The 114,282-nt window shown below is 44.1% G+C and overlaps 3 protein-coding genes across 4 annotated transcripts; 1 reads left to right on the plus strand and 2 right to left on the minus strand.

The window, feature by feature from the left end:
• Positions 1-13,093: 13,093 nt before the first annotated feature.
• LOC311144758 (protein phosphatase Slingshot homolog 1-like) lies at positions 13,094-72,375 on the minus strand (the record flags this gene model as incomplete). Its single annotated transcript, XM_084180859.1, has 15 exons — positions 13,094-14,316; positions 14,473-15,190; positions 15,450-15,650; positions 16,101-16,247; positions 16,487-16,533; positions 16,921-17,049; positions 17,306-17,399; positions 18,721-18,915; positions 19,291-19,356; positions 19,859-19,927; positions 20,101-20,222; positions 20,717-20,781; positions 22,983-23,083; positions 66,259-66,296; positions 72,295-72,375. 15 exons carry the CDS (start codon positions 72,373-72,375, stop codon positions 13,201-13,203), a joined length of 3,189 nt encoding a protein of 1,062 aa, XP_084036985.1. The 3' UTR covers positions 13,094-13,200.
• A 745-nt stretch (positions 72,376-73,120) lies between these two features.
• On the plus strand, positions 73,121-82,018 carry LOC311144761 (D-amino-acid oxidase-like). Of its 2 annotated transcripts, XM_084180863.1 has the most exons (11): positions 73,134-73,498; positions 74,464-74,659; positions 74,967-75,081; positions 75,559-75,635; positions 75,837-75,902; positions 76,318-76,372; positions 76,842-76,946; positions 77,034-77,116; positions 77,315-77,432; positions 79,252-79,350; positions 81,341-82,018. In XM_084180863.1, the coding sequence occupies exons 2-11, from the start codon at positions 74,466-74,468 to the stop codon at positions 81,464-81,466; spliced, it is 1,038 nt and encodes a 345-aa protein (XP_084036989.1). In that variant the 5' UTR covers positions 73,134-73,498; positions 74,464-74,465; the 3' UTR covers positions 81,467-82,018. The 2 variants fall into 2 exon arrangements, with proteins under 2 accessions (XP_084036988.1, XP_084036989.1); XM_084180862.1 differs by having other exon boundaries at positions 73,121-73,498; positions 76,842-77,116.
• Positions 82,019-83,463: 1,445 nt separating this feature from the next.
• Positions 83,464-109,090, minus strand: LOC311144760 (synaptic vesicle 2-related protein-like; the record flags this gene model as incomplete). Its single annotated transcript, XM_084180861.1, has 16 exons — positions 83,464-83,706; positions 83,869-83,958; positions 84,436-84,517; positions 84,883-84,994; positions 85,159-85,263; positions 86,143-86,219; positions 86,460-86,533; positions 99,832-99,960; positions 100,050-100,175; positions 100,527-100,590; positions 101,003-101,127; positions 101,382-101,453; positions 101,694-101,792; positions 101,980-102,065; positions 102,371-102,531; positions 109,056-109,090. 16 exons carry the CDS (start codon positions 109,088-109,090, stop codon positions 83,491-83,493), a joined length of 1,653 nt encoding a protein of 550 aa, XP_084036987.1. The 3' UTR covers positions 83,464-83,490.
• Positions 109,091-114,282: the final 5,192 nt, after the last annotated feature.

The following is a 114,282-nucleotide window of genomic DNA, read 5'->3' on the forward strand; positions in this document are numbered from 1 at the left end:
GATAGTCAAAGCTTTTCTTTTAGGCTATTCACAGAAAAATAAGTCCTGGATGCTTTGCTAGCAATAGACAACAATAAATCCACAGGAGCTGACCAATTGGATCCCAGTCTGCTTAAGTGTGCAGCGCCCATCATTGTTGGCTCAATAACACACATTTTTTATTTAACATTATCAGGAAATATTCCAAAAGTATGAAAATCAGCTCTTGTGCTGCCACTCCATAAGGGCAGGGATAATAGTGATCTTAATAATTATCGCCCCATTTCAAGGCTTCCTTGTCTAGCTAAGATTCTTGAATCTTTGGTAAATGTACAACTCTTTTTTATCTGAGAAATGTTTTTTGAATGTAAACCAATCTGGGTTTAGGCCTGGGCATAGCACTATTACAGCAACCACTTTAGTTGTTAATGATCATGTCAATGCTTTAGATACTAAAATGAAATGTGCTGCTTTGTTTGTGGACCTGTCAAAAGCTTTTGATACTGTTGATCATGCTATTTTATTGAATAAGTTGTCCTCGATAGGCCTGAGTTCTGACGCCTGTTCATGGTTTCATGATTATCTTAGTGACAGAACTCAGGCCATCGTGATTGATGGAGTTAAGTCCACATTTCTTGAAGCACATTAAGGTATTCCGCAGGGGTCGATACTAGGACCTGTTCTTTTCACTATCTATATAAATGCTATTGGTCAATCTGTTAACATTTTTACATTTAATCTATATACGGATGATACTATTATGTACACAATTGCTCCGACTGCTGACCTGGCTGTGACAAGGCTACAGTCCAATTTTGCAGTTGTGCAGGAAGCCCTTACTGATTTAAAACTTGTACTTAATACGGGCAAAACTAAATACATGTTGTTTTCAAGTTCTCATAAGATTATCTCAAATGGATTACATCATTACTCATCGGATGGCTGTGTAATCGAACGAGTCCCTGCATACAAATACCTTGGTATTTGGATTGACAATGATTTATCGTTTAAAAAACACAACTGAGTTTGTTAAGAAACTAAGATTTAAAATGGGCTTTTTTCACAGAAACAGATCTTGTCTCTCTCTAGTCAGCAGGAAGCAGATTGTGCATTCAACCTTTCTACCTGTTCCTGATTATGGTGATAGTATTTATTAAAGTGCAGCTGCCTCTACTCCTAAACCCTAGGATTCATCACTGTATTATTTTCCAAAAGGTTGGCTGGACCTCTTTGAAGTCACATAGATCACATCATTACGCTCTTTTTTGTTTACAAAGCCCTGTTCTACAAACTTCTGACTTACCTAACATCACAGTTTAGATTTAAAACGACAAGTTATCAAACACGTTCACAGGGTTGGTTAACTCTGGAGACTCCTTTGGAGTTAGGTAAATCAACCTTTAATTTCCTTGCACCTTACTTGTGGAATGATTTACAATACACTTTAAAATTGGAGGAATTGGTGCCTCTAGGGCATTTCAGACGGATGTTAGGGGACCTTTTTAATGAAAAATGTGTCTGTATTTTAATGTGCATATGAACGTATAGTTGAATGTGTGTATTGTATTTTGATGTGTATTGTGGTACTATACAGGGCTCATCTGGAAAAGAGACCTTGGTCTCAGCATTGATTCCCTGTTAAAATAAAAGATTAATAAAAATATTGTGAGAATGAATATTAAAAGATCTCTTAATAACTACATATATTTGATGACTTTTTTCAAATCCAATGTCAAACTTTATTTAATGATGACTTTTAATGTTTTCCCACAAATTACATTGAAACAACTCTGATTCAACCAGTTTGTGCCCAGTGGGGAGGGATGCGGATCCTGACACCATGAGCTCTAGAACTCCTTAACCTCTACCGACTGTTAAGATGAAGACCGTCCTCTTCCTCTTCCCAACTATGTTTACATACTCCTGCCACGGCCTGCCGCATATGAACACATGCCAGAAAACTGTTTCAAAGAAGAGGGAGAGCGTGAAAGAATGTGAGAGTGTGTTTGTGTATGTGAGTGTCAGAGGGTGAGTTCCTCTCCTCTGTGTAGAGTATGGCTGCAGTAATGGCAAACCAAGGCCCCTGACTAACCAGGAGGGAGGAAAGAGAGCTGAACAATAGCTGAGAAAAATGTCTGTTTTTCCCCTGGTCTCCATAGTAACTTCCAAAACAGGATACTTACTCAGATAATAAAACAAAGGGGAGGTATGGCAGCCAAGAATTCACCAGCAACATACGCTGCAGCAAGTAAAGATGGGCCAGCCGACAGCCAGCTAGCATTGAGTCTGAGGGCCGCCACTGTTCAGACAGCCAGCAGTTCCCCAAAACACACCACTGGCAATCGGTGCCTGTTTGTGTTTGAAGAGTGTGATATGACACTCTAGGGAGGTTGCGTCATCCCAATATAACGCCAACGCCTCTGTGAGCATGGCAGTCGGCCCAACTACATCCCTGATTCTATTAAAAGCTTCTTTTTTTTACGTTCAAAAGGGAGACTCCTAACCTGTTTGCTGACCAAGGATGACATTTTAAACCGTCTATCACTTTTTACTTCCTCCCAACAAAATCACTACAGAACAGTGTCATTCAGAGTTTCATACATGGAGTTTCTTGCAGGGTTTTTCTGACAATGTTATAGCCATTACACACTCAAACCACAGTTCAGTCATGGAGCTCAAATGAAATGAAATTGTTACAGTTACCTGAAAATTTGATCTCATTTATGTTTTAAGGCAGTGTTGATTACCAGAGTGATAAAAAAAACATAGCAAAATATAACAGTTGTTTTCAGATAACTATAAAGAACCAAAAAAGCTTTGATCCTCGTTCACCTCACCCTGTTATGACATTGTTAGTCCTACTGCAGTGTTCATTTTGCCACTCTTTTTTAGATTTAGTCTAGTCTTAGTCACATTTTTGTCATTTGAATAAGGATTTAGTCTAGTTATTGTCAAAATGACAAAAACAGTGGACCATTTTAGTAATCTAAATGCCCTGTCATTTTAGTCACATTTTAGTCATCATATGTGTATTACCTCATTAACCTATAGTAAACATAAATCACTGACTTCTACAGTATGTGCAAACATTCATAGCCTTGTCCTACCAACATATTTTTCTGCATAACATCCTATTCTCTTCCCAACAGCAGAAATATAACAAACGTATATAAGAATATAAGAATTATCTATGTAAATTCCTAATTCAGCCTACATAGATATTGCACATTACATACAAAATAACCAGACACACAGAAGTGCAGAGAGAGAGAGTGAGCGACAGTAGCAATCACCAGATGGTGCCGCAAAGTATTGGCAAAGTAATATGTGACTACTTAGCTCGGGGAAGCAAGAGTTGCCTGCACAATGTGTATAATCAAAGCGGAGCCTGTCTGCCCACACACATCGCTTGCTCCCCAGCAGCTCACCAGCTGATGTAGGCTGTGTGTGGGGGGTGTGGCTCTCAATCTCTCCAAAAACTCTTGTCCAGTCCACTTAGTAGTCAGATTTTAGTCACTAGCTAGGTTTCCATCCAATTGGAGCCAGATGTATGTGAATATTCTAAAATCAACATTAAGTCGCTTTGGATAAAAGCGTCTGCTAAATGGCATATTATTATTATTGAGAAAATATGAGCATTTTCCCACCAGTGGTGTTTCCAAACACACTTTAATTTTTTAAAATATATATTTCATTACATTTCAAATTACAATACAATAACAAAAAATCATGGGACATCACTACATATATTTTCTCTAAAGAAACAAAAATAACATAGTAAAAAAATGAATAAACACTACACATGAATTGAGTACCTAAAATTGTGATGAGGTGTGAATGACGGAGTCAGGCGCAGGAGGTAAAACACCGAAATCAAGAGTTTATTCAGTGTACAATAATGTACCAGGTGTGTGTGATTGACAAGACAAGACAAGACAAATGGAGTGATGATAAATGGAGCGGTAGTGGCTAGTAAGCCGTGACCGAAACCTGCCCGAGCAAGGAGGGGCAGCCTCAGCTGAATTCGTGACAGTAACCCCCCCTTGATGCGCAGCTCCAGCAGCGCGCCGACACCGGCCTCGGGGGCGGCCAGGAGGACGCAGAGCAGGGCGAGTCGGATGGTGACGATGGAAGTCCCTCAGCAGAGAGGGATCGAGGATATCCCTCACCGGGACCCAGCACCGTTCCTCCGGACCGTACCCTTCCCACTCCACGAGGTACTGAAGGCCCCCCACCCGGCGCCTCGAATTCAGGATGGACTGGACAGAGTACGCCGGCGCCCCCTCGATGTCCAAAGGAGGTGGAGGGACCTCCAGCACCTCAGACTCCTGGAGCGGACCAGCCACGACCGGCCTGAGGAGAGACACATGAAACGAGGGGTTAATACGGTAATACGGGAGTAATAACCTATATGTGAACTCGTTGATTCCCCTCAGGACATTGAACTGCCCTACAAACCGCGGGCTCAGCTTCCGGCAGGGCAGGCGGAGGGGCAGATTCCGGGTCGAGAGCCAGACCCGATCCCCCGGTACAAAAGACGGGGGCCTCACTGCGGTGATGGTCAGCGTTGGCCTTCTGACGATGCACGGCGCGTTGGAGGTGAACATGGGCAGCGTTCCACGTCTCCTCCGCGCGCCGAAACCAGTCATCCACCGCAGGAGCTTCGGTCTGGCTCTAGTGCCATGGTGCCAGAACCGGTTGATAACCTAAAACACACTGAAATGGCATTAGGTTCGTAGAGGAGTGGCGGAGAGATTTCTGGGCATATTCTGCCCATGGCAGGAACACCGACCACTCCCCCGGCCGGTCCTAGCAATAGGACCTCAGGAACCTACCCACATCCTGATTAACCCGTTCCACCTGCCCATTACTCTCAGGGTGGAACCCAGAGGTTAGGTTGACCGAGACTCCCAGATGTTCCATAAACGCCTTCCAGACTTTCGACGTGAACTGGGGACCTCGGTCAGACACTATATCCTCTGGTACCCCGTAGTGCCGGAAGACATGTGTAAACAGGGCCTCCGCAGTTTGCAGAGCCGTGGGGAGACCGGGCAGAGGAAGGAGGCGGCAGGCCTTCGAAAAGCGGTCCACAACGACCAGGATGGTGGTGTTCCCTGAGAGAGAGGCAGATCAGTTTAAAAAATCAACACTCAAATGACACCATGGTCGTTGTGGAACTGGTAAAGGTTTTAACTTACCCGCTGGGAGGTGCTTAGGTGCCTTACTCTGGGCGCACACTGAGCAGGAGGAAACATACACCCTCACGTCCTTAGCCAAGGTAGGCCACCAGTACTTCTCGGTCAGGCAGCGCACTGTACGACCGATACATGGGTGACCAGAGGAGGGTGAAGTGTGTGCCCAGTAGATCAGACGATCACGGATAAGCGCAGGCACGTACTGCAGCCCAGCTGGACACTGCGGTGGAGATGGATCTGTGCGTAATGCCTGTGCTATATCAGTGTCCATCGCCCATACTACCGGCGCCACAATGCAGGAGTCTGGCAGTATGGGGGTATTGTCTCTGGGCCTCTTCTCTGTATCATACAGCCGGGACAGTGAGTCTGCCTTCACGTTCTTCGTACCCGGAATGAATGACAGTGTAAAATCAAACCGGGTGAAGAATAGGGCCCACCTGGCTTGGCGAGGGTTCAGTCTCCTCGCTGCCCGGATGTACTCCAGGTTACGGTGGTCCGTCCAGACGAGGAATGGGTGTTTTGTCCCCTCGAGCCAATGTCTCCACACTGTCAGAGCTCAGACAACAGCCAACAGCTCCCGATCACCAATGGCGTAGTTCTGCTCGGCCAGGCTGAGCTTCTTTGAGAAGAACGCACAGGGGCGGAGCTTGGGTGGCGTGCCCGAGCGTTGAGACAGGACTGCTCCCATCCCAACCTCGGACGCATCCACCTCCACTACGAACGGTAGTGATGGATCGGGGTGGGCCAGTACCGGGGACGAGGTGAACAGTTCCCTCAGGTTACTGAAGGCCATGTCAGCCTCAGCAGACCAGCGGAGCCGGGACGGCCCACCCTTCAACAGAGATGTAATGGGAGGTTACATCCAGATAAACCTCCGATAATAGATTGCGAAGCCAAGGAAGCGCTGCACCTCCTTTACCGTGGTTGGAGTTGGCCAATTACGCACGGCTGCAATGCGGTCGCCCTCCATCTCCACACCTGTGGTAGAAATGCAGTATCCGAGGAAGGAGATGGACTGCTGGAAAAACCTACACTTTTCTGCCTTAGCATAAAGGTAATTTTCCAACAGTCGGGCCAGTACTTTGCGAACCAGGGACACATGCTCGGCGCGCGTAGCGGAATCCACCAAGATGTCGTTGATGTAGACCACTACACCGCGACCAAGCATGTCCCGAAACACCTAATTCACAAAGAACTGGAAGACTGAGGGAGCATTCATCAAACCATAGGGCATCACCAGGTATTCATAATGCCCCGTGGTTGTGCTGAATGCTGTCTTCCACTCATCTCCCTCTCGGATATGCACCAGGTTGTACGCACTCCTGAGATCTAATTTAGTGAAGAAGCGCGCTCCATGCAATGACTCAGCCACTGACGGAATGAGGGGGAGAGGATAACTAAATCTAATCGTCTCCTTGTTCAGTGGTCGACAGTCAATACACGGGCGCAGACCGCCGTCTTTCTTCTTCACAAAAAATAAACTCGAGGAGGCGGGTAAAGTGGAGGGACGTATGTACCCCTGGCGCAGGGACTAGGTGACGTATGTCTCCATAGCCTCCATCTCCGCCTGCGACAGGGGACACACATGACTCCTGGTAGGTACAGCGTCTACCCGAAGGTTTATTGCGCAATCCCCCGCCCGATGAGGTGGTAATTTAGTCGCTTTATTTTTAGAGAAGACTTGTGCCAGATCATGGTATTCGGGGGGAATGCGCACGGTGGAGGCACCGTCTGGACATTCCACCATCGTTGCACCAACGGAAACACCCATACACCTACCCTGACACTCTCGCGACCACCCCGTGAGAACCCTCTGCGGGCATGAGAAAGTGGGGTTGTGGAGTGCTAGCCATGGAATACCTAACACCACAGGGAAAGCAGGAGATTCAATGATGGAAAAAGTGACCTGCTCACAATGCATCTCCTGTGTGATCATGGTGACTGGTACCGTGACATCATTTATCAACACGGACGCTAATGGTCGACTATCAAGTGCTCTGATGGGGCGTGGACTGGATAGGGGAACTAATGAAATGCCCTGGCGGCGTGCGAAAGTTTTGTCCATAAAGTTCCCAGCTGCGCCTGAATCGACTAGCGCCTTACACTGGGGAACTCTCATCACCCCAGGTATAGTACAGTGCTCAGCAGAGGGCTCTGAACAAGAGTGGGTGCTCAATACCTGGGGTGATGCGAGAGTGCCCTGCCGGCCACCTCCTGACCCAAAAGAGTGCTGACGACAACGTGTGGTGGAATGTCCCTTTGTGCCATCCGAGTGGCACTGGCGCGGTCGTCCTCCACTCTCTCGGTGCACGGTACCACCCAGCTCCATGAGCTCTGGATCCGCGTCGGTCGGGGCAGGAACAGGCACACCTCCTCCAGGACGTCCTCTGGTTGCCAGCAGGTTATCCAGACGAATGGCCACGTCCACCAGTTCGGTAAAAGACAAACTGGTGTCGCGGCAGGCTAGCTTCCGTCGGCCGTCCTCCCGTAGATGGCACCGGAACTGGTTGATCAGGGCCCGCTCGTTCCACCCAGACCCTGCTGCCAGGATCCAGAACTCCAGCGCAAACTCCTGTACTGTCCTCGTCCCCTGCCTCAAGTGGACCAGCTGCTCACCCGCCTCTCGACCCTCGGGCGGGTGATCGAAAACCGCCCAAAATAGGCGGACGAACTCCCTGTAGTCCTCCAACGCGGCTCCTCCTTCTCTCCAAACCGGCGTTGGCCCACTCCAGGGCTTTCCCAGAGAGGCAGGAAATGAGGACGGACACCTGCTCTCGATCTGATGGCGCCGGCCTGACACTGGAGCAGTACAGCTCCAGTTGGAGAAGGAATCCCTGACATAGAGCCGGCGTCCCATCAAACGCCCAAGGTCAGGATATCTGGATCCCTCCGGATGCTGTGATGTAGGTGGCTGGATCCGGTTGGCCAGCTGGTCTCGACAGATCGGTATCTCTTCTCTCCAGGCGTTGGGCGACCTGAAAAACCTGATCCATCGCTTCCCCCAAGCTGGCCAGCATCGTGGAATGCTCCTGGACCCTTGCCATGATTCCAGGTGTGCGCTCTTCTCCCGCTGACTCCATAGCTGGTGAGTGATTCTGTGATGAGGTGTGATTGACGGAGTCAGGCGCAGGAGGTAAAACACAGAAATCAAGAGTTTATTCAGTGTACAATAATGTAGCGCATATAGCGACAGAACGAAACTAGCACAAGGGAAAATCAACCTTGGCTGCATACAAGAAAAGAGTAGCTCAACCGAGCTACCTACTCTCACAACGAACAATCACTCAAAGGACAAGGGGGCAGAGGGAACACTTATACACAGACTAATGAGGGAATGAGTCAATTGCCACTGAAAAATAGGTGTTTGACTAATATTTTAGTCACTATTTTTGTTGACGAAATTAACACTGTCCTACTGACATAGCCTAGGGAGAAGCATGTTTTAACTTAAAGACTTTCACATAACAGTGCAGCAACGCAAGAATGGCTCCACCCCCCTCCTCCTCCACACACATGCCATTTTATGAAGAACAGTCCATCATTATTCACACACACTGCCATAAAGACCAGGAGGAACCAGAGCCGGCACCAGAAAGTGCTTAATTGATGTCATGCAAACTGGGCCGCCAGTCTAACGTTACATAATGTCTGTTATAACGCAACTCTCCTGCCAAGGTATACAGATTGGGGCATTATGATGCAAGTCAATCGTGCAGTCTTGACCCAAGCACTTAGCGATATTTAGCAACGTCAACCCCTCCCTTCTATGAAATATTTCATCACTCACAGTGGGCCTGTAGCAATCAGAGCACCGTCTTGTGTCACTGCGAGGATTTATTACAACATCTCCCTTTGTGACTTCATGTTCAATGTCAGGAGAATTGCAATATATTGTAAGGCAGTGATTGTGAAACCACATGCCTCCGCTCCCTGCTGCGTAACTGTGTGTCTGAATTAGCAGATCAAAGGCTATGGGTGTGGATAATTTTTTTTCAAAAGACCAACAGTAATAGTTTTGAGTTATGACATGGTTTTCAAAAGCCACATGTTTTCAATTTTTGAGAATAAAACAAAACATACTTCTGTGATAGCATGAAAAAAACGTTTATTTTCATAAACACACAGTACATTTTAACAAATGTAAAAAAGTGCAATATGCATTCAAACTACAGCAAATGTACAGTACCAAAAATCACTGCATACTTAAATATAAAAAAAATTATGGTAACAAAAAACAGTGAGAGCAATCTATCGCTGTGATCTTTGTCAAATTGGTTTGACTTTATGCCTATAAGAAGCTTCATAAACCATTAGTGATATGAACACTCATCTATCGGTATGACACTATGTGAGTATGCGGATGATCCTACGGTCTCTCTCTTCTGTTTCTCCAAAAGGTGCAATACATAAGATGTAACAGATCACAGACGCAAATAAAAGATTGACATAATCATGATTCTCATTTTGTATCTTAAACAGCTTCAATGCTGTCTATTTAGTGACAACACCCATAGATATAACTTTGATGTTCTCCCACATTTCAAAGAGCACTAACAAGTTTGGAATCAAAACCCCATCTTGGCAACCCTGATGGACATGTGAATGTGATAAGAAAGATGATTTTATTTTATTTTCCCCCTCCAAATCAAAGAAGGTTAAAAAAGGAACACCAGGCTTCAGATTCCTGTTTCACCCCTTGGTCTATCGCTAGAAAAAACAACAATGAAAAAACTGAATAGAAATGCAGGGCCACTGTTCGACTAACTAAAGAGGAAGGGAAGCCTCGTCAGTGTCCCACTCCCATCATGTATCAACCCTACCATCCAAATCCTCTGCAATACTGGCTGCACCACACACACACACACACAACAGCCACACAGCTCTATGCCTCTGGTCTCACGGCTAAGGCACTACTGTGTGTCCATAAATCAAACCTAAATGGAGGTGGACTAACGGCTCACACACTCATATAGCACTAATAACCTCCAGTCGCACTGTGTGCAGCATCAGACACAAAATGGCAACCTAGATGGGGTTAAGGGGCACCACAGTGAACAACACACCCCACAACACAGATTGCCACACACATTTTAAACGTAGTGCATATTACATGATGCACACACCATAGGACAGCCCTGCTGTCCAGAGATGTTGGCCTTGCACCTGGGAAGCACATCCATCGCTCTGCTCTCTAGATCTAGTGTGCAGCAAGAAAGAACAACAGCAACTAAACCCTTATCCTGTAATGGAAGCAGCAAAGGTGTAAACTGGGGAGAAACATGACAGAGCCATCTCTACAGTACAGCGGTCCTGTATACAGTATGTGCACATCACATCAGTGTTTCTGTGTGCCACACCAAATACATCATTTTATACAGTATCATGGTAGCCATGTCTTTTGACGTACAATGACAGAGGCAGAGGCAATGTGCCAACTCATTTAACACTTTCTTTGAGGTCAAGATTTTTGTGATAAGTGGCTGTTCGGGTTATGCCCAATAGAACCAAAACCTTTTCAAAAATAAAACTAAAAACAGGCAACTGACACGTCATTTCGATAAAATAGCATATGTACATACATACACAAACACACAGCATAAGTGATTAAAACTGGAAGGACACTGCTTGCAGTAAAACAGTGTGTCCGCACAGGAACTGGAGTCATTGGGAAGAACTAAGTCTGTGCTCGCCATATTAACAGACACATACATACAGTACTATACAGCAGTATATTCTATAACGTCATTGACTACTGTAAATACATATTTACATACAGTAAATACGTAATGTGCTCTCATACGTGGGAGAAATGCATGTGCAATATGAACCTATTAAAAATGTATTTTCACTTCTCTCATAAATAGTTCACAGTAACCATGTAATCACTCATGCACAAACATACACAAATACTGAACTTAAAAAATCATTTCAAAAGCAAATATTTGACTGCAACATTTTTGTTGAAAAAAAAAAACAGAATAAAAAAATCTATGGCAAAGTAGCAAGATGTTGCATTATGAATTTGTACTATTTTCAATTCAATTTCAGGGCAGCAGTACTGACACAGGGAGAGAAAGAACAAGGATGGAAGTGGAATGACATCATGGATGTTGAGGGCTCATGCATAAGGAATGGTGTGACCATCCAGAGTCCCACAGAGGAAAGATCAGAGAGAAGCTGTCTCTGGAACCTAAAGAAGACTTTGTACGACTCCCAATGCAACTGCTCACAAATTTGATTCTGCAGCGCAACTCAGTTCAAAGACCAAGTCTCAGATGCAATAAAGGACATGATTACAGACAAGCGTGGATCAAAAAGCAGTTAGAGGGAGAGAATCCTGTGAGTTCTCTGCTCAACTTATAAAACGGACACAGAGCAGTTTGAATAAGATTAGCATTCAGTGTAGCCAGCAGTTATCCAGAAGCAAAGCAAAATCGCAAGAGGGTTCTGATAGGGGACTCCGGTCTCACACTGGTAAACCAGGGCCTAGACTCAGGCTAATGGGAAGGGAGGGCAGTGAGGAGCTGCAAGATGGCTTTCTCAGCCCCATTGGCTATGTCATCATATCTTTCCCACTGTACTGTTGCTGAATCTCAGGTGAGGTTTGGCTGTGTGTCCAGTCATGGGAGGCTCAGCAGACTTAAGATTATAAACTAGACAACTATGGACTACCCTTCATACAACATACAGCCCATACAGATCCGATACAGCATGTGAACTTCTCACCTGACAGGAGCGGGGTCTGTAAAACTACTTAAACAAAATTAAAAGCACCACATCACTGTGGTGTCACAGAGGTAGAATGGTCCCAGAAGACTCTTGGAATGATATCTAGACGTTCTGCCACAGGTAAAGGTTGGAAGCTTGGAGGACATTATAGCATGAAATCGAAGGAGGAATTACTTTTGTTACAGAAGTGGAATCATACTGCAGTACTTGCAGGGAGGGCTAGTGTCTTTTTGTTTTGAATTTGATTATTTTGGGATCTGAATTGTTAGAAAATTATTTGTGACATCTATTTGGCTCATCCCAAAATAATCAGTTTGATTAACTTTTTTATTCAAATCCCAAAATACAAAGCAGGCTCAGAAGCAGAGGTGCTGGATTCTATGCTTGTATAATTTAAAATACATTTCTAATATCACATCGTTAGTAACAACCTACAACTTGTCACATACATTTGATCCATCACATGACAGCAATTGTTCTCCAAATAACATACTGCACGCTGAATGAATGGTGCTTTGTGTTATAACAAGTTTATGGTCTCTGTAAGTCTCCTATTGCTCTATGTAAAAAGGTTTACTGAAGCTAAGATAGATGAGCAGTGATAAATACAGCATGGGCAACTACACCCTCTTCTCCCCTTTGTTTCAGCACATGGTGAAACTTCGGCAGATCTATCCCCAATGACAGAGCAAAATCAATATAATCTGATTATCAACTCTGACTAAGACAGCAACTAAGCCAATGAACACAATTTGTACCATTAACCAACGGTAAAGCAAACAGAAAATTTAATGATAAGTCTATGTGATCTCCACTGCGTGTGGAAGGCAGGGTATACATATGATGGTGATGATGATGAGGAATATGGTGGTATTGATAATAATGATGAATATGGTGGTGGTGATAATGATGAAGCTGTAACTCTGATCTCTGGACAGCTAGAAAAGCAGAGGACCAGGAATGAAAATAGCTTTTTAAAGTCCTGATGGAGACCAGGTATTCTGTACGAGGTTCATCTTTGCACACACATTCATTGAGCTCCATGCAAGAACAGCCTTTAACCAAAATACCATCTGGATTATGGTATAATATTTGGATTCTGTTTATTTTTTCTTAAATATGATATATTAATATAAATTTATATTATTCAAATGTTTATTTATACATGTATAATTCTATATACACACATTTGTTTTTTAAGACTATCCCTCTCCCCTCTCCAAAATCTGTGTTACCCTCTCCAGCTCAGAGTGGGAGATGGAGGGATGGTTGGAGGAATGTCCCTCCATCCTTCCTGTCAGCTCCTGCCCCCCCTGGGCAGTGCTCTCTCTGGGCTGGGCTGGTTCCTGTGTGCTCTGGGCTGGGTGGAGGTAGAGGTAGAGGTGGAGGTGGAGGGGCACTCCCATTCTAGGCCTGGCTCTGGGGAAAGAGAGTGGAGCAGGAGGGTGCCTGCATCCGAGGAGCAGACAGAGCACAGGTCTTCAGAGGAGAAGTTGAGGCTGCCCAGCTTGGCCAGTGAGTTGGAGCGTTTGAGGCTTGAGGGCACGGTGAGGCCGGCCAGCCGCATGCGGGTCTCGATCTCCTGAGCCCTCTGGCGCACCAGGCCGGGTTTGCCCCTCACACTGCGGATGCTGTCACTGCTGGAGCTACGTGTCAGCGTGGAGCTGTGGGAGGAGGAGGTGGGCTTCAGCACCTCAGATCTCACTGCACCCAGATTGGTCTCATTAGGAAGAGGAACCACCAGCAGCTCTAGGCATACTGGGCATGGTGTGGAGGACTTGGGGAAGTCTCCTGGGAAGGCTGAGAACTTCCCCTCCACAGGACGGGGGCCCTCTCTGGCCCCTGGAGACTCCAGGGGATGAAGCCCCTCCAGGGACAGACCTGACAGCCTCTCCAGCCTTTCTGCCCTCCGGCGGACCAGCCCTGACCTTTGTAGATGCACTAGAGTCTCTTGCTGCTGTGCCACACAGCAGGCCACCACCGGCCTCTCCTCCTCCAGACTCAGCCCCAGCAGCTCTGGGACAGGGAGAGGCTCAGAGACCCCTAAAAGCTTCCCTTCCTCACCCTCACCCTCCAGAATATCAGCCCTGTTCTCAGATGTCAGAGAGCAGGGGGAGTCCTGGGCATCAGGTAGAGGTGTAGAGGGCGGGGCAGCACAGTTGGCACAGTCACACAGAGGGCCACAGGGGTTCAGCAGGCTGGGGGAACAGGGTGTGTCGGGGGAGGTGGGTGGGAGAGGGAGCGTGGAACTGGGGACCTCCACAGAGACACTTGGCACACTGGGGAGGGGTGTGGGGTTAAGGCAGAGATCGGCGTCCTGGATCAGTGAATACACTCCATGGCTGGGCTTTTCATCTGATCGAGAGAGGGCTGAAGGCTTGACTGGATGAGCAGGTTTGGAAGGAGCAGTGTCCTAAACAGAGGGGAAACAAAAAGTCAGAAACAAAGAATAACCATTACTCTTTACTAGTTTAGTTATCTATTTACCATGAGCTACTACATATACATATGAATTGGTTGTATATTACATAGACAGAAGACACCATAATGAAAACCGCTCCACACTTACATTGAGTCTGGACAGGGTATTAAAGTGGTTGTTATTGTTGGAGTTCTGGTTCAAGGTTACCAGGTCCAGCCCATTGCCCTCCTTCTCTCTCTCCTCTTCCTGAACCATCTCCACCTCTCCTTCCCCATCCCCTCGTCCTGGACTCCCCCCTCTTCCTCCTGGCTGTGCTAGTGCCTCCATCTCTGCCTCCTCTTTCTGCGCCTCCTCCTCATCCTCCTCCTCCACAGTGCTGAACTCCAGACGCAGGCGCAGCTCCTCCAGGGGCTCTGGTCCTCGGCAGCAAGTCTGGGCCGCTGTCCCCTCCCCAGCCAGACCAAAGTGGGGCAGCGGCAGGCCTTCTCGCCCCCCAAAGGCCTCGTCATCCAGCAGGGCATCCCGCTCCACGTCCTCTATCTCTATGAAGACCCGCTCCATGTCCAGGAGGGGCGGAGCGCGCACCGGCGTGGAGGGGTCACTGTCCAGGGCCGAGTCAGACAGCCTGCGAAAGTAGTAGTTGTTGTAGGCGGGGTCCACTTCCAGACTGATCATCCTGCAAGGGGAGGGGGGACGTGCCGCCCCCTTCTCCCCCAGAGCCTCCTCACAGCAGGGGGACATCCCCGGCTCAGGGGTCCGATTATCTGGGTCCTCCCTCCCACAGCACTGGGCCTGCTGGCCCTCAGGGAGGTCGCATTCTGGGTCGGGACGGTTGGGACGCCACAGCTTGTTGTGACGCTGCTTACTGGAAGTGGACAAAAAGGGGGTAAGGAGGAGCATGGGAGAAGTACTAAGATAATACACATAACATACAGTTATGAAAATGTATCCACTCACTAACTGTAAGTCGCTCTGGATAAGAGCGTCTGCTAAATGACTAAAATGTAAAATGTAATACAGCAAAATCTATAACCTAAGGCAGTATTCCAGTGCTTAGATCCCTTGTTGGGCTTCCCTAGATGATCTGGGCTATGGTAATTACAGAGGGTGTAGTGTGACTGTACCTGGCGTCCAGGATGCCTTCGTACTCAGCCAGCTGTCTCATGAAGCCTGCGTTGGGCCGTGTGATGCTTCTCTTCTGCTTGACAAAGTCGTAGGCCTTCTCCAGCGACCAACCATACTCCTTCATGGCGTAGGCAATAACGGTGGAGGCCGAGCGGCTGACGCCCATCTTACAGTGGACCAGACACTTGGAGTGGTTCTTCCTGGTAGGGTTAACACAACATGAATGCAGAGTAGTTAAGAGAATCAGACTAGAATAATCTGCCAGTTCTGTCACTGAGACAAATATTCTGTCTGAGGCAGAGATAATGACAGCCTTTGGGTTGCTAGTGGTAACCATCTTCAGCTCCCTTCTCTGGGACAACGTGGTCACAGACAGTGCCACACTGCCTCGTGTCACTTTAATTACACCCCAGTCAAATCACTCACAGTTCTCTGGAAGCTACTATTACTGTACCTCAAGTGAAAGCAGCAGGAAGATACATTTCCTACCATCGTGGTTCTGACCAAGAGCCACCTATCTACATGCATGAATAAAAATAGGATTTCACAGGTGTGTGTAATGGTAAAGAATAGCTTGTTTTATCAGCTCTGTTACTCACAATCTCTGTCCTTCCCTCACTCTTACCTGTTTCAAGGCTAACAGGACTTACTTTGCTTTAACGATGAAGTTGTAGGTCTCATTCCAGTGGGCCAGCAGGTCTGTAGTCTCTTCGTCATAGACCCGTATGTTGTGGTAGGAGAATGTTCCTGGGAAGAAGTTATCTATCTCCCTGGTGACGTTGAGGATATAGCCCACCCTGGTGAGGAGATGGTTATTGGATGAAGACAGACAGACACTATCCCATAATATTCTGACTCACACCAATGACGAATCTGTTTTATAGAGTAGGGTTTTATCATGACAACCAATCTTATTCATTCAACCTTTGTGCCTAAAAAAAAAAAATAGTCCATTAAAGCGTTGGAGACATGAGCCAATAAATAATTATTTGTATGGAATTTAAATGTTTGGAAGCTAGCAAAATGATCCATTTACCCAGTGTCCTGAAGCTCCTCCAGATTGGAGGCATTCCATTCAGATCCCTGCAGACAAATGTGGAAAAATGTTAGACAGACTGAACATATTACAGTTATGACATTTACAGTGATGGCTGTCCAAATGTTGCTCTTCCAGAGTACTTCTCTGCTAGCAGTATCAGCCAAATATCATGGCTTCAGTAGGCCAAATCTCACGGAGACAAATAGATCATCCTATCTCAGCCAATGAGAAAAACTCGGAAATGTACTCGATCAATCAGATTAAGCAGAGTTTGAGTAGCCCGATTGCCAGTCTGTTTGTGCTTCTTGTCCCTCGTTGTCATGCCAATGATAACAACAGAGTTTGCAAGAACACAAACAGATCTGGGAACAGGCCAGGGTTTGAGCATTGCCAAGCAGTTCTGGATGGGGAAATGTTGCCAGGTGACTAACCAGGTAGAGGTGGTCAAAGATGAGTGCTGCCTTGTCCATCTGGCCCAGGATCAGCAGCATCTCATTGTCAATGAACTCCTTGTACTGCATCAGGTTACAGCTCATATGCTGCTCCAGCTCCGTTCGGATCTGAGGGGACAGCACAGTCATCAACTTCCAACCATTTTATATTCAACCCTTTCTCCTTGTAATGTTACTGATTACGGTATCAAATAATGTCAGACCGAAATTGACTGAAGACTACACTTTAAGGCTGTAATAAAAATATATTTGTTTTTAATACTGCATCCCAAATGGCACCCTATTCAGTGGGCCCTGGTCAAAAGTAGCGCACTATAAAGGGATGGCACGCAGTTAATGTGTGCATTTAGTTCACTCTGTTCACCTGTTTAGAGGTGACGTTCTCCAGATCCTGGAACATCATGATGCTTCGGAGTTTGGCTTTGATAAGGCACTCGGTCCGCTCCCTCTCTGTGGGCCTGCATCAGCAGAGACAAACACACAGAGGTTTCATCAGCACACTACTCTACTCTCAGTCAAAGGGTCAGTCAGAACCAGCAGCCATCCAACACCATCAAACGTTTCATATACACTATATATACAAAAGTATGTGGACACCCCTTCAAATTAGTGGATTCAGCTATTTCAGCCACACCCGTTACTGACAGGTGTATAAAATCGAGCACACAGCCATGCAATCTCCATAGACAAACATTGGCAGTAGAATGGCCTTACTGAAGAGCTCAGTGACTTTCAATGTGGCACTGTCATAGGATGCCACCTTTCCAACAAGTCAATTTGTCCAATTTCTGCCCTGCTAGAGCTGCCCCGGTCAACTGTAAGTGCTGTTATTGTGAAGTGGAAACGTCTAGGAGCAACAACGGCTCAGCCATGAAGTGGTAGGCCACACACAGAACGGGACCGCCGAGTGCTGAAGCGCGTAAAAATCGTCTGTCCTCGTTTGCAACACTCACTACCGAGTTCCAAACTGCCTCTGGAAGCAACATCAGCACAATAACTTTTCTTTGGGAGCTTCATGAAATGGGTTTCCATGGCCAAGCAGCCGCACACAAGCCTAAGATCACCATTCGCAATACCAAGCGTTGGCTGGAGTGGTGTAAAGCTCGCCGCCATTGGACTCTGGAGCAGTGGAAACGCGTTCTCTCACACTTCACCATCTGGCAGTCCGACGGACTAATCTGGGTTTGGCGGATGCCAGGAGAACGCTACCTGCCTCAATGCATAATGTCAACTGTAAAGTTTGGTGGAGGAATAATGGTCTGGGGCTGTTTTTCATGGTTCGGGCTAGGCCCCTTAGTTCCAGTGAAGGGAAGTCTTAACGCTACAGCATACAATGACATTGTAGTGCTTCTGTGCTTCCAACTTTGTGGCAACAGTTTGGGTAAGGCCCTTTCCTGTTTCAGCATGACAATGCCCCTGTGCACAAAGCGAGGTCCATACAGAAAAGGTTTGTCGAGATCGGTGTGGAAGAACTAGACTGGCCTGCACAGAGCCCTGACCTCAACCCCATCGAACACCTTTGGGATGAATTGGAATGCCGACTGTGAGCCAGGCCTAATCGGCCAACATCAGTGCCCGACCTCAATAATGCTTGTGGCTGAATGGAAGCAAGTCCCCGCAGCAATGTTCCAAGGTCTAGTGGAAAACCTTCCCAGAAGATTGGAGGCTGTTATAGCAGAAAAGGGGGACCAACTCCATATTAATGCCAATAATTTTAGAATGAGATGTTTGACGAGGAGGTAGTTATTTCATATTCATTGGCAATTTCTGTTGACTCACTTGTCGACAAACATGGTGGGGGAGTCAGGCCTCAAGGTCTCCAGGTCTCTCATGGCGTTCCACTCGTTGATGCAGCTCTGCTCCGAGGCGATGCAGCCCTCATAAAAGCCCATCCAGGTAAGGGCCATGCCCCCGGGGAAGTAGTTGTACCTGCGGGACACCTCACACACCTTGTGGAGGATCTGTAGAGCCGACCTGGGACAAGGGTTAGAAAGAGACACTGGTCAGAGTTGGTCAATTTATCTTTAATCAACCATCATTGTTAATCTGGGAGAAATGTGGTGAAGTGTTTTCTACCTATAAGCTTTTAATGTGTATTGAGCTGATTCACATGAATGAATGGCATGCATTTTAAGCTGGGTATCTGTAAAGCACTTTGTGACAACTAAAATACATTTGATTGATTGTTGCATGCACCTGCATCTCTACACCACTAGGTGGCAAAGTGAGTCAGTATGGAAATGCCTCAACAGTGTGTTCTGTTATGAAGTCAGCAGCTAATTCATTGATGTGGGATTGCTTCATTAACAACAATGTATTAAGCAGTCATTCCTAGGGTTGTCTACTCACCACATGGCCTGTACAGACACAGGTTTGAAGACATGATTCCGGCTCACTGTGTTCACACTGAAACCCCTGAAGGAGACAAGACAGGCGATGACTCTCCCCTGATCACACACTGATTAACACCCAGTAACCACTACTACAACATAACTGGTTCTATCAAAACACAAGTGGAGGTCAAAGTCATTTTAGTACATTAGGCTGTGTGAAAGGAGAAGATGATATGTGTGCTGAGCTCAGTATCCTTTTCTGTACCGGTATTCAAGTTATAGTGCCTCCTGTAGCTCAGTTGGTAGAGCATGGCGCTTGCAACGCCAGGGTTGTTGGTAGAGCATGGCGCTTGCAACGCCAGGGTTGTGGGTTCGATTCCCACGGGGGGCCAGTATGAAAAATGTATGCACTCACTAACTGTAAGTCGCTCTGGATAAGAGCGTCTGCTAAATTACTGAAATGTAAATGTATTACAGTTTTAACCAAAGAGCTGTTTCTCCCCTGAATGGCCAGCAGGGGGCTGCTGTCTGACTGATGGGACACAGATATAGAATACTTGTATCTCTATGGGGGACTCACTCACCCATCGCCATCCAGATGGATCTTGGTGTCACTCCACAGAGGTAGCACCATGCCAACGGAGCAGCTTTTGCTGGGAACAACACACAGACACGTTCCCAGCAGATCAACACAACATCTGGTTTTACGTTCCAAAACAACTTCAAATGGAGATACTGCTACATCAAGGGTCTAACATCTGCATCAATGATGACCATAGCAAGTGAGGAGGCCCAAACACGCGAGCTGGCCCAGACCCATACACACCTGTCCTTGTTGCTGAAGTCTATTCCTAGCAGGATGTTCTCCTCTGTGTCCTGTCGTCCGCTGGTGTACACCACCACCATGTAGCGCACTCTGTCTGACCAGGCACTCTCCAACCGCACTGCCTGTTCCAGAGGACATGACAGGTTCATCAATTATTTCACAAACAACTAGGCTGCTACATGTCCATCCACCTCTCCCAACATGTCAATCTGCTAAGGTAATACAAATTGACTCTGAACATTGATGGTACACACAGACTGACCCTGGGCAAATGAGCCTAACACCCATACAGTCCAACCATTACACACACACACGTACATTCCAATCCTCTAAAGCAATTTCTATCATTCAAAAACAGTTTGTAAATACATGGGAGGCATCATTCCAATGGAGTGTGAGAACATAGTGGTAGGTAACATAAACTAACTCTCCATTTCACAGAAACCATGGAAACACTTGGTAATGCTCTCCTGTGCGCGCTCAAACATGTTCTCATGAGCTAATAATTACAGTGAGCAAACATGTCTTAAGTACACAATAAAAAGTATTCAGGCAGGTTGCCTATGTCATGGTGCCAGGTGGTTAGTCACTGCACGTGCGTGCGTGCGTCTCTTACCAGTTTGATTCGGTCCTCCGAGCGAAGAATGTTGATCATCACCTGCAGGTGCTGAGGTAAGTCTCCTGTTGAGAGAGAAGAACATAAAACATAAATACTAAACAACAACCATGACAACACCTGGTCGGTCAGTGTCATTATCAGATAGCATGGTTTTATGTGATTAGTCCTATAAAACAAATCTTGACATTTGAAACTGAACACTCATCATACTACATGACATCTTAAATGTACTCCATTGTTGAGTGATTGAGTAAGTGCAGGCACAATGGGCTAGTGTCATGCAACAAGCCAAAGACGCTTTCCTGCTTGTCATCTACAAATTGATCACCCACAACTCAGCCTCAGCTAACCATAAAACCACACCTAAAAACTGCTTCTGCCTTGTCATATTGGAATGTTTTGAGCCGATCATGCCAGACTAAATGCAAGTTCCCCTGAGGAAGTGGGGTGAGAGAAAGGTTACGTACCAAATAGCACCGCATTCCATATATAGTGCACTACATTTAACCAGAGCCCAATGGGCCCTGGTCAAAAGTAGTGCACTAAATAGGGCTTAGGGAGACATTTGGGACGCAGAGAGCCAAAGAGGGGGCTACTGGATAACAAGGGGTTAAATGACAAGCCTAACCACTGCAGTGATGATGAGTAGAGAGGGGCAGCCAAGTATGTGTCAGTCAAGGTGTTCCGACAACTGGCAAACAAACTATGTCCTCTCCTCCTGGGCAGCTTTAATTACAGCTGTCTGCGCCACGCTGGCTCTGGGCATGTTCCCCTGCTCCTCTGCTTCATGGTACGTTCAAACACATATTAAAGACACGTTCAGACATATATTCATTTACATGTATTAGTAGGTTAGTACTTTACTTTGCAACTGTTCTGGGTCAAAACAGCCAGGGGCTATTGGAGTTCTCCTCAGCTCAGCCAAGTTCAGATGCTCAGTCTTACTGTTAGATCTAGAAACAAATCTACTGAGACAAATGCTAATCTCTGTATTTGGTTTGGTTGAGGCCAAATTCAGTTGACATGCAGGCATCTTTCTTTATGTGCTGGCAGTTCTGCAAGTTTTTCACTAGGCAGTGTTTTCATTAGATATCTCCCGCCACTGTTACAGCTTTGACAAAATATTGTGGCCAGGCAAGATTGTGGCCAACAATGGTTATTTACTCAGACAGAAGGGACTGCACAGTGTGGATCAGAAATCAGTCAGCTCACAACCGGAGGGCACCGCTAAGTATTCTAACTACAATACGGCACAATGTTCACTAGCAGCGGGCTACAGGCCAATACGTTGCCCAAAGGCCAAGCTTTAGAGATTATCCTATTTGAAAACATTCTGTCCCACAGCAAAGACCCTAAATAAAACTGGCCAATGAATTTTCCACAGGCAGTACTTCCTCTATAAGAAACACATGACTGCATCCTCCAGTAACTCCCTACCAACGCAAACACTTCATGTGGGCTAGCAGCCAATCCTGAATGACCTGAAGTTTAGTCAATTCACTTGGTGACGCAAACCATTCCAAATTCCTATTGAATTCACTTAAACATGGGGAATGAGAAATGAATTGGACTCAAATTAGGAAATTAAAGGCTCAGAGTAAAACTTGAACAACAGTTAGTAAAGGGGAGAAAAAAATATCCATGGTTCTCTGTGATATTGAGAGTGCATGCTAAGCTCTCCCTAACAGCTGCAGGATCTTGTTTTTAACCAATTAAAACCTTTGCCTCAGAATCACACCTGAAATATCATCCTTAACATTATGGCTAAACACTAAAACCTCTTATACCCTTTTTATTCTAGGACCTATATATGGTATACCATATGGATTTCATGACGTTGAAGCTTTGAACAGACTCTCGGATACATGACTACAACATTGATGACTGCCAGAAGACAAACGCTCAGTGTCCTGCTTTGATTGATACGGAACACAAGTAGGCCTGCCACTGAACACTACCAGCAGCCACATAGCCTATTGTAGGCCTACTTAACCACTAATCTGCCTAAGCTACACACGTCTGGAACATGCTAATAATCAGCCAGACACCTCAACTCAAGTGCACTTATGTTTTCCAGGAGAACAGGTAGAAAGTAGAGACCCATCAGACTACACAACAAAGTACCAGACAAAACAACCACAACAACACTGTCTGTAAGATGGACAGAGTAATGAAGTCAAAAAGTCTGAGTCTTGGGACCATTTAGCCACTTTGAATGGCAGCTCATGTGGTCCTGTCCTGTGGTTGTGTGGTAGGTACTCACCTGCATGTTTGTGGTGGGGTTGTACTTTATGGCCCTGAGGACTGCTGCCCTGCTGCAGGAAGAGGGCGGCACCCTTCACCATGAAGAAACTCTCACTCAGGCTAGAAAAACAACAGATGGAGAGAGCCGTTAGAAACTGGATCATGCAACAATGTGGGCAGACTGAGCCACATGGTCACTCACAGTTCAGCACTGTGATATGTGAGTCAAACTGTTCTAATTCTATAACAGAATCATTGCACCTTCTACAGCCCTATGTTACAGAGAAAGTGAAGATAGGGAGAGAAGGTAAGTCGTACCTGGGACCAGACAGATAAGAGAAGCGTTTAATATAGGGCTTCAGGTCAGGAGGCCCAGACAAGCACCCAGTATTTCAGCCACTAAACCCAATTGTAAAAGTCCAGGAGTAAGCCAAGTTTAAGAGGGAGCCGGAGCCTCAACCTACAGCAGCTATGAATCAAGCTTATCTGGCCTTTTCCCCTGTCCTGCATAAGCTGCTGCATCCTGATGGGATCCGTCAGGTCTCTGGTGGCCCGGCCAAATGCAAAACAGACTGAATAATTAGCTGCAGTAGTTTGTAATGCATTCCTCTGAGCTACACACGCCATTTAAAAGTCTCACCTGTCTACGCTATTATGTCCAACCTCTCGTTGGGTTCCTGTGCATTCTGCAGGTGACATAACTAATATGGCATGGTGGTGGTGAAAGACAAAGTGAGGGCTGAAGCTGTTTTCTATGCTAGCTCCAATTATTCCCTTTCACTGTGCTTACAGAATGAGTCTCTCTCCAGGCTCGTAAATCCACCTGACAGCAGGGCGGAACACATACCCAATGTACCCTGTATGTGCAGTCTAGCAAACAGGCATGTCATTGGAAAGTACAGGTGTGATGAGAGCGACAGGAACAAAAACAGGAAAACTAGACAACACCAGAGCCGGCGCATGTTAAATTTCAGGTAAGACAATAACGTCATCCGAGCAACCCATGGCAAAAATTCTGGCTTAAAAGGGAGTTAAGCCTAAACATTCAGGGGTCACATATCTCAGCCCAGTAAGGGTCAAGAACCATCCCTGAGTCCTTCCACCACCCCCCTCCCCAATTGTCTGTCCCTGACTGGACTTCCTGTTTCCAGGCTAGAGGAGGAGGAGGCCTGGCCCAAGCATTCGATAACACCGAAACAGGCTCTGCTTTGTGCCCCCCACCCCCACCACAGAGACAGCGTTCCCCAGTGACGGGCCCATAGGAGTGGCCGGCCGCTAATCACAAGAGCTTTTGTTTCACTTTGGCTTGTTGTTTCTCTCCTCCCTGTTGGGTCATTCCACCCTCAAGAAAGAGGGTTTTGACACCCACCATCTCAGATTGTTCTGAAATCGTTTGTGTTGTTAGAAACAGATAGCATTAGCATTCCTGCAACATTATTTTGTTGAAATATAATTTGCTCTCTGAGGAATTCATCTAATTGATTGCACCCATATCGGCCATTTTAATTTATAGGATTCATATAATATTCAATAAATATAGTACCTAACAACCGATTTGGACCAAACTTTTATCAAACAATGAGTTAGACATGACGAACCCAAACAAATGGTCAAAAGCCACCCACGAATCCCCCACACCCCATGCCAATCCCACCCCAACAACGAGTATATAGTATCAGTTCTGACAAGTAGTATGGAGCAGCTGCGGCTCAGAGTATTGTTTCGGAGTATTGTTTCTTCATCCTATGTAATGTATTACCAGTGAATTTGGGGTTGTTTTTTCCCCCTGTTCAGAGAAATTAGTCATTGACATTGATAGGTTTATGTCCCATCCTAACAGGGGAAGAGAAAAAAATTAATCACAAAATTCACTGGGAATACATTACATAGGATGAAGAAACAATACTCCGAGCTGCAGCTCCATACTACTTGTCAGACATGGAAAACTGATACTATATACACTACCGTTCAAAAGTTTGGGGTCACTTAGAAATGTCCTTGTTTTCGAAAGAAAGGCACATTTTTTGTCCATTAAAATATCAAATTGATCAGAAATACAGTGTAGACATTGTTAATGTTGTAAATGGCTATTGTAGTTGGAAACGGCTGATTTTTACATCGGCGTACAAAGGCCCATTATCAGCAACCATTAGTCCTGTGTTCCAATGGCACATTGTGTTTGCTAATCCAAGTTTGTCATTTTAAAAGGCTAATTGATCATTAGAAAACCATTTTGCAATTCTGTTAGCACAGCTGAAAACTGTTGTGCTGATTAAAGAAGCAATAAAACTGGCCTTCTTGAGACTAGTTGAGTATCTGGAACATCAGCAATTGTGGGTTCGATTACAGGCTCAAAATGGTCAGAAACAAATAACTTTCTTCTGAAACTCTTCAGTCTATTCTTGTTCTGAGAAATTAAGGCTATTCCATGCGAGAAAGCCATATCTCAGACTTCCCTTCTTAATCGTTTCTTTTTATTGGCCAGTCTGAGATATATGTATTTTTCTTTGCAACTCTGCCTACAAGCTCAGCATCCCGGAGTCACCTCTTCACTGTTGACGTTGAGACTGGTGTTTTGCGGGTACTATTTAATGAAGCTGCCAGTTTAGGACCTGTGAAGCGCCTGTTTCACAAACTAGACACTAATGTATTTGTCCTCTTGCTCAGTTGTGCACCGGGGCCTCCCATTCCTCTTTCTATTCTGGTTAGAGCCAGTTTGTGCTGTTCCGTGAAGGGAGTAGTTCAAAGCGTTGTACGAGATCTTCAGTTTCTTGGCAATTTCTCGCATGGAATAGCCTTCATTTCTCAGAACAAGAATAGACTGAAGAGTTTCAGAAGAAAGTTATTTGTTTCTGGCCATTTATAGCCTGTAATCAAACCCACAATAGCTGATGCTCCAGATACTCAACTAGTCTCAAGAAGGCCAGTTTTATTGCTTCTTTAATCAGCACAACAGTTTTCAGCTGTGCTAACATAATTGCAAAAGGGTTTTCTAATGATCAATTAGCCTTTTTAAATGATAAACTTGGATTAGCAAACACAACGTGCCATTGGAACACAGGACTGATGGTTGCTGATAATGGGCCTCTGTATGCCTATGTAGATATTCCATTAAAAATCAGCCGTTTCCAGCTACAATAGCCATTTACAACATTAACCATGTCTACACTGTATTTCTGATCAATTTGATGTTATTTTAAGGGACAAAAAAATTGCTTTTCTTTCGAAAACAAGGACATTTCTAAATGACCCCAAACTTTTGAACAGTAGTGTACTTGTTCTTGGGGTGGGATTTGCGTGGGGTACGGGGGGTCCATGTGTGGCTTTTGACCATTTCTTTGGATTCCTCATCCAGAATCAAGAGCCTGTCTTTCCTGTCCTAGAAGAATAGGTACTCCAAGGGATCATTGAGGCTATTTGGCAAGTCTCTGTTCTTGGGGTGGGATTAGCGTGGGGTCCGTGTGTGGCTTTTGGCCATTTATTTGGATTCCTCATGTCTTACTCATTGTTTGAAAAAAGTTAGATCCAAATCGGATGTTAGGAACTATATTTATTGAATATTATATGAATTTTATCAATTAAAATTGACAATTTGGATGTAATAAATTAGCTTAATTTCTATGAGATCAAATTATATTTCAACAAAATGTTGCAGGAATGCTAATCTTATCCGTTTCTAACTATAGAAAATATTTCAGAACAATCTGACTGAAATACCACATTTACATAAGTGTTCAGACCCTTTACTTAGTACTTTGTTCAAGCACCTTTGGCATCGATTACAGCCTCGATTCTTCTTGGGTATGACGCTACAAGCTTGGCACACCTGTATTTTGGGAGTTTCTCGTCTTTAGCTCTATCAGGTTGGATGGGGAGCGTTGCTGCACAGCTATTTTCAGGTCTCTCCAGAGATGTTAGATCGGGTTCAAGTCCAGGCTCTGGCTGGGCAACTCAAGGACATTCAGAAACTTGTCCCGAAGCCAGTCCTGTGTTGTCTTGGCTGTGTGCTTAGGGTCGTTGTCCTGTTGGAAGGTGAACCTTCGCCCCAGTCTGAGGTCCTGAGCACTCTGTAGCAGTTTTTCATTAAGGATCTCTGTACTTTGCTCCGTTCTTCTTTCCCTCGATCCTGACTAGTCTCCCAGTCCCTGCCGCTGAAAAACATCCCCACAGCATGATGCTGCCACCACCATGTTTCACCGTAGGGATGGTGCCAGGTTTCATCCAGACGTGACGCTTGGCATTCAGGCCAAAGAGTTCAATCTTGGTTTCATCAGACCAGAGAATCTTGTTGTTTCCTTTAGGTGCCTTTTGGCATACTCCAAGCGGGCTGTCATGTGCCTTTTACTGAAGAGTCGCTTACGACTGTCCACTCTACCATAAAGGCCTGATTGATGGAGTGCTGTGGAGAAGGTTCTCCCATCTCCACAGAGGAACTCTGGAGCTCTGTCAGAGTGATCATCAGGTTCTTGGTCACCTCCTTGACCAAGGCCTTCTCCCCCGATTGCGCCGTTTGGGCGGGCAGCCAGCTCTATGAAGAGTCTTGGTGGTTCCAAACTTCTTCCATTTAAGAATGATGGAGGCCACTGTGTTCTTGGCGACCTCCAATGCTGCAGAAATGTTTTGGTACACTTCCCCAGATCTGTGCCTCGACACAATCCTGTCTCGGAGCCCTACGGACAATTCCTTCGACCTCATGGCTTGGTTTTTGCTCTGACATGCACTGTCAACTGTGGGCTATAGACAGGTGTGTGCCTTTCCAAATCATGTCCAATCAATTGAATTTACCACAGGTGGACTCCAAATCAAGTTGTAGAAACATCTCAAGGATGATCAATGGAAAGGATGGACCTGAGCACAATTTCGAGTCCCATAGAAAAGGGTCTGAATACTTATGTAAATAAGGTATTTCTGTTTTTTCTTTTTAATACATTTGCCAAAATGTCTAAAAACCTGTTTTCGCTTTGTCATTATGGGGTATTGTGTGTAGATTGATGAGGAAAACATTTAATTTAATCAATTTTAGAATAAGGCTGTAACATAACAAAATATGGAAAAAGTAAACGGTCTGAATACTTTCCGAACGCACTGTACACTGCTGTATGATCAATTGAAATAGGCTGCATGAGTAAAACACAGTGAGAAACCACAGTGAGAAACCACAGTGAGAAACCGGAGGATGTGTTGAACGTGAATCTTTCTCTCCGGTCATGTAAATCACCAGCCCCACGTCCACCACCATGAACCACACTCAGACAGTCTAATTAACTAGCCTCTGCTCTGGTGTCTCCGAGCCTCCAGCACCCTGCTATCAGCCTCTCCACTAACACCAGGGCTAAAATTATATCTGCTATCACAGCTAACAAAGACAGCAACACAGAGACTTGCCAAATAGCCTCAATGATGTCTTGGAGTACCTATTCTTCTAGGACAGGAAATACCGGTTCTTGATTCTGAATGAGCAGAATTCATACAATCACCAATGTATGACTACTATTAGTATCAGGCTTGTAATGTGCATGAACTTGATCGGACCAGTATTAATTTGGGACCCCAATTTTTTTGAGTGTCACATTTAGTCACATTTTTGTCATTTGAATAATGATTTAGTCTAGTTAGTGTCAAAATGACGAAAAGAGTGGGCCATTTTAGTCAACTAAATGCCCTTTCATTTTAGTCATATCACATTTGTATTGGCTTCTTAACTTATAAACGTAAAAGCCTTGGTTTCTTGCACGTTAATATCCGAAGCCTCCTTCCTAAGTTTGAGTTATTCACTGCGCTAGCACACTCCGCCAACCCTGATGTTCTAGCAGTGTCTGAATCCTGGCTTAGGAAGGCCACCAAAAATTCAGAAATGTCCATCCCCAACTACAACATTTTCAGTCTCGATAGAACTGCCAAAGGGGGGGTGGGGTTGCAATCTACTGTAGAGATAGCCTGCAGAGCTCTATCGTACTATCCAAGTCTGTGCCCAAACAGTTTGAGCTTCTACTGCTAAAAATCCACCTTTCCAGAAATAAGTCTTTCACTGTTGCCGCTTGCTACAGACCCCCCTTATCCCCGAGCTGTTCCCTGGACACCATATGTGAACTGATTGCCCCCCATCTATCCTCAGAGTTCGTACTGCTTGGTGACCTAAACTGGGATATGCTTAACACCCCGGCCAACCTACAATCTAAACTAGATGCCCTCAATCTCACACAAATTATCAACGAACCTACCAGGTACAACCCTAAATCTGTAAACATGGGCACCCTCATAGATATCATCCTGACAAATTTACCCTCTAAATACACCTCCGCTGTCTTCAACCAGGATTTCAGCAATCACTGCCTTATTGCCTGCGTCCGTAATGGGTCTGCGATCAAACGACCACCCCTCATCACTGTCAAACGCTCCCTAAAACACTTCAGCGAGCAGGCCTTTCTAATTGACCTGGCCCGGGTATCCTGGATGGATATTGACCTCATTCCGTCAGTAGAGGATGCCTGGTTGTCCTTTAAAAGTGCTTTCCTCTCAATCTTAAATAAGCATGCCCCATTCAAAAAATGTAGAACTAAGAACAGATCTAGCCCCTGGTTCTCCTCAGACTTGACTTCCCTTGACCAGCACAAAATCATCCTGTGGCGTACTGCATTAGCATCGAACAGCCCCCGCGATATGCAACTTTTTAGGGAAGTCAGGAACCAATTTATACAATCAGTTAGGAAAGCAAAGGCTAGCTTTTTCAAACAGAAATTTGCATCCTGTAGCACTAACTCCAAAAAGTTTTGGGACACTGTAAAGTCCATGGAAAATAAGAGCACCTCCTCCCAACTGCCCACTGCACTGAGGCTAGGAAACACTGTCACCACCGATAAATCTACAATAATCGAGAATTTCAACAAGCATTTTGCTACGGCTGGCCATGCTTTCCACCTGGCTACCACTACCCTGGCCACCAGCTCTGCACCCTCCGCTGCAACTTGCCCATGCCCCCCCTGCTTCTCCTTCACACAAATTCAGACAGCTGATGTTCTGAAAGAGCTAAAAAATCTGGACCCCTACAAATCAGCTGGGCTAGACAATCTGGACCCTTTCTTTTTAAAATTAGCCACCGAAATTGTCGCAACCCCTATTACTAGCCTGTTCAACCTCTCTTTCGTAACGTCTGAGATCCCCAGAGATTGGAAAGCTGCCGCGGTCATCCCCCTCTTCAAAGGGGGTGACACTCTAGATCCTAACTGTTATAGACCTATATCCATCCTGCCCTGCCTTTCGAAAGTATTTGAAAGCCAAGTTAACAAACAGATCACCGACCATTTCGAATCCCACCGTACCTTCTCCGCTATGCAATCCGGTTTCCGAGCTGGTCATGGGTGCAATTCAGCCACGCTCAAGGTCCTAAACTATATTATAAACGCGATCGATAAAAGACAGTACTGCGCAGCTGTCTTCATCGACCTGGCCAAGGCTTTCGACTCGGTCAACCACCGCATTCTTATTGGCAGACTAAATAGCCTTGGTTTCTCTAATGACTGCCTCGCCTGGTTCACCAACTACTTCTCAGATAGAGTTCAATGTGTCAAATCGGAGGGCCTGTTGTCTGGACCTCTGGCCGTCTCTATGGGCGTGCCACAGGGTTCAATTCTCGGGCCGACTCTATTCTCTGTGTATATCAATGATGTCGCTCTTGCTGCTGGTGACGCTCGGATCCACCTCTATGCGGACGACACCATTTTGTATACATCTGGCCCTTCATTGGACACTGTGTTAAAAAACCTCCAAACGAGCTTCAATGCCATACAACACTCCTTCCGTAGCCTCCAACTGCTCTTAAACACTAGTAAAACTAAATGCATGCACTTCAACCGAACGCTGCTTGCACCCGCCCACCCGACTAGAATCACTACTCTCGGAGGGTCTGACCTAGAGTATGTGGACAACTACAAATACCTAGGTGTCTGGTTAGACTGTAAACTCTCCTTCCAGACTCACATTAAGCATCTCCAATCAAAAGTTAGATCTAGAATCGGCTTCCTATTTCAAAACAAAGCCTCCTTCACTCATGCTGCCAAACATGCCCTCGTAAATCTGACTATCCTACCGATCCTTGACTTCGTCGATGTCATTTACAAAATAGCCTCCAACACCCTACTCAGCAAATTGGATGTAGTCTATCACAGTGCCATCCGTTTTGTCACCCAAAGCCCCATATACTACCCACCATTGTGACCTGTACGCTCTTGTTGGCTGGCCCTCACTACATATTCGTCGCCAAACACACTGGCTCCAGGTCATCTATAAATCACTGCTAGGCAAATCCCCATCTTATCTTAGCTCACTGGTCACCATAGCAACACCCACCCGTAGTCTGCACTCCAGCAGGTATATCTCACTGGTCATCCCCAAAGCCAACACCTCCTTTGGCCGCCATTCCTTCCAGTTCTCTGCTGCCAATGACTGGAACGAACTGCAAAAATCTCTGAAACTGGAGACTCTTATCTCCCTCACTAACTTTAAGCGTCAGTTGTCAGAGCAGCTTACCGATCACTGCACCTGTACACAACCTTTCTGAAATTAGCCCACCCAACTACCTCATCCCCATATTGTTATTTATTTTGCTAATTTGCACCCCATTATCTCTATTCGCACATAATCTTTTGCACATCTATCATTCCAGTGTTAATACGAAATTGTAACTATTTTGCACTATGGCCTATTTATTGCCTTACCTCCATAACTTACTACATTCACACACACTGTATATATATTTTCTGTTGTATTTTTGACTTTATGTTTTGTTTACCCCATATGTAACACTGTGTTGTTGTTTTTATCGCACTGCTTTGCTTTATCTTGGCCAGGTCGCAGTTGTAAATGAGAACTTGTTCTCAACTGGCCTACCTGGTTAAATAAAGGTGAAATAAAAAATAAAAATAAAATATAGTAAAGCTAAATCTTCCATGTGCACAAACATACATAGCCTTGTCCTACCAACATATTTTTCTGCATAACATCCTATTCTCTTCCCAACAGCGGAAATATGACAAACATAAGAATAATATTACATTATATAAGAATTATCTGGCCATGTAAATTCCTAATTCAGCATACATAGATATTGCACATTACATACAAAACAAACAGACACACACAAGCGCAGAGAGAGCGAGAGAGAGAGAGAGAGTAGCACAATCACAAGATGGTGCCGCAAAGTAGGCTATTGGCAAAGTAGTATGGGTTGCACACCTCCATCACACCGTCAAGTCATTGCCATTGTTATCAACGTTCCACAGACGCCAGAGCCACATTGATGTCCAAAAGTAGAACGGGGGCTAATGACTGTTTCACCCAATGATGTAGTCGAGTCACTAAACCTTGAGTCCGAATCGAGTCCCAAGTCTCCTGTGCTCAAAATAAAGTTATTTACCCAGTCATATATAGCATAGTGGCAAGAGGAATTTTGTCAATAAATGGTCTGCTATCTCTTTCCTTTCTTTCTGTGCCACCAAATGTTTGCATATAGGCTACCAGGGCCACGTTCAGTTGAAAAATTCATTGCAGATAGAAATTCCATGAATAGAGCAGACTTTATTCCTTATTCAACATGTAAGAGGCATGTTCGTTCTACATAGCATATTTCTATCTGAACGTTCCAAAACGTTGCATCCTGTTGTATGCACCCCAAGTTGTTAGCTATAGCTAGCTAATGAGGCAACATGACTGAACAAGGCGTAGCCTAAACAAATGATTAACCGTCCAGTCCGCAAGTAGCCATTATTTTTTGAACAGCCCGCGATATGCTTTATGAATGTAAAATGCAGCCCACCAATGCACAATATAAATAAATAAACGTAGCGGGTCATGGGTCATGTCTTTTTAACGTTAGCTAGAATCAAACTGTTTTTTTCTGAGGAAAAGGTGGAGACTAGGCTACAGAACCTGTATATGAAATGCAGTGGAAAAAGTACGAGGGTTGATCGAGACTACAAATTAAAAGACAGACTACTTTTCTATAGCCTACTCAAGGGAGAGAAAAACTGCTATTTTTACTATTAAACTCAATGCTGTTTTTTATTTCGTAAAGCAGCTTGTGTAGCTACTAGAAGGCTGGTGGTGTCTGGTTAGCTAAAGTGAAGCATGTGCGGTGTGTATAAATCGGAGCCGGAGCGGAGCCCGTCTACCCACACACATTGCTTGCTCCCCACAGCTCACCAGTTGATGTAGGCTGTGTTTGTCGGGTGTGATGCATCCTTCCCACTACTGAACAGAACTGCGCGGCGCATCTGTGCTGCTAATATTAATTGTGGTCATCACTGAAAAGCTCTCACTCTCTCCAAAAACTCTTGTCCAGTCCACTTAGTCAGATTTTAGCCACAGAGATTATTTGGTCTCGTCTTAGTCAACTGAAATGAAAAACCACTTTTGTTTAGTTCGTGTTTTCTGGGTCTATTTAGTCAGTTATAGTCTCGTCAATTGCCACTGAAAAATAGGTGTTTGACGTATATTTTACACACTGTCTTAGAACCACACACTAAGTTAGGCTAAATTAGGAAATCTAACAGCATTTCTATTCTTGTAGATCACACACTCCATCTATCTATCTATGAGGCACTGTTTCAGAACTTCCCACCCACTCCACACAGCAGCACGCTACTAAACTCACATGCGGCATATCTCGGTCTGGGTCAGAACGGCGTTCTCCACAAAATAGGGCAGCATCTTCAGCACAGCCTCCTGAGAGGACTCCACCACCAGATGCATTCTGTTGACCGGACGGAGAGAAATCTAGCCTCTTCCCTGACCCCTGTCTACAGCCCACTTCTTTGGATCCAAGTGTCGGAGTAAAGGAATGTAAAGAGAAATATCTTCAGGTCCTGACCCAATCCCTGGGTGACAGACTGACAGTTACTTAGTCCGGTCTCATCTGTGTGATGTAGGTAGGCAGCTGCCTTCTGCTGCGCTGTAGTGGCACTCCTCCTTCTCTCTTCATTTATCTATAGCCTACTTTTCCCCGTCCCTCTGTGTGTGAGTAAAGCAGTGATGAAAAGCAAAGTCAGAGTGCTCCTGCCTGAGGGGACTTGCTGCAGCGCACAGTCTCCAACCACAGCTTGAGGCAGAGGGCTGTGTCCTACCTCTCCTCCCTCTCTCTTAGGGACTCGCACACAATCCAACCTCCTCCTCCTCTCTCACACACAAACACGCACAAACACTGTATAGCCGGAAGTGATACGACTGGATTTTCTCAACATGAATTCTTCCCCAGCATGAAATACATTTTCCATCCTTATTCAATCAATTCTAAGAAGTCAACCAAACAATGTGTCTGTCCTAGTTCTCAGCTGCAGAGCAACAGGTTTCCACTTCAGCAGGGGAAAATAAGATCCTAATCCAGGATCCTATACTGCTGTCCAACAGAAACCTGCTATCAAAGACCTCAGAGAATGGCTTTCTTTCTTCCCTTCTCTGGGACCAGCAAAGCTACTTGTTCAATTGCAAAAGACAAAAGAAAACAGAGGGACTTTGGGCAACTTTCAGAATGGATGTCTTGATCTCCTTAGCTAGCAGGGGCCAGAGGCTGCATGCCACCCAACAAGTCAACTGACTCCCAGGCAGCGCTGCCATGGAGCTCCTAACATGGGCCAAGCATGGACAAGGAGGGCGGTGAGCCTGGCACACATAGCTCTGCCCAAATCTCATTAACCTCAGGGGAGGGACCAGCCCATCTCCCTCCTTTAAGACTGGCCACTGCTGCCTGTCACTCACTTCCATTCCCATCTGTTACTGTCAGTCACTCCACTCGTGTCACATATGGAGCAGGGTGTGTCTTGGCCGGGTTAGGAAGGAAAAACTTTAGAAAGAGTTGAGGAGTCTGTATTAGGCCTATGTTATGGTTTGAGGTAGACTCCTCTTTTCTCTAACACTTACACACACACACGTCATTCAACTAATCTGAGAGGATTTACTGACATAGACAAAAGGCAAGAGCCCTAGGACACATAACACCATCTACTCGTCAACAGGAAGAGCTCTGTGATACCTAACCAACAGGCTACTTGCTAGTCAACTGATCTCTAGGTGGAAAACTCCTTCAAAACCCCTGGAAAACTATATGTGATCAATATTGCCAGGAACAGTGGATTAGCCGAAGGCGGTGCTGCCACCAGCCCAGTGAGGACAGCTTTAGAAGCAGAGGGAGAACCCAGGCCTAGTCCATGTGACTGGGCATTAACAGAATTACTCTTGCAGCCAGATAGATAACTTGGACCGGTCTAAACCAAGCACAGACTGCCGGTAATCTTCTCCTCTGAATCACCAGGTGTAATGGATTACTCTGAAGAGGACTCTCCACACAGAGACGCTCCAGAAGGGGAGTCGCTAGGCGGGTTACTCATGGACCCAGGGCTTTCTGAACAAACCAGCACAATGGAAGAAAAGCCTCTTCTCAGGGCTGGCTAGCTGTTGCATAATGTTGGCATTTTCCCACTGACACCAATGAAGGGGTGGGAGGTGGGGGGGGGTACGGAGGTGGATGACCTCAACTACTCAGGTGTCAGTTGGAGAAAATGGTTTCCTTGAATCCTTCCAAATCAATGACATCAGCTTCCTCCCTTTGAATAGGCAGCACAGACACACAAATGTACAACATTTTGAGTATCTGTCCAACAACCACAGGGCCCCAGCACAAAATTCTAAAGTACACAAACTAATGCCTTGCTGAACAAATGTACGACTTCTTTGAATTGCATAAACCACTCTAGATAAGGATGTTTTCTAAGTAAGCACACACAGCATGTAGCATCAAGTCAAGACTAAAGTGAAATAACACTTGACAGATGGGAGTTCTCCTGTATGTGAGATAAAACTGTCTCTCCTGTTTGTGCAACTCTTCAGTTTAAAGAGATCCTCCTATACTCTTGTATACTTTTTCGCCAGTAGTTCCAAAAGTAGCACTCATGAGCCAAAATTGCTAATCTCATGTTATTTTACACATTTTGCCATGAGGCTGACAGAATGTAAAGGTACAACCTTTTTTATTATTATTAATAAAATGCAACTAACTGGATTTATGTCCACTCCGTCAGACATCATAAACAACGTTTCATTTTTACAATTATTGGTTCTAGTGTTTAACACCGCCTGGCCTTTCAGCCTATATGTATAACGCTAGAGAAAGTTGCCGGGTGTCACCTTTAGCATATGCATCAGATGCATATCAACCCGCAAGGTACTCAAACATAAGCACCAACGCTTGATAAATAGTACATAAACTTTTGTAAAGGATTAATTGAATGAAGAAATATTTGTGGACATTTTTAAAAAAATAGTTATTTGTTTAGATAGTGAAGGACATGTTTTGTATAATTCTAAAGTTCTAGAAAAAACGTAGGCCTACAGCCTATTTTAATTTCCCTTACAATAAAAACATTACAGTGTAATCCAATTGATCAACTTTATTTGTAGATTCGACTAGTAATAGAGTTACAGTAACTCATGAAGTCCAGTTACAGCTTCTTTTGACAAAGTAGAAAGAAAAAATAAGAAGAATAAATAATATTATAACCAGCCAGGTGCACAGGCAAAATGAAAAGCTCCAGTGCATGAACAATTGTAAAGGATGAATTGCATACAGTACCAGTCAAAAGTTCGGACACACCTACTCATTCAAGGGTTTTTCTTTATTTTTACTATTTTCTACATTGTAGAATAATAGTGAAGACATCAAAACTATGAAATAACACATATGGAATCATGTAGTAACCAAAAAAGTGTTAAACAAAATCAAAATATATTTTATATTTGAGATTCTTCAAATAGCCACCGTTTGCCTTGATTACAGCTTTGCACACTCTTGGCATTCTCTCAACCAGCTTCACCTGGAATGCGTTTCCAACGGTCTTGAAGGATTTCCCACATATGCTGGGCACTTGTTAGCTGCTTTTCCTTCACTCTGCGGTCCAACTCATCCAAAACCATCTCAATTGGGTTGAGGTCAGGGGATTGTGGAGGCCAGATCATCTGATGCAGCACTCCATCACTCTCCTTCTTGGTCAAATATCCCTTACACAGCCTGGAGGTGTGTTGAGTCATTGTCCTGTTGAAAAACAAATGATAGTCCCACTAAGCCCAAACCAGATGGGATGGCATATCGCTGCAGAATGCTGTGGTAGCCATGCTGGTTAAGTGTACCTTGAATTCTAAATAAATCACTGGGTGTCACCAGCAAAGCAACCCCACACCTCCTCCTCCATGCTTCACGGTGGGAACTACACATGCGTAGATCATCAGTTCACCTACTCTGCGTCTCACAAAGACACGGCAGTTGGAACCAAAAATCTAAAATTTGGACTCATCATTTTTTACATTTTAGTCATTTAGCAGACGCTCTTATCCAGAGCGACTTACAGTTAAGTGAGTGCATACATTTTAATACTGGCCCCCCGTGGGAATCGAACCCACAACCCTGGCGTTGCAAGCACCATGCTCTACCAACTGAGCTACACGGGAACCAAGGTCCATTGCTTGTGTTTCTTGGCCCAAGCAAGTCTCTTCTTCTTATTCCTCTTTAGTAGTGGTTTCTTTGCAGCAATTCGACCATGAAGGCCTGATTCACACAGTGTCCTCTGAACAGTTGATGTTGAGATGTGTGTTACTTGAACTCTGTGAAGCATTCATTTGGGCTGCAATTTCTGAGGCTGGTAACTCTAATGAACGTATCCTCTGCAGCAGAGGTAACTCTGGGGTATTCCTTTCCTGTGGCGGTCCTCATGGGAGCCAGTTTCATCATAGCGCTTGATGGTTTTTGCAACTGCACTTGAAGAAACTTTCAAAGTTCTTGACATTTTCCGGATTGACTGACCTTCATGTCTTAAAGTAATGATGGACTGTCTTTTCCCTTTGCTTATTTGAGCTGTTCTTGCCATAATATGGACTTGGTATTTTACCAAATAGGGCTATCTTCTGTATCCCCCCTACCTTGTCACAACACAACTGATTGGCTCAAACGCATTAAGAAGGAAAGTAATTCCACAAATTAACCTCTACGGGATCTGTGTCCCTTATACGAGACAGTTGAGCTAACGTGCGCTAATGTGATTAGCATCACTATTTTAAGTAACAGCAAACTTTCCAGGACATAGACATGTCTTATATGGGCAGAAAGCTTAAATTATTGTTAATCTAACTGCACTGTCCCATTTACAGTAGCTATTACAGTGAAAAAATACCATGCTATTGTTTGAGGAGAGTGCAAAACAACAAATAACGTATATCACGGCAACTGGTTTGATACATTCACCTCTGAAGGTAAATAATGTAGTTACATTCAGTAATCTTGCTCGGACTTGTCATCCTAAGGGTCCCAGAGATAAAATGTAGCATAGTATTGTTTGATAAAATCAATTTGTATATTCAAAATGTAGAAACTGGGTTCTACAGTTTGAACCCCTGCGGTCTCTGGCTCCACACCCACCCCGCCTGGCCATCTAGATGTGTGAAAGTTAGTGTATAAGCTAATGATCCATCATGTATGACATTCCTGGGAGTGTGTAAACTTACATTTTGTATTACCATATCATTTTTGTATGTTCTCTATAGTTATGTACTTGAAAATGTATCAATTGACACAAAATAGTCCAGTATTGCTATGCTTCACTGGATCAATCTGAAACTTTGCACACACACTGCTGCCATCTAGTGGCCAGAATCTAAATTGCGCCTAAACTGCAATATTATACCGTGGCCTTTCTCTTGCATTTCAAAGATGGAATAAAAAATATATAATAAACGCATGTTTTTATTTTGTATTATCTTTTACCAGATCTAATGTGTTATATTCTCCTACATTAATTTCATATTTCCACAAACTTCAAAGTGTTCCCTTTCAAATGGTATTAAGAATATGCATATCCTTGCTTCAGGTCCTGAGCTACATGCAGTTAGATTTGGGTATGTCATTTTAGGCGAAAATTGAAAAAAAGGGTCCGATCCTTAAGAGGTTAACAAGGCACACCTGTTAATTGAAATGCATTCCAGGTGACTACCTCATGAAGCTGGTTGACAGAATGCCAAGAGTGTGCAAAGCTGTCATCAAGACAAAGGGTGGCTATTTGAAGAATCTCAAATATAAAATATACACTGCTCAAAAAAATAAAGGGAACACTTAAACAACACAATGTAACTCCAAGTCAATCACACTTCTGTGAAATCAAACTGTCCACTTAGGAAGCAACACTGATTGACAATACATTTCACATGCTGTTGTGCAAATGGAATAGACAACAGGTGGAAATTATAGGCAATTAGCAAGACACCCCCAATAAAGAAGTGGTTCTGCAGGTGGTGACCACAGACCACTTCTCAGTTCCTATGCTTCCTGGCTGATGTTTTGGTCACTTTTGAATGCTGGCGGTGCTTTCACTCTAGTGGTAGCATGAGACGGAGTCTACAACCCACACAAGTGGCTCAGGTAGTGCAGCTCATCCAGGATGGCACATCAATGCGAGCTGTGGCAAGAAGGTTTGCTGTGTCTGTCAGCGTAGTGTCCAGAGCATGGAGGCGCTACCAGGAGACAGGCCAGTACATCAGGAGACGTGGAGGAGGCCGTAGGAGGGCAACAACCCAGCAGCAGGACCGCTACCTCTGCCTTTGTGCAAGGAGGAGCACTGCCAGAGCCCTGCAAAATGACCTCCAGCAGGCCACAAATGTGCATGTGTCTGCTCAAACGGTCAGAAACAGACTCCATGAGGGTGGTATGAGGGCCCGACGTCCACAGGTGGGGGTTGTGCTTACAGCCCAACACCGTGCAGGACTTTTGGCATTTGCCAGAGAACACCAAGATTGGCAAATTCGCCACTGGCGCCCTGTGCTCTTCACAGATGAAAGCAGGTTCACACTGAGCACATGTGACAGACGTGACAGTCTGGAGACGCCGTGGAGAACGTTCTGCTGCCTGCAACATCCTCCAGCATGACCGGTTTGGCGGTGGGTCAGTCATGGTGTGGGGTGGCATTTCTTTGGGGGGGCCGCACAGCCCTCCATGTGCTCGCCAGAGGTAGCCTGACTGCCATTAGGTACCGAGATGAGATCCTCAGACCCCTTGTGAGACCATATGCTGGTGCGGTTGGCCCTGGGTTCCTCCTAATGCAAGACAATGCTAGACCTAATGCAAGACAATGGTGTGTCAGCAGTTCCTGCAAGAGGAAGGCATTGATGCTATGGACTGGCCCGCCCGTTCCCCAGACCTGAATCCAATTGAGCACATCTGGGACATTTACATTTACATTTACGTCATTTAGCAGACGCTCTTATCCAGAGCGACTTACAAATTGGTGCATTCACCTTATAGCCAGTGGGACAACCACTTTACAATGTGTTTATTTATTTATTTATTTTTTTGGGGGGGGGTTGGGGTAAGGGAGGGGTAGAAGGATTACTTTATCCTATCCCAGGTATTCCTTAAAGAGGTGGGGTTTCAAATGTCTCTGGAAGGTGGTGAGTGACTCCGCTGTCCTGGCGTCGTGAGGGAGCTTGTTCCACCATTGGGGTGCCAGAGCAGCGAACCGTTTTGACTGGGCTGAGCATCTTGTCTCGCTCCATCCAACAACGCCACGTTGCACCACAGACTGTCCAGGAGTTGGCGGATGCTTTAGTCCAGGTCTGGGAGGGGATCCCTCAGGAGACCATCCGCCACCTCATCAGGAGCATGCCTAGGCGTTGTAGGGAGGTCATACAGGCACATGGAGGCCACACACACTACTGAGCCTCATTTTGACTTGTTTTAAGGATATTACATCAAAGTTGGATCAGCCTGTAGTGTGGTTTTCCACTTTAATTTTGAGGGTGACTCCAAATCCAGACCTCCATGGATTGATAAATTTGATTTCCATTGATCATTTTTGTGTGATTTTGTTGTCAGCACATTCAACTATGTAAAGAAAAAAGTATTTAATAAGATTATTTCATTCATTCAGATCTAGGATGTGTTGTTTAAGTGTTCCCTTTATTTTTTTGAGCAGTGTATTTTGATTTGTTGAACACTTTTGGTTACTACATGATTCCATATGTGTTATTTCATAGTTTTGATGTCTTCACTGTTATTCTATAATGTAGAAAATAGTAAAAATAAAGAAAAACCCTTGAATGAGTATGTGTCCAAACTTTTGACTGGTACTGTAAATAAATATTAGTGGAAATATATTAATGACAAGATACAGTGAGGGAAAAAAGTATTTGATCCCCTTCTGATTTTGTACGTTTGCCCAATAACAAAGATATCATCAGTCTATAATTTTAATGGTAGGTTTATTTGAACAGTGAGAGACAGAATAACAACAACAAAATCCAGAAAAACGCATGTCAAAAATGTTATAAATTGATTTGCATTTTAATGAGGGAAATAAGTATTTGACCCCTCTGCAAAACATGACTTAGTACTTGGTGGCAAAACCCTTGTTGGCAATCACAGAGGTCAGACGTTCCTTGTAGTTGGCCACCAGGTTTGCACACATCTCAGGACGGATTTTGTCCCACTCCTCTTTGCAGATCTTCTTTAAGTCATTAAGGTTTCGAGGCTGACGTTTGGCAACTCAAACCTTCAGCTCCCTCCACAGATTTTCTATGGGATTAAGGTCTGGAGACTGGCTAGGCCACTCCAGGACCTTAATGTGCTTCTTCTTGAGCCACTCCTTTGTTGCCTTGGCCGTGTGTTTTGGGTCATTGTCATGCTGGAATACCCATCCAAGACCCATTTTCAATGCCCTGGCTGAGGGAAAGAGGTTCTCACCCAAGATTTGACGGTACATGGCCCCGTCCATCGTCCCTTTTGATGCAGTGAAGTTGTCCTGTCCCCTTAGCAGAAAAACACCCCCAAAGCATAATGTAATGTTTCCACCTCCATGTTTGACAGTGAGGATGGTGTTCTTGGGGTCATAGGCAGCGTTCCTCCTCTTCCAAACACGGCGAGTTGAGTTGATGCCAAAGAGCTCCATTTTGGTCTCATCTGACCACAACACTTTCACCCAGTTCTCCTCTGAATCATTCAGATGTTCATTGGTAAACTTCAGACGGGCCTGTATATGTGCTTCTTGAGCAGGGGGACCTTGCGAGCGCTGCAGGATTTCAGTCCTTCACGGCGTAGAGTGTTACCAATTGTTTTCTTGGTGACTATGGTCCCAGCTGCCTTGAGATCATTGACAAGATCCTCCCGTGTAGTTCTGGGCTGATTCCTCACCATTCTCATGATCATTGCAACTCCACGAGGTGGGATCTTGCATGGAGCCCCAGGCCGAGGGAGATTGACAGTTATTTTGTGTTTCTTCCATTTGCGAATAATCGCACCAACTGTTGTCACCTTCTCACCAAGCTGCTTGGCGATGATCTTGTAGCCCATTCCAGCCTTGTGTAGGTCTACAATCTTGTCCCTGACATCCTTGGAGAGCTCTTTGGTCTTGGCCATGGTGGAGAGTTTGGAATCTGATTGATTGATTGCTTCTGTGGACAGGTGTCTTTTATACAGGTAACAAACAGATTTGGAGCACTCCCTTTAAGAGTGTGCGCCTAATCTCAGCTCGTTACCTGTATAAAAAGACACCTGGGAGACAGAAATCTTTCTGATTGAGAGGGGGTCAAATACTGATTTCCCTCATTAAAATGCAAATCAACTTAACATTTTTGACATGCGTTTTTCTGGATTTTTTTTGTCGTTATTCTGTCTCTCACTGTTCAAATAAACCTACCATTAAAAATATAGACTGATCATTTCTTTGTCAGTGGGCAAACTTACAAAATCATCAGGGGATCAAATACCTTTTACCCCTCACTGTATAAACAGTCATTTGTTGATTGTATCGGACACTGTACTGTGCCCTTATACCCGTTCCTTTACACATTAATCAATCTTCTCTTCATGCTTCTAGTCCACAGTCAGCACACAGTTTCGGGGCTTTGTGTGAGCAAGCCCCACAAACAAATCAGTTGCACTGAACACAGGTTTTCATTGGCCTTGTTTCGTTTGCACCAGCCGCAGGTGTAGCATAATTTCTCTGAAGCGGTTGTATGTCATGGTCTCTCGGAAAAAGTCCATCCCATACCAACCAGACCAAAATGACTCCACATCCATGCTCTTTCAGCCATATGCCCCGCGGACATACAAGAGTGCAGTAAATGCTATTAGTTCATCCATTGACATGTCCCACATATTGTTTCCTTTTCTGTGTGCATGAGCAACAGTACAATCTCTGATGCGCTGTAACATCTGCATGTCACAAACTCGTCACTCTTTTCTACCAAACCGTGCCATCTCTCCCAGACTGCTGTCTCACCGTGGCAGTTGGGATCATCATCTCAGTTGGCACTGTTCTGGTTTTTCTGCGGCGAGGCTCAGCTATTGGAGGCGGAGGCTCGAAGTCAACATCAGAATCAGATGAAGACTCTTCATCAGCAACATCGATTTCAAGCTCAATATCCGATCCTCCATCCGACTCCAACTCATTGAAATTCTGCAGCATTTGCAATGCTGTCAGTGTCCATTCATTTGGTTCGGCTTGCCATTGTGAACTACACACATTGTAGGTTGTACTCCGTGTCGGATTTGACTCTCCGAGGGGAAATTATATACAATTTCCAGTGTTTCATAATAAAATAATTAGACCGCCCACAATTCTTCATCATCATTACACTATTGTTCTAAATTCAATCATCCTCTTCACCCTCATCATTCAGATCAATAAAATTCAAATCACTCTTCACCCTCCTCAATATCATTCAGTTCATTGAAGTCATATGACCCATTATCAGTTTCTATCTGGTTTCTATCGCCAACTCATCCATTGACAACAGAAAAGCATATTTTAATGTTATTATGTTAGTAGTTTTTGCTTAGTAGCCAGAGCAATGCTGCCGCGCGAGTGGTCATGTGCTGAATGTATGGACAGCAGGGATATTCTTGGAAAAAGTGAAATTTGGAAATAGAGCTGCACCTCTTGAATTATGAAAGTTGACAAAGTGTCATAGAAACTGCAGAATATTATATTTCTGATACTATATAGAAAACAAAATGTTTTACCTGCATGTTACTCTGTAAGAGGATTTGAAAAAGCGATGCTCCTTTCCCTGCATCTGTCAATTACAAGACGTGCCCATCTCTTCATGTACAATTAGAAAACTGATAGGTCTAATATTGTCACTCATCAGATTGTCAATTTAATCTTGTCTATAGGTTAACTCTTATTACAGTGCATTTGGAAAGTATTCAGACCCGACTTTTTCCACTTTGTTATGTTACAGCCTTACTCTAAAATGGATTCAATCGTTTTTTTCCCCTCAATCTACACACAATAACCCATAATGACAAAGCAAAAACTGGTTATCATAAAAATAAATAACTAATCAAATTTACATAATTATTCAGACCCTTTAACTCAGTACTTTGTTGAAGCACCTTTGGCAGCAATTACAGCCTCGAGTCTTCTTGGGTATGACGCTACAAGCTTGGCAGACCTGTATTTGGGGAGTTTCTCACATTCTTCTCTGCAGATCCTCTCAAGCGCTGTCAGATTGGATGGGAAGCGTCGCTGCACAGCTATTTTCAGGTCTCTCCAGAGATGTTTGATCAGGTTCAAGTCCGGGCTCTGGCTGGGCAACTCAAGGACATTCAGAGACTTGTCCCGAAGCCACTCCTACGTTGTCTTGGCTGTGTGCTTAGGGTCATTGTCCTGTTGGAAGGTGAACCTTCACCCCAGACTGAGGTCCTGAGCACTCTGGAGCAGGTTTTCATCAAGGATCTCTCTGTACTGTGCCCTGTTCATCTTTTCCTGGATCCGGACTAGTCTCCCAGTCCCTGCCGCTGAAAAACATCCCCACAGCATGATGCTGCCACCACCACCATGCTTCACCGTAGAGATGGTGCCAGGTGTCCTCCAGACGTGACGCTTGGCATTCAGGCCAAAGAGTTCAATATTGGTTTCATTAGACCAGAGAATCTTGTTTCTCAAATCAAATTTGCCACATTCGCCGAATACAACAGGTGTAGACATTACAGTGAAATGCTTACTTACGAGCCCTTAACCAACAATGCAAAGTAAAACAAATAAAAAAAGAGCAGCAGTAAAATAAAATAACAGTAGGGGGGTACCGGTGCAGAGTCAATGTGCGTGGGCACCAGATAGTCGAGGTAATTGAGGTAATATGTACATGTGGGTAGAGTTAAAGTGACTATGCATAAATAATAAAACAGTAGCAGCAGAGTAAAAAAGGGGGACGGTTTGGGGGTGGGGGGGTAGTGCAAATTGTCCGGGTACCCATGATTAGCTGTTCAGGAGTCTTATGGCTTGGGGGTAGAAGCTGTTGAGAAGTCTTTTGGACCTAGACTTGGCACCGCTTGCCGTGCGGTAGCAGAGAGAACAGTCTATGACTAGGGTGGCTGGAGTCTTTGACAATTTTGAGGGCCTTCCTCTGACACCGCCTGGTATAGAGGTCCTGGATGGCAGGAAGCTTGGCCCCAGTGATGTACTGGGCCATACGCACTACCCTCTGCAGTGCCTTGCGGTCGGAGGTAGAGCAGTTGCAAGACCAGGCGGTGATGCAACCAGTCAGGATGCTCTCGATGGTGCAGCTGTATAACTTTTTGAGGATCTGAGGACCCATGCCAAATGTTTTCAGTCTCCTGAGGGGGAATAGGCATTGTCGTGCCCTCTTCACGACTGTCTTGGTGTGTTTGGACCATGATAGTTCGTTGGTGATGTGGACACCAAGGAACTTGAAGCTCTCAACCTGTTCCACTACAGCCCCGTCGATGAGAATGGGGGCGTACTCAGTCCTCTTTTTTTTCCTGCAGTCCACAATCATCTCCTTTGTCTTGATCACGTTGAGGGAGAGGTTGTTATCCTGGCACCACACGGCCAGGTCTCTGACCTCCTCCCTATAGGCTGTCTCATCGTTGCCAGTGATCAGGCCTACAACTGTTGTGTCGTCGGCAAACTTAATGATGGTGTTGGAGTCGTGCCTGGCCATGCAGTCATGGGTGAACAGGGAGTACAGGAGGGGACTGAGCACGCACCCCTGAGGGGCCCCCGTGTTGAGGATCAGCGTGGCAGATGTGTTGTTACCTACCCTTACCACCTGGGGGCGGCCCGTCAGGAAGTCCAGGATCCAGTTGCAGAGGGAGGTGTTTAGTCCCAGGATCCTTAGCTTAGTGATGAGCTTTGAGGGCACTATGGTGTTGAACGCTAAGCTGTTGTCAATTAAAAGCATTCTCACGTAGGTGTTCCTCTTGTCCAGGTGGGAAAGGGCAGTGTGGAGTGCAATAGAGATTGCATCATCTGTGGATCTGTTGGGGCGGTATGCAAATTGGAGTGGGTCTAGGGTTTCTGGGATAATGGTGTTGATGTGAGCCATGACCAGCCTTTCAAAGCACTTCATGGCTACAGACTTGAGTGCTACGGGTTGGTAGTCATTTAGGCAGGTTATCTTAGTGTCCTTGGGCACAGGGACTATGGTGGTCTGCTTGAAACATGTTGGTATTACAGACTCAGTCAGGGACATGTTGAAAATGTCAGTGAAGACACTTGCCAGTTGGTCAGCACATGCTCGGAGTACACGTCCTGGTAATCCGTCTGGCCCTGTGGCCCTGCTTAAAAAAGTCTTACTCACATCGGCTACGGAGAGCGTGATCACATAGTCATCCGAAACAGCTGGTGCTCCCATGCATGCTTCAGTGTTGCTTGCCTCGAAGCGAGCATAGAAGTGATTTAGCTCGTCTGGTAGGCTTGTGTCACTGGGCAGCTCGCGGCTGTGCTTCCCTTTGTAGTCTGTAATAGTTTTCAAGCCCTGCCACATCCGACGAGCGTCAGAGCCGGTGTAGTAAAGGACTCTCATGGTCTGAGAGTCCTTTAGGTGCCTTTTGGAAAACTCCAAGTGGGCTGTCATGTGCCTTTTGCTGAGGAGTAGCTTCAGTCTGGCCACTCTACCATAAAGGCTTGATTGGTGGAGTGCTGCAGAGATGGTTGTCCTTCTGGAAGGTTCTCCCATCTCCACAGAGGAACTCTGGAGCTCTGTCAGAGTGACCATCGGGTTCTTGGTCACCTCCTTGACCAAGGCCCCCACCTCCCTGACCATTGCTCATTTTGGCCGGGCAGCCAGCTCTAGAAGAGTCTTGGTGGTTCCAGACTTCTTCCATTTAAGAATGATGGAGGCCACCGTGTTCTTGGGGACCTTCAATGCTGCAGACATTTTTTGGTATCCTTCCCCAGATCTGTGCCTCGACACAATCCTGTCTCGAAGCTCTACAGACAATTCTTTCGACCACATGGCTTGGTTTTTGCTCTTACAGTAAGGGAAAAAAGTATTTGATCCCCTGCTGATTTTGTACATTTGCCCACTGACAAAGAAATGATCAGTCTATCATTTTAATGGTAGGTTTATTTGAACAGTGAGAGACAGAATAACAACAACAATAAAACAGAAAAACGCATGTCAAAAATGTTATAAATTGATTTGCATTTTAATGAGGGAAATAAGTATTTGACCCCCTCTCAATCAGAAAGATTTCTGGCTCCCAGGTGTCTTTTATACAGGTAACGAGCTGAGATTAGGCGCACACTCTTAAAGGGAGTGCTCCTAATCTCAGTTTGTTACCTGTATAAAAGACACCTGTCCACAGAAGCAATCAATCAATCAGATTCCAAACTCTCCACCATGGCCAAGACCAAAGAGCTCTCCAAGGATGTCAGGGACAAGATTGTAGACCTACACAAGGCTGGAATGGGCTACAAGATCATCGCCAAGCAGCTTGGTGAGAAGGTGACAACAGTTGGTGCGATTATTCGCAAATGGAAGAAACACAAAAGAACTGTCAATCTCCCTCGGCCTGGGGCTCCATGCAAGATCTCACCTCGTGGAGTTGCAATGATCATGAGAATGGTGATGAATCAGCCCAGAACTACACTGGAGGATCTTGTCAATGATCTCAAGGCAGCTGGGACCATAGTCACCAAGAAAACAATTGGTAACACACTACGCCATGAAGGACTGAAATCCTGCAGCGCCCGCAAGGTCCCCCTGCTCAAGAAAGCATATATACAGGCCCATCTGAAGTTTGCCAATGAACATCTGAATGATTCAGAGGAGAACTGGGTGAAAGTGTTGTGGTCAGATGAGACCAAAATCGAGCTTTGGCATCAACTCAACTCGCCGTGTTTGGAGGAGGAGGAATGCTGCCTATGACCCCAAGAACACCATCCTCACCGTCAAACATGGAGGTGGAAACATTATGCTTTGGGGGGTGTTTTTCTGCTAAGGGGACAGGACAACTCACCGCATCAAAGGGATGATGGACGGGGCCATGTACCGTCAAATCTTGGGTGAGAACCTCCTTCCCTCAGCCAGGGCATTGAAAATGGGTAGTGGATGGGTATTCCAGCATGACAATGATCCAAAACACACGGCCAAGGCAACAAAGGAGTGGCTCAAGAAGAAGCACATTAAGGTCCTGGAGTGGCCTAGCCAGTCTCCAGACCTTAATCCCATAGAAAATCTGTGGAGGGAGCTGAAGGTTCGAGTTGCCAAACGTCAGCCTCGAAACCTTAATGACTTGGAGAAGATCTGCAAAGAGGAGTGGGACAAAATCCGTCCTGAGATGTGTGCAAACCTGGTGGCCAACTACAAGGAACGTCTGACCTCTGTGATTGCCAACAAGGGTTTTGCCACCAAGTACTAAGTCATGTTTTGCAGAGGGGTCAAATAATGATTTCCCTCATTAAAATGCATATCAATTTATAACATTTTTGACATGCGTTTTTCTGGATTTTGTTCTTGTTATTCTGTCTCACTGTTCAAATAAACCTACCAGTAAAATTATAGACTGCTCATGTCTTTGTCAGTGGGCAAACGTACAAAATCAGCAGGGGATCAAATACTTTTTTTCCCCTCACTGTAGACTGGTGTGTGCCGTTCTATATCATGTCCAATCAATTGAATTTACCACAGGTGGACTCCAATCAAGTTGTAGAAACATCAAGGATCAAGGATGATCAATGGAAACAGGATGGACCTGAGCTCCATTTCGAGTCTCATAGCAAAGGGTCTGAATACTTAAGTAAATAAGGTATCTTTATGTAACAATGTCTAAAAACCTGTTTTCGCTTTGTCATTATGGGGTATTATTCGTAGATTGATGAGGGGGAAAAAATAATGTAATCAACTTTAGAATATAGGCTGTAACGTAACAAAATGTGGAAAAATTCAAGCGGTCTGATAACTTTCCGAATGCACTGTATGTGTGACATTAGTTCCGGTGTAGTTTAGGTGTTGTTTCGATGGGCCAGCTGTGAAGGCTGACTGGCATCATTTGTTTCCTGCTCATCAACGTGGATATAGTCAAGCATATGTTTTTGCATTATTTGCATGTTTTCGTTTCCCTTACAATAAATTCAATTAGTAATAGAGTTACAGTAAATAAAACAGTCCTGTAACAGCTTCTTTTTACAAAGTAAAACGTAAAAGAGAATGGTATCAACCAGCACAGTCAAATTATTAACATGAGCGCCAACACTGATAAATAGGCATAAAAAACTCATCATTACACTATTGTTGTTACACTATTGTTGCTCTACAACATTCGGAGAGTACGTCCCTGCACAGGGGGCGGCACAGGTCCTACACAGGAAGCGGCACAGGTCCTAATCCAGGCACTTGTCATCTCCCGTCTGGATTACTGCAACTCGCTGTTGGCTGGGCTCCCTGCCTGTGCCATTAAACCCCTACAACTCATCCAGAATGCCGCAGCCCGTCTGGTGTTCAACCTTCCCAAGTTCTCTCACGTCACCCCGCTCCTCCGCACACTCCACTGGCTTCCAGTTGAAGCTCGCATCTGTTACAAGACCATGGTGCTTGCCTATGGAGCTGTGAGGGGAACGGCACCTCTGTACCTTCAGGCTCTGATCAGTCCCTACACCCAAACGAGGGCATTGCGTTCATCCACCTCTGGCCTGCTGGCTCCCCTTCCTCTGCGGAAGCATAGTTCCCGCTCAGCCCAGTCAAAACTGTTCGCTGCTCTGGCACCCCAATGGTGGAACAAGCTCCCTCACGACGCCAGGACAGCGGAGTCACTCACCACCTTCCGGAGACATTTGAAACCCCACCTCTTTAAGGAATACCTGGGATAGGATAAAGTAATCCTTCTACCCCCCCCGCCTCCCCCCAAAAAAAAAAAAACATTTGTAAAGTGGTTATCCCACTGGCTATAGGGTGAATGCACCAACTTGTAAGTCGCTCTGGATAAGAGCGTCTGCTAAATGACGTAAATGTAAATGTAAAATGTAAATGTTGTTCTAAATTATACTGAACAAAAATATAAACCCAACATGTAAAGTGTTGATCCCATATTTCATGAGCTAAAATAAAAGATCCAAAAATGTTCCATATGCAGAAAAAGCTTATTTCTCTCCAATTTTGTGCACAAATTTGTTTATATCCCTGTTAGTGAGCATTTCTCCTTTGCCAAGATAATCCATCCACCTGACAGGTGTGGCATATCAAGAAGCTGATTAAACAGCATGATCATTACACAGGTGCACCTTGGGCTGGGGACAATAAAATACTAAAATGTGCAGTTTTGTCACACAACACAATACCACAGATGTCTTAAGTTTTGAGGGAGCATGCAATTGGCATGCTGACTGCAGGAATGTCTACCAGAGCTATTGCCAGAGAATTGAACCTTCATTTCTCTACCATAATTCGCCTCTGTCGTGAAACTGAGGAGTATTTCTGTCTGTAATAAAGCCCTTTTGTGGGGAGAAACTAATTCTGATTGGCTGGGCCTGGCTCCCCAGTGGCTGGGCCTGGCTCCCCAGTGGGTGGGCCTATGCCCTCCCAGGCCCACCCATAGCAGCACTCCTGCCTATTCATGTGTAATCCATAGACCAAATAAAAGCGTTGAAATTGTTGCATGTGGCGTTTATATTTTTGTTCAGTATAAATCAACCTTATCATTCACTTAGGCCTTATTTAAATTCAATTGTGAAATAAAGTGCACAATTATCGCCCATGCATCCATTTGTCATTCATTTAGTGAGGAGAGAGAGAGCGAGAGACTCATTAGCACCTGGCTGAGTACCAATGTCCTACAGCACATTGTCTTGATGGATTAAGTTGGGAATAGGTGTCAGAAGAAGAAAACAAACTGGTAAAAGGCTCTAAATGCTTTTCTGTTTGTGATTTCAAAATTCGGACAAATGAGCAGTGTAAAATACAAACATTTAGGAAACGTCAGGAAATAGCTTTATTTGGGGCAGATTTTCTTTTATTTACGAAATCAAACATCAATGGCCGTTGGCCTATGGCGGTTCTAGCATTTAAGGCCTTGATTGTTTAATTAGAACATTCGATTATTCAAATATATACAAATCTCCAAACTTATTTTTGTTTGTTTTCTAGCACTATTAAATGCTCCAGTGCTAATTTAGTTAGTATTTTGGCATGTTCGTCTGGACTTAGAACATTAAAAACATGTATAAAGCAAACATTATCCCTCAGGTCTAGCAAGGCAAATACTTCAATTGTTTAAGCATATGTTGCAAAACAGTGATTCAAATATTTATTCTGAATATTGACAAAAACATATTGACTCCATCAGTGACGGAATTGACAGATACGAGTTGACAGATACCGAAAACAGACATTTTTGCATCTAAAACTAATAGTTCAATACAAACATTTGTAAAATATGGAAAATTATTCATTTGAAAATCTCCAATAAAAACAACCATGCCATCACATCTTTCAGCACTCTGACGGAGTTGACGATAGACAAAAATCTGATGGAGTTGATGTTTAAATCTATCAAAAGTATTTATCTTTACTGACCATGAGTGGTCTTGTTGCACTACATGTAATGAGGACATGAAGAAGGGGTCCTTATGGTATAGCTGACCCTGCTTAAAATAAATGGTCTACTTTTGAAACGACTGTATGGCTGGTTTTAGTGAGACACAGAACTTCTCTTTGATCCATTTTATTTTGGCAGAGGTCAATCATCAGAGGACATTTAAGTAATAGTATGTAAATAATAAAAATATAGGTTATGATCAGAGTATTTTTTGTTATTATCCGCGATCGGGAAAAAATAATTTTCGGGTGCCAGCGCTCATCTTTCAGTCAAATGCAAGGTGCTAGGTGATCTAAATAACTAAACTAGCTAGCTTTCCTGTCTGTAAAGAGAAGGGCGTTGATCCTGCTTCTCTGATAGAAATACAGCTTCACTTTAATCAAAGTCCACTCGCTTTGCTTCATAATTTCACCTGACCACTTCTCCTTGTGTGGCGGGTGATTTCGGACGGAGTCAGGCGCAGGAGGGTAAATCACACTGGAGTAAAACAAGGCACACGGGTGAATATCCCGGCGATACAAATACAAAGTAGCTCCACTGAGCTATAATACCTCCACAATAAACAATCACACACAAAGACAAGGGGGCAGAGGGAACCAGGTGTGTGTAATAAACAAGACAAAACAAATGGAATGATGCGATGAGGAGCGGCAGTGGCTAGAAGGCCGGTGACGACAAACGCCGAAGCCTGCCCGAACAAGGAGGGGAGGCAACATCGGAGGAAGTAGTGACAGTACCCGTGTGCCTTGACGCGCAGCTCCAGCAGCGCGCCGACACCGTCCTCGGGGACAGCCAGGAGGACGCGGAGCAGGGCAAGCCAGATGGCGACGGTGGAAGTCCCTCAACAGGGAGGGATCAAGGATATCCCTCACCAGGACCCAGCACCGCTCCTCTGGACCGTACCCCTCCATGGGCCGAATATGCCTAGAACTCTCTCCGCCACTCCTCCACTAATCTATCGCCATTTCAATGTGGAGCTTCGGTCTGGCTCTGATGCCACAGTGCCAGAACCGGCTGATAACCTAAAACACATTGAAATGGCGTTAGGTTAGTGGAGGAGTGGCGGAGAGAGTTCTGGGCATATTCGGCCCATGGTAAGAACACTGACCACTCCCCCAGCCGGTCCTGGCAGTAGGACAGCAGGAACCTACCCACATCCTGATTCACCCGTTCCACCTGCCCATTAGACTCGGGATGAAACCCAGAGGTCAGGCTGACCGAGACCCCCAGATTTTCCATGAACGCCTTCCAGACCCTGGATGTAAACTGGGGACCCCGGTCAGACACTACGTCCTCTGGCACCCCGTAGTGCCGGAAGACGTGAGTAAACAGGCCCTCCGCAGTCTGCATGGCCGTGGGGAGACCGGGCAGATGAAGTAGGCGCAAGCTTTAGAAAAGCGGTCCACAACGACCAGGATGGTGGTGTTACCCTGAGTGAGAAAGTCAATACACAAGTGGGACCATGGCCGTTGTGGAACTGGTAAGGGATGTAACTTACCCGCTGGGAGGTGCCTAGGTGCCTTACTCTGGGCGCACACCGAGCAGGAGGAGACGTACACCCTCACGTCCTTAGCTAAGGTAGGCCACCAGTACTTTCCAGTCAGGCAGCGCACTGTACGGCCGATACCTGGGTGACGTGTGTGCCCAATAGATCAGACGGTCACGGACAAGAGACGGCACGTACCGCAGCCAAGCTGGGCACTGAAGTGGAGATGGCTCTATGCATAACGCCCGCCATACGTGCGCGTCCACCGCCACAATGCAGGAGGCCAGGAGTGTGGCGGTGTTGTCTATGGGCCTCTCCTCTATGTCGCACCTCCTTAACCGTGGTTGGAGTCAGACAATTACGCACGGCTGAAATGCGGTCTCCCTCCATCTCCACACCTGCGGTGGTGATGCGGTATCTGAGGAAGGAGACGGACTGTTGGAAAAACAGACATTTTTCTGCCTTGGCATAAAGGTCATGTTCCAACAGTCGGCCCAGCACTTTGCGAACCAGGGACACATGCTTGGCGCGCGTAGCAGAATACACCAGAATGTCATCGATGTAAACCACCACACCGCGACCAAGCATGTCCCGAAACACCTCGTTCAAAAAAAGGACTGGAAGACTGATGGAGCATTCATCAACCCGTACGGCATCACCGGGTATTCGTAATGCCCCGTGGTTGTGCTGAATGCCGTCTTCCACTCGTCCCCTTCTCGGACACACACCAGGTTGTACGCACTCCGGAGATCTAATTTTTGTGAAGAAGCACACCCCATGCATTGACTCGATGGAATGAGGGGTAGAGGATATCTATAACGAATTGCCCCTTGTTAAGTGCTCGGTAATCAATGCAAGGGCGCAGAACTCGAGGAGGCGGGCGAAGTGAAGGGACGTATGAACCCCTGGCGCAGGGACTCGGAGACGTATGTCTCCATCGCCTCCGTTTCAGCCTGCGACAGGGGATATACATCCATCTACCCGGAGGTTTATCGCGCAATCCCCCGCCCGATTAGGTGGTAATTTGGTCGCCTGCGTTTTGGAAAACGTGTGCGCCAATTCGAGGTATTCGGGGGGAATGCGCACGGTGGAGGTAATGTCTGGACTTTCCACCGTGGTTGCACCAATGGAAACAGCTAGACACCTACCCTGACACTCTCGCGACCACCGTGTGAGAACCCTCTGCAGCCATGAAAAGGTGGGGTTGTGTAGGGCTAACCAGGGAAGACCCAACACAACAGGGAATTTGGGAGACTCAATAATAAAAAAGGTGACTTGCGTAACCATCGTGACTGGTGCTGTAACTTCCCTAACAAAATCTGACCCTAATGGTCGACTGTCAAGTGCTTTGATGGGCAATGGAATGGGTAGGGGAACCAATGTAATACAGAGACTATTAGCTAAAGCTCGGTCCATAAAGTTCCCAGCTGCGCCTGAATCAACCAGGGCCTTACACTGGGGAACTACCCGGTAATCAGGGAAGTTGACGTGTATGGTGCAGTGCGCAGCAGAGGGCTCTGAACAAGTGTGGGTTTGCGCTACCTGGGGTGACGCGAGAGTGGGTTGAAGGGGGGTGAAACGGGCAGGCCCCTTCCAGGACGTCCTCTTGAAGCCAGCAGGTTGTCCAACCTGATGACCATGTCCACCAGCTGGTTGAAAGTCAACATGGTATTGTGGCAGGCTAGCTCCCGCCGGATGTCCTCTCGCAGGCTGCACTGGAAGCTGTCCATGAGGGCTCGCTCGTTCCACCCGGACCCAGCCGCTAGAGTACGAAACTCCAGGGCAAAGTCCTGCACGGTCCTCGTCCCCTGCCTCAGTTGGACCAGCCGCACGCCCGCCTCTCTACCTTCGGGCGGGTGATCGAAGACTGCCCGAAAGAGGCGAGCGAACTCCCCGTAGTTGTCCAACGCGGCTCCTCCTTCACTCCAGACCGCGTTGGCCCACTCCGGGGCTTTCCCCGAGAGGCAGGAGACGAGGGCAGACGCCTTCTCCCGCTCCGATGGAGCCGGGCTGATGGTTGAGAGGTAGAGTTCCAGCTGCAGGAGGAATCCCTGGCAGCGGGAAGCTGTCCCGTCATACTCCCTCGGTCGGGATAGGTGAATCCCTCTGGGTGATGGGGTGTGGGTGGCTGGATCCGGTCGCTCAGCTGGTCCCGAAGGGTCGGGTCCTCTCCTCTCCAGGCGTTGGACGACCTGGAGAACCCGATCCATCGCTTCTCTCAAACTGGGTAGCATAGTAGAATGCTCCGGGACACGCGCCACGACTACAGGCATATTCTCTTCTCCTGCTGACTCCATGTTCAGGTGTGTGATTCTGTGGCAGGTGATTTCGGACGGAGTCAGGCGCAGGAGGGTAAATCACAGAATATTTAGTTTAATCAGGAACACAGCAGTACACATCAATGCGTAATACACTCCAGTGCGGTAAATACGGTGCACTGGAGAAAAACAAGTCACACGGGTGAATATCCCGGCGATACAAATACAAAGTAGCACCACCGAGCTATAATACCTCCACAATAAACAATCACACACAAAGACAAGGGGGCAGAGGGAACACTTATAGGGGATATGAACCAGGTGTGCGTAATAAACAAGACAAAACTAATGGAATGATGAGATGAGGAGCGGCAGTGGTTAGAAGGCAGGTGACGACGAACCACGAAGCATGCCCGAACAAGGAGAGGAGGCAGCTTCGGAGGAAGTCGTGACACCTTGCATGTTTTGGTCTGATCATTTCTTGATGCTGCCTTCTGTTAGCCTGCTACTATGATAAATTAAAATGGGTAGGACGTTTTCTCAAGCTATCAATGTGCATAGTATCTAACAAGCAGGGCCAGGGTAGGGAGAAAATATTAAACGTTGATGCGCATTCTGACTGAGTGACAGCAAACTGCCCGCTGCAAGTTGAGGACACACAGACACACAGTATCGTAATCTGCAGTTTATTTGGTCTATAGACCTGCAGGGAGATTGGTATTTTGCCAACATCTATTTAGGCATATTAAAACACTTTTTATCATCCAATCCGACTATCCAACTGTCATTTACGGATACGATTACGAGTATGGTCAGGTCAGCACACCCCTAGTAGGTAGAATGCTTTTTTTGGTCAATGACACATACTGTTGGTCCTCAGATGATAGCTGCCAGACAATGGAATGTTTAGTGTGATGTGTGCCGGTCATCCTAATATGGTCACCTGATGTCCACCTGACCTGTCAGTTGAGCTGTCAGGTGACTTGGAGACAATTTTGGAGAGGCACTTTGCCACTGTGATAGTGAGTTTGATAGTGAACTACGCACTAACCGCTCTCCAGGCATCCTTCTTTGGGATGGCTAGCAAAGGCATGAGGCGGGCCACTGGTCTTGTGGAGAGACTGTTCGCTACAGAGATCTCCACAGCTCTCCGGACTACCGAGGCCGCGGTAGTTTTTTCCCCCACTTTTGTCGGGATTGCGGTGTGGGTTGGTACTGACGGATGAATAAAGTGCAACATTTATCTGCCAGTACTTGACTGTGGCGCCATCTCCGCCACCCCATTGAGCCAGGGGCATAGGTAACTTGAGGCAGCGATGCATCCCGCCGCCCCATCAAGAGCAGATTAGGAGTTACTGGGGTTGGCAATGTCAGAGGTTGTGTGGTCCAGCTCAGGAGTAAGGCTTCTGAGCTGTCTGCTCTGAAGGCCTGGTTTTTGTGCTTTTAGAGCAGCAATATCTTCTGAGAAGCCAGTAGCCTGGAAGTGTCTGAGGAAGGTAATTTCAGCATCTCTGTGGGAAGAGTGGTATTGAGAAGGAACTGGGAACTTGGCTTTTCCGGGGAAGTCAGAAGGCACTGTTGCACTGGAGTGTGACGGCACCATGGATCACATACTTCTTCTTAGGTTTAGATAGAGGGATTATATCAAAGCTGACTGTTGTCCCCTTGAGATGGGTGATGTCAGTGCTGACAGTACGGAGGATGAGGGTCTCCTGCTCTCCTGACAGTTGCCGGACAGCTTCAGGCAGTAACACTGTTCTCTCTGCTCCATTGTTCAGAATGGCATAAGTCTTGAGTGTATTGGATCCATTTCTCAAGAGCGCTGGAACAACCTTCAGGAGAACCCAACCAACCTGGATGGAATGGGCGAGGTACACTCTGCCGTTGGAGACTTTGATTGGGAAAGCAGAGGGTTCTTGCTGGGCCACCTGATGAAGCACCTGTAAATGTATCCCACCACAATCATAACATGGCTTCTTCAGAGTATACTTTACGCAAGTGGGCACGGCCACACATTGAGTGGGCTGTGCACTTAAGGGTCTGAACCGTGGTAGATGTTGGTGGTCTGACCCTTGGAACTGGGGTTCTGCCTCTCTCTGCTATTGCTCTGCACCGGTTCTTGATGATAGCGCTGGACTAGTCTGGTTGAGATTCGCTGCTGCTGGGCCTTGGATTGAAGCCACCTTGACAGGTCTTGCAGGTTGTAGGGATTAAGGCTTGAGTTTAGTTTACCCTTAAGCTGTAGGAACTCTATGAAGCCATCTCTGAGATACTTTGCTGAGAAGTCTGTCGACATGGGAACAGCAGTTAAACTCAACCAGAATAACCTTCCAATGATAGCAGCATGCTAACCAGCAGATGGACTTGAAGAGCAAAGCTCTGGAACCCCTGAGAGTCACCAACCTTCACACCTTGGGCAGTGAAGATGGCGGCAATCTCATTTTGAGCGAGCTGAAGTGGCCATAATTCATCTGAAGTGCCTGAATGCTAGCTGTGTAGGGTGATGACGGCAGGCCTGGCCAATCATCTGTGCTTCAGGGAGCTTGAGATGTTCCAATAGAACATGGTACTTGTATTTCTCAGTCAGCGGTGAATGCGAGTCAAGGAGTTTGTCCAGTGCCAGTTTTAGATTCTCAAAGTCCTTTTCACTGTCAGTGGTGAAATCTGGTAAGGTGGGTTTAGGAGCCCTATACAGTGACTGAGGGTGATTTGCATTGAAAGCTGGACCCATCTGGTGAGCTGGACCCCAGGAGGAGGGTGGACTGCAGATAACCTGTTGGAGCTGGATGTGGAACTTGTTGCGGGTAAGCTCGGTACTCTGGCTCTGCAGCAGACGGGTACTGGGACCCGATTGAAGTACACTGGCTGACCTTGAGCAGGGACCGGATGAGAGAGCACTGGCTGACCTTGAGCAGGGACCGGATGAGAGAGCACTGGCTGACCTTGAGCAGGGGACAGGCTGTGCGTGGACCAGTTGGCCTCAAGCTTTGACTCTCTAGCTGCAGAGGTAGGGCCTGAGGGAGAGTACAGTCTGGTGGCTTAGCTGGAATTCGAGGGCAGGTAAGCGGTCTTAGGTTGAGGCGCTTTGTCCACTGCACCACTGTGGGCCGGAGGTTTTAGTTTTTTCCTTTCAATTAAGACCTAGACAACCAGGTGAGGGGAGTTCCTTACTAATTAGTGACCTTAATTCATCAATCAAGGTTAAGAATGGAGCGAAAACCCGCAGACAGACACTAGTCCCTCTGTGGAAAGAGTTTGACCCGTGGTGTAGGTAGATGGAACAACTTTGAATGTGGTGAAGGTGCCCTCTGAGGATAACAGGTTAGGACTGCTAGAAACGTGTGGTTGGGGTTTACCCAGTTGTAGGTCCAAGTGGGACGCCCCTAGCGTCGGCGGACCACTCTCTGAGGGGGATCGTCTTTGGGACCTGGAGTAGAGGTACCTACTAGGTGAGGAAGAGGAACATCTCTTGGAGTTTGGGGCCTATCTTGAAGTCCAAGCTCTGGTTCCTCTTGCTCTGGTTGCAGACCTTTAAAATGAGACATATGACATCGGAGTCAGAAGTGTTGCTTTGGTCACTAAGGGGAGAAAGTGCTTTGTCTTGTCCAGCCTCTGAACCAGGCTCACTGTTTGACTGGACTGGCTCTGATCCACCCCATGCTCCTTGGGTGACATCTCAAGTACAGGTACTGTTGCTGGTTGTGGAGCAGTTGTGCTTGGACCAGCCCACTCTCCTGACTGTGGCCAGGCACTATGGGCTGTGCTAGCATGTTGATGGCTGATGGTTGAGTTGGCTGTATTGGTGTGGAAATGCTGGCTTTGGCATGACTGTGACCAGGGATTTAGTGACTGTGATTCTCCTTACTCTCCTCCAAGACGAATGAAGAAATGTGGTCAAGCATCTGACACCTTCTGTGGTGCCTTTCGCACTGGAGCAGTGGTCTCCGAATCTCCTCAGCCTCTGCCATCTCTTCCATTTCAACTTTAGACACCGACTCCACTAGCTCTCTTAATGACTCCATGTTCAGAGTTGCCTGTTGCACAGGGGTTCGCCAGTCAGCTCGTTGCTGGTTCTGCTGGCCCTACTGTGCTGTGGGGGTAGTGCACTGGTTGTACCGGTGGTAAATTGGTAAGTTTATCGGCTCTGTGGAGGTTGTTTGGAGTGATGTGGTGTGTGTGTGTGTGTGCCGGCCACTTGGCGCCATTTTGGAGAGGCATTTTGCCACTGTGATAGTGAGTTTGATAGTAAACTGGGCATTTACTTCAAAATATCCGCAACACTGCTTGCTCATTCCTTATTAATTTAGGATTTTAGACAAATTGACCAAATCTCCGGACACATCTTTTAGGAATCACAGTTTTGAGATAAATATTATTTGAAGTCACTGAGGGCTATTGCAAGAAACTACATAAGGTAATTTTTCAGTTAATATTCATTCTAATCCCAACCCAAGAGGGAATGGCCACAACCCACTTTTTGGTAAACACTGCCCAACATGGACACTTCACCAATATTCTGTGGGGTCCATATAAAAGTTAGTTCATATAAGGAAATACATGTATTAGGCAATAATCTATGGATTTCACGACTGGGAATACAGATATGCATCTGTTGGGCACAGATACCTTTAAAAAAAAGGTAGGGGCGTGGATCAGAAAACCAGTCAGTCCCTGATGTGACCACCATTTGCCTCATGCAGGGCAACACATCTTTATCAGGCTGTTGATTGTGGGCCTGTGGAATGTTGTCCCACTCCTCTTCAATGGCTGTGCGAAGTTGCTGGATATTGGCGGGAACTGAAACGCTGTCGTACACGTCGATCCAGAGCATCCCAAACACGCTCAATGGATGACATGTCTGGTGAGTATGCAGGCCATGGAAGAACTGGGACATTTTCAGCTTCCAGGAATTGTGTACAGATCCTTGCGACATGGGGCTGTGTATTATAATGCTGAAACATGAGGTGATGGCGGCTGATGAATGACACGACAATGGGCCTCAGGATTTTGTTTACACGGTATCTCTGTGCATTCAAATTGCCATCGATAAAATGAAATTGTGTTTGTTGTCCGTAGTTTATGCCTGCCCCGTTGTCCGTAGTTTATGCCTGCCCATACCATAATCTCACCGCCACCATGGGGCACTATGTTCACGACGCCATACACGTGGTCTGCGGTTCTGAGGCCGGTTGGATGTACAGCCAAATTCTCTTAAACAACATTGTAGCTTATGGTAGAGAAATAAACATTAAATTATCTGGCAACAGCTCTGGTGGACATTCCTGCAGTCAGCATGCCAATTGCACGCTGCCTCAAAACTTGAGACATCTGTGGCATTGTTGTGTGACAAAACTGCAGATTTTAGAGTGTCCTTTTATTGTCCCCAGCACAAGGTGCACCTGTGTAATGATCATGTTGTTTAATTAGCTTCTTAATATGCCACACCTGTCAGGTGGATGGATTATCTTGGCAAATGAGAAATGCTCACTAAAAGGGATGTAAACAAATTTGTGCACATAATTGGAGAGAAATACGTTTTCTGTGAATATGGGAAATTTCAGGGAAAAAAATTTTTTCAACACTTTACATGTTGCGTTTATATTTTTTGTTCAGTGTACAATATGTTCATGGTTCAAGTGGTGGAATGAGTCTTAAAGAAAATATGTAATGTGTCCACCTGTCTAATAAAACTCAATATATTGCATTACATAAGTGGAGGGGTTTCTGGCAGTTAAATTGCAGAATGTTGTAGTGTAGAATGTCCCATACTGAACCGCTGAGACCTGGAAGCAAGACAGGCCTTAACTCGTATCTCACGGATATCATTCCTGAATACGTGCATCACTTTGAGTGCCAAAGTCCAAAATTGCATAACCAGAAGAAAGTTTGTTCTCAGAAGAAATTCCTTGAGTAGTTAACACACTGTACACAATCTAGTTAAGGTCACAACCAGGGGTTGCAACCGGTTCAGGGAACAGAACCGTATTTATTAATTTTTTTTAGGAACAGAAGCTAAAGCGATAAGGTTTCGGAACAGAACAATTATTTTAAAAGCATGGGAACCGGTTAATAAAGTTATTTGACGTTCCGGGCATTTTTTTAAAAAGTCCAACAAAAAATCCTCACTCTTAACTCAGAAACGTATTCCAGTGTCTGCCTGCCAGCTGGAAATCATTGCCAGTATGTGTAGGCAACCTGCCCCTCCCCCTCCGAAGCTTAGGCTACTGTAGCCTACTGACGTTACAAGCGTGATTTAGGAATTAGGGAGAGGCATATCAAGAAGCTGATTAAACAGCATGATCATTACACAGGTACACCTTCTGCTGGGGACAATAAAAGGCCACTCAAATGTGCAGTTTTGTCACAACACAATGCCACAAGTTTTGAGAGAATGTGCAATTGGCATGCTGACTGCAGGGATGTCCAACAAAGCTGTTGCCAGAGAATTTAATGTTAATTTCTCTACCATAAGCCGCTTACGTCGTTTTAGAGAATTTGGCAGTACATCCAACCGGCCTTAACCACAGCCAGCCCAGGACCTCCACATCCGGCTTCTTCTCCTGCAGGATCATCTGAGGAGGGAGAGGGGGCTGAGAAGTATTTATATCTTTAATAAAGCCCTTTTGTGGGGAAAAACTCATTCTGATTGGCTGGGCCTGTCTCCCCAGTGGGTGGACCTGGCTCCCAAGTGGGTGGGCCTATGCCCTCCCAGGCCCACTCATGGCTGCGCCCCTGCCCAGTCATGTGAAATCCATAGATTAGGGCCTAATTACTATTTCAATTGACCGATTTCCTTCTATGAACTGTAACTCAGTAAAATCTTTAAAATTGTTGCATGTTGCGTTTATAGTTTTGTTCAGTATAATATCAACACTTATATTTAGTTTGAGATATTGTTTACCTTCTGTAAGTTTAAGAAATATTGTCTTGTACCTTTTAACACCGGATGTTGATAAGTAGTTGAAATTTGGTCAGTCCCCCCTGGCCTTGATGTTAACATCCACAGACGGATCAGATTTCAGATTCGGTCCAATCAGACGTACGTATGTTTCCCAAGTTTGGATAGTACAGTACAGTGAGTACCGTACAGTACAGTACTGAGTACCGTACAGTACAGCACAGTACTGAGTACCGTACAGTACAGCACAGTTCTGTACAGCACAGAAGAGTACAATTCAGTAAAGACAAGTAGAGTATAGTTCATTGTACTATACTCTACTGAACTCTACTCTGCTGTGCTCTACTCTATTCTGCGCTGTCCAACTTTGTGAAACATGAGGAGAATTACATTCATATCCATAATTATGCATTTCTGTGAAGTACAGATCAGCGACCCATGATGTAATTTTGTTAACAGGGGTAAATCCGCACAGGTCTTCCACTAAATTCATTTTTGTAAATTTTTCTGTGGAAATTGTTAAAAGTAGTCCTTGTGCATAGAGTTGTATTGTTTGTTAAACTTTGAAAATCAATGTTTTTTGTTTGGCATACATTTTAAAAAGTGAAAAAACTGAGTCAAATCATAATTCAGTTTCCGTGGAATTGCCCAAAACCTTCACAGTAGTATCATATTGTTCTGCCTCCATGTCCTCATGCAGTGAACAGTAAATCTCTCTGTGATTAATTACCAAGACTATTGACCCCATGGAGCCAGAGAGCCACATCCCTCACTATGTAGGAAGGGTGACCTGCCGACCTCTTCCACCTTTGTCCTGGGCACAGTAGAGCAGGAAGCTATGGCCTGCTTTCAGGCATCCTGTTTTCAGCGAGAACAAAAATAAAACTGTAGTATCTGACCCACACGCACATGAATGGAGGACAAATAAAAAGACTAAGGAGTGGGAAGATCCGCTTGAAAACAATCGTGTGTCTGATTGTGAACACCTTTGTTCGTGACAAAGCTGTCAAATGAAGCAATACAGGTTAGTGGTGCACATGCCCCTCCCTCTATACCCAATCTGAACTAAAAACACTGATTGCTTCACAAGGGGAAAGTACTTTGATTTAGCGGCACACGTTTGTTGGCTCTCACTAAATCCTTTCAGTGAGTTGGTTAAGACTAAGGGAAACAACTCAAAATCAATCAATCAACGTTTTAACATCCACAGTTCCTTACTGTAGAGAAATGGTCACCAACCTGTTGATCACCAACTGGTTAATCTCCAAGGCATTCCTAGTCGATCACCAAACATTTCTGTAAAAAACCGAACAATAAAGCCTTGCGTTCCTATTTTTTTTATTCATTTCACATTGTTGGCGGTAGGTGCACTTGATTCAGCAGCCCTAGCGAAACGCAAAGTGTTCCCATTTTGGACCATTTCATGTGTCTGAAGGTAGAACTCCGCCTACCCGGCAGGCCCAGAGAGCAAATCAAGTGCACCTACAGGCCTACTGCTGGCCAATCAGATAGCTCAGATCACCGTGTCTGCACAGTTTCCTCGTACCATAGACTGTAAAAGCAAGCCTCTAACACACAGGAAAGTTGATAATGTAAGATTTCAAAACTTAAAACCACGACTAGAGACACTCAATGAATACAGCAAAGAGCTGCTGTTTTTATCAGTAAGTTCATGTTTACGTTGTTATTCAGCACTGTCAACACCTTGTTCAACACTTTTTTTATACGCCATAAAATGTGCGTTTTCCCCTGAATGAGTATATAAGTGTTATCAAAGTGTTTCGATAATCTTGCGTTGTTATTATTAGCGGCTTGTGTCTTTTTTAAGAGGAATATTTCACTTTCTCTGGTCATAGGAGTAACATAAATTGGTGCATGAGGCAGAAATTAGACAGAAATAATGCAGTGCGACTTAAGTTTTGCCATCAGCTGGAAGACGGTGTCCCCTTTTCTCAGTGGAAGTAATACAACAAATGATCTATTACCAGTGTGATCATATACCTACAATTTTAAAACAATTTCTATATGGTCTGAGAAGAACATTGGCAGGGCAATTCAATATGCAGTGATAATGTATTGGGCCTATAGCCTACTGCACAAACCTCATTGCTACAGAACTGTTTTTAATTAGTTAATATTGCATAGGCTTACGTTTTTGAAGTCTTTCTTTTTTTTTCTTTTTCTGAGTGGTAGATATCAGCCTGCATTTTGACTTAGAAAGTGATCCTGACTCAGAAAAGGTTGGTGACCATTGCTGTAGAGAACCACTGCAGCTCCAACAAGAGTTAATGTGTGACTTCTTTACCTTATCAGATGCGAACAAAGTTGGGACAGAAATACAAAACGTACCGAACTAATCTGTCTGACCCAGAGATCACAAGGCAAAGCAAACGGCTCTTTTTCATATTGTCAGTTTAGCTATCATCTCTCACTTCAACTATATATACACAAAAGTATGTGGACACCCCTTCAAATTAGTGGATTTGGTAATTTCAGCCACACCCGTTGCTGACAGGTGTAAAAAAAAATAGAAGGCTACATGCCTTCTGTCTGCGCTCGGCTTAACGTCCACCACATTTCAACACCAAGTTCTGACATTATTTAGTCATTCAGTCTTTTAAAACCTGAATAAAGCCCTCTTCTCTTATCTATATGACCACTGTGAACTGACAGACAGAGACCAGAGACAAAGCCAGTCTCTGTGTTGCCTCAGGTTGTGGTTAAATGTATGACAGAGCTGGTTATAGTGATTCAGCTGATCATATGAGGGCTCTGCTTTTGAAACGCGGCCCAATCCCAGAGATCAAGAACACTGGAAAGCCCCATAGAGTAAGTGCTGTAGTGACCAAAACACACACAGACAATCACTGCTTAAGCACCTGTTGCAATAGTAACTAGCCAAAAGGGGGAAGACAACATTTTGTCTAATTGTCTATTAAAGATAGGAGACTACCCCGTAGACCAGGGTTCCCCAACTGGTGGCCTGCGGGTGGATTTATTTGGCCCCCCAAGTTCTGAGCAAATAATATAATTGTTGTACATAAAAAAAGACTGTGAAAACACCAGGAAATCAGCTCAGTGATTTTAATTTTGGAAATCTGTTCCCAAATATTCCCACGCATAATAGAGACATGTGATTGTATAAATGTAAGCAAGGTTTATTTTGTTTTGGTGAAATATTATACACACTACCAGTCAAAAGTTTTAGAACACCTACTCATTCAAGGGTATTTCTTTATTTTTACTATTATCTACACTGTAGAATAATAGTGAAGACATCAAAACTATGAAATAACAGATATGGAATCATGTAGTAACCAAAAAAGTGTAAATCAAATCAAAATATATTTTATATTTGAGATTCTTCAAATAGTCACCCTTTGCCTTGATTACAGCTACTTGCGGTCAAATTGCAGTCTACAAATGATTTGTAATTATGTTCCGGCCCCCTGACCATCCGCTCAAAAATCAAAACCAAAAATCAGCCCGCGGCTGAATCTAGTTGATGATCCCTGCCGTAGACAGACAACGGTTTCTTAATCATTTGTTACAGTGGTGACTGTCATTGAGAGGAACCAGACCGGACACATCTCCAGACTCTACACAAACCCAGATGTAAGGAATGAGTTGATCTGGAATCTCCACCAACACCCACAAACACAGATGACAAACGTCCTCCTAATCTCCATCTAGCATTATCCTGCTCCACCATGGAAAAGAGCAGCAGCTCTGGGCTACCCTAGCAAATCCATCAACTTTAGTACACTAAGTATTAACAACACTTACCTCTGATTTAGCCGCCGCTCATAGTCACTCCCAAAGTCCTGCAAACCAAGAAAAGGCAGAGGAAAAAGAAACAAAAGTTACCAATCTGATACTTCAAGACATTGAAGTTCTACAGTGCAGCCATTAGTATCAGGTGGACATGGATCTACAGGTAACTGCCAAAATAAAGGAAACACCAACACAAAGCGTCTTAAAGTAACTGTCCAGTGTTTCCAGAGTCCTATGATATACAGTGAGGGAAAAAAGTATTTGATCCCCTGCTGATTTTGTACGTTTGGCCACTGACAAAGAAATGATCAGTCTATAATTTTAATGGTAGGTTTATTTGAACAGTGAGAGACAGAATAACAACAACAATAAAACAGAAAAACGCATGTCAAAAATGTTATAAATTGATTTGCATTTTAATGAGGGAAATAAGTATTTGACCCCCTCTCAATCAGAAAGATTTCTGGCTCCCAGGTGTCTTTTATACAGGTAACGAGCTGAGATTAGGCGCACACTCTTAAAGGGAGTGCTCCTAATCTCAGTTTGTTACCTGTATAAAAGACACCTGTCCACAGCAGCAATCAATCAGATTCTAAACTCTCCACCATGGCCAAGACCAAAGAGCTCTCCAAGGATGTCAGGGACAAGATTGTAGACCTACACAAGGCTGGAATGGGCTACAAGACCATCGCCAAGCAGCTTGGTGAGAAGGTGACAACAGTTGGTGCGATTATTCGCAAATGGAAGAAACACAAAATATCTGTCAATCTCCCTCGGCCTGGGGCTCCATGCAAGATTTCACCTCATGGAGTTGCAATGATCATGAGAACGGTGAGGAATCAGCCCAGAATTACACGGGAGGATCTTGTCAATGATCTCAAGGCAGCTGGGACCATAGTCACCAAGAAAACAATTGGTAACACTCTACGCCGTGAAGGACTGAAATCCTGCAGCGCTCGCAAGGTCCCCCTGCTCAAGAAGCACATATACAGGCCCGTCTGAAGTTTACCAATGAACATCTGAATGATTCAGAGGAGAACTGGGTGAAAGTGTTGTGGTCAGATGAGACCAAAATCGAGCTCTTTGGCATCAACTCAACTCGCCGTGTTTGGAGGAGGAGGAATGCTGCCTATGACCCCAAGAACACCAACCCCACCGTCAAACATGGAGGTGGAAAAATTATGCTTTGGGGGTGTTTTTCTGCTAAGGGGACAGGACAACTTCACCGCATCAAAGGGACGATGGACGGAGCCATGTACCGTCAAATCTTGGGTGAGAACCTCCTTCCCTCAGCCAGGGCATTGAAAATGGGTCGTGGATGGGTATTCCAGCATGACAATGACCCAACACACTGCCAAGGCAACAAAAAGGAGTGGCTCAAGAAGAAGCACATTAAGGTCCTGGAGTGGCCTAGCCAGTCTCCAGACCTTAATCCCATAGAAAATCTGTGGAGGGAGCTGCAGGTTCGAGTTGCCAAACATCAGCCTCGAAACCTTAATGACTTAGAGAAGATCTGCAAAGAGGAGTGGGACAAAATCCCTCCTGAGATGTGTGCAAACCTGGTGGCCAACTACAAGAAACGTCTGACCTATGTGATCGCCAACATGGGTTTTGCCACCAAGCACTAAGTCATGTTTTGCAGAGGGGTCAAATACTTATTTCCCTCATTAAAATGCAAATCAATTTATAACATTTTTGACATGTGTTTTTCTGGATTTTGTTGTTGTTATTCTGTCTCTCACTGTTCAAATAAACCTACCATTAAAATTATAGACTGATCATGTCTTTGTCAGTGGGCAAACGTACAAAATCAGCAGGGGATCAAATACTTTTTTCCCTCACTGTATGACCTACACTGAGTGTACAAAACATTAGGAACACCTTCCTAATATTAATTTGCACCCCCTTTTGCTCTCAGAACAGCCTCAATTTGTCGGGTCATGGACTCTACAAGGTGTCGAAAGCGTTCCACAGGGATGCTGGCCCATGTTGACTCCAATGCTTCCCACAGTTGTGTCGAGTTGGCTGGTGGACCATTCTTGATACACACAGGAAACTGTTGACCGTGAAAAATCCAGCAGCATTGCAGATCTTGACACAAACCAGTGCGCCTGGCACCTACTACCATACCCCGTTCAAAGGCACTTAAATATTTTGTCTTGCCCATTCACCCTCTGAATGGAAAACATACACAATCCATGTCTCAAGGTTTAAAAAAAGTATTCTTTAGCCTGTCTCCTCCCCTACAGCTACACTGATTGAAGTGGATTTAACAAGTGACATCAATAAGGGATCATAGCGTTCACCTGGATTCACCTGGTCAGTCTGTCATGGAAAGAGCCGGTGTTCCTAATGTTTTGTACACTCAGTGTATAATTAATTTCAATGAGTGAAATAGTTTTCCTTCCGAAAAATTGTAATTAACTACGTTAAAAAGCAGCTTTTCTGTGTTTGAATGGTGTGGGCATAACCCAACAGATTGGCGTAGGCGTATACCGACATAAAAAAATATTCATGCAAGTAGACCGCTGATTGGCCAGCTCACATTAGCCAACATGACATGTTCTTTGAGGTGGGGTTTTTGAAGTGTTTTTCTCCAATTTATGCTTTGGCCACAAATATGTGTATAGGACGAGTCAACAACTCGTATAAGTTAACAGAATAGGGCGTTGGGCCACCACGAGCCGCTAAAACAACTTCAATGGGCCTTGGCATAGATTCTACAAGTGTCTGGAACTCTATTGAGGAGGGATACCACACCATTCTTCCACAAGAAATTCCATCATTTGGTGTTTTGTTGATGGAAAACACTGCCCCAGGCGCCGCTCCAGAATCTCCCATAAGTGTTCAATTGGGTTGAGATCTAGTGACTGAGACACACAAACACAAACAGTGGGTGTCTGATAAACGTCATCATATAAGAAATATGACACCTCATAAATGTTCATTGTTAACCTAGATACCTGGCTTTATGAGAGAGGTGAGCGCCACTAAATGGAGGAAATGGAGCCATTCTTTATGATAAAGTTTCACAACAGTAATGTCTTCAAAACAGTTCTTATTGTACCAGGAGGGATATCATAGACTGTGAGTATCAGGTTATAGCTACAGATGTAGGATCTTAATTTGATCACTTTTGTTGCTGCAAATTTTCATGCACAGCAGGAAATGCTAACTTGTACTATATTTGAGTTTTAAAAAGGCATCTTAAGTTTGTCATTTCCACTTTGAAATTTCAGACTTGATTTTCCCTAAAGAAAAATGTATAAACCCCTACAGAAATGTCTGTTACTTATAATACACATAATAATTCAAATGTCCTGTTGCTGCAGGATTATTTTCCTGCTGTAGCAAACTGGCTCTAATTAAGATCCTACATCTGTACATGGTGACAGGTAACTGTGAAGAGGTGGGCCATTCTCCAGAAGTTTCACCTACTAAACCCTGAGGGATGTCAAACAAAGCACTACTAGCAAGAGCCACAAGCTCCCTGCCAAGGTAAGGTAGGCCGTGCCAGAGTACTACAACAATGAGAGCAAATATTGTGAAAAAATCTATCCAACACTGCATTTCAGCTCCAAAAACACACGCCACTTTCCATTACTGAACTAAATAGGGCAAGCATCACACTTGTGATGAGCAGAATAGGTTAAAAACCGCAAAGACATGTCATTGTCAAACTTCTCATTTTTATAAAAGACAAACACACAAAACAGTGAGTAAAATAAAGGCTTTTGTCCCCATCTAAACAAACGGTGCAGGTAAGGTAATATGGTTGGCCTCTACCCAGTGGAAGGGCACAGAGGGGCCAGGTGAAACTCACACCAGGGACGTGTCAAATGCTGTGTTTAAGATGAGTTTCAGTTGGCCATCAGGGAGGGTAATCCAATAGTTGACCTGAAAAGCCCTGCAGCCGCTACAAGTGAAATTCCAGCCATAATTCTGCCACAGCGAGACATAAAAGCAATTAGTTAGAGCCATGAATAGCAATAGGCATACATATAGAATCGCAATACATATTGTATCAGCACCTAAGTGACGTGATAATATCGTATCGTGAGGTCTCTGGCAATTCCCAGCGCTACATGTAGGGCTAATAGCTGAATTGAAATCACGTAGCCTACCTTACACCGTCACAACAGCTACCATATTGTTACCCCACCACTGTCCTCCCCTCAACGCTTTCCCTCCACTTCCCATTCGCTCTACATCCCCACACCCTCCATGTGAGAATGACATCATAGCTGCAGCAGCCTCCTGAGGGGCTTGGCTGCTCCTCATCAGACAGGGCCCTGGGCAGAGCCCTGGGAGCAGCCAGGCAGCCAGTCAATTCCAGCCCGCATGGAAAGTGAGTGACAGGGAAGGCCGGTCCTCAGTCAGGCCAACTCAACCATCTCCACGAAAAAACGTGTTTCTTTTTACACGTCTCTTTTTCACATTGTAGGTGTAATGAGTCAGGCCCAATGACTCAGTATTTTAAAAGGCAAAGAAGCAGTTTAATGAAAGAAAATAAAGATCAGCTAATCAAATCACATTTTATTTGCCACATGTGTAACCAACAATGCAGTTAAGAAAATAAAAAATAAACAAAATAAAAAAGTACAACAAATAAACAAAAACTAAAAAAGTGTTAAGTAAAAAAGAGAAGTCAAAAATAAAAATAGCAAATAATTAATTAGCTAATGCTATGTGCCCAGTTCTTGATATAACGATGATTGTTCTCATCTTCGAGACAAATCCACCCACTACTCCTCAATAACGGCAAGTGCATAGTGGAGACGTACAACCTTCCTTCCTGCTGTAGGCTAGTGTCTTTGTTGATTTTAGCATGACTATTGCTTCTATTAACAGTTAGCACCCCCAACTGGTCGAGAAGGTGTACTATCACTTCAATAACAGTACTTGGACTGTAGCTTCTATATGAGTGGCATCTACATGCCATGGGAGTGATTTGTATAGGCCTAGGCATAACTGTTATATTTTGGAATAGCAAAAAGTGGTCATGTTATTGTTTAGAATGACCTTGCATTTTGTGATGGGATTAATGCATTGGCTACAGTTAATACTGACTCATGGTTCATCTGACTAAAATAAAAAACACAACATGAGTCCCTTTGTCATGTTGCAAGTGTTCAAGATGGCAAAGGATGACATTTTTTACTAGTCTATATTGTCAGGCTCTACTCTGTATGGGAAATGACTAGGCCTCTACCACATGACATGGCTGTAGGAAGTTATGCCACATTTCACCTCATTGACAGTTCTTTTAGAAGACAAAAATAGTATAGAACAGCACATACTGTCCATTATAACTCTGGCTTTGGCAAAAGTAGCTAGCTAGATAAATGTAAACATTTTGGCCTACCAAATTTTATGCCACCACTGCAGTACACACTGAAAATGTGTTAGCTGGCTAGCAAGCTAGTTTACTGCATTCACCAGAAGGATGGAGAAGAAAACAGCAACGACCTTGTTTAAAAGCACTTCCATTTAACTAGCAAACTAGCTACTACTAAATAGTTTTGTGGGTTTTAAAGTTCAAAAATTGTAACAACGTTGTGTGCAATAAAATTATATGTTTAATACATACTCAGTGATAAACAAACAGGTACCTATGCAGGATAAGAATGCTAACTAGGTACCTAATGCCAGAGTAATTTGGAAATGGCTAGTAGTAACTTGATAATGCCACAGCTATTGTTGGTCATTAGCATGTTAACGTTAAATCAATTGCTAATTAGTTAAGGCAAATAAGTATACGCTAGCTAACCAGGTAGCCTACATGTATTGTGGGTTAGCTACCTAATAACTTTATTAGCTAGCAATAGCATTGTTACTGACATGCAACTTTGCTTGCTAGCTTTTCCAAACAGCTAGCTACCTTGCTAGTGATGGAGTTGAGGCTAGTACTAAGCTAGCTTATCCCATCGCTCCAAAACACTAGCTACTAGGCCTACCTATCCTATGTTACTCCCACGTATCCCCGGTGTTTTCTTGCGCGCTTTCTTTACGTTTTTAGAACATCTCTCCAGCTATTGCCAAACTTACCTCCCCCGCGTTGGTGGTGGTAGTGCTGGCTGTGGATGCAGCGCTTGGGGTAGGAGAGCGCTTCAAAGTAACCAGAGCCATGACTGGGAGAATCTGCACAGGCCGGTGTAGCCTGCCCAGGCAGAGAATGGCTTTATTTCGGGTGAAGAACCTGGGGAAGTTGCTGCTTGATGTCAACGTCTATAGCGGTCGAAGCAGAGAATTTCATCGTCGTTACATCTCCATCGTCCTAAAATCTGGCAGCCAGTGCCTCAGGTGTTGCTTTTGAATGTTCTCTAATACAAATAAATTAATGTAATATTAAGAACGTGCAGTGCAGACACATATCGTTCATCATGCTGCGGATTTCACACTAGCTAGCCTCGGTAGCCTGCACAAAATCCGCTTCAACCATGCGAGAGGATGTAGGGATGCGAGCGTATATCACAATGCCAGCCAACCAGACAGCTAGCGCTGCTGTCTGAGTGTGTTGATGCTGAATTCAAACGTTCAGTGGTCTGGTCCAATGGATGTTAGGCTACTATCAGAATCTGTCTTCCTGTTTAAACAGTGACCGTATTTAACTTAGCCTGTCGGTAAAAAAAAAAAAAAAAAACGTTATTTCCCAAAAGTGACATGCTTTCCCACGCGTTTTACTGGGACTTTCGCGGGAGATTTGCGTGATAATTCGAAAGGAATTTTTGCCGCGAATCCTCATCTCAAAATTAGGATCAGTGCGCGGATTCGATTATGCTGAACTGCGGGGCAGCGGGCTAAGGCCAGTCACGTCATCGGGCGAAAGTGGGGTAGAGGGGCACCCTTCCTAAATCGAACAGTAACTGTACCGCTCGGTCATTTTGTCGACATCAAAGATATATGTATATACCTTTGTTAGAAAGAATACTATATGTCCCTTGACTTAGTGATGCTGAATGTAAAAAATTGCTCAACATACCCCTCTCTCCCCTACAGGCCTTATTGGTTCAAGTACGGTGAAAGTTTTTTATGTAACCTAGTAGAAGTATATGGCTTTTTTATTCAATTAGTTTTAACAAAATATTTGTCGACAGCATTCATTGCCAGTCAAGGCTACTAGGGTGGGATATTTTTATATTCAAGCCTTTATCTGCAACGTAGACCCTAGACGACTTCTGTAGTTTGGACTGACCATGTGACGCTATATTTGGAGGCGGGTTGTCAACTAGAGGACAAGGCAACTTCAAAGGTAAATCCAGTTTTTCTGCCGTCTACATTTTTATAATGATTTCGAGTTTAATTTCACATCTCTTGAATTATTTCTTAATCATCTTTTCTTACTAAACATTCTGCATCCAACCAATGAATGATCGCCATTTCGAGAATGTTTCCATTTCCAAGTTGCAACAACGCCATCAAATCTCGAGCAAAATAGATACAGTAGTAGCCTACTTCGCACTGTTGCAATGTTTCTAACCTGCAAGTAGCTTACTTATTATATACCAATCTCTACAGGCTATATTGTTACTTTTTGAGTTGCCAATGTTGTTTTCAGAAGGACTTGTCAAAGTATGGACAGGTGCAGGGTGCAGCAATAAAGCTAATGAACTTGATTAAATTGCAACTATTATGTTCAAATCACTGAGGGTAGCCTATAGTCTGTAATGGTGAAGATTGATTCATTGTCACTGTTTATAGTCTATTTGTGGAATAAATAAATACAATAGTTGTTCAGTCAATGTAATGCAACTACACAAACCCTCAACCCCATTTTACATTTTATTCATTTAGCAGACGCTCTTATCCAGAGCGACTTACAGTTAGTGCATACATTTTCATACTGGCCCCCCGTTGCAAGCGCCATGCTCTACCAACTGAGCTACACGGGGCTACACCCTGATCTGAATGTGTGTAATGTTATGCATAATGTTTCTTGTTCAGTTTTTTGTTTTTGTTTTGATATATATTTATATTCAGGTTTTTTCAGTTTTTCACAATTTCACGTTACTTCATACAGTTAGATGGGTCAGAGGGTCAGGTACACTCAAGGACATGTAAATGTTTACATTGTTCAAAGTTATATGGAATGTTAGCAGATTCTGAGCAGAACCAAGGTCACAAAGAATGGACACAAATCAGATACAAAAATAAATAATAATAATAATAATAACAAAAGCAGAAACAACAGTCAACTATTGTGTTTGTTATCTCCAGACATGCGTGTGGCAGTGATCGGAGCTGGGGTCAGTGGCCTGTCCACGGCTCAAAGTATCTATGAGCAGTACCACTCTACAGTCAGTCCACTGACCATTGAGGTGTATGCAGATCGCTTCACCCCACTGACCACCAGCGATGGGGCTGCAGGATTCTGGCAGCCATACCTCTACGACAAGGGCAATGTCCAGGAGACGTGAGAGGGCTTTCTGCTTGGCTCTATGAATACCAGTGGAGGCTGCTGAGGGTAGAACGGCTCATACTAATGGCCGGAATGGAGCAAATGGAATGGGATCAAACACCTGGAAACCATGTGTTTGATATATTTGATACCATTCCACTGATTCCGCTCCAGTCATTACCACGAGCCCGTTTTCCCCAATTAAGGTGCCACCAACATCTTGTGATGACTACATTTTGTGCATGCCTGTAGTCAGTGAATCAATAGAATGCCTTATAAGTGAATGCTTACACTGTATCACTCTGTATGTGTTCTTTTGCAGTAAATGGTGTAAGGAGACGTTTGACTACCTGCTGAGCTTCCTGAGCTCCCCAGACTCTATCAAAATGGGAATTTTCCTCCAGTCTGGCTATAACCTTTGCAGTGAGCCTGCACCAGTGAGTATTAGTGTATCTACAGCTAAACAGCATAGATTCACCCTCAGATAACAGTACACCATGTTCACTGGCCCATACCTCATCACTCACATGGAGGCAGGGTCTAGCAGTTGAACATTTTACTTCTGCTTCTGTATAAGCCTTTTGCTGAAGTAGATTAACTTGAGCCCAAATTCCTGTTCCACCATCTGTGTCATTACAGCGTAGCAATGGTCTATCGTAGCAGTGGCTTCACTCAGTTTGTATTTTCTGAATAGAGTCTGAATACACTTAGCCCATCTGAATAGTCTACTGTTCAGCATTAAAAAGACAGGTCCATGATATAATTAGAAGACATTGCCACACTGTATGCTCTCTCTGTCACAAGGCTAAAGGATTAATGAAGCCTCTGCATTACAACCGTAAACCAGCACAGGCATGGAAGGTAATGAAAATAAATGAGTAACTAATAACTATATTCACTCTCTTTTATTGTAGGATCCCTCTTTTAAAGATAGTGTGCTGGGCTTCAGACAGCTTACTGAGCGAGAGCTGGAGCTGTTTCCTGGATACTGGTACTTTGTTGGGACACATTTGCTATGTTGTTGTTGCATTAGTCACGTTGGCTGTTGTCATTTGTCCACAGGAGTCATGCAACCCTATACAACTGATGACTTTAGAATGAGTCTTGTCATGCAGCATGTACCCCTATCAGTTGTCATTGTTTTTGACACTCACTGTCATTCTCCCCTTGTTTATGTTGGGGGGCCTTTTAGCTATGGGTGGTTCAACACTGCTCTCATGGTGGAGGGAAAAAGTTACTTGCCTTGGCTGATGGACTGGTGAGCGATTTACTTATCTTATCAGTGATATCCCAAAAAGTGTTGATAGTTCACACACAGGGCGATATGATTAGGCGTTTCCATGTCGCAAGGTAACTAACTATATTTGACATCAATCTATGACCAGATTAGTTCATTACAAAATATAACATTTTAAAGCTGTTGGATTTGTACAAATGGTCAAGCATGATTTGTTTGAGAATAACTTTATATTGGCACAGCTGTGGGATAAACTGGGTTTATCTAGTGGGAAGGGGAAGCAACAGATAATGTGTTATTTATATCTTATGGTGGTTTCATCATCTATCAAGGTCAATATTACGTTTTAGCACCCAACCTCACATCATAAAAATAGGGGAAGTTTGGGTTCCCTGTATTACTTCATTTTCTATATACCTTTATCTGATGTTTCTAGGTTACAGAAGAGAGGTGTGAAATTTTACCAGAGGAAGATAGAGTCCTTCAAAGTGGTGAGAGTTCTAAATGAATATAATGAACAGTGCAAGTTTAGAATGTGCTAAGACTCCCACCACACAAGGAGCATAAAGACAGAAGGTGCTGTATTTTCTGAGGCCCTCACTCTGTCCTGGGCCTCTTTTGTACAGATGACAGTAATTTGACTATGCTTATTTAATTTCCATCTAATCCATCTAATCATCTAATGTGTTTTCCTTACCCAACGGGAGTGCCTTACACAGTACAGTGCATTCATGCTCAGAGTGCAGCTCAACCATATTCGTTTTACCCAGTGTTTAATTTTTAGAAATAACCTAAAAGTATTCATATCCAATATCCAGTCATTAATGTCCTACAGACTACCCCAGAGAGAGGGAGAGCTTTGGCTTTCATAAACCCCTGTTCATGAATATCAGCAGTGTTTATTTATTTTTAATTCAACCTCCCAACTTTTCTTCCTTCCTTCTTGCCTGTTGAGTTCAGCTTGCGGAGAGTGGGGCGGACGTCATCATCAACTGCACAGGAGTGAGGTCAGGGGACCTCCAGCCTGACCCAGAGCTCACACCAGGCCGTGGGCAGATACTGAAGGTAAGAGTGCAAAGGTTGAAAGGTGAGTTTGGCAATTACAAAGGGGACATGGCTGATTATGTTCCTCTTAATCTGTCTGTGTTTCAGGTGGATGCTCCATGGCTTAAGCATTGGATCCTCACCCACAATTTCACTGCTGGAACCTACAATTCACCATACATTATACCAGGGTAAAGTGGATAAAATATCAATAATTCCACCTACTGCAGGTGTCAATAAAGCAGTTATTACACATTTTTCAAGCTGTTGCATATAATTACAGCATCAAAGTATACGTTTGCCGAAGTATTCCTCCCATGTACTCTGTGTGTTTTTTATTTTGGAATACAGTGAATTGAAGCCTAAGACCTTATGCCCGGTCTCTGTAGGAGTCGTTCAGTGGTTGTTGGTGGGTGTTTCCAGCTGGGGAACTGGAGTGAGCAGAACAACTCTGAGGACCACAAGAAGATCTGGGAGGGGGCCTGCCAGCTGGAGCCCAGCCTCAAGGTCAGAAGTCACAGACCATTGAAAAGGTCCCTGATCTGACAGACATCGAATAGAGGGGTCATCACAGCACCTACAGTTGAAGTCTGAAGTTTACATACACCTTAGCCAAATACATTTAAACTCAGTTTTTCACAATTCCTGACATTTAATCCTAGTAAAAATTCCCTGTCTTAGGTCAGTTAGGATCACCACTTTATTTTAAGAATGTGAAATGTCAGAATAATAGTAGAGAGAATTATTTATTTCAGCTTTTATTTATTTCATCACATTCCCAGTGGGTCAGAAGTTTACATACACTCAATTAGTATTTGGTAGCATTGCCTTTAAATTGTTAAACTTCGGATAAATGTTTCGGGTAGCCTTCCACAAGCTTCCCACAATAAGTTGGGTGAATTTTGGTCCATTCCTCCTGACAGAGCTGGTGTAACTGAGTCAGGTTTGTAGACCTCCTTGCTCGCACACGCTTTTTCAGTTCTGCCCACAAGTGTTCTATAGGATTGAGGTCAGGGCTTTGTGATGGCCACTCCAATACCTTGACTTTGTTGTCCTTAAGCCATTTTCCACAACTTTGGAAGTATGCTTGGGGTCATTGTCCATTTTGGAAGACCCATTTGCGACCAAGCTTTAACTTCCTGACTGATGTCTTGAGATGTTACTTCAATATATCCACATAATTTTCCTTCCTCATGATGCCATCTATTTTGTGAAGTGCACCAGTCCCTCCTGCAGCAAAGCACCCCCACAGCATGATGCTGCCACCCCCGTGCTTACATTTTACATTTTAGTCATTTAGCAGACGCTCTTATCCAGAGCGACTTACGCTTCACGGTTGGGATGGTGTTCTTCGGCTTGCAAGGTACCCCCTTTTTCCTCCAAACATAATGATGGTCATTATGGGCAAACAGTTCTATTTTTGTTTCATCAGACCAGAGGACATTTCTCCAAAAGGTACGATCTTTGTCCCCATGTGCAGTTGCAAACCGTAGTCTGGCTTTTTTATGGCGGTTTTGGAGCAGTGGCTTCTTCCTTGCTGAGCGGCCTTTCAGGTTATGTCGATATAGGACTCGTTTTACTGTGGATATAGATACTTTTGTACCTGTTTCCTCCAGCATCTTCACAAGGTCCTTTGCTGTTGTTCTGGGATTGGTTTGCACTTTTCGCACCAAAGTACGTTCATCTCTAGGAGACAGAACGCGTCTGCTTCCTGAGCGGTATGACGGCTGCGTGGTCCCATGGTGTTTATACTTGCGTACTCTTGTTTGTACAGATGAACGTGGTACCTTCAGGCATTTGGAAATTGCTCCCAAGGATGAACAAGACTTATGGGAAAATCAAAAGAAATCAGCCAAGACCTCAGAAAAAATATTGTAGACCTCCACGATGTCAAGCAAAGATGCACTGAGTTTGAAGGTAGGCCTTGAAATACATCCACAGGTACACCTCCAATTGACTGGAATTTTCCAGGCTGTTTAAAGGCACAGTCAACTTACCCACTGGAATTGTGATGCAGTGAATTATAAGTGAAATAATCTGTCTGTAAACAATTGTTGGAAAAATTACTTGTGTCATGCACAAAGTAGATGTCCTAACCGACTTGCCAAAACTATAGTTTGTTAACAAGAAATTTGTGGAGTGGTTGAAAAACCTAAGTGTATGTAAACTTCTGACTTCAACTGTATGTTGAAATGGCTCAGCCATCAAACAAAATCAATGCTTCTCATCCAGTACACAGAATACAGGTACAGATACAGAATAACTACATTAGCTAGCTCCTCCCTGTCTGTTTATTCATATGGCTCACCCCCCTCTGTCTCCTCAGCATGCCCGGATAGTGGAGGACTGGTCAGGGCTCAGGCCTGTTCGCAGTAAAGTTCGACTGGAGAGGGAGACCATGCAGTCTGGACCAACCACGTTTGAGGTGAGCCACCAAGAATAGACTGGTTACTACTTCTTCAGTAACCAAGATGTATTGTCTGGCTATTACATGCTGAACACACCGCTCGCGTCGCGTGCGCGAGCATTGCAAAATAAATGTACACATACATGTTATTCAATCATTGCACCCACACTGCTGGCGCGCGTCAACGAGCGTCTGCGTAGCCAGGCGCTAAAATAGAACTTGGTTGAATTTGTGACGCTTGACGCATTGCAAGTCCCACCTCTCCCATCTCCTCGTTGGTTTTTAGGAGCATATACCCATGTGGGGGATTGAAAGATGAACTGAGGTATACACTCCAGTCCAGTTGGTGGTGGTAATGCACCTTAAAGTTGGTTGCCAACCGCCATATAAAGTCCAAAGAAGAAGAAGCCTGAAGGAGGAGAGATTACTAGAAACTGACTCTGTTTACCCTTATCTGTGGATTAATTGTCGGAGTAGAGGACCTTATGCATTTCAGGTAAAATAACAACCCAATGTTTATATCCCAGGATAAATGTTTAATGCTTTTCGAGCTGTCCCCAAATTAATATAGTTGGTTCAGAGTTCATTTAGATTTTTCAACCTGCGTGTCCTGATCGCGTCTGGTGTGGGTGGACAAAATCAACATACGCGTGATGGCGCACACGCGGTCTGGTCAGCATGTTAGTGTTAGTCACCATTTAGGCTCCAGATTAGAAGTACAGTGAGGGGGAAAAAAGTATTTGATCCCCTGCTGATTTTGTACGTTTGCCCACTGACAAAGACATGATCAGTCTATAATTTTAATGGTAGGTTTATTTGAACAGTGAGAGACAGAATAACAACAAAAAAATCCAGAAAAACGCATGTCAAAAATTTTATAAATTGATTTGCATTTTAATTAGGGAAATAAGTATTTGACCCCTCTGCAAAACATGACTTAGTACTTGGTGGCAAAACCCTTGTTGGCAATCACAGAGGTCAGACGTTTCTTGTAGTTGGCCACCAGGTTTGCACACATCTCAGGAGGGATTTTGTCCCACTCCTCTATGCAGATCTTCTCCAAGTCATTAAGGTTTCAAGGCTGACGTTTGGCAACTCGAACCTTCAGCTCCCTCCACAGATTTTCTATGGGATTAAGGTCTGGAGACTGGCTAGGCCACTCCAGGACCTTAATGTGCTTCTTCTTGAGCCACTCCTTTGTTGCCTTGGCTGTGTGTTTTGGTTCATTGTCATGCTGGAATACCCATCCACTACCCATGTTCAATGCCCTGGCTGAGGGAAGGAGGTTCTCACCCAAGATTTGACGGTACATGGTCCCAGCTGCCTTGAGATCATTGACAAGATCCTCCCATGTAGTTCTGGGCTGATTCCTCACCATTCTCATGATCATTGCAACTCCACGAGGTGAGATCTTGCATGGAGCCCCAGGCCGAGGGAGATTGACAGTTCTTTTGTGTTTCTTCCTTTTGCGAATAATCGCACCAACTGTTGTCACCTTCTCACCAAGCTGCTTGGCGATGGTCTTGTAGCCCATTCCAGCCAAGTGTACAATCTTGTCAATCTTGTCCCTGACATCCTTGGAGAGCTCTTTGATCTTGGCCATGGTGGAGAGTTTGGAATCTGATTGATTGATTGCTTCTGTGGACAAATACTTTTTTACAGGTAACAAGGTGAGATTAGGAGCACTCCCTTTAAGAGTGTGCTCCTAATCTCAGCTCGTTACCTGTATAAAAGACACCTGGGAGCCAGAAATCTTTCTGATTGAGAGGGGGTCAAATACTTATTTCCCTCATTAAAATGCAAATCAATTTATAACATTTTTGACATGTGTTTTTCTGGATTTTTTTGTTGTTATTCTGTCTCTCACTGTTCAAATAAACCTACCATTAAAATTATAGACTGATCATTTCTTTGTCAGTGGGCAAACGTACAAAATCAGCAGGGGATCAAATACTTTTTTCCCTCACTGTACATAGACATAATACTGATATTAATGTGCTGTTTTCAGTTGATCCACAACTATGGCCATGGAGGATTCGGATTGACCATCCACCGAGGCTGTGCCCAGGAGGCAGCTCGGCTCTTCGGGGAGATATTGGAGCTGAAGGGCTGGGGGCCCAGGTCTCATTTGTAAACTAGTGGTTTATTACCTAAACAGCAGTAGCATCAGTATCTCACACAGGTCTGTATGGGACCATTTTAACATCAGAATGGTTTGCGAAGGAACCCGCATAGGAGGACACTCCTGGGGCCTTCAGACAACAATGAGGGTTCATTCATATTTGCAAGAGAACAACTACCTGATTAACCCGAGACCAGCTAACTTGGAACACAAAGACTACCAGCCACCCTTAAAATGGTTTCATGCCAGCCATCAGGATTGCTTTTATTGAATGCCAATTTTCTTTGTTGTGTAGTCATAACTATTAGCTAATAGATTTAAATCTATTTTGAAAAGTTAAGATTTTATATTGTAGTTAAAGAGATGCTAGTATATAGATAACATATTGAACCAATAAAATGTTTTCCAAAAATGTGATAAGCAAATCTCACATGTGACATAAAAATAGGACTGCAATATCAAACTAAGATTTTAAATATCTTATTAATAATAATATTCTATTGTGATTTCTAAAACTTATGAGGTTTGAAAATGAATTAAGAAATAAATACTTCCACAATCCAACATTCTCCTTTTTTGAAACTTAATTTATTGTTGTATCATACACATTTACATCCAGTGTAGTGAGAAGAATCTGTGCACAGACAGTTTTAATGCGGTACTAAATCGCAATGGCAGGCATGTAGGAAACAGCTTGCTGGACAAGTCCAAGGTTCTTTACCATTTTCAACAACACCTTGTTTCACGTGTTACTTTTACAACGGGACAAAGTCCATCCCCGCACCACCTCACCAACAAACAACAACAACCAAACCAGGTATTGGTACAGTATATACAGAGATGACTTTTGCCCAGTAAGCAAAAGCTGTGCCAGTCCAATACATTTTTGTGTCTGTTATCATTATTGTTGAGTGTTCTGTGTTTAATATGTGAATTCAGATTAACATGATGTTTAGTATTCACAGCCAGGCATGGGGTGTACCCTGAAAAAACATGTGATTATGTTTGCTTTGAATGATTTCACCCATGTAGAATAATTACTACTGTACCAGACTGACAACTTTGGGTGAATAAGAGGTGAAAGTATAGTACGGTTCAAAGATTTCAGTAGCACTTCAGTTTCATGGCATATAAAGCCTTCAACATGCATATATAAGCATTGTAACACCTGGCATGAACTTTCATCAGTACCCATCTGCAATTTCCCTAATTTACATAAACCATAGTCACTGTGAGACATAACATTAAGACAGACTAGAATATGAGCGCTAATGAATGCTTATGCCAGCTGCACAGAGAGACTTTATGATTGCCTCACTTATATGTTTTTAAACTGAAGTGTAACTGAGATTTGGCTGATGGTTACCGTGGTGATGGGGACCTACAGACAACCCAATATGTACAGATTTGATTATGTTAAGTGGGTAATTACGGTAACATTAGATAGCAATTTGTTACATGTCATTATTTTCATTATAGCTTTGCACAAGATAATGGACTTTTGGGGATGTTCAAAGCAGCTGCCCTTTCATTAATCAAAAGTCCTCAATTTGTCTCTCATTCAAAACTGAGTAGTAGGACCTGAGTAGGACCATTGCTTTTATGATCTCTTAGAGGAAACAATGCAACATATCAATGTCCTCTATCACTCTCTTTTACCATCACTCTCGCTGTTCTTCTCCCTCACAATATGACTGTAAAATTCAAATACTGAGCTGGAAGAATGACAATCCCACCCTGAAAGGTTTTTCTCCCTGCCACCATCCAGTGTACACTCTGAATACTCCATTGAGCTCTGTCTCATTCAGTGTGGTTATCGTACATTAGCAAAAATCATGGTAGTGGTCGAAGATTAAAATCAGAGAGAAATGTTTTTGAATAACATTTTGCTGGCAGGCTCTCTCAAGCCACTGTGGTTCCTATATACAACACATTTGAGTTGAGAATGAACAAGGGTTGCTTGCCTAGCTTCCTTCTCCTTCATTGCCCCTCTCTTCCACTCCAGCCTCCCTCCTCCACCACCTCCTTGCCTGTGTTCAGTCCTCCTGGGACCCAGAGTCGGAGTGTGGGATGCCCCCAGAGCTGTTGGCATGGGCCCGGCCCATCATCTCCTGGCCCCACTCACGGTGGCTGGACTCCTGGAGGCCCCGGCCAGTGGTCTCAATGGGCAGAGCACAGGAGGCGATGGCAGCCAGCAGGCAGCAGATGCTGTACACTGACAGAGTCAGGTACACAGAAGACTCCAACATCACCTGCAGGACAGGGAGGAGAAATGAAAACAGTATCACCAGCCCCTTTGCAGTAGGCTGTGTCTCTCTGTGAAGGTGTGACTTTCTTTCAGTACACATTAAGTACAAAGCAAATATACTTTATATTGGTTGTGGTAACATAAAAAATAAAATAAAACATTTTACCTGTGCAACAAAGGGTGTGATGAGGGCTCCCACTCTGGCCATTCCACTACTAGTGCCCAGACCTAATGCTCTGGTTGCTGTTGGATATACCTAAGGAGTCAGGAGAACACCATAGGAATACATAATTCATAAACATTCAGGACAGACACGTCAAGTGGTTTACACAAAGGGGAATGTCCATTTCACGCCTTATTTGCATTTACAGTATGATTTAGTTTGTACCATATTGACACTTATTAGAAACCAATGGGGAAGAAGAGTACGAAGCAAAGAACTAGTCCTTCGTTTAGTCACAAACCTATCAAAGAAATACAACTGAACAGAAAGCTGATGTCTGAAATGTAGTATAATCTTTAAGCCATACATTACCTCAAGACATAGTTATACAATAACAGAGGAAGAGGCAGAGCTAGTGTTTGATCTGGTTAGATATCAAAGTAGTGTTTGGCCACATCCATACCTGTAATCAAGGCCAAGTCAGCTTTGTTTTTAGAGTAAGAGCTGACGTTCTATAGAGTTGATAATGTAGCCATGGAGTACATGTGGTTCCATGGCCGATCACCTCACCTCAGGGGTGTAGACATAAGCAGCCTGGAAACCTCCTGCGATGAAGGCCCTGGCGATGAATATTAATACTGTCAGCCAGGTCCTGGAGCAGAGACAACAACACTGTTAATAACAACAACAACAACAACAACAACACTGTTAACAACAACACTGGTAATAACAACAACACCGTTAACAACAACACTGTTAATAACAATAACAACAGCACCGTTAACAACTTTGTTAATAACAACAACAACAACACTGTTAACAAGCACACTGGTAATAACAACAACAACACCGTTAACAACAACACTGTTAATAATAACCACAACAACACCGTTAACAACAACACTGTTACTGTGTTGTCAGTTGTGGACCCACCACAGTGTGATGTTTGTCATGTTACACTTGAGAGTAGTACATTACTAATACTAGTGGTAATAACTCTGTAATGGATGGTCTTACCTCCCTACACAAGCGTAGAGTGGAACAAGGCAGAGAGAGAAGACAAAGAAACACAGTGCCATGGTCTTCCTCCTTCCCAGCCGATCGATGGCCCACAGAGTCACCAGCAGGCCTGCCCAACATTAATACATCAACCAATTTATTCAGATATTCAACTAGTCTTTCTTATGGATCAGAACAATTTACAACCTACTTTACTTCACAGTACACTGCTCCCCATACAGCAATCATTGTGTTTAGCAATATTCTGACTGAGTTGAGGTTGAAGAAGTATACCTGGGAATTCAGACAGGGTGGTCCACAGCAGATCCTTGTAGTCGTCTGAGGTCAGGTATTTACACTCCAGGCTACATCTGGGCTCCCTCTTACTAGCTTTTGACTCTAGAGGGAGACATAACACAAGAAACACATGATGCACCGGTACTCACTACAGACCTCCAGAATCACAAGATCCTGAAATGGCCTTGAGACTTACAGTGAGCGTAAAAAACATTAGAAACAACTGCTCTGTCCATGACATAGACTGACCAGGTGAATCCAGGTGAAAGCTATGATCCCTTATTGATGTCACTTGTTAAATCCACTTCAATCAGTGTAGATGAAGGGGAGGAGACAGGTTAAAGAAGGAATGTTAAGCCTTGAGACAATTGAGACATGGATTGTGCCATTCAGAGGGTGAATGGACAAGACCAAATATTTAAGTACCTTTGAACGGGGTATGGTAGTAGGTGCCAGGCACACCGGTTTGAGTGTGTCAAGAACTGCAACGCTGCTGGGTTTTTCACACTCAACAGTTTCCCATGTGTATCAAGAATGGTCCACCACCCAAAGGACATCCAGACAACTTGAGAACTGTGGGAAGCATTGGAGTCAATAAGGGCCAGCATCCCTGTGGCACACTTTCGGCACCTTGTAGAGTCCGTGCCTTGAGGAATTGAGGCTGTTCTGAGATCAAAAGGGGGTGCAACTCAATATTAGGAAGGTGTTCCTAATGTTTTATACACTCAGTGTATATGCTAATGTAACCTGAGGTCAACAGGAGCTATTCTTGGTTGAAGTATGACTCAAATATCCTGTTTTTAATTGTCAAGATGACATGTTAATTGTATGTCGGAAATTACCTTTGCCTGTTTTGTTCTCCCATTACGCTAAGAATTAACTGATGAATAAGATTGTTTGGCCTCAGCAGATTAATGCTGTCCTTGAGAGTGTTTGTGTGAATGTTGCTAATGATGTCAGAGGAGAGGAGCAGTGACTCACCCCCACAGGCGCCCCCCTCCTGGAAGAGCTCAGTGGTGAGCAGGACCAGGCCATAGTAGGCAAATGCATTAGAGAACCTGAGACAGATAAAACACAGTGCTCAGTCAATCTAAGGATTCCCATAAGGAAAACTGGGTTAATTAAAGATGCAACTCTTATGAAGACATTTAATCAAAGTATGTAACAGAGCAGTACTGGTTATGTTTTAGAGATGTAGGAAAGTGGAAATTAGTCATCAGATGTGATGTACTAACTTTTAATTACCTGTATTTAGAAATAAAAAGTTTTTCTTTGTTAAAAGGGTTGAAGTTATTTACCAAATAAACCACAGCAGAATTGTGGTCCAGCGAAAATGCGGTGAGAAAAGATCATGGATCTTCCCACGGTCCTCCTGATTGAAAAACAGTCAAGAAAAGCAACATGACAGATAAACTACTGAAACAAAACAAACTAAAACCATTTTAGTATGCCCTATTTGCATTACATGTGACCTGCCCTGTCTGGAACTGCGAGGAGTAACAGCCGAACCTACGTTGCTAGCTACCATGATTTGATTTGACAAAGACCAAAGCCGGCGGGAGTACCGTTGAGGACAGTGGTGTCTCTCTATCACAGGTGAAGGATCTTTAAAACTCTGGCTATATCCAGAAAAGCCAAAGTTCCAAAAGCTTGCCCTAAAATAGTGTATAAGAGATCATACAAAAGATTTTGCTGTGACTCTTATGTGGATGATGTTACAAATATTTGTTGGTCTGATGTGATTAATAAGGACCATCCAGATGCTGCACTTGATGAATTTATGAAATTGCTTCTTCCAATTATTGATAAACATGCACCTGTTAAGAAACTGACTGTTAGAACTGTTAAGGCTCCATGGATTGATGAGGAATTGAAAAACTGTATGGTTGAAAGAGATGGGGCAAAAGGAGTGGCTAATAAGTCTGGCTGCACATTGACTGGCTGACTTACTGCAAATTGAGAAATTATGTGACTAAACTCAACAAAAAGAAGAAGAAACTGTATTATGAAGCCAAGATCAATTATATAAAGAATGATGGGAAAAAAACTTCTGAATACTTTAAATGAAATTATGGTCAGAAAGACAAATTCAACTCCATCTTTCATTGAATCAGATGGCTTATTCATCACAAAACCATTTGATGTTGCCAATTATTTTAACGATTACTTCGTTGGCAAAGTGGGCAAATTAGGCAGGAAATGCCAACAACGTACAGTGAGCCATCGTATTCATGCATAAAAAAACAAATAATGAAAGAAAAGCATTGAAAGTTTGAATTTTGTAAAGTTAGTGTGGGAGAGGTGGACAAATTATGGTTATCGATCAATAATAGAAACTTAGATGGAAAGCTAAGGAGGGTAGCTGACTCTATAGCCACTCCTATCTGTCATATCTTTAATCTGAGCCTAGAGGAAAGTCTTTGTCCTCAGGCCTGGAGGGAAGCCAAAGTAATTCCGCTACCCAAGAGTGGTAAAGCGGCCTTTACTGGTTCTAACAGCAAACCTATAAGCTTGCTGCCAGCTCTTAGCAAACTGTTGGAAAAAATGGTGTTTGACCAAATACAATGCTATTTCTCTGTAAACAAATTAAAAACAGACTTTCAGTATGCTTATAGAGAAGGGCACTCAATATGTACTGCACTGACACAAATGACTGATGATTGGTTGAAAGAAATTGATAAAAGATAAGATTGTGGGAGCTGTACTGTTAGATTTCAGTGCAGCCTTTGATATTATTGACCATAACCTGTTGTTGAAAAAAGGTATGTGTTATGGCTTTTCAACCTCTGCCATATCGTGGATTCAGAGTTATCTATCTAATAGAACTCTAAGGGTTTTCTGTAATGGAAGTTTCTCTAAAGTTTGGTGTACCGCAGGGCAGCTCTCTAGGCCCTCTACTCTTTTCTATTTTACCAATCACCTGCCACTGGCATTAAACAAAGCATGTGTGTCCATGTTTGCTGATGAATCAACCATATACAGTTGAAATCTGAAGTTTACATACACTTAGGTTGGAGTCATTAAAACTCATTTTTCAACCACTCCACAAATTTCATCTTAACAAACTATAGTTTGGCAAGTCGGTTAGGACATCTACTTTGTGATTGACACAAGTAATTTTTCCAACAATTGTTTACAGACAGATTATTTCACTTATAATTCACTGTATCACAATTCCAGTGGGTCAGAAGTTTACATACACTAAGTTGACTGTGCCTTTAAACAGCTTGGAAAATTCCAGAAAATGATGTCATGGCTTTAGAAGCTTCTGATAGGCTAATTGACATCATTTGAGTCAATTGGAGGTGTACCTGTGGATGTATTTCAAGGCCTACCTTCAAACTCAGTGCCTCTTTGTTTGACATCATGGGAAAATCAAAAGAAATCAGCCAAGACCTCAGAAAAAATGTTAAGACCTCCACAAGTCTGGTTCATCCTTGGGAGCAATTTCCAAACGCCTGAAGGTACCACGTTCATCTGTACAAACAATAGTACGCAAGTATAAACACCATGGGACCACGTAGCTGTCATACCATTCAGGAAGGAGACGCGTTCTGTCTCCTAGAGATGAACGTACTTTGGTGCGAAAAGTGCAAATCAATCCCAGAACAACAGCAAAGGACCTTGTGAAGATGCTGGAGGAAACAGGTACAAAAGTATCTATATCCACAGTAAAATTGGAGGCCCCTTACACTTCAGTGTTGTGATGCAAAAATCCTAGCAAAATGTATAGCGCATAGAATTAAAAAGGTATTGTTGGATATTATTCATTCTAATCAGACAGGTTTTTTACATGGAAGATACATTGGAGATAATAATAATAATAATAATAATATGCCATTTAGCAGACGCTTTTATCCAAAGCGACTTACAGTCATGCGTGCATAATTTTTTTTGTGTATGGTTGGTCCCGGGGATAGAACCCACTACCTTGGCGTTTCAAGCGCCGTGCTCTACCAGCTGAGCTACAGAGGACCACATAATATAAGGCAAGTATTGGAAACAATAGAACACTATGGAAAATATGGGAAACCAGGCCTGCTATTCATAGCAGACTTCGAAAAGGCATTTGATAAAGTTCGACTGGGGTTTATATATAAATGCCTGGAGCATTTCAATTTTGGAGAATCTCTTATAAAATGGGTCAAAATCATGTATAGTAACCCTAGGTGTAAAATAGTAAATAATGGCTATTTCTCAGAAAGTTTTAAACTGTCAAGAGGAGTGAAACAAGGTTGTCCACTATCGGCATATCTATTTATTGTGGCCATCGAGATGTTAGCTATTAAAATCAGATCCAATAATAATATCAGAGGATTAGAAATACAGGGCTTAAAAACAAAGGTGTCATTGTACGCTGATGATTCATGTTTTCTTTTAAATCCACAACTAGAATCCCTCCACAGCCTCATAGAGGATCTAGATACATTTTCTAACCTCTCTGGATTACAACCAAATTATGACAAATGTACTATATTATGTATTGGATCACTAAAAAATAAAAATTTTACATTACCATGTAATTTACCAATAAAATGGTCTGATGGTGATGTGGATATACTCGGAATACATATCCCAAAGGAAATAAATGATCTCACTTCAATAAATTTTAATAGAAAGTTAGCAAAAATAGATAAGATCTTACTACCATGGAAAGGAAAATACCTGTCAATTTGTGGAAAAATCACCCTGATTAACTCTTTAGTATTATCCCAGTTTACCTATTTGCTTATGGTCTTGCCTACGCCTAGCGAACAGTTTTTTAAATTATATGAGAAAAAAATATTCAATTTTATTTGGAACGGCAAGCCAGACAAAATTAAAAGGGCATATTTATATAATGAATATGAATTCAGAGGACAAAAATTATTAAATATTAAAGCATTAGACCTATCACTAAAAGCTTCAGTCATACAAAAGTTATACTTAAATCCGAACTGGTTCTCAAGCAAATTAGTAAGATTGTCTCACTCAATGTTCAAGAAAGGCCTTTTTCCCTTTATTCAGTTTTGTTTTGGTTCTGTCCATTTGTAGCTTGTTTTTGGACACAGGTCCAGGAATGGCTAAAGGATTGCAATATTTACCTGGAGCTAACCTTGCAGATAGCATTACTGGGTGATCTGAAAAGTCATAGTCAATCAATCAATAATATAATAATACTTTTAGCAAAAATGTTTATTTTTAATTCACAATCTGTAGAAGCAATGAGAATAGAAAGGTTCAGAACTTTTGTAAAACATCACAGTACGGTTGAAATATATATGGCAAATAGAAATCCTATATGGATGGTGTTAAGAGATAGATGGGAGGTATTGAATAGAGTTGAAGGATGGGACTAATAACAAATAACAACAAATAATAACAAAGATAGCTAATAATGTAAGCATACTGTGTCCATAATAAGTATATAGGTTGTATGTTGGGAGCTTTTGGGAAAGAGGACAGTTAGAAAGATATGGCATATAGAAGCAAACCGGATGGACATCATGAAAATGATCGGAGAGGTTGAGAGTAGAAGAAGTTCAGGAGCAAAAAAATATATACAGTGGGGAAAAAAAGTATTTAGTCAGCTACCAATTGTGCAAGTTCTCCCACTTAAAAAGATGAGAGAGGCCTGTAATTTTCATCATAGGTACACGTCAACTATGAAAGACAAAATGAGGAAAAAAAATCCAGAAAATCACATTGTAGGATTTTTAATGAATTTATTTGCAAATTATGGTGGAAAATAAGTATTTGGTCAATAACAAAAGTTTCTCAATACTTTGTTATATACCCTTCGTTGGCAATGACACAGGTCAAACGTTTTCTGTAAGTCTTCACAAAGTTTTCACACACTGTTGCTGGTATTTTGGCCCATTCCTCCATGCAGATCTCCTCTAGAGCAGTGATGTTTTGGGGCTGTCGCTGGGCAACACAGACTTTCAACTCCCTCCAAAGATTTTCTATGGGGTTGAGATCTGGAGACTGGCTAGGCCACTCCAGGACCTTGAAATGCTTCTTACGAAGCCACTCCTTCGTTGCTCGGGCGGTGTGTTTGGGATCATTGTCATGCTGAAAGACCCAGCCACATTTCATCTTCAATGCCCTTGCTGATGGAAGGAGGTTTTCACTCAAAATCTCACGATACATGGCCCCATTCATTCTTTCCTTTACACGGATCAGTCGTCCTGGTCCCTTTGCAGAAAAACAGCCCCAAAGTATGATGTTTCCACCCCCATGCTTCACAGTAGGTATGGTGTTCTTTGGATGCAACTCAGCATTCTTTGTCCTCCAAACACGACGAGTTGAGTTTTTACCAAAAAGTTATATTTTGGTTTCATCTGACCATATGACATTCTCCCAATCCTCTTCTGGATCATCCAAATGCACTCTAGCAAACTTCAGACGGGCCTGGACATGTACTGGCTTAAGCAGGGGGACACGTCTGGCACTGCAGGATTTTAGTCCCTGGCGGCGTAGTGTGTTACTGATGGTAGGCTTTGTTACTTTGGTCCCAGCTCTCTGCAGGTCATTCACTAGGTCCCCCCGTGTGGTTCTGGGATTTCTGCTCACCGTTCTTGTGATCATTTTGACCCCACGGGGTGAGATCTTGCGTGGAGCCCCAGATCGAGGGAGATTATCAGTGGTCTTGTATGTCTTCCATTTCCTAATAATTGCTCCCACAGTTGATTTCTTCAAACCAAGCTGCTTACCTATTGCAGATTCAGTCTTCCCAGCCTGCTGCAGGTCTACAATTTTGTTTCTGGTGTCCTTTGACAGCTCTTTGGTCTTGGCCATAGTGGAGTTTGGAGTGTGACTGTTTGAGGTTGTGGACAGGTGTCTTTTAAACTGATAACAAGTTCAAACAGGTGCCATTAATACAGGTAACGAGTGGAGGACAGAGGAGCCTCTTAAAGAAGAAGTTACAGGTCTGTGAGAGCCAGAAATCTTGCTTGTTTGTAGGTGACCAAATACTTATTTTCCACCATAATTTGCAAATAAATTCATTAAAAATCCTACAATGTGATTTTCTGGATTTTTTTTTCTCAATTTGTCTGTCATAGTTGATGTGTACCTATGATGAAAATTACAGGCCTCTCTCATCTTTTTAAGTGGGAGAACTTGCACAATTGGTGGCTGACTAAATCCTTTTTTCCCCACTGTATATATAATATAATTATTGTAAAATTAACTCTGTCCATAAGGTGTAGATAATAGGTATAGACCGGAAGTAGAGGCCTGGGCATTGTTGTTCACTAATTTACTCCAAGTAGGGAAAGGATGGCGGGGTTGAAAAGTAATAAAGGGGAGTATATATATATATAAAACATGGGGGATTGGAAGTGATGCAGACAATTACATTGATAGAAGATACAATCTATCTGCAATATTAAGCTGATCCATCCCCCCCCCAAAAAAATACAAACAAAAAATTATAAAACATACAAAAAATAAAATCACGACTATGTACGCATACGACGCTGCACCTTGGTCCAATCCTTTACTCAACAAACGTGACAGAAGATCCCACCACCAACGGACCAAGCAGCGTGAACAGGAGGAGCAGACATCATGGACTTGGGAGGAGATATTAGACGGAAAAGGATCATGGACGTGGGAGGAGATCCAGGCAGGTATGGATCGCCTTCCTTGGGAGCAGACGGAGGCTGCAAGAGAGAATCAACGGCGACGGCGACGGTGTCGACCGCTAAGGAAGCCCGAGAGGCAGCCCCCACATTTTTTTTTGGGGGGGGGCACACAGGGTGGTGGGCGAAGCAGCAGGAGGGGGCTGATAGAGAAGAGGGAGCAGGAGCTCTCCATTCAGAAGGAGGCGCTGCAGGAGGCCCACAGGGAGAAGGAGTCAGTGGATGCACGGAGAGAGGAGCTGGCTAAGAAACAGGAGGAGCTGAGAGAGGAATTAACCCTAGAGAAAAGGAGAACGCAGTCCTTAGAGCAGAGGCTGGCGGAGCCAGGTTTCAGAGTAGAGCCAACTCCCCGCACTCATGTTAAGGAGCGTGGGACCATACAGGTACCCTGTTATGCTGTGATACGCACTGTATCTCCTGTGCGCATTCACAGCCCGCTGCGCTTGGTGCCCGCGCCCCACTCTTGCCGGGCTAAAATGAGCATCAGCCAGGACGGGTTGTTCCTGCTCCTCGCACCAAACCAGTGGTGCGTGTCCCCAGCCCAGTACGGCCCGTGGCTGCTCCTCGCACCAGACTAGTGGTGCATGTCCCCAGCCCGGTACGGTCCAGTCCAGGGTCAGAGCAGTCCGCTCCACCGGTGCCAAGTCCAGCTCCGGTCAGCTACTCCACTCCAGTGCTAGAGCAGTCCGCTCCACCGGTGCCAAGTCCAGCTCCGGTCATCTGCTCCACTCCGGTCAGCTGCTCCACGAACGTGACAATAATGACCATCGTTATGTTTGGAGGAAAAAGGGGAAGGCTTGCAAGCCGAAGAACACCATCCCAACCGTGAAGCAGTGGCAGCATCATGCTGTGGGGGTGCTTTGCTGCAGGAGGGACTGGTGCACTTCACAAAATAGATGGCATCATGAGGAAGGAAAATTATGTGGATATATTGAAGCAACATCTCAAGACATCAGTCAGGAAGTTAAAGCTTGGTCGCAAATGGGTCTTCCAAATGGACAATGACCCCTAGCATACTTCCAAAGTTGTGGCAAAATGGCTTAAGGACAACAAAGTCAAGGTATTGGAGTGGCCATCACAAAGCCTTGACTTCAATCCTATAGAAAATGTGTGGGCAGAACTGAAAAAGTGTGTGCGAGCAAAGAGGCCTACAAACCTGACTCAGTTACACCAGCTCTGTCAGGAGGAATGGGCCAAGATTCACCCAACTTATTGTGGGAAGCTTGTGGAAGGCTACCCGAAACGTTTGACCCAAGTTAAATAATTCAAAGGCAATGCTACCAAATACTAATTGAGTGTATGTAAACTTCTGACCCACTGGGAATGTGATGAAATAAATAAAAGCTGAAATAAATAATTATCTCTACTATTATTCTGACATTTCACATTCTTAAAATAAAGTGGTGATCCTAACTGACCTAAGACAGGGAATTTTTACTAGGATTAAATGTCAGGAATTGTGAAAAACTGAGTTTAAATGTATTTGGCTAAGGTGTATGTAATCTTCCGACTTCAACTGTACGCATCAGCAACCACAGCTTATGAAGTAACTTAACAAAGAGTTGCAGTCTGTTTTGGAATGGGTGACCAGTAATAAACTGGTCCTGAACATCTCTAAAACTAAGAACATTGTATTTGGTACAAATCATTACTTAACTTCTAGACCTCAGCTGAATCTGGTAATGAATCTTGTGACTGTTGAACGAGGTTTGGAGGTGTGTTTTAACCCTTCACTTGTGGTCGGGTAAGTTTGGCTTTATAAATAGCTTGGGCTTTGTCGAGTAAGGCTTAAACTATGTATTTAGATTGTAGTTAGGTATTGTAGGTAGGTATCGTGGGTTGTTGTAGGTAGTTATTGTATGTAATTATTGTAGGTTAGTATTGTATTCGGCGGTGCCGGGTGTAGCACGAAGCTAGCTAGCTAGCTAACTCACCACCTGGACTAGCTGGCGAGTAGCTATTAGCAACGGTATAGTTGTTTCACGCCTGAGAGTGCCTGTAATTACGCCAGCTGGCTGCCTACAATAATTACATACAATAATTGCCTACCATTCAGCTGTTTTCTAACCTCATTGTCTGAACCGTTAACGTTAGGTAGCAAGTGGCTACTGTGCTTGAAAATTAGCAAGCTTGTTGCAACCTGGATAGCTACTTGTAAACAATAGCTGGAACGACCGAGCGAACAGACGCGAACTGGCTGAGTCAATTCAGTGGCTAGTTTTGCACTTGGCTAGCTAACAGTAGCTGCTAGGGGTAAGTCATAACCTACACTTGTGTTTTGTTTTTTACATATTGATAGCCCGAGTCGCTCAAGGAATTCGGGACATGGGTGACTAGTTAACGTTAGTTTGGCTCTCTCTGTGTGTTCGTGCCGTGAAAGGAGGGGTTCTTCTTTGTCTGAAAGCAATGGCTAGCTAGTTTGCTAACTATTCTAGCTAACTAACTGGCTGAATAAGTTGACGACGGACTCGCTCAAGCTGTCGGGACTAACCCACAACGTTAGACACGGACACAAACGATCTGCTTGCGTGTTGATACACTGGTGGTTGTTGTGGCTGAGTATTGGCGCTAAACCCTGCTGTTGGAAACCGGCATGCTAGCTGGCTGTGGCGTCTTATGACGAGGTGCCCGGACGTTTTTCACGGAATAATACTGCACCTAGTTAGCTAGCTGAATAAACTAGGTTAGTCTATTCCTAGAAAACATTGAACCGCTGTAGTTTACAACAATTATAGTTTCTGAGGTGGAAGTTGGGAGAGTTATATTTGGGAGTTGTGGTGAGGGAGGCCCCGCTCTCTCCTTTCCTAGATGTTTAGTTCATTTTATTCCGATCTCCTCTGCATTATTGTAGCCATCTGCTGCAGCCTGTCAACTATGCCTCTGCCTATCCCTGTTCTCTCCTCTCCGCACAGGCTACACAAACGCCTCACACCGCGTGGCTGCTGCCTCTCTAACCTGGTGGTCCCTGCACGCACGACCCACGTGGAGTTCCAGGTCTCAGGCAGCCTCTGGAACTGCCGTTCTGCTGCCAACAAGGCAGACTTCATCCCAGCCTATGCTACCCTCCAGTCCCTCGACTTCTTGGCGCTGACGGAAACATGGATTACCACTGAAAACACTGCTACTCCTGCTGCTCTCTCCTCGTCTGACCATGTGTTCTCGCATACCCCGAGAGCATCTGGTCAGCGGGGTGGTGGCACAGGAATCCTCATCTCTCCCAAGTGGACATTCTCAATTTTTCCCCTGACCCATCTGTCTATCTCCTCATTTGAATTCCATGCTGTCACAGTCACTAGCCCATTTAAGCTTAATATCCTTGTCATCTATCGCCCTCCAGGTTCCCTTGGAGAGTTCATCAATGAGCTTGACGCCTTGATAAGTTCCTTTCCTGAGGATGGCTCACCCCTCACAGTTCTGGGGGATTTCAACCTCCCTATGTCTACATTTGACTCATTTCTCTCTGCCTCCTTCTTTCCACTCCTCTCCTCTTTTGACCTCACCCTCTCACCGTCTACCCCTACTCACAAGGCAGGCAATACGCTTGACCTCATCTTTACTAGATGCTGTTCTTCTACTAATCTCACTACAACTCCCCTCCAAGTCTCCGACCATTACTTTGTATCCTTTTCTCTCTCCCTCTCCTCCAACACTACTCACTCTGCCCCTACACAGATGGTAATGCGCCGTCGCAACCTTCGCTCTCTCTCTCCCGCTACTCTTTCCTCTTCCATCCTATCATCTCTTCCCTCTGCTCAATCCTTCTCCCTCCAATATCCTGATTCTGCCTCCTCAACCCTCCTCTCCTCCCTTTCTGCATCCTTTGACTCTCTATGTCCCCTATCCTCCCGGCCGGCTCGGTCCTCCCCTCCAGCTCCGTGTCTTGATGACTCATTGCGAGCTCACAGAACAGAGCTCCGGGCAGCTGAGCGGAAATGGAAGAAAACTAGACTCCCTGCAGACCTGGCATCTTTTCACTCCCTCCTCTCTACATTTTCTTCATCTGTTTCTGCTGCTAAGGCCACTTTCTACCACTCTAAATTCCAAGCATCCGCCTCTAACCCTAGGAAGCTCTTTGCCACATTCTCCTCCCTGCTGAATCCCCCCCCCCTCCTCCCTCTCTGTGGATGACTTCGTCAACCATTTTGAAAAGAAGGTTGACGACATCCGATCCTCGTTTGTTAAGTCAAATGACACTGCTGGTCCTGCTCACACTGCCCTACCCTATGCTTTGACTTCTTTCTCCCCTCTCTCTCCAGATAAAATCTTGCGACTTGTGACGGCAGGCCGCCCAACAACCTGCCCGCTTGACCCTATCCCCTCCTCTCTTCTCCAGACCATCTCCGGTGACCTTCTCCCTAACCTCACCTTGCTGATCAACTCATCCTTGACCGCTGGCTATGTCCCTTCCGTCTTCAAGAGAGCGAGAGTTGCACCCCTTCTCAAAAAACCAACACTCGATCCCTCCGATGTCAACAACTACAGACCAGTATCCCTTCTTTATTTTCTCTCCAAAACTATTGAGCGTGCCGTCTTTAGCCAACTCTCTTGCTATCTCTCTCAGAATGACCTTCTTGATCCAAACCAGTCAGGTTTCAAGACTGGTCATTCAACTGAGACTGCTCTTCTCTGTGTCACAGAGGCTCTCCGCACTGCTAAAGCTAACTCTCTCTCCTCTGCTCTTGTCCTTCTAGACCTGTCTGCTGCCTTTGATACTGTGAACCATCAGATCCTCCTCTCCACCCTCTGCGAGCTGGGCATCTCCGGCGCGGCTCACTCTTGGATTGTGTCCTACCTGACCGGTCGCTCCTACCAAGTGGCGTGGCGAGAAGCTGTCTCCGCACCACGTGCTCTCACCACTGGTGTCCCCCAGGGCTCAGTTCTAGGCCCTCTCCTATTCTCGCTATACACCATGTCACTTGGCTCTGTCATATCCTCACATGGCCTCTCCTATCATTGCTACGCAGATGACACACAACTAATCTTCTCCTTTCCCCCTTCTGATAACCAGGTGGCGAATCGCATCTCTGCATGTCTGGCAGACATATCAGTGTGGATGACGGTTCACCACCTCAAGCTGAACCTCGGCAAGACAGAGCTGCTCTTCCTCCCGGGGAAGGACTGCCCGTTCCATGATCTCGCCATCACGGTTGACAACTCCGTTGTGTCCTCCTCCCAGAGTGCGAAGAGCCTTGGCGTGACCCTGGACAACACCCTGTCGTTCTCCGCTAACATCAAGGCGGTGACCCGATCCTGTAGGTTCATGCTCTACAACATTCGGAGAGTACGACCCTGCCTTACACAGGAAGCGGCACAGGTCCTAATCCAGGCACTTGTCATCTCCCGTCTGGATTACTGCAACTCGCTGTTGGCTGGGCTCCCTGCCTGTGCCATTAAACCCCTACAACTCATCCAGAATGCCGCAGCCCGTCTGGTGTTCAACCTTCCCAAGTTCTCTCACGTCACCCCGCTCCTCCGCTCACTCCACTGGCTTCCAGTTGAAGCTCGCATCTGCTACAAGACCATGGTGCTTGCCTACGGAGCTGTGAGGGGAACGGCACCTCCGTACCTTCAGGCTCTGATCAGTCCCTACACCCAAACGAGGGCACTGCGTTCATCCACCTCTGGCCTGCTGGCTCCCCTACCTCTGCGGAAGCATAGTTCCCGCTCAGCCCAGTCAAAACTGTTCGCTGCTCTGGCACCCCAATGGTGGAACAAGCTCCCTCACGACGCCAGGACAGCGGAGTCACTCACCACCTTCCGGAGACATTTGAAACCCCACCTCCTTAAGGAATACCTGGGATAGGATAAAGTAATCCTTCTACCCCCCCCCCCCCCCCTTTACTCCAACCCCCCCCCCCCCCCCCAAAAATAAAAAAAATAAAACATTGTAAAGTGGTTATCCCACTGACTATAAGGTGAATGCCCCTATTTGTAAGTCACTCTGGATAAGAGCGTCTGCTAAATGACGTAAATGTAAATGTAAATGTAAGTTGAGAAGACTAAATTACTTGGCGTTACCTTAGATTGTAAACTGTCATGGTCAAAACAAATAGATTCAATGGTTGTAAAGATGGGGAGAGGTCTGTCCATAATAAAGAGATGCTCTGCTTTTTGACACCACACTCCAAAAAGCAAGTCCTGCAGGCTCTAGTTTTGTCTTATCTTGATTATTGTCCAGCCGTGTGGTTCGAGTGCTGCAAGGAAATACCTAATTAAGCTGCAGCTGGCCCAGAACAGAGCGGCACGTCTTGCTCTTCATTGTAATCAGAGGGCTGATATAAATACTATGCATGCCAATCTCTCTTGGTTAAGAGTTGAGGAGAGACTGACTGCATCACTTCCTCTTTTTATAAGGGCGGCAGGTAGCTTAGTGGTTAAGAGTGTTGTGCCAGTAACCGAAAGGTCGCTGGTTCTAATCCCCGAGCCGACTAGGGGAAAAATCTGTTGATGTGCCCTTGAGTAAGGCACTTAACCCTAATTGCTCATGTAAGTCGCTCTGGATAAGAGCGTCAGCTAAATGACAAAAAAATATATATAATAATAAAAAGAAACATGAATGTGTTGAAAATCCCAAATTGTTTGCATAGTCAACTTACACACAGCTCTGACACACACACTTACCCCAGCAGACATACCACCAGGGGTCTTTTCACAGTCCCCAAATCCAGAACAAATTCAAGAAAGCGTACAGTATTATATAGACCCATTATTGCATGGAACTCCGTTCCATCTCATATTGCTCAAGTGAACAGCAAACCTGGTTTCAAAAAACAGATAAAGCAACGCCTCTCCCCTATTTGACCTAGATAGTTTGTGTGTATGTATTGATATGTAGGCTACGTGCCTTTTGTAAAAAATATATATATATAAATTATGTAGTTCTGTCCTTGAGCTGTTGTCTATTAATGTTCTGTATTATGTCATGTTTCATGTTTTGTGTGGACCCCAGAAAAAGTAGCTGATGCTTTTGCAACAGCTAATGGGGATCCTAATAAAATACCCCAAAATACCATGTGTGTGTTCTTGGCAGGGCAGGCTGTACCTGTCTTGCAGCGACGAGTTTCCCCAGGGGCATGGGGACTCCGTTCTCCTTGGCGATGCGCTTCAGGGTGTTCAGCGCTTTCTCCTGGTTCCCTGTCAACACGTCGTAGCGGGCACTCTCTGGCAGCCACTGTTTCCAAAACCAAAGGGTCAGTCGTTTAATATTGTAGAAAAACTGAATTTAAGTGAATTGGTAGTAGCTGTTACTGTCATACTCACAAAAGAGAGGATAGCAAAGATGAAGAGCGGAATGGTAGAGAGGCCGAGCAGCCAGCGCCAGCCCAGAGTGGGCATCACCACGATGGCCAGCAGCACCTCAAACACAGTGCCCAGCGCCCAGAATATCTGCAGGGGCACAGCAATAGGTACAGGAGAAGGTTGGCATGATGAGTTCCCTGGCACATTGAAGCAGCTTCATTGATCCAGCTAAGAGTGGAGACCTATCCTGCTCCTGAGGGGCCACAAACCTGGCATCAAGAGGATCACTCACAAACAAGTGGATCAATGAGCACCACACCGACCTGCTAATGTCTCAAATCAATGAAGGACTTGACAGAGTTGAAAGTGGATCTCACAGGACAGCAGAGTTTGTAGACAGATAGACAGAAGGGTAGGGGAAAGGAATTGGGTTGGACAGGCCACAGACAGAAGGTGGAACTATATACAGTATATAGGATAGTAAAGGGTAAGCCATACCTCTATCAGCAAGATGCAGGTGGCTCTGGACCTCATGGGGAGAAACTCTGCATACAGTGTCACCCTGAAGGGAGAAGGACATGTCACTATTATGCCACTTCTAGATTTAGATATTTTATTTTGTATTTAGTCACATGCACAAATGTAGTTGCAGTATACAGTGAAATTCTTAAGCTCCGAGCTCCAGCAGTGCAGGTGTGAATGAAGCAATACAATGAAAATTAAAATAATAATATATACATGACAGTGAGAAATATAAATGACCATTGGGGTGTGGGCAGGGTATTTGTCTGTTTTTTTTTTGGGGGGGGGATAAAATGTCCATGTGGGGAGCAGCCTAGCAGGGTTATCTTATCTACCCAGTTATAAGTTGCCTACTTATAACTGGGTAGATAACATAACCCAATCCTTTACTATGACCTACTAGAGTATATACTGTAGCTATTGCTATGATCCCAGAGAGAAGGGACACGTACGACTGTGGTGCTCCTCCGATGCCAAAGCCCACCAGGGCACGGAGGAAGAGTATCCAGCCATAGACGGGGGCAAAGGCGCTCAGGACACCATAGAACATGGTCCACGCCACACTCATCTTCAGACCCTGTGTACACACCCACATCCACAGCTGTGAGCTCTGTCACTGACAGCAAAATACCCTAACTATCTCTACCACGCATCACACTGTCATGGATCTCCCCATTTCCCATTTCTTCCCAAAAAGTTGATATAAAACTGATGTCTCATGAAAGCCTGTCAAACACATAACTGATGTGAAATTATTAATCGATATAGCTGTGTCTGTCCTGTTGTGAAAGTCATAACCTCCCCCATAATAAACCCAGTCATTGAACTTACTGTTTTTCTGCCATACTTGTCGGATATGTTCCCCCATATGGACGAGCTGATCATCATTCCAATGAACACCGCCTGGAGTAAAAGAAACAGAGGGAATAGATATCACTATATGTAGAGGCTTTATCAGTAATGAAAAGTGACAAGAGACACTGTAAGACTGCATTAACATCAACAGCTACTGCTATTACACTCATCACTACCACTACTAGTCCATACAATCACCACGAACTTCTCAACAACTACTGTTAGCCCACCAATCTAGTAATAATTTAGTATTACTTGTATTCAATCTAAGTATGAGTCAGGCATTACCGAAGTGAGTAGCGCCACCCACAGGCTTGGCAGCCTCCATTCACAGTGCAGCTGTGGAGCCAGGATGCTCAGGATCATCATCTCCATAGCATCAGCCATCTGAACAAACAACAGCCATAAGGACCGGTGCGGAAGGAATCAATGAAGACACAGTGAATTCTGCTCATATACAGTACATTCAATCCACATGTACAGGTTTGTAATACAGAACATATTCAACATGTTATGAAACTGTTATGTTTTCCTCTCTGACCAGACCAGCCCTGTCTAAAGCGTGGCTGCTCACCCAGGACAGACCAGTGAGGATGGAGAGTTTCCACTGGAACTTCCCAAAGCCAATGGCCTCCACAGCATCCTCCACCATGAAAGTGTCTGGGGAGAATGAGAGGTGTAACCAATTAACAATAAATTCTATAACAACTCAAGTAGGAAATCACATAAAATACAGATGATGACTTGCAAGTATGGATTACAAGTTACTAAAATAAATGTGTACAAAATTAGTATCTGTAGTCAATCTCATAACAGATAAAGCCACTTATAAGAGCCCAGTGGTCCCCAGGCAGGGAGGGGGTAGGTGGAAAGAGAGAGGGGGAAGGTGGTCCCATGCATATGGGAGTTATTATGAGTTTGGATGGGAAAGTCAGAGTGGAGGCTGAGGAGGGACCCAGTCATACCATCAGTTGGATTGGCAAACTCCCGGGGTACTGGTGCGCCATCCTGAAGTGCCACAGACTCCATATAAACCTGCCTCCCATCAATCTGGACCTCCTGCTCTCTGACCCCGCCGTCATCCTCAGAGCGTGTGCTATCACCCGTGCGACGGAACTTGACCACACTGCAAGAGAGAAAGCCAGGAAGATCAACTTTGATCAGTTGCCAGTCTACTGTAAGGAAACAGTTTGTGCCAACACTGAGCTGAATGAAGCGAGAATGAGAGGCTGTTGCCTAGGTGATATAAGCTGTTCCTATGTGCTGTCTGTGCTTTGTGAATGGGTGGTGAAATCCATCAGAGGGTGAGATGTGTCAGGGAAATGGAGGGAAGTTACGCACTGCTGTTCACAACTGACAAACTTGTGTGACACCTAATAATTGTGTGTAGACGGCAAATAGATTGGATTTTAGGAAAAATATTAATTCTCAAATGATTAAAACACCTGTATGTTATCTGTACGTGGAGCTTATATACTCCTCATATTGTAAAATAACAGATTGCTGATAGAGGGTGGAACATTGTAAAAGGAACATGGAGGCAGACCGTTTTTTTAATTTAACCAGGCAAGTCAATTAAGAACAAATTCTATATTTACAATGACGGCAAGAGGCAAAAGACAGTGAATGTGTGTGTGTGCGTGCAGGCATGTGTGTGGTGTATGTGAAGTAACACAACATGCTTCCTTACATAAGGCAACGCAAACTAGTGACATCGGGTGACAACTAGAAACAACTACATGTCTCAACAACCTGTTCATCTATTTCTCCTTTGAACTCCTCAAGGGACACCAGGTCCTGGAGTTTTAGCTTGGCTTGGAGGGAATTCTAAGACCAGGGGGCTGAGTAATGAAAGGACCTTTTTCCATGCTCAGTTCTAATTTTCGGTACTGTTAGCATAAAACAAGATTGAGATATGAGGTTGTACAGTGGCTTGCGAAAGTATTCACCCCCCTTGGCATTTTTCCTATTTTGTTGCCTTACAACCTGGAATTAAAATTGATTTTTGGGGTGTTTGTATCATTTGATTTACACAATATGCCTACCACTTTGAAGATGCAAAATATTTGTTTTGTGAAACAAACAAGAAATAAGACAAAAAAACAGAAAACTTGAGCGTCTGGGCTTTGACTAGGCCATTCCAAGACATTTACATTTTTCCCCTTAAACCACTCGAGTGTTGCTTTAGCAGTATGCTTAGGGTCATTGTCCTGCTGGAAGGTGAACCTCCGTCCCAGTCTCAAATCTCTGGAAGACTGAAACAGGTTTCCCTCAAGAATTTGCCTGTATTTAGCGCCATCCATTATTCCTTCAATTCTGACTAGTTTCCCAGTCCCTGCTGATGAAAAACATCCCCACAGCATGATGCTGCCACCACCATGCTTCACTGTGGGGATGGTGTTCTCAGGGTGATGAGAGGTGTTGGGTTTGCGCCAGACATAGCGTTTTCCTTGATGGCCAAAAAGCTCAATTTTAGTCTCATCTGACCAGAGTACCTTCTTCCATATGTTTGGGGAGTCTCCCACATGCCTTTTGGCGAACACCAAACCTCTTTGCTTATTTTTTCTTTAAGCAATGGCTTTTTTTCTGGCCACTCTTCCAAAAAGCCCAGCTCTGTGGAGTGTACAGCTTAAAGTGGTCCTATGGACAGATACTCCAATCTCCGCTGTGGAGCTTTGCAGCTCCTTCAGGGATATCTTTGGTCTCTTTGTTGCCTCTCTGATTAATGCCCTCCTTGCCTGGTCCGTGTGTTTTGGTGGGCGGCCCTCTCTTGGCAGGTTTGTTGTGGTGCCATATTCTTTCCATTTTTTAATAATGGATTTAGTGGTGCTCTGTGGGATGTTGAAAGTTTCTGATATTTTTTTATAACCCAACCCTGATCTATACTTCTCCACAACTTTGTCCCTGACCTGTTTGGAGAGCTCCTTGGTCTTCATGGTGCAGCTTGCTTGGTGGTGCCCCTTGCTTAGTGGTGTTGCAGACTCTGGGGCCTTTCAGAACAGGTGTATATATACTGAGATCATGTGACAGATCATGTGACACTTAGATTGCACACAGGTGGACTTTATTTAACTAATTATGTGACTTCTGAAGCTAATTGGTTGCACCAGATCTTATTTAGGGGCTTCATAGCAAAGGGGGTGAATACATATGCACGCACCCCTTTTCCGTTATTTATTTTTTAGAATATTTTGAAAAAAGTTATTTTTTAATTTCACTTCACCAATTTGGACTATTTTGTGTATGTCCATTACATGAAATCCAAATAAAAATCCATTTAAATTACAGGATGTAATGCAACAAGATAGGAAAAACGCCAAGGGGGATGAATACTTTTGCAAGGCACTCTATGTGTTTTCATTTTGAGCTAGAAGAGAGGATAGATAAAATGGCCTTATAAATACGAATGTACCAGTGTTTGAGCCTGCGTGTTGCTGGTGATGTCCACCTGACAGCACTGTAGAGATCACAATTGAGTCAGATGTCTCTGATTGGTGACAAAACAAAGGGCTGCATAATGCACAGAGTCAAGAGCCTTCAGTGTAGAGCTTGAGGCGTGCACATACAGTGAGGGAAAAAAGTATTTGATCCCCTGCTGATTTTGTACGTTTGCCCACTGACAAAGACATGATCAGTCTATAATTTTAATGGTAGGTTTATTTGAACAGTGAGAGACAGAATAACAGAGGTCAGACGTTTCTTGTAGTTGGCCACCAGGTTTGCACACATCTCAGGAGGGATTTTGTCCCACTCCTCTTTGCAGATCTTCTCCAAGTCATTAAGGTTTCGAGGCTGACGTTTGGCAACTCGAACCTTCAGCTCCCTCCACAGATTTTCTATGGGATTAAGGTCTGGAGACTGGCTAGGCCACTCCAGGACCTTAATGTGCTTCTTCTTGAGCCACTCCTTTGTTGCCTTGGCCGTGTGTTTTGGGTCATTGTCATGCTGGAATACCCATCCACTACCCATTTTCAATGCCCTGGCTGAGGGAAGGAGGTTCTCACCCAAGATTTGACGGTACATGGCCCCGTCCATCGTCCATTTGATGTGGTGAAGTTGTCCTGTCCCCTTACCAGAAAAACACCCCCAAAGCATAATGTTTCCACCTCCATGTTTGACGGTGTGGATGGTGTTCTTGGGGTCATAGGCAGCATTCCTCCTCCTCCAAACACAGCGAGTTGAGTTGATGCCAAAGAGCTCGATTTTGGTCTCATCTGACCACAACACTTTCACCCAGTACTCCTCTGAATCATTCAGATGTTCATTGGCAAACTTCAGAAGGCCCTGTATATGTGCTTTCTTGAGCAGGGGGACCTTGCGGGCGCAGCAGGATTTCAGTCCTTCACGGCGTAGTGTGTTACCAATTGTTTTCTTGGTGACTATGGTCCCAGCTGCCTTGAGATCATTGACAAGATCCTCCCGTGTAGTTCTGGGCTGATTCCTCACTGTTCTCATGATCATTGCAACTCCACGAGGTGAGATCTTGCATGGAGCCCCAGGCCGAGGGAGATTGACAGTTATTTTGTGTTTCTTCCATTTGCGAATAATCGCAACAACTGTTGTCACCTTCTCACCAAGCTGCTTGGCGATGGTCTTGTAGCCCATTCCAGCCTTGTGTAGGTCTACAATCTTGTCCCTGACATCCTTGGAGAGCTCTTTGGTCTTGGCCATGGTGGAGAGTTTAGAATCTGATTGATTGATTGCTTCTGTGGACAGGTGTATTTTATACAGGTAACAAGCTGAGATTAGGAGCACTCCCTTTAAGAGTGTTGCAAATGTACAAAATCAGCAGGGGATCAAATACTTTTTTTCCCTCAATGTAAATAGTATCACCATAGTCCAACAGAGAGAGAAAAGTACAACGAATCCACAATTTTCTGGCGGCAAAGGAAAAACAAGCTTTGTGTCGGTAATAAAACCCAATACGTACAGTGAGGGAAAAAAGTATTTTATCCCCTGCTGATTTTGTACGTTTGCCCACTGACAAAGACATGATCAGTCTATAATTTTAATTGTAGGTTTATTTGAACAGTGAGAGACAGAATAACAACAAAATAATACCGAAAAAAAGCCTTGTGTAGGTCTACAATCTTGTCCCTGACATCCTTGGCGAGCTCTTTGGTCTTGGCCATGGTGGAGAGTTTGGAGTCTGATTGATTGATTGCTTCTGTGGACAGGTGTCTTTTATACAGGTAACAAGCTGAGATTAGGAGCACTGCCTTTAAGAGTGTGCTCCTAATCTCAGCTCGTTACCTGTATAAAAGACACCTGGGAGCCAGAAATCTTTCTGATTGAGAGGGGGTCAAATACTTATTTCCCTCATTAAAATGCAAATCAATTTATAACATTTTTGACATGCGTTATTCTGGATGTTTTTGTTTTTATTCTGTCTCTCACTGTTCAAATAAACCTACCATTAAAATTATAGACTGATCATTTCTTTGTCAGTGGGCAAACGTACAAAATCAGCAGGGGATCAAATACTTTTTTCCCTCACTGTAGCTTAAGTTTCTTGACAAGGTTCTCTACATGGATGGTGAAGCTCAACTTCTCATCCACCCAAACTCCCAGATATCTGTAAGTTTTTACTTGCTCTACAGAATGTCCTTCAAAAGTAGTAATTACATGGTTTTCAGAGTGTTTAGTATTGGAAAATATCATACATTTTGTTTTAGAATAATTAAGAACAAGCTTCAAATCGTACAGATTCTGTTGAATGATGTTAAAAGCTGTTTGAGATCTTTCAAAAGCCAAAGTCAAACTGATGCCACTTGACTAGAGAACAGTGTCATCCGCATAAAAATGTACATCAGCTGTTTCAATATGTCCCAATATGTTGATATAGATAATAAACAAAAGGGGACCAAAAATGTATCCTTGATGCACATCCGAGCACAACTCTACGGTGTATGACTTACAACCATCTGCCTTAACACAATGGGTTTGAATTGACCAGTAGTTCACAAACCACTCCCGAGCATGACCAGTATCCCCATACACTTCAATCTCTACACCAAGACAGTATGGTCCACAGTGTCAAGTCTATGAATTCAGATACACAATGTAGCTTCTTATCCAGGGCACAGTGAATATCATTAAAAACCTTAAATGTTGACTAGGGACTCCAATACCTTTGCCAGAACAAACTATTTAGATATGGGCTTAAAGTTATTCAGTAGAGTGTGATCACCTCCTTTCAAAAGAGGTAGGACAAATGCTGATTTCCACAACTTGGGGATTTCATTACATTCTAGGGTGAGGTTAAAGATGCATGTTAAAGGGGGAGCAATACTGTCCACAGCTAATTGTAGTAGACAGGGGCCTAGAGCATCAGGGCCAGGGGACTTTTCGACATAAATTGCTTTCAGGGATGTATGCACCTCTGAGACAGAGAAGGGTGAGAAGGAGAACCAGTGATGTCTTAATCACTGTAATTACTACACAGAGTTGCCAAGGGCAGAAGAAATACAGCTGGTGGCCCAATGAGGAGCCTAGAAATCAACATGCCTTGTTTACTGTACTTCAGTTTCTTTCAGTTCTGTACAGAACAATCCCACATTTATCCCATATATAGATTTGGAGAAGGTCATTGCACAATAGACAGATTCTGTAAACCTTTTGTGTTGGTGGCTTGACACTTTCTGCAAGAAAGTTGCAATGTGGCCTAATTGCCTCAAGCATCCTCTCCTCTCATGTAATAGCTTTAAGATATACAGTATGTATCCTGTTAGGAAATATTATTTGGGGGTTCACACTGGGGAGAAAGGCAGTTCTGAGCATTAGAACTCAAGGTTTGCAGCCACAGTCACTTATTGCACAATTCCAGTTTTCAGTTAGGTAGTAACCAGGCCTACTGCCAAGTCACTGCGTTTCTAGCATAGGAACAATTATAAAGAGCATGTTATGCCTTTATTTTATTACACATTAAAAAGGAGAGTCTCAATAAGAACTTAGTTGGAAATTGATAGTGACAGCCAGGTGTGGACATCTCTGTTTGACCAGCTAAACTAAAGGCTTTCCCTAAACTCACTCAGTGAAAAGCATGTTAATCTTTTTGGCAATAAACATACATTAACATAATAGATTATCATGCACAACAGATGAAATTGTAGTATGGATATTCTAAATCATGGTCATATTTGTTGCTACTAAATAATGAGTAATAGGCAGCCTCTATACATCTAGCTATACCTACAGTAATTGGTAGGCTAAATGCGTTGGCTATTGCCGAGCAGAAATATTAGGGGAATTGTTTTATTATTATTTTAAATTTGCTACATGTTGTGTAATATATTAAATGTTAACCAATCCATGCTAACAAACTGGTGCAACTCATGGATGATCAAAATAAAGACATGACGAATGACGTTGGCACAGTAGTAGCTTCATATACAGTAGGCAATGATGTGAATGAACCATTTTACAAATATGCACACTGTCACTACCAGTAAAAAAGACCTTGAGATACAAGGGAAAGATAGATACAAGAGATCATTCTGTCAACCAACAGCTGCGAATCAAACGATCATGAAAATGTGTGCTAAGAAAGGCTGTGTCTGTTGGTTCGGTTTAGCAAATTGGCCCAGCTACGATCAAATTAGAAATTAAGTCTATTTTTATATATATACATATATTGTTGAGTATACTCACGGGAGTTGTCTTAACTGGAACAAATCATCGTCCATTTTGGTGGTGTTTATTGGGTTCCACAGTGAAGTGTTTCATTGCCGTTACATTGTTATCAAAGCGAGGCGAGATTTCAGCACCACCAGCTTGCGGAGAGCGACCCGTTGTTGATCTCAGCTGAGAGCCAATGAGGGGCGGGATATTCACAATTTCAGCTTCCAGTGTCGTGTCAAAGCAGCGTGTCAGCCAGAGAGGATGGGTGCATTCCTCTGCCCAGGCGTTGCTGACGTATGCCAGATTTCACAACACCTGGTTAGGTATTTTACGTATCAGCTAACCTCATCATATGTTATAGCAATCTGTCAGTCGATGACACAGTCGAGATGTAACACGCAACCATTGGTTATGCATGCAACATCTGAGCAGGGGAACGCGACCGGTGTGTGCATTGCATGGTGCAACACAACTGATGTCTTAGTCTGTTTGATCGCAAATTAAGAACTAAATGTATTTCAAACTGATTGAAGAAACACACAGGGTAATCACAACGAAGACCACGTTACTGCATAGGCTGTTGTGAGAAGATGCCAGAACCGCTGCCAGTGCAAGGGTCTACTATGAGGATTCGATCATTTTTTTCAAAATGTAAGAATCAATGAACATCTATTGACCCTCAGAACTAATGCTTCAGAACATGGAGTATGCCAATCTCCCTGTTTACACGTGCGATCTAAACCTTTCTCTAATTAAGATGCAGATCTCTATTACTCTACAAGCTCAGCCACTTCTGCTTAATCCTGAGTCAATGTGCAAATAACATTAGACAAATCTCTGTCTGTCAGAATCAGAATCACCTTTATTCGCCATGTATATTTATACACACCCATCATTTGCCTTAGTGAGAAGGTGCTGCCAGCAATAGACAACATACAGACATAAAATAGAAGCAAATCCACATAGACATCATAAAGAATATACAATATTTGAACAGGGAGCGGGGTCTGTCTGTCACAAACACACACACACATGGACAATCTCTCTGTCTGTCACACACACCTGGACACACACACACATACCTGCAGTGGAGGCTGCTGAGGGGAGGAAGGCTCATAATAATGGCTGGAAAGAACCCACGTGTGTGATGTATTTGATACCATTCCATTATTCCACTCCAGACATTACCACGTGCCCATCCTCCCCAATTAAGGTGCCAAGAATCTCCTGTGCCTGTGAGTGGACAATGACTCTCTCTATATGTGTCTGTCTGTCACACACACACACACACACACAGAGAGAGAGAGAAAATAAGAAGGGACATTGTCACAGGTCTGTGATAAGCTATAGGCTGTAAGCTTTTTGATCCCTTCACAATGAATGGAATCAATCCTACCAATTTTTGATGCTAGTCAGGTTTGTATTTAAGAAATTATTCAGAACATTTATGTGGATGAAGTAGCATGTTTTTTTTATTTGCAAACAAAGCATCTGACAACCTGTGTAATACGCTTCAGTCACGCATGCGTCATTTTTTAAACGAAAGCGAGGCTGAGGTGGGAAACCCCCGGAAGTCGCTAGTCAAAACAACAATGGCGTGGATTTTTTATTTTAATTTTTTATTAACAACAAATCAATACAAAAATGACATGGCGGAACACAAGTATATATAAAGAATATACAAAGGACAATTGGGCTAGGTGGTACAATATCACATTACACAAGGACCTTAAGGGACATACACACACTTGTAATTCTAACAGCTTTTTTGTTGGTAGAGTATTTAATTGTCTTAAAATATATAATATTCAATTTATTTTTGTAAGGTAAGAAAATGTGGTGTTTTGTTTGTAAATTTACATTTGTGAAAATGAGATTTGGCCAAAAGAATAATGAAATTAATTACATAAAATTGTTTCAACTTATTTATATCGTAGATAAAGAATCCAAGCAGTTCATCTCTCCATTATAGTGTAAAATCTTCATAAATGTGTTCAATTATAAATCTACTGATGTCTTGCCACAGATTCCTTACATTAATACAATGACAAAAAATATACGTTTCTGGGTGGTCATTACAAAAGCTACAATTTGAATTTATGTTTTTCTTAAACTTCTTCATATAGTGGTTGGCAGGATAATATTTATGAATAATATAAAAATAAACGTCCTTAATGTTGTTAATAAGTAGGTATGTGTGTGGCAACATCCAAACTTTTTTCCAACAGACATTATCAATAAAACCATTCCAATAAGGCATGACATAAGGTATAGATACAACATCCTGCTGAAACAAGGCTCGTATAGCTCTATTGTTGTTGAATGGACCAAAAGAGAAACAAATCTTTCCAACTGGTGAGTCAACAGGGTTAGTCGTAGGTATGTTCTGAGGGTCTTGACACGTTCCTGTATAATAAAGCAACACCTGAGGGAATGGTATCTATAACAATTGCAATCTTTAGGTGTTACAGGGGTCTTGTAAAGTGATAATAATTCCTTGTAATTAAGTAAAAGACCCAATGCATTCATAATGACGTGGATTTATATCGATACGTGGGCAGATAAAGACGTCAGACTGCCCAAGGAAGTCGAACTAAAATGTTACAGTAACTGGACTGAGGGTTACTTTCACAAGGTAAGATTACGTATATATTTTTTTTTGCAGCTGGCTTGGTAGCTAACGTAATTGTGTAAGTTGAAAAATTTGTAAAGTTGCTATTTTAACATAGCTTATTTGACAATATTACCAAATGCTTTCAGCTATTGCTACATACAACCTTTGTAGCTAAGTATTTAGTTGATGTCCCTGTTGTTGTTGTTGTTGTTGTGTTTGCTATCTTGGTTCAAGTATGGTTTCAGTCAGGAGGAGTGAGGCAGGCAGGTGTAGTTTGAGGGCAATGTCATTTTGCTCAATGCGAAAGAATGATCAGTACATACAGTGGGGGAAAAAAGTATTTAGTCAGCCAACAATTGTGCAAGTTCTCCCACTTAAAAAGATGAGAGAGGCCTGTAATTTTCATCATAGGTACACGTCAACTATGACAGACAAATTGAGAAAAAAATTCCAGAAAATCACATTGTAGGATTTTTAATGAATTTATTTGCAAATTATGGTGGAAAATAAGTATTTGGTCACCTACAAACAAGCAAGATTTCTGGCTCTCACAGACCTGTAACTTCTTCTTTAAGAGGCTCCTCTATCCTCCACTCGTTACCTGTATTAATGGCACCTGTTTGAACTTGTCATCAGTATAAAAAACACCTGTCCACAACCTCAAACAGTCACACTCCAAACTCCACTATGGCCAAGACCAAAGAGCTGTCAAAGGACACCAGAAACAAAATTGTAGACCTGCACCAGGCTGGGAAGACTGAATCTGCAATAGGTAAGCAGCTTGGTTTGAAGAAATCAACTGTGGGAGCAATTATTAGGAAATGGAAGACATACAAGACCACTGATAATCTCCCTCGATCTGGGGCTCCACGCAAGATCTCACCCCGTGGGGTCAAAATGATCACAAGAACGGTGAGCAAAAATCCCAGAACCACACGGGGGGACCTAGTGAATGACCTGCAGAGAGCTGGGACCAAAGTAACAAAGCCTACCATCAGTAACACACTACGCCGCCAGGGACTCAAATCCTGCAGTGCCAGACGTGTCCCCCTGCTTAAGCCAGTACATGTCCAGGCCCGTCTGAAGTTTGCTAGAGTGCATTTGGATGATCCAGAAGAGGATTGGGAGAATGTCATATGGTCAGATGAAACCAAAATAGAACTTTTTGGTAAAAACTCAACTCGTCGTGTTTGGAGGACAAAGAATGCTGAGTTGCATCCAAAGAACACCATACCTACTGTGAAGCATGGGGGTGGAAACATCATGCTTTGGGGCTGTTTTTCTGCAAAGGGACCAGGACGACTGATCCGTGTAAAGGAAAGAATGAATGGGGCCATGTATTGTGAGATTTTGAGTGAAAACCTCCTTCCATCAGCAAGGGCATTGAAGATGAAACGTGGCTGGGTCTTTCAGCATGACAATGATCCCAAACACACCGCCCGGGCAACGAAGGAGTGGCTTCGTAAGAAGCATTTCAAGGTCCTGGAGTGGCCTAGCCAGTCTCCAGATCTCAACCCCATAGAAAATCTTTGGAGGGAGTTGAAAGTCCGTATTGCCCAGCGACAGCCCCAAAACATCACTGCTCTAGAGGAGATCTGCATGGAGGAATGGGCCAAAATACAAGCAACAGTGTGTGAAAACCTTGTGAAGACTTACAGAAAACGTTTGACCTGTGTCATTGCCAACAAAGGGTATATAACAAAGTATTGAGAAACTTTTATTGACCAAATACTTATTTTCCACCATAATTTGCAAATAAATTCATTTAAAATCCTACAATGTGATTTTCTGGAAAAAAAATCTCATTTTGTCTGTCATAGTTGACGTGATGAAAATTACAGGCCTCTCTCATCTTTTTAAGTGGGAGAACTTGCACAATTGGTGGCTGACTAAATACTTTCTTTCCCCACTGTAATTCAGGTAGTTTGCTGGTCAGTTAGGTAAATAGGGGTGTCAATTGAGTATGTCAGTTTCTACATACAAATTAGGATAAGATAACTTTAGAAAAAGCCGGATAATGCGCTTGGATGCACGACTCGAATAGCAAGTGTGGTGGTATGCATTCTAGTTGTGCGCTAGGATGCCACGAACCGCGATCTACAAATGGAAGGTACTGTATGTGTCAAATTTACCGAATTCCCATTTTCATTTGCATTTGGAATAATACAATGTAAAAAATAATCGCTGAAATGACATCCCTTTATATTCAAGTTCAGCCTGTTTCAGTTCGCAACATGATTTCAAATCTGCTTGCTAAACGCACTGCTGAAATGAATGTTCAATTAGATTTAATAGACCCAAAATGAATAATTTTGACCCAAGCAGACAGTTATAATACTTAGCAGTATTTTTTTTTTACCCCTCACTACTGAAAATCCATACATCTATGCAATAATCAAACCTCTAATTTATTTATTTTTTGTCAGGCAAGTAGCCTTTTTTGCATTGATCTACTTTTGGCTTCTGCTTTGATTTAGCCTAAGTTAATGCATTATGGAATTGTATGGACAATCCATACCATTATCTGTTCTTTGTGTGTCCCTTAGGGAAGACTAGTAGTCGAAACGCGTTGCAGTTGTGCATCCTTTTATAGTTGAAGTCAGAAGTTTACATACACCTTAGCCAAATACATTTAAACTCAGT

This window comes from Coregonus lavaretus (assembly GCF_964263955.1).
Source record: "Coregonus lavaretus genome assembly, chromosome: 17".
NCBI classification, from domain to species: Eukaryota; Metazoa; Chordata; class Actinopteri; order Salmoniformes; family Salmonidae; genus Coregonus; species Coregonus lavaretus.

Excerpts from the sequence above, each read along its gene's own strand:
- LOC311144761 (XM_084180862.1), top strand. The coding sequence starts at position 74,466 with ATGCGTGTGGCAGTGATCGGAGCTGGGGTCAGTGGCCTGTCCACGGCT. Across the intron at positions 74,660-74,966 it reads AAGGGCAATGTCCAGGAGAC|TAAATGGTGTAAGGAGACGT; the intron begins GTGAGAGGGCTT and ends GTTCTTTTGCAG. Across the intron at positions 76,373-76,841 it reads AGATAGAGTCCTTCAAAGTG|CTTGCGGAGAGTGGGGCGGA; the intron begins GTGAGAGTTCTA and ends TGTTGAGTTCAG.